The sequence below is a fragment of the Cynocephalus volans genome, chromosome 9, assembly GCF_027409185.1.
Source record: "Cynocephalus volans isolate mCynVol1 chromosome 9, mCynVol1.pri, whole genome shotgun sequence".
In the NCBI taxonomy this organism is placed as follows: domain Eukaryota; kingdom Metazoa; phylum Chordata; class Mammalia; order Dermoptera; family Cynocephalidae; genus Cynocephalus; species Cynocephalus volans.
The window spans coordinates 13630613-13774791 of record NC_084468.1 but is presented as its reverse complement, the minus strand read 5'-3'; the positions used below and the strand labels follow the sequence as shown (position 1 = coordinate 13774791).

Below are 144179 nucleotides of genomic sequence, written 5' to 3'. Positions count from 1 at the left end.
CCCTCTGATGGGAGGTGCTGGGCACTCCTGTGCGCCTAGACACAGCCTCAGAAGCCACTTCAGCCCAGGCCTCCAGAGTGCCAGGTGCAGTCTACCAGGACTGGCATAAGGACAGAGGCTCTTTACCATTTCTACTGTAGATGGTGGAGGAGCTTTTGAACACTTGTAAACAGAAAAGTGAGTGGAATCACACCTTACAGCATCCACAAGCTCTGAGCAAGAAATGGAACCTGCCTCAGGAGTGGGACTTACATGGAACGTTTTCCTTTCCTTCTCATTTTGTTCAAGTGTAATAACCCTGGAGAAAAAGGACAGCAGGCACCATCGATAGGCCCAGGGCTCTGTGTCTTCGTTTGGTCTGAGAAGGGATTTGTCGCTGGCCAACCAAGCCCACAGGGGAGCTGGAAATAGAAGTGACGGTGCAGAGACAGAGCTGGGCAGCAGGAGCGGAGGGAGCCTGACATCTCAGCACTGCTCTTTCTGGGGGGATTTGAAGCTGAGAAATAGTCACCTAACAAAATTCATCTTATCCTTCCAGCAAACTGGTGAGACAGTTATCCCCACTTCACAGTTGAGGAAACTGAGATTTAAGATATCAAGCAATTTTCCCCCAAAATATCCAGATGATGATGATGATGATGATGATGATGATGATACTGATTATAACTATCAGGTACATAGTGCTTCTACATTCCAAGCCCCCTGTAAAAACTTGGCTCATTTCAATTTTACAACATCCTGATTATGATCTTATTTCTACCAATATAGAAATAAAGGCACAGAGAGGATAAGAAACTTGCTAGGCAAGCTACTGAAACTTGGAAGTCATTCCTCATCTGTAAAAGGGGGAGAATTGTATCTACCCCACAGGGTCATTTCATCTGTACAAAAAGTGCTTAGCAGGTGCCTGACACACAGTTAGGGGAGAATTAAATGAATTCCACATCTATTATACTCTCTCTATCTTCCCACCTCACTCTTTAAATGTATTTAAAAAATAAATAAAAGCAATTTTAGAATAGTTTTATATTTGCAGAAAAATTGCAAAGATAGTTTTCTGCCCCACGTCTCACCCAGGGTCTCCTATGTTAACCTCTTACATCACGATGGTGCATTTGTAACAACTAAAGAACCAATGTTGACACTATTATTAAAGTCTATACTTTATTCAGATTGTATTAGTTTATACCTAGTGTTATTTTTATATTATTTATAGACTCGAACTTTTAGAGCAGTTTTAGACTCACAGCAAAATTAAGCAGAAGGTAAAGAGACTTTCCGTACACCGCACCCTCCACCACACACCACTGTCAACACCCCCACCAGAGTGATACATTTCTTAAAACCAATGAATCTACATTGACACATCATTATCACCTAAAATCCTAGTCTGTAGGTTTTGAGAAATGTATAATGACATAGATCCAACATTATAGTATCATACAGCGTAGTTTTACTGCCCTAGAAATCCTATGTGCTCTGCCTAATCATTCCTGTTTTCCCCCAACCCCTGGAAAAGACTGATCTTTTTACTGTCTCCATAGTATTTCCTTTTCCAGAATTTCATATAGTTGGAATCATACAGTATGCATCCTTTTCAGATTGGCTTTTTTCACTTAGAAATATGCATTTAATGTCCCTTCTTGTCTTTTCATGGCTTCATAACTCATGCTCTTAAATCACTGAGGAATATTCCATTGTATGGATGTACCATAGTTTGTTTACTAATTTACCTGTTGAAAGACATCTTGGTTACTTCCAAGTTTTTGCAATTATGAATAAAATTGCTATAAAAATTCACATACAAATTTTTGTGTGGACGTAAGTTTTCAGCTTATTTAGATAAATGCCATGGAACATGACTGCTGGGTCATGTGGGAAGAGTATCCTTAGTTTGTAAGAAGCTGCCCAATGGTCCTGCAGAGTGGCTATACATTTTGCATTCCCACCAGCAATGAGTGAGAGTTCCTGCTATACCACATCTTTACCAGCATTTGGTGTTGCAAGTGTTTTAGGTTTTAGCCATTCTAATAGGTGTGTGATGTATCTCTTTGTTGTTTTAATTTACAGTTCCGTAATGGCATATAATGTTGAGCACCTTTTCATATGCTTATTTGTCAGCTATATATGTATATCTTCTTTGGTGAGATGCTGATCAGATATCTTGTTAATTTTTTTAATCAAGTTGTTTGTTTTCTTATTGTTGAGTTTTAAGAGTTCTTTGCATATTTTCATTATCAGCCCTTTATTAGTTATATGTTTTGCAAAGATTTCTACCCAGTCTGTGACTTTTCTTTTCTTTATCTTAGTGTCTTTCACAGGATAGAAGTTTTTAATTTTATCGAACTCCAACTCACCAACTTTTTCTTTTATGGATTGTGCTGTTGGTGTTTTATCTAAAAAGTCATCTCCAAATCCAAGGTCACTTTGATTTCCTCCTATGTTATTGTCTAGGAGTTTTATAGTTTTTCATTTTACTTTTGGGTCTGTTATCTATTTTGAGTATGATTCCATTTTAGCTCTCCTCTCAGTGGTTGCCCTGAGTTAAGTGACATACATTCACAATTAGTCATGACACTACACCACTTCACAGGTAGTGCAGGAACCTTAGAACAGAGCAAGATTAATTCCTCCCTCCTGTCCCTTGTGACATTGCTGCATTCATTTTACTTATCCATATATGCTATCATAATCCATCATATATTGTTACTGTTATCACTTCAAACTGATAGTTTTCTTTTAGATTGATTAAGAACAGAAAAAATAAAAGATTTTATTTTTCCTTCATCTTTTCCCTCTCTCTTACTCTTCCTTTCTTTATGAAGATCCAAGATTCTGACCTATATCATGTTCCATCTCCCTACAGAACACCTTTTAACATTTCTTGCAAGGCAGGTCTGCTTATGAAAAAGTTCTCAGTTTTTGTTTGTCTGAGAAAGTCTTCAGTCCTCCTCTATTTTTGAAGGATAATTTTACTGGCTATAGAATTCCAGATTGGTGAATTTCTCTTTCAAGACTTCAAATATTTCACTCTATTCTTTTCTTTCTTTCATGGTTCCTGATGAGAAGTCTGATGTAATTCTTACCCTTACTTCTCCTGTAGGTAAGGTACTTTTTTCCTCTGGCTTGAATATGATATGCCTAAGTGTAGACTTTTTGGTATTTATCCTACTCAGTATTCTCTGAGCTTTCTGGATCTGTAGTTTGATGTCTGTCATTAATTTTAGAAAGTTCTTGGCCATTATTACTCTAAGTATTTCTTCTGTTCCATTCTCTTTCCCTTCTTGTATTTGCATTACACAGAAGTCACACCTTTTGTCATTGTCCCACAGTTTGTCACAGCTGTATGTGCCAAAGCTTCAAATTCCTGTAGTGCCATTTTTTGTCTTCCCCCTTGACTTTGGCTTTTCCTATGTGCTCTTTCTCAGAGAGAGTGATTCTTACAGTTCTTTGAGATGAAAGGCACTGTTATGCTGCAGCCCTGTTGGTATGGGGATAAGGGAGAAAGAGCATTCTATCATTTTGATTAAAACTTAGCCTTTTAGTCTGCCCAGATCTCAGGACTCTGACCTTCATAGGTATTTCTTTAGTGTTATAAATTCCCCCCCCATCCTTTATTACCTTCCCCAGCTACAGCATTTCCAGTATATTTCTTTGAAGCTCGATCCACTGCTTACCATGAATTTTTCTCCCCTTAGATGGAACAGAATGGCTGGAAGTGTCTGGAGTGGGGAGGAATTCCCTCCTTCCAGCTGAAATAAGGCTCCAGCAAAGTCCCTTCCAAGGAGAGTTGGCTTTTGTCTTGAAGAAGGCTCTGGGCTTATTTCACAATGCTTACTCTCCCTTCCCCTGACAGAGTCTTGAGGGGATTTTTCTAGGGTCCCTACAATAAGAACCTGATGGGGTTCCTGGAAGGAAAACCTGTGAAAGTCTTGGGACCCTCTAAGACTATGGTCCACAACAGTTTCTCACTCTCACGTTAGTCCACATTAGTTTGTTAAAATTGCCATTTAAGTGTTCCCATCAATTTATGGCTCCAGTACCTTCTCTCCAGGTAAACAAATATCTGGGATGCACCTGCCTCTTTACAGTTTGAGATGACAGCTTACCCTGCATTCTCTGCTGATTCAAAAAAAAAAAAAAAGTCATTGGTTTTCAGTTTGTCCAGCTTTTTCTTTTAAAGATGGGAGTGATGGTACTTTATGTATTTGAGCTGAAACTCAAAGTTCTTACTTAATCTTTTTTTATTTTCAAAATGTGCTGCTTTATTTAAATTGACTCTATTGGACATGGCTTATGGTCCACAGAAATCTTCTTGGATCTCATCCTGTTACATTTTGCTATAGTTGCTACTGTGAGAGTTCCAAGCAGCCAACTTGGACTAGTTCTGCAAAGGAATAATCACAGGGCACCTGGTCTCCAGCTGCTCCCCATACCTCTTGTTGCCTAGCCTGGAACTCTGCTGACACAGCCTTCAACTCCCTGTTGGAACCCACAAAACACTTACATGCAACATGCATCCTGGAAATAAAGGAGACCGTCTATGACTAATGGAGGAAAGAAGCCAATGGATAAATGTTGGTCTTTCCTTTTCATCTCCCAGGGACACAGAATTTCAAAAGGCCCTCAGAAGATCCTGGTGAGACAAAACACCCACTCCCTGCAGCAATGGCCAATTCGAAAATTCATTCTTGTATTTGCTTCCCTATCTACTTTGCATTTTCTGCTCCCTGGAATCCCTTTCCAGATGAATACCCGACATGTGAGCCTCTGTCTCAGGCCCACCTTCGGGGAACCCAGGCTAAGACATAAGCTTATTTAAAGAGAAATTTTATAACACATCCATAAATGGAGAAAAACAGCCATTTGCCATGACACAGATGAAAACTGCCCTTCTGTGACTTTCCATGACTTCTGCACCTGTCAAACACCTACTCCTCTTAGGCTCTTCTTATCCTTTTGCATTTTGATAGCATGTTGTCAGCTGCATAAAATTTTCTGCTCTCACCCACTTCCCTTTACATTTTGAGAAATTAAGAAGAAAAGAGAGGAGAGAGAAAAAAGAAAACAATGCCAGTAAATGCCACTGCTTACACACTTGTGGTTAAAAAAAGAAATTAGCAAGAGTTAGAAAAACACTGCTCTAAGTGTGTTTGTGGACTGGCTGTTGGTCTGCAAAGTGCTTTTTCAGCCTACAAACAGTACATAAGCTTGCTCCAGAATGTAAAGTAACGACATGACTATACAAAATATTTTGTTCAATTGACTTTTTTAATTAAGGAAAAATTACAACTGACTTTCTTTTTAAAAAAATTACAATTGACTTTTCAATGAAGAAAACAGTGCATTGATTTATATTCTTGTTTTAGCCCATCTCATGGGAGACTGGCTTTCTGAGAAGCACTGAATTAGAGCATGAACAAAAAAGCACTCACAGTGAACATTTCTTAGTATGTAATATGTTCTAAGCACTCTTCTATAAGCTTTACTCATATTACCTCATTTAATTCTCAAAAATCTTGTATATGAGGTAGATAATACCATTAGTTTAATTTTACAGGTAAGGAGACTGCAGCACAGTGAAGTTTAATAATTTTCCCAAGATTACACAGTTAGTAAGTGGTAGTGGTAGCCTCCAAGGTGGTCTCCAGTGATCTTTGCTTCTTGGTATTCACACACTTTTGTAGTCAGCTTCAGTATTGTATGTGTGGCCAAAGAATACAGCACAAGTGATAGCATGTGACTTTCAAGAGTAGATATAAAAGATACTGTTATTTCTTCCTTACTTTTGTAGATCACTTGCTTTGGGGAAGCCAACTTCCACGTCATGAGGACATTCACATAGTGCTATGGAGAGGCCAGGAACCAAGGTCTCTGCCAATGGCCGGCACCAACTTGCCAGCCATATGAGTGTACCGTGTTGGAAGAGGAGCCTCCTGCCCAGTCAAGCCTTCAGAGGACTGCATCTTTGGCTGACGTCTTGACCGTGACCTCATGAGAGACTCTGAGTCAGAATCACCAAGCTTAGACACTCCCAAATTCCTGACCCACATGATCTGTGGAAGAAAAAATTTTATTGGTGTTTTAAGTCTGAGTCTGGGGCTAATTTGTCATGCAACAATAGATAACTAATGCAGTAGGAATGATGGATCTTGGACGTGACCAGCACCATTGTGCACACAATAAGCACAAAATAGTCACCAGCCTTGTCTTCCACTCCCGCACCAAACCCCTCCCCCCTTCCCTTTACAAGAAGCCTCCTGACTTCTGCAAAACAGAAACCCTTTTGCTTCTGCAAGGGCACAGTTCTCCACCCTGGTCGCATGGCTTCTACATTAGCATAATGCCCCTCCTTGATTGTATCAGCCAGCCTTTAGCGCCATATATAAGCTCTCTTACCCCCTACATCTGGTGCTATCTTCAATTGTGAGAGCAGCCCCAGGCTGCCCTCCATTTTGAGCACAGCCCGGCAGACTCTTTTCCCTTAATAAAGCTTGATCGGTACCCGGCATCTCGGCTCACTTTCTCTCAAGGAGAAAGTCTGGCCCCAGAGCCTGTTTTCTTGATTGCTATGTGTATAATCTCTCAACTGAGAGATTCTCTTTGGTATAACAAGAATGCTGAAAAGAAAAACTTCAGACAAATTAAATTTAACAGAGTTTAATTGAGCTAAGAACAATTCACAAGCTGCCCGAACCATAACAGGTACAGAGCAACTCAGGGGCTGCCACATGGTTGGCTAAGATTTACAGACAGAGAAAGGAAGTGACGTAAAGAAAACAGAAGAGAGGTACAGAAACAGCTGGATTGGTTACAGCTGGGCATTTGCCTTATTTGAATGCACTTTGAACAGTTGGCTGCCTATAATTGGCTGTGATACTTGGCTACAAGAGTAAGTTATAATCTATTTTTGCACATCCTTAGGTTACAAGAGTTAAGTTACTGTCTGTTTACACATCAAGTTAGGTTACAGTTCACTATGTTTGAAGAAACCTTTAGGCCAAACTTAATTTAACCAGAGGGATTGAAAAAGCATTGAAGATGGAGAAGGAAATGATTTCCTCCTTATGTGAGGTAATTTAATGGCAAGATTGGGTGCCAGCTACCATCGTCTCAGCTAACAACAGTATACATTCCAACTCTAAGAACACAGCAGTGGACACAAACATATGGGAATTGAAGCAAGATATATCTGGATTCAGACCCTGGCTCAGTCACTTTTTGGTCATGTCTAAAAAAGGGGCCATCATAACTGGGGAGACAAGTAACTTTAAAGACCCTGTCTCCCTAAGCAAAGCTGAGAGCTGACTATATAAATTTATTTGAGATGCACGAAGTTCAGGGATTGATGGAATTTTTCCGAAGTGAGGGTGATTACAAATTGCAAGATATTTGGCTGTGGATGACTGCATGACACTCCTGCTGCTTGGGTGAGTTTCTGCAGTGTGGGTGCTGATGTTAAGTGGTTATTTGATCAATTAGGGTAGGTTTAAAACCAGGTCTGGCAGTTACTTGTTGCTGTGGCCAAAGAACAATGAGCCCTTTCCTAGGTAGACAGGAACTTTCTATTCTTCCTTAAGAACATTTCATTTCAATGTTCTTATCTGCAAAATGGGGAGAATACAGATATTGCAACAATGGCTACTATTTATTAAGTGCTTACTATGGGCTAGTTACCATACACTCTGTGTCCCTACTAATCAACTCAACCTTTGCAGGGCAACGGCTACCATAAGCAAGTAAACAAATGAATGTGGCTGTACTCCAAAAAAACTTTATTTACAAAAATGGGCAGTGGGCTGGATTTGGCGTGTGGGCTATTGTTCGCCAGCCCTGCTCTAGATTATCTTTAGTGCCCGCTGTGGTCTGCTCTTTTCCTCTCCTAGCTTCTAGATGTGCTTTTCCTTCTATACACATCACACTTTCCCTTCTCCTAAAATTCTTTCTTCCTTCTCATCCACTAGCTCTCAGCTGAAACATTCTTCATTGGGGAAGGTGCTGTCCACATCTTTAGACTGTTACAGGTGCCCTGCCATATGCTCAAATGTGTTTCCTCTGTCATCAGCCTCGTCTCCCTCTATTGTAATTATGTGTTTCCGTGTCTTTCTTCCCTGCTAAATGTGAGCTCTTTGAAGGAAGGGAGTGCTTGTCTCCTGTGCCATTTGATAATAGGACTTAGCACAGTTCCTGACACATAGTAGGTGTTTCATAATTATGAGGGGGAATGAATGAGCACAGTTTTATGGAGAACATGTAAGACAAACTTGGGCCACTTCACACTTGTGCCTACCTATTTTACAATTTTTCCTAAAGCTACCTTTTCTCAAGAAATAGATTCTTCACTTGTGTGTATTTTTAAGCTCATAGGCAATTTTGCCTTTAATAGTGTAAGACTTGCAAAATGAGAAAACATCTGTGAAATCCATGTTTGAGGCACTTTCATTCTCTTACCACTATTTCCCTGCAATGGTGACCTTTAAATTTAGCCTGAGTATAAGTGGGGTTGTCAGAACATCAGGTTACATTGTGCAGTTCAGCTATTTGTGCCTTTTAAAGACGATGTACATTCCTACATGGCTTGCACAGTAGGAAAGTACCTAATGATATTCTGGAAACTGCCTCTGCCAGGATCAGACCCAGAAGTGGGTCAGTAGTCAGGAAGGCACATGCTTCTTGGAAATCAGTTTCACTGAAAACAGGCCCTCATTAATCTTTCCAGAAAATAAGCAACCCACGGCTTGTACCTGGTCCCACTTCTTCGGGCAGCCTGGCGAGAGGCTTGTGTTTGAGAGAGAAGCATGGAATTGTGCCTGCAGGACCTATTTTTCTCTTTCAGAGGTGGTGCATGGAGCAGTGTACTGGGGTCTGCAGTGAATTGTGGACTCATTGATCGTCCCACCTAATCTGATATTCAGAAGGCTCCTAGGCTGGTGCTGCTACTCGGTGACCCCTCCTAGTCATGAGCTGTCCCCCACCTTTTGCAGATGTTTGATAAACTGTCCCCACCTCCATGTTGATAAACAGCTCAAAGGTTGAGCTATGCAGCTCCCAGAGACACTACCAGCTCGGGTCATGCTGTTGATTTTTTAGGGTAGTTTCAGAGTCAGAGCTGCCAGGGCAAGAAGCATGGGGTGGAGGGAGGAGGGAAAAGGGGTCCAGCCCCAAGTGACAGGCAGGTTGGCATAAAACAAAGATCTCTTTCTGTGCTCCTTGTTCCAACGAATACACTGTAAACTGAGGTCTGAGAAGAAAGATCAGAAGGAAATGGAACAGATGCGTGGAAATCGCAAATGGAAAAAGAACTAACACATGCCTAGCTTGATCCTTAGGAAACTGCAATCTGGCTAGCCAAAGACACCTTCCTGGGCTCTTAACCCCAACCCAGTCCAGTCTAAATGACAATGGATCCACACACTTTTACAATTTTTAAAGCCCATTTGCCTATAGACAGGCAGGGTCATCTAGTAACAATGAGAAACATTGTTGGGCACTGATAAGTTTCAGGCACTGTTCTGAGTGCTGTAGATATATTAAGTAGAGTCATATGCAAATGCCATTTTTCTGGGCCAAAAATGGCTAAATACCAGCAATTTCACGTTTCCATCTAATATTAACTCTTTTGATTTTTACAACAATCCTCTGAACACTGTTGTTTTCTGGTATTATGAATTCTATATAGGTTCTAAACTCAGCTTTGGTCAAATGTACCTTAGTTTCCTTTTCTGTAAAATGGGTCTAATAATACTACTTGCTTCATAGGGTTATCAGGAGGACTAAATGAGTTAATAAATTTAACAGTGCCTGACACAACACAAGTACTAAATAGGTCGTTATCATTTAGCACTGCATAAAGTGATATTTAAGGTCTCTTTCACTGTAGAAATACCTAGTACGGTGGCATTTGATATTTTTCCCTGCCAGGCACTAATTTTCTCTTCTTCTGAAATAGCACCCCAATTTCCCTTTCGGATAACTCATCCTCCCCTGGCTGGGACTATCATCCAGGAGCTTTTCTTTCCCTAGCTATGGCATATACATGCACCCCAAGTTGAATCAAACATTCTGCTGCATGCTGTATCTTCCAAAGCCACCCTCTTCTGCTTTTCCTCTGATTCTGCAGCTGTTATGTGTCCTTCCAATAAATTTCATTTTATAGACAATGGGCAGGTGGGGCGAATATAAGAGGTAAATTTAGCAGATTGTGAGCAAGTGAAGTTAGCAAGATAAGTGGTTTCTATTGTTGCAACCAAAGATCCTTATCATCTATTTCACTGGAAATAGGAATTGTAACCTACGTTTTATAAATAATGAAACTAGATAAAATTTACTGACTGTCTAGACTTTTACTATGTGGTTATGTTTAACACACCTTTGCAACAGTAGGTGTCATTAACCCCATTTTGCAGATAAGGAAACAGAAGACCTAAATTCTTGCTGTAGCTTGCTCGGTCAGTGCCTGTGTGTCCTTGACCAAGTCTCCGAACCTCTCTGAGTCTCAGAGTCCTGATGCATGAAGAGTGTTTGGTTACATTGCCCACCCACAGGGTAATTGTGAGAATCAAACAAGATGATGGAAGTATAGAAGAACTTTGTGAACTGGTTAAGTGCCATATAAATGTACAATTGCATTATGATTTCCTTTGACCCAAGGATATATTTTAACTCCTCTTCTTGGTGCCTAATTTAAGTCATTTGTTGTTTTGTCCGCATAATAACAATAAACAAATAATGCATGTTTCCGGGAAGCCCCCGACTAATACACATCTCAGGATAATGAGATTCTTCTCCTTGGAAACAGCATTACACCTGTGTGGATTCCTTGGTTGCTTTATTCCCTTGCCAGGACTATCATAGCTGAAACATGTATTCTTTGCTTTTCTGCTGAAACTTAGAGCCCTTTTTCTCTCCATTCTGTTTATTTCTTTCCTGTCTTTTCCAAACTCAAAGCTCCCCAAGGACCAATAAATGCCAGCAGTGACTACACACAGCCTTATAAGAGTTTTTAGTAAATTTGCACTATGATCCAACTTCATGTATTAAAACTGAGATTTAAATGAAGGTTTTCCAAAGTGTACTGAGGATTATATAAAGAGTAAGCAGAAATCATAAAATTAGGAATATTATTTCCAAATGCCAGCATTTTTAATACATGAGTAATGCATGGGATCAAGCTGCAGCATATTAGCAAAGGATAAAGAAAAACGAGAGGAGGGTAAACATATTTCACTCATAAAGACCAGATGAATATTCTTATTGGCCCACAGTGCCATCTTGTGGGCCACTTTTAAATAGGGCTTAGTTTTCAATTCTGATTGCATTAGCTTGACTAGTTTTAATCATGTAAAGCATCCATTAGAGCCTGCAAATGATTTCCTGATAACCCAAGAGGCACAGATGAACACACCTGATAGAACTCATGTTTGTTGATCTCATGTCTTCGCTAGGCGTGGTTGACCAGTCCTCCCATGCATTAAATAACTTTTCCTTCTTTGCCTTCTGTAACAGCAGATGTTCATGGTTCTTCTCTTTGACCATTTCTTTCTAGCCTCCTTCACAAAATCCACTTCACCTTTCCAGGTTTTGTAACCCATAGGGAATGGGTGGTGAACTGAGGGTTATGGACCTTCTCCCTAGAAAATGACACTCATATGATCACCCTCTCACACACAGACAGCACACACCCTCTCTTATACACTCAACACACACATACATGCTCATACATTTTGACCAACAATTTCAGGGGGTTTACAAAGCTCCTGGCTCCATGTTTAGAACCTTCGCTTTACAGTATTTCCTTCAGTAACCCTAGACTTGCAACTATCACATCTATGAAGATGCATCTCAGATTCTATCGCCTTTTCTGTTGTAGGGAATGAGAAAATAAATGGTAGGGGTCCCTTGGGGGTTTGGAATTTGATATAAACATGCATGTGTGCTCACGTGTTCTTTGGTACTTGTGTAATGTAATTGCGCATAGGCACCCAGGTGTTCTTTGGTTGTCTGACTCACACCCAGGTGTCCTGGGTTATCAGACTTAAGTATAAAGAACGAGTGGCTCTAATCCACAGGTCCCTCCCCCGATGCTCCTAGGATTGCCCTCCTCAGCATCCCCCCACCCCCCGGGCGGACATGGGGAGGCTGCTACTGCTGCTGGAGGCTGTTGCTGCCAGGACCCCCCAAGGCCATCTGATAGGCCACCACTGCTGCGGGAGACTATTGCTGTAAGCTGCTGCTGCTGAGGAAAGTGAGGACTGAGCTCGTGTCTTCTGCCAGTCGTTCCTGGGGTCTTTCCCAACTACCTAACGTGTGGACCTGTTTGTGAGGGGTCTGGTGACCCAGCCTGGCATGTAAGGGGTTTGTGAACCAGTCTGTACAACAGGTTTGAAGGGTCTGTGGGCCCTAGCCCCTTGTACTATAAATTTCCCTGACTATCCTTTTGAGATATTTATTGTATCTATTTAAAATTCATTTTTTAGTCACTCCACTTTTTCATCTTCATATGGGATAAGTTATTTCTATTTGTTTCTGTTGTTGCTTGTTTAATATTGATTGAACTGTCAGATGTCTCATTTTTCTCCCTGTGAGCTCATATTCCACTGGGAATATGAATTGCTTTCCCAGATAACCAGATAAAATTCTGGTCCCTGGTTGCCCTCCTTAAGTTGAAGGAGAAAAGACCACACCTTGGGACAGGGAGCCTCTGGTATTATACATTTTTTTCAGTCTCTCCCATTTGCTACTCCTACCAGGCAACATTGGCCTTTGCTAGGACTGCCTTAACAAGGTACCACAAACTGAGAGGCTTAAACAATCTATCCTTCTGCAGTTCTGGAGGTTAGGAGTCCTAGGTCAAGGTGTCAGCAGAGCTGATTCCTTCTGAGGGCTGAGAGGAAGCACCTGCTCATGCCTCTCCCCTAGCTGCTGCTGGTTTGCTGGCAATCTTTGGCATTCCTAGGCTTATCGAAGTATCACCCCGATCTCTGCCTTCCTCTTCACATGGCCTGCTCCCTCTGTGTGTCTGTGTCCAAATTTCCCCTTTTTATAAGGACAACCATCATATTGGAATAGGGGCCCATCTTGCTCCAATATCACCTCATCTTAACTAATTTCATCTGCAATGACTCTATTTCCTGCGTACTGCAATCTTATAACCTAACCATCTAATCCTTGCTCTGCAGAGGAAAGAAAAGAGATTTATCCTCCCCTGTTATTTGCCTCCCACCCCAGCTGCATGTGATTGTCATTTCTCTGTGGTCTACAGCCACGGCTGAGCTTATGCTACTGTTTTTCTTATTTATGTTGGCAGAAAACATGGGAGAGAAACAAACACAACAAAAGAGCTTCCTCCACCTGCAGTTCCTGCCTTCTTTCATCCTGAGCTCCCATTTTTCCTCTGCTTTGTGACCCAATCACTGTGTTCTCTCTGGGAGTTTATTATAGTTTTTATTCACATTCTCAGATGTCTCGTCCCCTTCTCTCCTGTTTCAGTGGCATTTCAAAGCATGCTTTCATGGGCAGGAGACATAGTCCATGTTAGTTTGATATCTGGTTGGAATCATCCCTTGCCTGAAGTTGTTTCCTAGACACCTCAGTGTGCAAACCAACTCTTAGTTCATCAGCTATTTCTGAGTTAGGGAAGAAAACAAAAAGGAATGCTTTCACAATTCCCACACTGGAGGCAAATGGGTAGGTAATTAAAACTAAAAGCAATGTTTAAAAATCATATTTAAAAGATTTTTGCTTAAGAAAAACTAAGCAGCCACAGAAAAGTTACGACATTGATAAATAATGGTTTTCCAGACATGAATTGTTGAAATCCATAGATCAAGGGCAATAGATACATTTTCTTTTTAGCATTGTTAAAGGGCTATAGATACATTTTTTTCTTTCCAGCATTGTTCGGTTAATACCTTGTTATGGCTTCTCCTCCTATTCTAATGGACTTTGAACAGCTGCGTGCAATGGCAGGAGCCCTGGGGTAGGCCTCAAGATGCTCAGGGGTCACCTTGCCTTTGTCCTTGACTGACCACTGAGCAGATCACTGGGCTTAAGTTTTCCTCTCAGTCAAACAAGGGGTTGGGCCCCACATCCTATCCAGGTTATCACCAAACTTAACATCCTATGAAATAGTGTTTGCTTGTCATGAAGTGAAGATAAATACGCATTGTATTTTAAATAATTTCTTTGAGAATCTAAAAGAGCTAAATCTCCAAGAAATTTTGTCCTTATTTTCTTTCATATTTATTTAGCTCACAGGTAGATGAGACAACCTACTTGAAACGATTCTGAAGTTGATTTTATAAGTCTGATGGTAAGCGAAATTTGACCATAATGTGTAAATTTCTAATTGGTTAGAGAATTAATACATTCTAAAGATATCCAAGAAAAAATAAGTAAAATATGCAAGAACAAACAAGTGCTCTTTTGATTTAAGGAATTTCCTTCAAAAAATTAAGGGGTTATAGAAAGCCCTCAAGTTTCTATGTAGGGTCTGAGAACTCTGTCACCATTTTCTCTTATGAGAAAAAGATAAAACAGCCCATGCCTCAAAATAGGGACACCAAGAACTCTGGCTCCTTCTGAGAAATAAAACCATACACCTACGTGCAGAAAGAAAGCATAATGCCCCCATTAAATGTCTCCTCCAACTATAAATCATGCTTACTTGCTTTTTTTCTTAATACATTTTACTTTTCAGAGCAATTTTAGATTCACAGAAAAAGTGAGCAGAAAGTAGAGAATTCCCATATAATCCCCTGTCCCCACACACGAACAGCCTCCCCCACCATCAGCATCTCACTTTTGGGTTTACTCCTGGTGTTATACATTCTATGGGTTTGAATGAATGTATAATGCCATGTACCCACCACTGTAGTATCATACAGAATAGTGTCACTGACCTAAAAATCCTCTGTGCTCTGCCCATGTATTCCTCCCTCCCCTCCAACACTTGCTTAAAAAAAAGAAAAGAAAAAACTTAATTAACCACTTTATTTAGCAACAATTTTTGATTTTCAGAAGTTGCAAAGGTAATGAACAGTTACTATATACCCCTCACCTAGTTTCCTCCACTGTTAACATTGTGCATTTCCTTGGTACTGTGGGAAACCAGAATGTGCCTCCCCAGAATATGAAGGGTTGTTGGGCTAAAAGTAATTAAGAAGCAACAGATATGGGAACACTCTCTGCTCTCCTGCTATTTGTCTAAAAGCAGGACATATATTTACAAAGACAAGAGATATCCTAGCCCCCCTTTTCTACCAGGGCAAACAAAGGTTAACAACTGAAGACAACTTCAAGCCTTTACTGTCTAGAGATGATACCAGAGAAATCTACATTAACAAGCTTTACTCACTAATCCTTACCTGCCAATTATTTGAGTTCCCTCCAAATTGCCACCTATAGAGATTCATTTTCCTTTGTCTTGCCACTTCTCTGAAAATGTACTGTGCTTTGTTGAAGATGCTCTATAAGCTAGAATTCAAAGCCTTTTCTTTGAGAATTACTCATTCCATGGATGTCTGTCATGTATATATAAAATAGGCATTTTAATAGACTTCTATTTGTTTTTCTCTTGTTAATCTGTCTTATGTTACAGGGGTTCATTCCAACTAAGAACCTGTGGGGGCAATTATTTTTCTCCTGCAGTCTATTTATTGAAACCAAGAAACTGACATTGGTACATACTATTAACTAAACTCCAGACTTTGTTTTTATTTTATCTGATTTTCCATCAGTGTCCTTTATCTGTTCCAGGATCCAATCCAGGGTACCATACTGCATTTACTTGTCATGTCTCCCCTGTCTCCTCTGGTCCGTGACAGTTTCTCAGTCTGTCCTTGGTGGCTATGACTTTGAGAGTCTTGAGATATACTGGCCAGATATCCTTTGGAATGTTTTGTAATCTGGGTGTGCCTGATGTTTTTCTCATAATTATCCTGGGGCGATGGATTTTTTTAAAAGAATGCTACCACGATGATCAATTTTAGGTGCTGCTTGACTGGATTAAGGAATAGCTAGAGAACTGGTTAAGCATTACTTCTGGGTATGTCTGTGAAGATGTTTTCAGAGGTGATTGGCATGTGAGTTGGCAGACTGATTGGGGAAGATCTGCCCTTCTTGTGGGCAGGTACCTCTCAAATGGCTGGGGGCCCAGACAGAACAACAAAAAAAGGATTTCCTCTCTCCTGGGACACTCTCCTCCTCCTGCCTTTAGACATCAGAACTCCAGGCTATCTGGCCTTGGGGCTCCAGGACTTACACCAGAGGCCCAGCGGGTTCTTCATTCAGACTAAGAATTATACCATCAACTTCCCTGGTTCTTAGACTTTTGGACTTAGACTGAGCCGTGCTACCAGCTTACCAGGGTTACCAGCTCCCAGATGGCCTGTCATGAGACTTCTCGACCTCCATAATCACATGAACCAATTACCCTAATAAATCTCCTCTCCTAAATCCATATGTATATTTATATCTATATCCTATTGGTTCTGTCTCTCTGGAGAATGCTAATACAACTACACATGTGAATTACCCTTTTTATCACATCAAATTAGGGGATGCATGATATTTGTGTGACATCACCTGTGTGAACTTTCATCAATTGGCTAAAGAAGTGTTTGCCAGGTTTCTCCACTGTAAAGGTACTATTTTTTCCTTTTTCCATGCTATTCTTTTGAAGGAGTCACTAAATGTGGTCTGCTCTCAGTAATGGGGGGAGAGGCAATTAAGCTCCAACTTTTGAAGTGGGGACCATCTGCATATATTGTTGGAATTTTCCTGTATTGCTTGCTCTATTGTTATATATATTCTGTTTTTGTTTAGCTACATGATAGTGGTGTGGCATATGGCTAAACATAGCTCATACCACATTGTTAAATTTTCAGAAATTGTTAAATTTCTATTGCTACATTTTCAGAAATTTTGCGAACTGGTTGACATCATGTTGGTAGACTCAAATCAACCATGGTGGGAGTATTTACACCACAGATATTGGCAGACACTACAAATCAGTGCTCCCTCCCCCTAAGAGCTGGCTGTAAAGCAGTTACCAGTACAACCCTCTGTCATATATATGCCAAATAAATATAAAATACCAAGAAAAGCAAAGGAAGGCAGTGGTTAGATATTATTATGGGCTCTATTTTTTTTTTCTTGATTGAAACAGAAAAAGAAGTCAGAATACCTCCCTGCTCTGAAACCTCACTTCTACATCAGACACTACACCATTGTGAATGAAGAGGCTCCAGCTGTAAGTCTAGACAACACCCCTGAAGTTTGCTCCCATCAATGAGTAAAATATACCATCTCTGGAGTCCTAACACTCTTCAGACTCCTAGCTAAGTTTTTAATATCTATATTTATTTAGATTATCCTGAATGCAAACACGAGATTTCTAGATTAAGGTGACAATTATTACTTACTTGTAGCAATAGCCACATCCACTCTGCATGCCCCAATTCTTCCCTCTTCTGGGGTGGTACAATGAGAGCCACACCTGCACATAAAGGGAGTTTTTTCTACCACTGGAGAGGAACAAAAAAAAAATTTGAAGCCCGGCGTTTATATACACATTGCCCCCTCCATTTCAGAAGGGGAGAAATCTAATTTCCCTATGTATATGTATTCCCTTTGTGAAGAAAAAGGAAGATTCTTGGGTTCTTACCCTTTGGAATGTAAATGTCTCCAGAGGTTACGTAAGACAAGCTGAAGGTTATAACCAAAAGGGTATGTTTTCCCCTTTGAAACATAAACACATAGAGAGGTAAATCTCTAAATCCCTGCTGAGGTCTCTTGCCTTTGAATCACCCTTTAACTTCCAGGCTTGTCCTTTAGCCTGCTCCCACATTTCTTTGCTCAGAAAACCCTAACCATGCAGAAACATAAACATTTTTTCTACTCTTCCCCACCATCTACTAGTAGAAGGCAGGAACTGTGCAGATTAACAACCTGAAATTTTATTTAACAAGAACTAAATAAAGAAGAAAACTCCTTGCAGGCCTCAAGTCTCTGAGGTCTTTTGTTATAATCCAAAACACCAATATTGGGGTTTTATCAAAAGAGAAGAGGTAGGGCCCTAAAATGGAGCACAAACATTTTTGAGGACAGGGGTTGGTCTCATGAAGAGAACAAGTATGAATGCTGCCTCTCCAAAAGAATAGTAAACACTCCTCTGCAAGCTCATCAGGCAGAGCTGGTGTCTCTGCTGTGTCATGACTCCAGCATGGAGCTAGAAGCCCTCTTAAAACAGTGGTTCTCAGACACAGTGTATAGCTGGATCCCTGTCACCAAGACCCATGCAGACCTCCTGACTTGGCATCTCCAAGATTCTGGTGCCCAGGAATCCATGTATTTACAGTTTATACAGATAATCCAAAGGGCAGCCAGATTTGGCATCAGCGGCTCCAAGCTTCCTCCCAACTGAGAACGATAGGGTTCTAGAAAAAGTTACATCTCCACCTGCAGGTGATACTTGATTTTGCAGCAAATCAGTTTACATGGGTTTCCAGGAATATGGTTTCAGTGGATGTACTCGTGAAAACCTGAAACATTTACTTTTTTACAATCATTGCCTTAAGTTAGAATATCCTTTGAAATCTTTGAGTGATATCTTGGGCATATTCCTTATCTTTCCAGACATATTTAGTTATTAAAAGTCCAGACCGGTTTAAAACTTCAGACTTAAACACTACTTAAATCTCATCTCCTCTCTATGTCTTCTTCACCACCGTCCAACTCACGCTGTATTGCCGGCATAAGGGATTAGGACAGAAGTTGGGGGCATGATCTACTCTTTCCTCCTCAACCTCAGACCCCTTAAAGGGGAAGGACGGATGTGGTCAGCCTTGCAATGCAAACCTCCTTCCCATTCCTCTTTTTGGTCTAGCTCTCCTGGGGCTGGGAGAAAATGGGGGAGGAGAGATACTTGCTGGAGGGAGTGGTGTACAGGAGATGCTCTTGGGTGTGACTGTTTACATACGTGGCATGTTTGTGGTGGAGAGATGCCCCTGCTTGGATCAGACTTGGACTGAGTTTCTAAGGGGAGGCATTTGGCTTCATTCTAACACCTATCAGTGAGGACATCCTCAAGAGATGCCCATCTTTCCTTCGGGCTCTGGATCCCCTCCCAGCTCCCCTTCTGAGTGTGATATCTTCTTACTTCACCAGAGACCTCCTGGGGAGCCCCTCTGCTCCTGACTCATCCTCTAACTTCCATTTCCCTTACATGAAACCTAAAGGGCTCTGGATCCGTGCTCCGCATCCTCTGGGTCACCCCTGAGGAAGCTGGGCTAGGTAGTCCTCTCACTCTTTTCTTCCCAGGTGCAGAACACTGCAGACCTTACTTGTCCTGCTGGCACAGAGGGCTCTAGCAAGACTCCCGCCTTCAGGAAGACAGAGGCAAAAAGAAGTTAATGGAATCTTTGATCATGTATGTCTCCAGGGGACGTCATGCTCTTTTCTTGCCACTGTCCACTCCACTCTGGTGGCACCACCAGGTGAGCCTGCAGATTCTGCTATTCCTCAGCCAGCTACCACAAAGGAGCAAAATGGCAGTCTGTCCTTCATGAAGACACCTCTAATCCCTACACATATTCTCATCTCCTGTCTCCTTTGCCACCTCCTGTTGCAGTTGTAGGAAAGCTGAGTACTCACTTTGCTAACCTCCTTTGTAGCATGATGTAGCCATGTGACATGTTCTGGCATGTAAACAGAAGTTTCCTAGAGTTGGAGGTGGCCTCTGGGGAATGTCTTACTTTCCCAATTGAAAAAATGTCAAATGAATCTAGTGCCACCCCTTCTTCCTCCTGCCTTGAATGCAGACACATGACATCTCGCAACCATGAGGCAGAGGCCAAAAGAATTGCATAGCTGTCAACCCTGATGTTGTTGAGCTCCTTAGTCAATACCAAACTTACTATGCCAGAGAAATAAGACCCTATTAGTTTTATCCCAGTAGTCAGATTTTTCTAATTTTTTTTATAGTTAAAAGTATTTATAAGTGAAATAATCAATTCCAGATCTGTAAAGTTAGGTTACATAATTCATAGGGATATTGAGAGAATGAAATGAGGTCCTGCATGTAAATCACTTTGAAACTAATAGATGTTTCATAAGTGTTAGACCCCGAAGACACATTTTTTGCCTTTCTTCTCATTTCTGCTCCTATGGATTTAGTAGCTTGATCTCAGCCAATAATCACATCAGCTGCCATCCTCTCCACTCTTGCTGTTTCCAATTAGCAGTTCCACCATCAAGAAGTGATATAGTAGAGTGGATAAGTGCATAGACCTTGAGTTGGTGATTTGGGTTCAGATCTCAGGTCTGCCACTAATTAGCTATGACCTTGATCAAGTTGGTTAACCATTTCTGAGCCTCGGTTTTCTCATCTGTCACATAATATCAACAGCAGAGTGTTATGGGACTCATTATAAAAAGTGATCTGCTCAGCACAGTGCCTGGCACACAGTAAGCAGTCAGTGTCATTGATGGCTGTTGCTGTTCTCACTAATGTGCAAGTGCCAGGAGGACTGGGATGGAGTCTGACTTGCTCCCCGTTGATGCCCAGAGCCAGGCACAGAGTACACACCTGATAGGAATTGTCCGAATGAATGGGGCAAAATGCTGTGCGAACGTAAGTTCCATTCATCTTGCTTGCTATTGTAGCCGCACATCTGAGACAGTTCTCAGCAAATTGTGGGAAATAAGTAAATATTTGTAGAGAGAATCTTTGGCCTTTTAATCAAAATGAGCCTCCACATTATCTTAAGTGAAATAAGCCAGACACAAGAAGAAAAATGCCGCATGATCTCATTCATATGTAGAATCTAGAAGTTGATCTCGTAGAAGCAGACAATAGAATATTGACCAGAGACTGGGGAGGGGAACGGAGAGAGATTGGTCAGTGAGTACGAAGTTACAATTAGATAGGAGAAATACGTTCTGGTGTTCTGTTACACCGCAGCGTGACTATAGTTAACAATAATACAGTGTATGTTTCAAAATAGCTAGAGGAGAGGATTTTTGAATGTTATCACTATAAAGAAATGATAAATGTTTCAGGTGATGGTTTGTTAATTACCCTGATTTGATTATTAAACAATGCATACATATATAAAAATTTCACACTGTACCCCACAAATCTGTACAGTTTTTGTGTCAATTCAAGTTAAAAATACATTTAAAAAAACAAGTCTCCAATTATATAAAGGAAAAGACAACCTATTTCATGAATCTGGAGCTAACCAATCTTGATGTGCCCTCCTTTGGAAATTATATATAAATAAAATTCTAGTACACCATTTCCTTCTTATAATGAAGACAGCCAATGGTCAAAGTCATCTTGATAAGTCACATTACATTTTCTCTTCATTTTTGGCTTAAACAAATGCCTCTGTGATACAGCCTAAATTTTTGAACCTAAATTTAAAAACTTGCTCTTTTATCCATTTAATTGCATTATTCTCTGTATTTTGTGAAGTTCACAATCTTACATAAAAGATTTTTAGATTCACTAATTTTTTCTATCTTTTCATTTTTTAATAATATATGCATGATCCTCTTTAGACCCTTCTAGTATATTTTCATATTTGAAACTTTAGCAGGGCATCCTATGAAAGGTGAAGTGACCAGTGACCTTTCACCCATATCACTGTTCTCTATTTATTTGAATTGAGTTATTGCCAGTGGCTTTTAAACTATACCAATTCTTTTATGTTTAATTTTTCTACTATTATGTCTCTCATTCTAACAAGGTTTACTTTTTCTTTAATTTTTCAGAATCCAGCCTAGAATTTTTCATTGTCTTTTTATTTTTCTGAACTAAAAATAATATTACACATAAGTGATTCTCCTTAATGTTTTATGAAAATAAAAGGGAATAATTTATTTTTAGGCTTCAGTGTTGACATTTTGCCTGAAGTGACTATTTTTTAAGAAAAACTGTTGCCATCATTTTCTCTGAGTAATACTTTAAGATGCCTATTAATAATAGACATAAAATTTAAACCTGGAACTAGCTGCTTATTCCAAGAACTTTCCAATATTCAATATCATTATAATTATAAATCACATTTGTATATCCTGTTTGAATTTACAAAAGCATTTTCACATTTGTTATCAAATTTAGTCAACATTACAACTCTGTGAGATGGGAATTGTTTTAATGATTGGAGATGAGGGAACTGAGGTTCAGAGTGGTTATCCAGATACAAGTAGAAAAGAGCCAAGCCAGTTCTTCTGACACCAATTCTGCAACTCAGTCCTCTATGTTGCTATAGCTGCCTCATGGAAACTAAAGAATGAAAGGAATTTAGAGACAAGTTAGTGGAGGAAAACACAGCCACTAAAGCAAGTAGACCTGGTGTTGAAGTTCACGTATCCATTCCACAAGAGTTGCTTGGATACCTCTTGACATTGTGCTCAGTGTTGGGATACAGTGGTGAACAAGACAGATGTGGCCTCTGTCCCCAACAAACTCACTCTCTAGTGAAGAAGAGAAGTAAATAAACAGGTATTCCCAGTAGAATTCAAGGTGCTGTGAGGAGATAAGCACATGGTGATGTGGGAAATCCCTGGAAGAAGGAGGTGATGCCCGAGTGGAATTATTTCTGGAACGGCAGAGTTAAGGATGGCTTGAGCACCACAGTCAAGGAAGTGTGACAATAGATGAGTTTTGTGAGGTACGGAGGGAACAGATCATGAAGGACTGTGCTTGTCCAGCTGAGGAGTCAGGGCTTTATGCTGAGGGTAATGAGGGGCCAGGGAAGGACCTTTAGAAGGGCAGTGATACATGAGGATCTGTGGTAAAAGCTCTGGCACTTACTGTGTGCTTTCAGCCTGATAGCTCCAATTGAAATAATCGAGGCTGACAGAAGACAGATGCTTAATAAATATTAGTTTTGCTTACCACCTTCTGCTGCAAAGTCCAGCTTCTCTTTTCATCCTTCTCTTCATTTATAACATCGAAAGTAAAGGACATGATTCTTAGAGCATAAAACTGTCCTCACAAGTGTATTAGTCAGGATTCTCCTGAGAAACAAAATCAATAGGATGTATGTATTCAGAGAAAGAGTTTTATAATAAAGAATTAGCACACATTATTATGGAGGCTGAGAAGTCCCAAGGTCTGCAGTCAGTAAGCTGGAGACCCAGGAGAGCCTATGGTGTGGTTCCAGTCCAAAAGCCAACAGGCTTGAGATCCAGGATGTTTCAGTTCAAGTCCAGCTCAAGGATTCAGCAGGAGGAGTCTCCTCTTACTCAAGAGACAGTCAAACTTTCATTCTATTCAGGCCCTTAACTTATTGGATGAGCACAGCCCACATTATGGAGGGCAATCTGCTTTATTCAATCTACTGATTCAAATGTTAATCTCACCCTCACAGACATACCCAAAATAATATCTGACCAAATGCCTGAGCACCCAGCACATGGCCAAGTCAAGTTGACATAAAATTAATCATCACAACAAGGAAGAAAAAGCTGTCAACTTTATTTTGAAAGAGAGAGAGACAGAAATAGAGAATCTGTCACACATACACATACATACCTACATTTTGTTGCCCTTAGTTTTCTTATTTTTTCTACAGTCAATGACAACCTCTTTGTGGCCTGGCTTTGATGCACAGTCCAGCACAGCAGACACTGGTGATGTTGCCACACATCTCTTCTGCTCGTTTCTGTATCCACCTGCAGCTGAGGTGGACAATTCTTGGCCCTCTAAGTACAGGGAAGCTTAGAAGAGTCAGACACTTATCCTCAGAGCAACCCTCAAACATAAAGGTATGGAAGTTGGTCTATAAATGACCTAGCTTACCTGTCCTTTAGCGGGACAGTTCTGAGGAATTTTTCGCAGTTCCTCAGAGTCCCCAGCAGAGCTGAGCCTCAGCTGCCCATGGTAGCAACCTACTGATCAGCTCACCCTTTGTGGTTTTCTCCTTTCCCAGGCTCATTTTCCTCAGTCCCTCCCTTTTTCTCTCTGGAATTACCTTCCAAATAAGCTAAAGGCCAGTTTGGGGGAGATCCCAAACTAAATTCTTTCGTACCTTTACATTTTCTCTCTCTGGTTGATAATTCTATCCACAGTTATGTCTGCTCTCTTTTCTCCAATCTAACAACAAAACCTTTTTGTGTGACACCAAGTCCCCTTCCAGTCAGCATTCTTTCTCCTCTAGTTCTGAAACCTCTTGAATAAGATGTTTACTTTTGTTTTCTCCATCATTTTTACATTCCACATAACCTCCAGTTCATAGTAATGTCACAGATTCCCCAACAATCCACTGAAATGGCTCTTGCCCAGATTACCAGTGATCTACAGGTCCCTGAATCTGAGACTCTTTTAATTCCTGATTTTATTTGTTCTTGGGGCAGCATTAGACACTGCTGAAGACTGCCTTCGTGAAACTTCCTTCAGCTCCTCTAACACCACACTCTTCTGGTTTGATCCTTTCTCTCTCTCTCTCTCTCCCTTAGCCACTTCCTCTTAGTTACTTCTGCCCTTTATGTTTAGAGTTCTCATCTCTAGGATAAGAATTCTCATCTCACTCACTCTAGGCTGATGGTATCATCCCATTCCGTGGAGTTAGTTACCATCTACATTTCTAGCCCACACTACTCTCCTGAAACTCATACATACAACTATGCAGTGGACAGCATTACCCAAGCAAGTCTTCAACCTCAAAGCATCACCTTTTCTCCCAAACCTACTCCTTCTTCCCATCTCAGTTAATAACCCAAATCTATTCAGTTACCCAGACCAGAAACATGAGAGTCATCTTTGCTTCCTCATCTTTCTCCCTGTATCATCATCAGTCAAGCTGATTATGCCTCCTCACTTCCCTCCATCCCCACTACATTCCCCTGGTCCACACCACCATCTCTCACCTGCACCACGGCTACAGTCTCCTACCTAGTTTTCCTGACTTTGGTCATACGTCCTGCATTAGTTTCCTAGGGCTAGTCTAATATGAGGTGTTGGTAGGCCCATGCTCCTTCTGAAGCATCTAGGGGAGGATCTTTCCTTGCCTCTTTCAACTTCTGGTAGCCCCGGGTATTCTTTGGCTTGTGGCAGCTTAACTCCAGTCTCTGCCTCCTTTACACAAGGATATCTTCTCTTTGTTTCTATGAGTTTCTATGTTTTCATATACAATTCTCTTCCATGTGTCTCTGTTTTCTCTTTTTATGACTGATGCATTTATTGATGTCCTTATATTGGATTTGGGCCCACCCTAATTGAGTATAACCTCACCTTAACTTGATTACATCTGCAAAGACTTTATTTCCAAATAAGGTCACATTCACAGGTACTGGGAGTTAGGAATTCAATATATCTTTTGGGGAACACAATTCAACCCACAGCATTTCCCTTCAAGTTATCTTTCATATTGCTACCAAAGTCATCTTAACAGAAAGGAAGATGTGCTTCCATAATTTAGCTGTTGCCTTTCAGTTCTCTTGCTGAAAATGATAGACAAGGGAAATGAAGTCTGGATAAGGTCAAGTATTTATGCTTATCACAGGCTTCCACTGGACTTCCCGTTTTCAGCTAAAAAAGAGTGAATCACAGAGCAGTATACCTGCAATCTGCAGATGATGGAACCATTCATTATTTGCCCACGTTTGGTGACACGCCAGTTGCTGGGGAGCTCTGAAGGAGTGACAGTCTTTGACTTGGAGTCAAAGTAGTGTCAACAGCTACATAACATAATACTCCAGGACCATTCAATGCATTATTATTTAGTTATATTCTTACGCTTTTAGACCGCACTCAGAGTTTGGCCTTTTTCACTGACTTTCATTTAAAAATTGCTTTTCATTTTGGAGCCCATGTATTCAGAATTAGATTAATCTTAACCTTCTGCTCAGGAGACGCCAGCATTGTTGGTCCATGTGTGACTTTTACTTATTATTTATTTACTCATTCATTCATTTGTTCAATCAAGTTATTAACATCTGTAAGCCGAAGAACCAAACTGTTACCCATTCATTCAAATCTACCCAGTCAGATGGTAGTAGAAAGAACTCCAAGTTGGAGTCAGAAGATATTTTTAGTGCCATTTCTGCCTTTTATTAACTGCATTCTAGAGAGAGTCTAACTTTCCACCTGCCTAAGATCCATTCTCTGCTTCTTGTAAATCACCCCAGGTAAATGTTCCCCCAGGTAGTCTCTGTGATGTGATGGTTGCTTCACTTAGGAGGAATTTAGCTGAATACCCAAACTGAGGACTCACACTCAAACTGTTTTAAATAAAAAGGAAATATACAAGGAAGTCCATGGCAGGCAAAGTTCTATGCAATCGTGCATTAGACGCAGTCTAATCGTGGGACCCAGTGGTGGAGGTAAGGACCAGGGATCCTGCCACCTCTCCACTCTGCAGGTTTCAGCAAAGTCTTTTTCCTAATGCTAATTTATTTTTTGCTGGTATGATGCTACCAATTCATCTTGTAGAAATTACCTCTCCTGACCAAAGCACTTTATCCAGAAGTGCTTTGTAAATTATAAAGCACCATACCAGTTATAAGGAGTTATATTGTCATTTTTATATTATTATTTTGTGAGCTCCCTAAAAAACAAGTTTAAAAAATGACATTGGAGATAAGGAATAAATGCAATGCCTTGATTCTTTTTTTTTTTTTTCAACTTTGTCAGTCTCTTTCTTTCTTTCTTTCTTTCTTTTTATTTTATTTTGTCAATATACATTGTGGCTGATTATTGCTCCCCATCACCAAAACCTCTCTCCCTTCTCCCTCCCCTCCTCCCCCCCAACAATGGCAATGCCTTGATTCTTGAGAAATCAATTAAGAAAATACTTTTGAGCGTGTAGTTTAAGTCAAATACTATGCTAGTTGCTGAGATACAAGAAGATTAAGAAAAGACAAGGAGATCCTATAATGATTCATTAATAAGGCCACATTCTGTGACTTTTAAGGAGTTCTCTAGTTCAAAAGTTACTCTAAAAATGTTTACACCAATGGTTAAAATTTGGAAACCCAAAGGTTAAATTTAACCACTATGACCATTTCAGTTGCCCAAACAGTGTTTTAAATAATCGGAGAATTTTGCATAATAGTCCAGATCTGTGCCTTCTGGATTTGAGCGTGGTTCTGTCCTCAGATGTGATTTCACCTTAGTATGGAGCATGAGCTCTTCAGCTTCCAAGTAGAAAAGACTGACTGCTTCACTCATTGACATCCTTTGCCTGGCCCTGAAGGGAGACCACAGGCCCTGGTGTACATGAATCAAAGTGAACTAGATGACCTCATAGTTGCTCAGTGAGTTTGTGACTGTACATTAGTGGCTTTTACCCTTTTGGAGGTTAGATGTCCACTTTATAATCTGATCACATCTCTGAAAATGTGCATAAAAACAAAAATTTACATACAATTTTAGGGGGTTCTATGAACCCCCAATAGAGGCTCTTTGATGTGATAGCTGTATCACTTAGGAGGGTTCGGCTGCAAGTAACTGTAAACCCCAACTCAAACTGGTTTTAACAAGAAGGAAATATACCTGAAAGTCCGTTAGGCTTTTTGTTAAGGACTGAATTGTGTCTCCCCTGACCCCAATTTATATGTTGAAGCTCTAACCCCCCAATGTGACTATATTTGAAGATAGGGCCTATAGGAGGTAATTAAGGTTAAATGGGGCCTTAATCCAATAGAGCTGGTGTTCTTATAAGAAGAGTAAGAGACACCGGAGATGTTTCCCTCTCTGTGCACACACACAGGAAAGGCCATATACGGCCTACGTGTGAAGACAGCGGGCCAGGAACAAGTCCTCCAGAGAAATCAACACTGATAGCACCTTGATCTTGGACTTCAGCCTCCAGAACTGTGAAAAAATAAATTTCTGCTACTTAAGTCACCCAGTCTGTGGTATCCTGTTATGGAAGGCTGAGCTGATATACACCATTTCAAAATTGGCAAGTATCTAAAGGCTTCCTGTGGCCAAAGGTGGGTAAACCAAGGATGGCATGGGGTGGCTCTGATTTGGACAAGACTGCAAAATCCCCAGAGGTCCACTAATAATAATATGAAAGATAGCAGCTGATGCAAATTAAGAACTTACTATGGCCCAGGTGCCACACAGTGTGACTACATATATTGTCTCGTTTAATTGCTATGATAGAAATTATTGTCCCTATCTGACAAAAAAGGAAACTGAAGCTACTTGACTCTGAAAGCTGTTCTCCCTCCATTATGCATCCCTAGTTACTCCAGGAGTATATAGTATGGCCCTAAAGTGTCACCCAGAGGGTGGGCCCCAAGTTTAGACATCCCCAATCCCACATTAAAATACCCCGTCCTTCATCAGAGGCCCAAGATGAACCCTTAGAGGTGTGCAGTGGGGGATGTAAATTTATTCACTGGGCTCAGATGTGCAGGAAAACTAACATTATTCTGCAAAAGTACACCCAGTGAGTAGTAGGAAAAATCTAAACTTGCTAAGTCTTTCCCAGTTTAAAGCAATGGCGTATCAGGTAGATCCCCAGTCAGCTCAAATTCCATATGCACAAATACTTGTAATCCACTCTTCCCATCATTAAAACTTAGCCATGGAGATAAATTAAGAAAAAAGAGAAAGTGACTTAGGGAAGTCAGAGGTCCGGTGCCTGCCTCCTCTAGATTGGACATGCCAAAGGGAGTCCTGGGAGAGAGGAAAGGACAGCAAGAAACCTGCCCCTCATTCTGTTCCCAGGGGAATATTGGGAGAAGTGAGGGTAAACCAGCAGCCAGAGAGAAAGATGTGTCCTTATTTCCCCTCTCTGGGTTCTCACAGAGAGGGGAGTGTGCACCCAGGAAATTAGGGGACGCCAAGGAAAAAGAGCACTTGCTCTCTTGCATTTGGAGCTCTGATAGGTGATCGTCTCCCAGGATGCTCCACCACGACCATTGAGGAAATCACTCCTGAGTGCCTCCAACATGTCAGGCACTGATCCAATACATCAGAGAACAAGACTACCGTATTTTAATTGTGTGCATGTGTGTGTACATGGATGTGGGTTATTTTGTTGAATTAGCCTTTATAAAAGTAATTTTAGGGACTAAATAATATTTTAATTGTACCAGAGGCACTTGGAATTTAAAGGCATCTTTAAAAAGAATCCTTTTATAAAGTGAAGACTAAGTCCCCAGCTTTTGGGGGTGTTTTGTTTTTGATGAAAACTCAGATTTTCTTATACTACATTGTGTTTACTTAAAGTAGATCACACACACAGATTCGCCCCCTCCCCCGACGCACACACAACTTTGTATCAATTGACGTGATGGTCTATGACATTCATTTTCAGACTTCATTTATCAGATTGGAGGAGGGAGAAATATGGAAGCGAGGAGGAGAACAAGGTAGGTTATTTTTGCTGTTGAATTTTTAAATAAAATTTCCCTAGACCAATCACATTTGCAGTTTAGATTGTTTTTCTGTTGCATGATTGGTTTAAACACTAAAAAATCAGAGAAAAGATGGAACGAACTGAAACATTGGTTTAGAATCTAAAATGACCACACGTTTAGCAGGAGTACATTACTACACTTCCTTAATTCTGCCATCTGGCAAGGTTTTCCATGTGATTAATGAGCGACCACTATACAGCATTACCAGAAAACAAACAATTCCAATTACCAATAGAGCTAAACCATAATTACCATGCAAATGATTTCAATAATGTTATAGAATGGAATATCTGCTCATTACAGGGCAGACACTTCACGATGTTAATTGGGGTTAGTCTGTTTTCAGAGAGTAAATAATATTAACAGTAAAATAAATTCAAAGTAATATTAGGTTTGACTTTGCTCTTAAGGGAAATGGTCTACTTCTGATATTATGTTTCCATCACAACAACAAACCACACTTGCTTTAGTCTCTATCATAAGTGAAACGATTTGGATTGAAAATACTTGGGAACAAAATGATACTGAGATGAGATTTAGGGCTAGAGTGGAGAGGTCAGCAGCTGAAGGTCTTTAGACCAGAAGATAGACATGGAAATAAAACAATCTTTAATTCCCAGAGTTGTCCAGATATACTTGAGGCAGGAGGTGATAGTTGAAAACCTGAAGAATAGGAGAGAGCAAAGAGAAAGAAAACTGCTGATAAGTCACCCACTTAAATCCTCCGTTTCCTCCCCATGCCCTCTTGGATTACCCAAGTTTAAACCTTACCATATCACCTACTTGGTCTACTACAATAGTTTTCAAGTCAGTTTCCTTCCCACTCCCTCCTCTTTCCCAGCCATACTTATCTCTTCCCCATTTTGTGTTATATCAGTAGCAAAATATCAGGTTCTTCCCCCCGTTACTAAAGTCCCACTACCTCATACCTCCGGGTGGGAGTATCCCGAGGTTCCTTCCACCAGAACCTTCCTCTCACTGTTCTGTACAGCCACCAAAAGGCATATGACCTCAACTTGGCCATTCAGATTCATTCTCCCAAGACTCTCAAGAATCATACAAAATGGAGTTTTTACTCCAGCAACAGTGCCCTGAATTAAGAGGAGTTTCCATAGCAGAAGTGATTTCTGGTTGTGGCTCCTTGCATTCTATTTTTAAGCCAGGTCCTCCAGTTTCCATCCTACTCCCTGATCCATATGACATCCCTCTAAGAAATTCCAAAGAGAAACCCTCACTAATACACATCTCCTAAGAAATTATTTAAGCCAGATCTATATGACATCGGGGCAGGGGTAGGGGGAGGGATGGCAGGATCATGATTATCTGGTAAATTATGGCTGTCCCTAAAGATTGCTTGTGGTCATTTTAAATTTGAAAATACCCTGTGAGTAGATGACATGGTCAGCCCCAGTGCAGGTAGTGGTTCAGAACATAGTTCTGGAACCAGACCATGTGGGTTTGAACCTAACTTTCTCCACGGAATAGCTGTATGACCTTGGGCAAGTTGCTTAAAAGTAAAATGGAGAAAGCAACAATACATTCCTCCTGAGATTGCTATGAGCATGAATGAGTTGTACATGTGGAATTCATAGAGCAGAGCCTGACAGCAGCAAGCATTTGTAAACACATAAAAGGTGATTATTAAGACTTGTGAAAAATAGCCTTGGTGGGTAAGCAAACAAGATTTTTTAAAATAATGATTCAATAGACTTACTTGACGTGCGTACAATAGTTGTGTACCACTCAAAGTAGTCCCCCTGGGACGACAAATATCCCCATGATGTTGCCATTATTCAATTTTTTTTCAGAATTTCTTCTTTAGTATTTTATTTAGAGCCTGCCATACATAGGTTTGATTGCCCTTATTTCAGCTAGAAAGGGATTTAGTTACTAAATGCCAAAAGAAAACAATTATTAACATATGTAGACTATGTGTGGCCATTCCTCCTTCTGGTCACCCAAGCCTTGCCAGAAAATTGGTGCTGCGGCTAACTGCAGAGGTGAAGAACTGGGAATCTTTGCTCCCATGGACTCCACTGGTTCAGGGAAACCGAGTTCTGTGGAACAACTCCAGGTGCATGCCTGGCAGGACAGTCTTGAGCCCAGCACCCTAAGTCTCCTTGCTGGCCCTAACAGGGCCACAGACGGCTTCCAAGGAAGCGTCAGTCCAAGAGAATTTCCTGCCCTCTCCCTCTCATCTCACTTCTGGAAGATCTTGATCAGTACCTGCTTCTGCTGCTGCTGTGGCCGCCTCTTTCTCCTTTCCCAAGGCTGGGGTAGGATCTCTCCCCAGCCCTGTGCGTGGCACTTCATTAGGCTCCTGCATTTGGGCAGGTACTGTAGCCAAAATATGCTGTGCTTTGCATTGAGAACTCCCTAGTGCCTACAGATGTCTTGATTGAGGTATGGTGGCGGCAGATATCATCAGGGCACAGGTGTATTTCGATACATGTGTGAATCAGAGGAGCCACGGTGGTTGAACAAAAACTTGCCCTGCCGAGTCCTGTTATAATCCCGGTTCAAGTCACCAAGTCTTAAAGTGGACACAAGTGGTGATACCATTGTCTGGTAGTAGCTAGGGGTGCTACTGTCTCCCCAGGGATGCAGTTCCTGGGAAGGCTCTGAGCTCTACTGGTTAGGCTCTTAGATGAACATTCATCTGGCTCCTTCAGCCCCAGAGACAGGTTGTCTCTGAACTCAGTGGGTGCCATGGGCACCAAGTACAGCTCACTGAGTGGGAACAGACTAGTGGTTAAACCCCTGAAGAAGAGCCAGGGGTGCTCAGAAACAGGGTTGTAGTCAGGGCTCTCCCGTGGAAGGCATAGGCTTCAGGGAGATAAATCGCTGCTTGTACAGAGGAAGCAGTCCCTGAAATTGAGACAGAGAATGGAGGACACCTGTTCACAAGGGGCTTCTGGATTAGTGTCCCCCAGCATGAGGCTGCACAGAGACATCTGCAGCACTTACGAGGCACAGCCCAGGGGTTTCAGTGGCAACAGGTTGGTGTGGGTCCCACACCACAATTTTGGCACTGAGCACTTAACACCATCTTAGCAAACGTGCTAAAGAGTCAACACTGAGTTCCAAACACTGCCAGATGTTGAGATCAATTTCCTGTCTCCATAAAGTGCTTACTGAGCGGGGTCATTTCAACAGAATAAGCACCACCAGCACCTCCACCCATCAACTAATATAAACATATGATGGGGACAGGGAAGAGGTAATTGAGGCTTGGAGTAGGAAAAAGTATATGTTTTGAGGTGCCAACTCATTCTCTTTTCCTCTGAAGACAGGAACAATGTCTCTTATTTGCCATTTTCGCCCCAGCACCTAAGGTGTAACCTGTTATTCGATGGGAGCTAGAAAAGTATTTGCTTAGGAACAGTTCCAAAGAATGTTTAAGTCTTCAGTGAAAAATATAGGAGGTAGGAAGACATTTTCCTTCAGTCCTATTAGTCTGTCTACTTCTAAGCTGGAACAAAATGACAGTCATAATCCCTTTTGTCCTAAATTTTTAAAATCTATTCAAAGTGATAAACTGTATAGTAAAAAAAATAACAACACAAAAAAGAAGGTGATTAAATGTTTAGTGAGCTCTGTGGAAAATAAACCTATGTTCAGAAGCAAACAAAAATAGGGAGGCCATCACGATCTTTCATCCATTTCCATTGTGTTCAGCCTAAAAAGGCCCATCTCAAACACAACCAGTTCCAAGAAGTTTTTTCCTACACCTCCTCATTTCTGAAATAAAATCTCCTTATCTGAACCACCAAATCCTCATGGGACAATTGGGTTTGTTTCTTTTTTTTTTTTTTCTTTCTGATTTTTGGGTTTTACTTTTAAAAATAGTACAAAAAAATAAAAGCAATACCAAAACATATGAAGTAAAAAAAAAGTTCTCCCAGTCCACAAGTACTGTTTGTATTTCTCTTATTTATTAATTGATTTATTTGTTTTTCATTTTTAATGTACTATTTTAAAATTTTGACTTGTCTCCCACTGTTCTCCAACTACTTAGATGTGTGTGGTAGGGAAATAATGTGTCTCTTACTTAGTTGTGATCTGCTTCTGCTTCAGTACTGGTAGAATTTGAGATTTGAATTGAATCTTAAAAATTGGGCAGGTTTTGGTGGGGGCGGGGGAGGACTGGGGAAGATATTTGAGGCTAACACAGTCCTGGCACATGGGGGGAAACTTATAAATACTGAATGAATGAATGAGAGCGATCTTCTGTGATAGTAAAGTGAAGGACTAAGATAAATTCAGGATTTAAGAAATTTATGAATAAAAAATTTCCTAAAAGAAGCAAGAGGAGAAGAAAAGAAAAAAAAAAAATCAGTCTCTGTGACCATGCCTTCACAATGTCGCTGAATTTACGCTAGTACAAATTAGTAGTTTTTATTTTCCAACTTCTTTTACTTTCTTCTTCCTTAACTACCAAATCTTGTTCACATATGTAAGTTGCTGATTAGATGTATTATTGCTTTATTTTGAATTTTTGAAATAGATATTCTTAAGGAAGATTGGTCTATATTTTCATATCTCATATTGTCCTTATTTTGTTTTCAAGGGAAGATCAGCCTCATAAAATGGATTTAAGAGCTTTCTTCTCTTTCTCCGGTCACTGGATAGTTTGCATGAGCTAGTGAATAGTCTGCTTTCACGATTTGATAGACTTAGTCTTGAAAATGGTCTAATCCAGGTGAGTAAGTAAGCATGTGTGTGTGTATACGCGTGTGGGCATTTTTGACAAAAGTTCCATTTCATTAATGTTAATTGGACCTTTCAGATTTTCGATATCCTCTTAAGTCATTATTGGTACTCTACTTTTTTCTACAAGCTTAGTGAACTATTTCCAAATTTTTTGACATAAAGTTGTTCATGATATTCTTTTGTATCTGTGGTTGAGACTCCTTTTTCATCCTTAGTAGTAATTTAATTATCATTTACCATTGATAAATAATTAATATTGGGACTGCCCGTGGCCCACTTGGGAGCGTGTGGTGCTGATAACACCAAGGCCACGGGAGGCAGCGTGGTCATGGCTGGGCTGAATGCAGATGTCAGGGGGACATGGCTGAAGTCCTCAGCCCCACCACCACCCCAATTCAGGAGCCCAGGGTGCTTCCAGTGGTGGCCTGGTGGTCATCACTGGGCTGGATATAGATGTTGGGGAGACGTGGCTAAGGCACTCGGCCCTACCACCCCGGCTTGGGAGACCAGGGCACTTGCAGCAGTGGCTCAGTGGTCATCACTGGGCTGGATGTGGGTGTTAGAGAAGTATGGCTGAGGCCCTTGCCCCCCCCAAGTTTGTATGCCTAGGGGACTTCTAGCAGGGACTTGGTCATCACTGGGCTGGATGTGGACAAAAGAGTTGTGTGGCTGAGGCCTTTGGCACTTTCACCACCCCATCTTAGGAGCCCAGGGGACTTCCAGTCGTAGGTTTTTAAGATGTTCTTTGGTGGTGGTAGACCTTTAGTAGATAATATTAAAATTTTGTCTCTGATCTGTCAGTATTTTGTCTTTTCTTTTGGTCTGTGTTGGATTATTAGCTACCCTCACCACTTAAACTCTGCACTAGAACTAATTTGTTGTCCTCTGCTTACTTCTAAAATGTGGAACTCCTTGTGAGAACCAGCACTTCAGCCCTGTGGTTGAGCTAAATTGCTGCTTTGCTGCTGATTCCCTGGGGAAGGCTTTTTGTGCAGCTCAGGTTTTAGTTGTTGACTTTGTATGTACTTCCGGGTCTTGTGAGGTCCGGTACACCTGGGGTGTGTGGCAACTCTGGTCTGAGCCTGAGTCTTTTCAGCAAACTGCACCCCCTGCAGTTTTGTATTCCTGACCAGTCTGCACTGAGTTGTCCTGTGCTGATTGGAGTGCAGATCAGCTGTCCATGTTGTGCCCCAGTGTTTCCCCAGTGGGCCCATTTCCCCCACTGCCCACACTCTAAACACTTCCCATAGGATGAGCCATGTGCTGGTCCCTTGCAATTATCCACTGGCCTGTGAGTGGCTCCTTTTTTCAGTTGTCTGTGGCCTCTCCCTTCTATGTGGGTCCATGGGAACACTCTCAGTGGTCTTGCTGGCCTGGGGACCACCAAGTCCCTCTTCTCCCCTGCAGCCTCTAAGCAAGTTCACACAAAGGGCACAGCTGTGGCTTTTGCCAGCTCTTGTTCCATGTGCTCACCAGGGCCAGCCTTGAAGTGGCTGGGGCTTGAAATGGTTGGAATAGTCCCTTCTTTCTCTCATTATGGTTTCTCCTGCCTTCATGCACCCTATCGGTCTCTCCTCCTCTTCCCCTGGGCTCTTGCAGCCCCAGCGTGGCAGTTGTTGCTTTTTAGTAGTTGTAAATTGGTTGATTTGTGGGAGAGAGTAATGCTGGGGACCATCTATTCCACCATCTTGACTGGAAGTCTCCTTAGGCTTTTCAAAGAACTGCTTTTAATGTTTATTGATTATCTGTTATTTTTGTTCCCTACTTAATTTCTGCTCTTATCTTTGTTACTGCCGCCTTCTTTTGCTTTGAGTTTACTTGGCCATTCTTTTTCTAACATCTTCCACTAAGTAGTTTTCTATTTTTATTTTTTTTTATAACTTTGCATTTTCTTTTGACTAATAAATATATTAAGGTCATAAATTTAAAGGATTGCAAAAACTAAATTCCATTATCTGAAAAAGTGTGTGATCCCCCAAACAGGAGCAGCAGGGAACCAAGAGGAACTTCTACCTGCAGGGAAAAGGTAAGTGAGAGTTTCACTGGGGATGCCGGCAATCCAAGCTACAAGGGAGCTGCACAGCCTTTAAGAACATGAGCCCAGTGTGGGAAGCTGCTGGAAGCCCACACAACTGCATTAATTCAGGAAGGGAGTTCATGCTGAGTCCCCCACACCCCAGGTCCTGGGCTGCCACAGTACATTGCCATTTTGGGATTGGAGCCAACACCTGAGTGCGTTTTGCCCTGGACTCAATAGCCCCAGCATCTCTACAGCCCTAAGGCCCCCTCGTCACATCAGGACTCCAGCCTTTGAGCCCACATGGTGCCCTGCTCCCTGGGAAGAGAAGGTCTAGCACAGTGCAGAGGCCACCCTTAGGACAGAGGTACCCAGTGCTCATGCTTTCCAGAGCCAGAGATCCACCTGATCAGGGCCTTCTGCCACTGCCAGCAGCACTGCTGTCTTCAGTGGAGTATTTGTGCACCTCTCCTAGGGGCAAAGAGTCCCATCATGGCTTCAGCAAACCCACCCAGAATCATGCACTCCAGCTGGGAAACTGGAGTGCACACATGCCACTCTCAGTGGCAGAGAGTCACATCTACAGCTCCAGTCAGCCCACCCAGGACCACCTGTCCCAGCTGGGGAGTTGCAGAGTGACCCAGCATCTTTCTTGGAAGCACAGGAGCCCACCCATGACTGCAGCAGCCTTGCCCAGAGTGCCCTACTTCAGCTGAGCAGCTGAAGAGTGTCCCAGCATCTCTTTTGGGGACACAAAATCCTGCCACAATCCCAGTAACCTCACCCAGCGTGGCCCATTCCAGCTGAGCAGCTGCAGAGTGCCCCAGCATTTCTCTTAGGGGTGCAGGGTCCCACCCATGACCTCAGTGACCTTATCCAGAATGGCCCTCTTCAGCTGAAGTGCTGCAAAGTGACCCAGCATTCCTCCTGGGGCCTCCGGGTCCCACCCACAACAGCAACTACCTCACTGAGAGTGGCTCACTTCAACTGTGGTGCTGCAGAGAAACCCAGTGTCTCTCATGGTTTGCAGGGCCCTACCCATGACCTAGGTGACCTCACCCATAGTGGTTTACTTCACAGGCAAAGTTTCAGAGTGCCCCAGCGTCTGTCTTGGGGGTGCAAGGTCCCACTCAGGACCCAGGCAACCTCACTCAGAGTGGCCCACTTTAGCTAAGCAGCTGCAGAGTATCCCAGTATTTCTCTGGGAGTACAGCATCCTGCCCATGGCCCCAGTGACAGTGCCCAGTGTCACCTACTTCAGCTGAAGAGCTTCAGAGTGCTCAGATCTTCCTTGGGGGCTTCAGAGCCCAGCTTGAAGCCCCAGTGACCCCATTCAGAGTCACCCACTTTAGCTGAGGAGCTGCTAAGCACCTCATTGTCTCCCTCATTGTCTCAGGTCATGGTCCTGACCATAACCCCAGCAGTCTTGCCCAGGGTTATGCATTTAAGCTGAGGAGCTGCAGGGGACACTTCAGTGGCACAGGATCAGGGCACAGGATCCTGGCTGGGGCACCAGCAAGCCTGCCCAGCCCCACCCAATATTGCTGAGGAGTCACAGAGCACTACAGTGCTTCTCCCAAAAGCTCAAGACCTCGTCCATGACCCCTGCAACCCAGCCCAGTGCCACCCACTCCAGTAAGGAGCTACTGAGCACCCTATGGCCTAGGCCATGGAGGCACTTACAGACAACTCCAATGTTGAATACAGTAGAAGAAATCACACAGAGACTACACTACTGTGCTCACCTGGAACCAAACCTAAAACACCCTACCTGACTGATACTATACAACAGCTACAGGAAAACGTCTCTTCCTTCAAAAGATATTCCAGAATATTAGAAGTGGCTGTTCCACCAGATGCCAGACATCAATGTACAGATACAAGAAACATTAAAAAAAAAAAAAAGGAAACATGACATCCCCAAAGCAGTATAATAATTCTCCAGTAACAGACCCTCATAAAATGGAAAGCCATGAGATTCCTGAAAAGGAATTCTAAATAATAATCTTAAGGAAACTCAATGAGATGCAAAAAATATATAGACAGACAACACAAGAAAATGAGAAAACAATTGGTGATCTGAAGGAGAAATTCAACAAACAGATAGCTATCATAAAAAAAAAGAACAAAGCAGAAATCTTGGATCTGAAGAATTCATTACATGAAATAAAAAACAGAACTGAGAGCTTAAGCAACAGGCTAGATCAAGCAGAAGAAAGAATTTCTGAACTTGCAGACAGGTTTTTTTTGAAACAACCCAGTAAGACCCCCCCAAAACTTTTTTTTTTTTTTTAAGAAAGGCTAAGAGATCTATGGTGCAATTTAAAATGTACAACATGGGCCGAGCCCGTGGCGCACTAGGTAGAGTGCTGCGCTGGGAGCGCGGCGACGCTCCCGCCGCGGGTTCGGATCCTATATAGGGATGACCCGTGCACTCACTGGCTGAGTGCCGGTCACGAAAAAACGACAAAATAAATAAATAAATAAATAAAATAAAAATAAAATAAAATAAAATGTACAACATTTGTATTATGAGTGTTCCATAAGGGGGAAAAAAGAGGGAAAAAAAGGTTGAAAACCTATTTAACAAAATAATAGTTGAAGACTTCCAAAGTATTGGGAGAAATATTGACTTCCAGATCCAAGAAGCTCAAGGATCCTCAAACAGGTTTAATCTGAAAAGGTCCTTTTAAAGAAGTCAGGGAGGATGGCTTGTGCTGCCAGCCCATGAGCTCAGAGTCCCTCTGTCTAGGCCAGCCCCATCAGGGAGGAAGGGCAGGAACATGCCCTATCATTTCAGTCTTGTCTCTCCTTGCCCTGCATGCCCTGGGCAGGGACAGGGATAGTCCCCACAAGGCTGGATAGGTAAGACTTTGCTGGTGAACACTTCCTTATTGGTTGCAGACATTCCAGATGCTCCAGAGCTGAGGTCCCTGTTCTGATAAAGGTCATCCTGCTCTTCCTACTATATTGCAGCATCTCTCTATCCCAGCTCAGCCTCATCATGCTCTCTTACCCAGGACAAGGAGCAGATACTAGTGTCTGGGACACTTGATGACACTTCAGCCTAATTTCAGCTCTGCTATGAAGTTCAGAGACCAGGGAAGACCACTTGGCCTGTCTGGGTGTATGTTTCCTTATGAAGTGAGGGAGGAACATTTTTTAAAACGTCCGTAGTCATTTCCAACTGAGGGAAATGCTATTAACCTATGAATCTAATTGCATTAGGTGGTCCTGCTTTTCATGTACTGGGAATTTCCAAGTCTTAAGTGCTTTTCCAATAAATAAAACAAATCCCCAGAATTAGGCACAAGAAAGCCTGATGATGAATAACAGTGGAAAGAGCCATGGATAATATAGAAAATACTTATTGGAGTGGAGCTTGGTGGAGGAGGAGCAACTTTATTTAAACAAATACTCAAACTAATGATGACTTCTTTTTTTCCAGAAATCCACCCCCGCTTTTGTTCTCAACTTCCACATCTCTGAAAAAGGAAGCATGACAATTTTCAAAACAAAGTAAGCCATACGTAAAGACGAAACATTTTAAAAATGTAACATGCCTTTGGATTTTATCTTAGTTCTTCAAAAATATAACAAAGTAACTTTTTATCTATTAAAAAATATACTTAAAACATACATATTATGTAGACCTCCTACTTTTCTAGGACATCTTGCATGTATCAGTGTTTTCATCCTAAAGTGTTGCATAGTTTGGGAGAATGGTAATACTTACCAAAATTTAGATACAAAAAGCACAAATGTGAAATCACTGACACAGCTCTCCTGCTTTCTCATAGTCAAGCCTATGAATTTCACTAGGTGGCAGCACGTAATAACAAATAATGATGTTTAACAAATCATGATTACAAGGTAATAAATAAAACTATGAAAAGCTACTTTGATAGCAAATGTCAGCCTCACAAATATTCTAAAACAATAGAAAGAGCATTAGTCCTTTTTTGGCTTGTCTTTGGAGGGTGGTGGGTCTATTAGAGGTGTTTTTTTCCCACACATTCACATATTCTAAGTAAAATTTCTTGAGACTAAACTATAATGGGCTAGGAGGGTTGGATTCTCTGAGACATCTTTTCTTCATTAATATTTAAATAAAGGAAATGAAAACTCACTTCTGAGCAAAGAGAGGTTTTAATAGATACAAACGACCAGTTATAATTAATCTTTTCTCAAGGTCGGGTCTTATTTGGCAACATCAGGATTTTATTTGGCAATTAATGATCTAGGAAAGAAAACCAAGTTTTTAGCTCTATGGGAAACATATCTAGGGGAAGTGTAACTAATGCTACTGAGAAATGTAAGGCCACAGGTAGCAAACTGGCATTCCACAAATTCGGGGCATAAACATGCTTTGCTTGGCCTGTACTCTCTGTGTGTGCGTGTGTGTGCATGTGTGATGTGTTAAGAATTGCCCATATTCAAATTCAAACTGTTTCATACAAAAATAAGAGAAATTAAAGAACAGCTAAATTGATAGTCACATTCATAGGTTGGAAGACTCAACATTATTAAGATGTCAATTCCACCCAGTCAAAATTCTAGCAGGCATATTTGTAAAGATTGACAAGCTGATTCTACAATTTATTTGTAAATCCAAATGACATAGAATTGCCAAAACTATTTCAAAAAGAGAATAAATAACAAAGTTGGAAAACTCAAATTACCTAATTTTGAAACTAACATTAAACCTGCAGTAACCAAGACAGTGTAATATTAGTACAAAGTTAGATATATACATCAATGGGATAAAATAAAGAGTTTAGAAATATATGTAAATGTATATGATTCATTGATTTTTGCTGAAAATGACTAGATAAATCAATGGGAATAGACTTTTTAGTAAATGGTGCTGGACAACTGACTAACCATATGCAAAAAAAAAAAAAAAAGTAACCTCAATTCCTTAACTCACACAACACATTAAAATTAGCTCAAAATGGATGAGACCTAAACATATAAGCTCTATCTATAAAACTTCTATAAGGTGGAAGACAGTTTCTATAAGAAAGCATGAAAGAAAATCCTTACAACTTTGGGGGGATAAACAAATATTTCTTAGGTAGAACACAAAAAGATATATCATAAAAGAAAAATTGATGTTTGACTTTACAATAATTAAAAACTAGTCATTTTTAAAAGATAATTTTAAGAAAATGCAAGAACAAGCCACAGATTGGAAGAAAATATTCTAAATATATATACTGTATTGACAAAGTACTTGTATTCAGAATGCATAAAAGAATTCTTACAACTAATAACAAAAATATACATACAAACCCAATTTAAAAATGGGCAAAATATTTGAACACTTCACAAAAGATATATGAATAGCCAATAAATTCATGAAAAAATAAGCAACATCATTAGTCATTAAGGTAATATAAGTTAAAACCAGAGTGAAACACAACTACACACCTATTAGAATGGATAAAATTTAAAAGACTGGCAATACCAAGTGTTGAAGATGCTCGTGTGAAGCAATATTGCTGGTGGAAAACAGTTTGGCAATTTCTTATACACTTACCATCTCACTCCTTGGTGTGTACCCAAAAGAAATAAAAACCTAGGTCAATGCACATGAATGTTCATAGCAGCCTTATTCACAAGAGTCAGCCATTGGAAACAACCCAAATGTGTGGTTTGATTGCATAAACAAATTGTGGTATATTCATACAATGGAGTACTCAGGAATAAAAAGGAACAAATTACTGATACATGCAACAATATGAATAAATCTCAAAAAGATTATGCTGGGGAAAAAAATCCAGACACAAGAGTATATACCCTATATGGTACCATTCATATTAACAGTCAAAACCTATGTGGATTCCATACTGGAACAGGAAAACTAGTCTATACTAAGAGAAACCAGGTCCATGGTTTCCTGAGACTGGGGGTAGGAGGCATTGAATGCAAGGGGATGTAAGAATACTTTTTAGGGTGATGGAACTTTTGATTGTGCTGGTGATTACATAAGTGAGTATACATTTCTGAAACTCATTGAACTATGCATTTAAACAGGGGAGAGAGAATTATTTTGTGTAAATTAATACCACATATAGATAACCAGGTTAGTGGTCCCGGCAGTGGGGGGAGGAGAAGAATATAAGGGAGGGGGCCTAGTAATTGCACCAATGTAGCTGCTCTCTGCAGCTTGCCTTTGATGCATGGCTCGTATGTGGTTCTGGTTGCCATGCCACATGCTTTCTGCACCAGAATGTACTAAGGATCGAATACAAATAGCAAAGAATTCTCAGTCCCTCCACTTACAAATACTTCACACTTTATTCTGCATTTTTGTACATGTGATTTTCTTTGTCATTCTGACTGCTGCACTAGTCCAAACATACCAATGTAGTATGTGTGTATGTCTGTATGTATCCACACAGACACCCATATATATATATAATGTAAACACACACACACACACACACATACAGGTATATATATTGTATCTGGCTTACATAAAAATCCCATCAGCCATAAGCCTAGCATAGCAGACACTAGAACTAATTGCCCTAAAATATTATGTGCAGAGACCTTCACATAGTTATTCCCAAGGAGTTGTATTTTCACCAAATGAACAAGGTTCTGGAGAAGGTGGAGAGGAAAGAACCAAGAACAAAAAGCAGGGAGACTGACTTTGGGAGAAATTTGGGAACCATATTCATTGAGATAGGTAGGAAGAAGGGCTGAAAATAGAGGTGTTTGAGGGGAAGGCTACAGCATTGGCAGCCCGTTGTCTCTCTGTATAGCAGGAGGAAAAGTGGACAGGGAGGGGTTGGGGCTTGAGGGAAATGAGAAAAGTTTGCAATGGCCACTGTGGGGAATGGAAACAAGCTCACTACAGAAGAGCAGGGCTGAGTCTGCTCAGTGCTAGCGGTGGCCAGAGTCACGCACTTCCAACGGTGCCAATCATCCTTCAGTCAAAATCTTCTCCCTGAGAGTCCTGGTTCTGCTCTTCCCTTTCACATGTAGGCATTTGAGCATTTTGAAATGCAGAAAATCATGTAAATATGTATATATATGTGTGTGTGTGTATATATCACATCATATGTCTCTGGGTGGTGAGAGTGTGGAGGTGTTACTATCTTTGTGTTACTGTATGTCTCTAAGTCTTCTTTTTTCCAGTTTAACATCTCAACCTACACCTATTCCACAAAACACAGTCATTTTGCCATCTTGGCAGCTTTCTCTTGGAAATAGATAAATAACAAAAAAATGAATAACTCTTCACATTTCTTTACGTGATGGTTAATGTTATATGTAAACTTGGTCTGGCCACACTGCGCAGCTATTTCATCAAACATTATTCTGAATGTTTCTGTGAAGGTGTTTTTTGAATGAGTTTAACACTTAAATTGGCAGACTTCAGGCAAGGTAGATTGCGCTCCACAATATGGGTGAGTCTCATCCAATCAGTTGAAGGCTTTAATAGAAGAAAAACTGAACTTCCCCAAACAAAAAGAAATTCTACCAACAGACAGCCTTTGCACTCAAACTGCCACTTCTCTGTGGATATCCAGCCTGCCAGCCAACCATGAAGATTTTGGACTCACCAAGTCACCAAAACTCATGTGTGCCAATTCCTTGAATCCAGATAAATAGATACAGAAATAGCAACAAAATAGTTATAAACATAGACATAGGCACAGACACAGCTATAATACACAATCCTGTTGATTCCTTTTCTCTGGAGATCCCTGACTAGTACTCCTTACAAAAAGTGATTCCACTTAAGCTATCTGATAGGTGGATCGTGGAAGACTTTGATGCAAATCAGCTTATACAGGCTTTTCAAATTTCTTTCACTTGGAAAGAGACATATACATATACAATCCCACCTCCATTTCTCCTCATTAACAGTAACTTCCAAATTCCAAACCCCACAGAGGCCACTAATTTTTTGCGATATCTAGTATATCAATAGAGATCTAAAAAGAGTTAAACAAAGGTATGTTAACCCACAGCCCATTAGTAGCATTTTTAAAAAATAGTGTCCAGAAGCTTGTTTACTTTCCAACTTTGCCACTGATCTTTAAATAAGTTACCTTTGTTCAAACAATGCAGGGTTTCTAACATACCAATTGTAAAGATTATTACTAGAGTGTATTTGAAATTCAGCATCGTATCTATTGAGAACAGTGAGGATTCTGCTAGAAAAGAGATGACTAATGTATTGTTAAGAACAGCAATAGCTAGGCTGATGTAATTGGCAACTCACCCACATATTTGCAAAGACAGCCCACCTTTTATATATCCATGATATAATACTAGTGCTCAGCAGCTGGGTCTTATCACTGACCCAGTTCATTCACAGATTATTATATTCAAGTAAACAAACCCTGGTTCTTGTGTTTAGTATGAGGAGTTGGGAAACAGTATACACAGAATATGTTCTTCTTTCAACTCTTGTACATAGGATTTCATATAGGAGGCAGGGTACAGGCAACCCAGATATGAAAGTAGTGAAATTGTTCTATACTTGTTGGAAAATGGCTGCTAAACTTTGCAAACCCCACCACCCCATATTGCCTCTTCCTCTTCTCTGGTCATTCTTTGGGACCCCCTCCAAGACCTTCCCACAATTTCTAACTAAAAGGATAATGTGCAGCAGAGTTGGGGTCCTCAGAAATCTGCTCTGAGCTACTGCCAGAATCCATTCCAGTCAGTCAGCACCCATGGCCTATTGATTGCTAAATATTCTAAATGTCACACTTGGTTGGAGGGAAAAGTTTGGAGCATCTTGTTCTTGTTTTTAATCATACAGAGGCTTTTAATTAGTCTATTTTTGCTGAAAAATAAATAATAAGCAAAATCATGTTTATTGTAATCTACATTTTGTAGCTTCTCCAATACATTCATACAGGTTGAACAACCTATTCAACAACTATTTATGGAGCCCTACCATGTTCCAAGGACTGCGATAAATATTCACACACACATACACAAGTATGCACATACATCATTTAATCATGACAATCCTGTGACTTAGGTGGTACTATAATAATCTTTACAAAAAAACCATTTTAATACTAGCTATCATTCTGTATGCTAGAAGACAGGCACTGTACTAAGCACTTTACATGGGTTAGCTAATTTCATCAAAAACAGTGTTATGAGATATATTATTCTTTCATCTCCAACAGATGAGTCAACAGACTGGAAGAGGGTAAGTCACATCCTTCAGGCTAAAGAGCTGGTAGGAACAGAGCAAGTATTCTCATCCGAGTTTTTCAGTTCTGACTTTTCCACTGCTTTCTCCATTGTTCCATGTTCCCTTGCATTAGAAATTAATCTTGGCTGAAGTACTGAATAATATGACTACTGTAATTTCTAAATGTAAATAAGTATCTTGAGCTCTGACTTTCAGTTTTAATGTTGGCATCATCTATTTTTCACATTAGAAAAGTGGCAAATTCATACCAAAAAAACAATTGATTTCTAGATGAAACTCTGCTCCAATTTCTTTTTGCTAATTCAATCTTTAAAGGATGGGCATTTTGCTAGCCTTTAGAAACTCTTTGTGTTTTTCTTATAGATCATATATAAGAATTAAAAACTGAGATATCTTCCTAGGGATATGATAGAGCAGAGGGGAAGACTTGCCCTGATTCCTGCTCCTTTCCCTGCTTTTCCCTACTCTTCTCCAGTGAGGAATGCTAGACCATAAGCTTTGAGGACAGGGACTATGTCTGTCTCATAATATCTCCAGCCAGCAACCTCGTGCCTAGAACATAAGAAAATAATACATATTATTTGAACACAGGAATAAGTATGGGTGAGATGTGGTGTTGTTAAAATGTGTGCAGATGATACAATTGTCCTGATTATGATAACTGTGTTTTAGCTCCCACAACATACTTCCCACTCCCATCAGGTTAAACATTCACCATACCTAGTGTATGGCATCTGGAGCTTGGTCCTCTCTTCATCCTTTTATACAAGAAATACTGAAATATTTATCCATCTATTTAACAAATATTTGCAAGGCATACATTAAGAACCAAGCAATAAGCTAGATTCTGGAAATATAGTAATGGACAAGAAGATAAGCAAGTTCACCTCCTCAGGGAGCTTAGATTCTGGTTGGTAAAAGGGGATAGGGATGAATACATCCAACAGAAAAGTCAAAAATAATAAACAAAATAATTAATTGTATGAGGGGCTTTGATGAAAATCAATGTGGAAAAGAGTAACTGAGTAGTGATGAGAAGGTGACCCTTGAGTTGAGACCTAAAGTAAGGGGGTGACCCAGCCACACAAAGTGATGGGAAACGAACACTCTAAGCAGACAGAAGAGCAAGTACCAATGTTGGGGCTCCTGAGGACCAGAAAGTCCAGTGAATGACACGGAAAAGCAGGAGGAGAGGAGAAGCCAGGGCTTGCAGGTCTCCGTGGTACAGTTTAAATTTTATTCTCAGAGAAATGTAAGGCCATTGAAAAGAATAAAAGGAATTTGTCTCTACAGCAGAGAGTGGATAGAAGAGGGATGAATAAAAGTAGTGGGTGGCGGTGGCTTGGACTAAGAAGGCGGCTGTGGAAATGGAGGGAAGTCGATGGATTCAAGTTCTACAGGAACTAGGTGTGTTGGATAATGGGGGATGAAGTCGAGGATTGGCTTAAGCAACCAAGATAGGGAAGAGTGAGGTAGGAGCAGGTTGCAGTCAAGAACTTCCGTTCTGTGTGTACTTGTTTTCCATTGCTTATCAATTACCCAAATGGGAATACCAAGTAAGCAGTTGGATCTATGAGGATTCTTTGAAAAGTTCTTGGAAAAATAGAATTAAAAGATAATACAAATCTTTCCATGAACTTTTTGAAGTACCTTTGTACATGTCTTGAGTTCAGGAGAGAAAGACTTCAGAGCTAAAAGGAGTAAACTTGGGTATCAACAACAAACAGATGGTATCAAAACCAAGCTAATATGTACAAGGATCTGCTTGTTTAAACACCAGTTATGAACCTCGCTAATTCCATGATCTTGAGCAAATAATAAGCTCTTCATGCCTCCATTTTCTGATCCGTAAAATGCGACTGAAAGTACCACTTCTTAAGGTTGTTGTGAGGATTAATAAAATATTCCATGTACACTAACACCTGGATAAACACTCCACGAATGTCAGTGGAACGGATTTATATTTTTTCCCCACAAATTCCTTCACGCTCACTCTGGGTGTTACTATTTAAAGACAACTAAAGCCTGAACGCCTTCCCTGGGGTCCATTCAGACCTGCTTGCTCCATCAAGCTCTGGAAGTCATAGCTGGTTCCTCCACTGCCCCGTGTCCTTGCCAGCCATCTCCGGCAGCTTCAGCCAGCCTCTCATTCTTGGAATGCTCCAGTCTCAGGAGTGGTATGTCAATAGCCCCTCTAGGCAGACATCCCCCCTTCGTGGGATTGCTTTGAGGGCTACTCTAACTTGGCATTAAAGAAACCCTCTTTTTCTCCCCCAGAGCGAGGAGCCAGGAAATGCCACAATACTCCTAAACCTGCAATTCCCCTTTTAAGCACCTTCCCAGGCCTTCTCTTATATAATTGAAGGTGGTTGATTGAATTGACAATCAAAGGTTCTGTTCGGCCATCTCTCACAGTCCTGAAGAAATGTGTCTAGTATCACTGTTTATAACATGCGAAGAATTTGTTGTACATTGTAGATCAGCTTTAGACTTCAGCCACAATTCCAAGAAACAGGAAATGTCTCATTTCCCATCATATGTATTTCATTTAAAAAAAAAAATTCTATTATCAAATTTATCAGCCCATTATCACCCCTGTGCAAATAAATACCGGCCCATGAATCTAAAGTCTAAAGAGCTTTAGAATGAATAACAGTATGTATATAATTTTGCTTCTTCCTATATGTTTATGATATTGGGTTACAAATATGAATAAGACATTATAAAACTCTATAATATAGAGAAACGTGTAAAAAGGGTCATCTGGGTGATGTGTGAGTTTTAGGGAAGGTGACAGTTAACTGCTCCTTTTCTTCAGAGTTCAAAACTAATTAAGAAATAGAGTCACATGCCTGGAGGCCAAAAAAGCTTTATAACTTAGAAAGGCTACATTGCAGAGTGTAGCTTTTCCTGTAGTGAACTCAAGCTTCCCGCCACTTTTCTCCACCACCAACTCAGAGAGGCAGGCCACCATGTCCAGCAAGATTAAAACCTGTCCTTGTAACCCGACCACATGGAGGTGGGAGCCATGAATGTGTGCTTACTGTTGGCAGGCGGATCCCAGAGACGAAACACACAGCCTGCTTTGAAGGGAGGGACAAACAATCAGAGAAACTTGGAAACATTCATTGTCTTCTAAATCAGAATGGTGGAAGAAGAGACAGATGCTAAAAGTGTTTCTTGCATCTTTTTCCTTCTTTCCTCTTCTGAGAGGAAGGTGGATGGGGGATAAGTGTACACCCTCAACAGGAAGAAAAAAATGCTATAAAATGAAGAGGAGAGAAAGATCACCTAGAAGTGGAAAAACCCATGAAAGGCAGCATTATGGCCGCTCATTTGCTCTGAGTCTGCAGGATGTGATTTTTATTTTTTTTTGAGGAGAAGGTACGAAGGAGGCATTCCATCAGAGGGACACCATGACTGAAAGACAGGAGGGAAAGGGCAGTTGTGCTCAGGTAAAGGTGAGTGGGCTAAATTGACCTGAAAATCCAAGGTTTTAATGAGGGAAGAGCAGGAGACAGTGAACAGGCAGTCCACGGCTAGGTTGGGGAGGGTCTTGGTCATAAGCCAAAAAGTTTGATTATTATTTGGTCAGGAATTGGAAGGCAGTCAAAGTGTTTGAATAGGAGAGGAACATAATTACAGCAGTGCTTTAAGAAGATTAAGTGGGCAGCAGGGTGCAGAATATATTATCTAGGGAAAGTTTGGAGGCAGGAATATCAGTTAGAGGCTCCGGTATGAGTTGAAAGTGGAAGTAACATTAATTAGTGTCATCAAAGTGGGACTGGAAGGCAAATGACATTTGTGCAGTGCTTTAGAGTTCACAAAGTTCTTGTCGCATTAATTACTTCATTTGACACAGCACTTGTGGGAAATAAGCAGCTTGGTGATAAACACACTGTGAAATAGTTTGCGGTCAATAAATGTTAACTGAATAAACACAAGGAAGATTCTAAAGGACTTGGTGGCTATACATAAGAAGGAATGCAAGTGGGGAGTCAAAGATGACTCATAGCCCTCAATAGCTAGAATAATTAATTAACATCAAATATTTATTGAGCTTTTACAATATGCCACAAACTGTTTAGAGTTGCAGCAAAAAACACGATAGACCTTATCCTCAAAGAGCTTATACACTAATGAGAAGGAAGAATCTATAGACAGACAGTAGTCCGCCCATCCACAGTTTCACTTTCTGCAGTTTCAGTTACCTGTAGTCAATCACAGTCCCAAAATATTAAATGAAAAATTCCAGAAATAAGCAATTCATAAGTTCTAAATTATGCACCATTCTTAGTAGTGTGATGAAATCTCAGGCCATCACACTCTTTCCCACTCAGGATGTAAATTATCCCTTTGTCCAGCATATCCATGCTGTATCTGCTCCAATGAGTAAATCACTTAGTAGCCATTGTGGTTATCAGGTCGGCTGTCAGGGTATTGCAGTGCTTGTGTTCAAGTAACCCTTATTTTATTTAGCAATGGCCCCAAAGTGCAAGAGTAGTCATGCTGGCATATTGTTGTAATTGTTCTATTTTATTATTGGTTATTTTCCCATGCCTAATTTATAAATTAAACTTTATCATAAGTACATATGCATAGGAAAAAACAGCATATAGGACTCAGTATGTGATTTCAGGTATTCGCTGGGGGTCTTGGAACATATGCCTCACAGATAAGGGAGAAATGAAGAACTATATCAGGTGGCAAAGAAAAGACAAATCGGGATAAGAGGATAGAGGGTCATGGAGATGCTTTTTTAGATAGTGTGATCAGAGAAGCCCTCTTTTCAGAAGTGACTACTAAGCAGAGACTGGAAAGAAGTGAGGCAGTGAACCACACGAAGTTCTGGAAGAACCTGGGGCAGAGAGAACAGCAAGAGAAATGTATCTGGTGTGTTCAGGAAGCAGCAAGGAGGCCTGTGTAAGCAGAACAGAGTCAACAGGGAGGAGGTGGTAGAAAATGAGTCCGGAAAGATAGCCAAAGGCCAAATCCTGAGGGGTCTTATAAGCTGGGTTAAGGACCTCTGGACTTTGTGTGGAAGGATCATTTGTAGAGGGGCAAGAGTAGACAAAGAAAGACCAGTGAAAAGGCACCACTGGAGTCCAGGCAAGAGATGATGGTGGCTTGGACTGATGTGGTATTTTCAGAGAAGATGAGAAATGGCCAGATTCCAGATATACGGTAAGGCAAAGCTTAGAGGATTTTTTCATAGGATTTGATGTGGAGTAGAAGTAAAAGGGAAATTAAGGATGCTTCCAAGTTTTGTGCTCTGAGCAGCTCGGTAAATGGTGGTGCCCTTACTAGATGAAAAATAGTGGGCAAAGGAATTGAGAGATTTTGGGGTGGGCCCCGTGGCTCACTCGGGAGAGTGCAGCACTGGGAGTGCCGAGGCCACGGGTTCGGATCCTATATAGGGATGGCCAGTGCGCTCACTGGCTGAGCGTGGTGCAGACCACACCATGCTGAGAGTTGCAACCCCCTTACCGGTCAAAAAAAAAAAAAAAAAAAGGAATTGAGAGATTTGCTCAGATCCTGTTTATAGTTGTAAATCTGCTGAATGTTCAAGAAGAGACGTTGCAAAAGAAGGATGTGATTTTGAAGGTGGGGGAGGCATCAGGGTTAGAAATGTAAATTTGAGCTGGCTTCCCCATCATCAAAAATAATGAAGCCAGGAGAGAGAAGCTGGTTTTTATACTTACTCAGTACTTATTAAGTACTACTATGCATTAAGCACTTTGCTAGTCCCTGGGGGTGCAGAGATAAAAAATGTAGTCCTTCCTTCAAAGAGCTCACAGTTCAGTTGGTAACACAAGCAGTTGAGAACCAGCTACTCTACAGTGTGATTAAGTTCTATAGCAAAAGTTTCCAGGAGGTGTTATAGGAGACAGCAGAGTGACATCAGATCCAGGAGTTCAAAGAAACCTTCCAAAGGAAGGTGATACCCAAGAAAGGTTCTGAGGGTTGGAGAAGGGTTTTCTGTGAAAAGAAAAAATCCAGACCCAGGGAGAAGGGTGTTTCAGGTTGAGACAACATAGTTTTCAATAGCAGTGAGACATGTGACAGCATGACATGTTCATGAAACTGCAGTTATTTAGACATGGCTGGAGAAGAGGGTACTTGTGGGAGAGTGGCAACAGACAAAACTGGACAGGTTGAAAATGGATAGATCAGGAAGTTCTCTTTAGCTCATACTAAGGAGTTTAATGGGGAACAAGAAAAGTTCAGCTTTGGAAATGCTGAGTTTGAAATGTAAATGGTACATGTCTGGAAGACAACAGAAAATGGAAGATTGGAACTCCATGGAAGGTCAGGTCCAGATTTTTTTATATTTTTATTTATGTCTGTATATATCAATAATATTTCAGAGTCTCATAGAAATAATTTTTGAAGCCCTAGAAGTGAATTAAATATCCAAGTGTCTTAGTCCGTTTTCTGCTGCTATAACTGAATACCTGAGACTGGGTAATTTTAAAGAAAAGAAATCTATTTCTTACATTCCAGAGGCTGGGAAGCCCAAGGTCAAGGGGCCACATCTAAGGGCCTTCTTACTGGTGGGCACTCTTCAGAGCCCCAATGTGATATAGGGCATCACATGATACGAGGGCTCACCAGAGATGGCCAAACTAGCTTTTATAACAGACCTACTCTCATAACTAATCCATTCCCTCGATAACCCATGAATCTATTAACCCATGAATGGATTAATCCATTTATGAGGGCAGAGCCCTCATTACCCAATGACCTCCTAAAGGTCTCACTTTCTCAACGCTGCTGCATTGTAGACCAAGTTTCCAACACATGAACTTTTGGGGGACAGATTCAAACTATAACACTAAGAAATAGAAAAATGCAGAGAAAAGAGGAATAGGAAAAGAACAGAGTTGTAGGCAAGCCCACAATTAGAAGACTAGAAGAGGAGGAAGAGTCAGTATAGAACTCAGGGAAGGAATGGCCAAGGACATTTAGGAACTAGAGGAGCACTTTGTCATCATAGCCAAGGGAAGAGAAAGACTCAGGAAGGAGATTGTGGTTGGCAATATCAAACGCTCAGAGAGATTAAAGATGGTAAAAATGGAGAGAAGGTCATCAAATGTTGACCAAATGGTCCCTTGGAGACCTTTGAGAGAATAACTTAGGAGAGGGCAGGGAGTAAAAGTCAGCAGTGAGGGGTTAGTGATGTGTAAGACTGAGAAAGTGAAAGCAGGGATGGTGGGTGTCCAGGTCTTAATCCCAAGCCATTTTTCCTGCCTGGCATCTGCTTTTGTATTCCACCTTCACTTGACCTTTTTCTCCTGGCATTTTTTTCTGTCTCTCTTATTCTCACTGTCTCCTGTCTCAGTGTGATGGCATCTCTTGCCAGCAGCAATTCCTGCTTTCAGCCAACTAGCAAGCCATGAACTGGATCATCAAGTAGACTTTATCAGATAAGGAAATAAGTCAAGGGTTATCTTGATGAAGCATGTGCTGTCATAGATTCTGTATAGTGGACGGAATCTCTTTAAGGACACTTTCAACTGGAAGAGTCCTTGACTATCTTGGTTTCCTCCCAGGGTCTTTGCCAGTAGGAAGTTGTGGCAGGGGATGTTTGTAATTGTTAGTATATACACCACTTTATTGTTTTGGCTTATTGTTGTCACTTTACAACAACAACAAAAAAATCTTGGTTTTCTAATTTTAAATATTTTGGTTAAAAAAACAAAAGACATGTGCCCTGTTCTTCTAATCTGCAGGGGTATCATCTGGCTAAGGCATCTGTATTTTGTCCTCTTTTCTTAATGTTCTTCTCCCATAGTTCTTTGGCAACCAGAATTAACTCAATGTAAATGTTGGCAAATTCTCGAGTGAGACATTTGTTCTCTTTAATGTCATGGCCACATCTAGATAATTGTTCTTCTACATCAGTTGGTATCTAGCTTTTAATGTAATTGGATCTTTGCATATCCAAAAGCCACTTATGCAAATTAAAACAATGACTCCACTCAACAAACTGGGAATCATAACCATAGTCATTATGAAAGGAAGTGAACTAATGAAAGCCCCATCTTCACAATTTTCTTTTTAGAGACCAACAGCTGAAACAAGTGGAATCAGATTATAATAGTAATAAATAGCACAAACAATAAACAAGTTAATCACTGCTCCCCCTGAGCCAATCAATTACCAGCTTATGATAACTTTACCTCCTACGTCTTGAGTCCTTTTCCTTTACCATGGACTCATTCAGACCCTCTTTTTCTCTCCCATGGATCATGACAACAGCCTCCCAGCCTCTATTCTTGATCCATTTAAATATATTCTCCATACTAGTCATGAAAATGAATTTCTAATACAAAAGCCAAGCCATTGCCTTGCTTAAAACCCTTCAATGGCCCTTAAAGTGTCATAGAATGTCCAAGGCCCTTATTGCAGGATGCAAGATCATTGGTTTCCTGGTTCCCACTCATAAATCTTCTGAATTCAGATGCCTAGTGCACCAGATTGAGCTCTTCCACCTGGAGTTAGGGATGTTGTGTGGAGTTTCAAGTCACTGCCAGACACCACTGTCCCTTGTGGTGAGTTTCCCATTGAAGCCCTTAGTGTCCTCTTTTGTCACTTCACCTTGGTCAAGACAACCACAGTCCATTGTGGCAGGTTTTTCTAATTTTAACATTTGGGAGAAGGGGTTGTTGCCTCCCTTTCTTCCATTTCAGAAAGTTTTTAGGACCCTTATGCAAATACATTCACTTGCTCCCCAAACCTCTGCAAACAGAAGAGAAGTGTTTGCTAAACCACAGGATTTAAAAAAAAAAAAAAAAAAGTTAATTGTACACCATTTTCCAAAGTCAAGACATGACTCAATTGTTTATATAATGGGCTGCTCCAATATGACTTTCTATGTTCACCTCTAAATAAAAAATTCCACCTCACCAGATACCCTGTTACAGACATACGATTGGATTTGTATAAGATTCTAATCACTATAAATACACACATATCTTAAAGTTTTATATCTCTGCTTAGAAATTTCTTATCTGACAATGTCCTTCAATAATTTATTGCATTACCCCTTTCTGCCTTGGCTCTCAGGGAATGCAGAGCTCACTTCAGAGCTCCCTGCAGTAGCTCCGCAACTAAATGACTTGCAGCATCCACTTCCGTTTTGGAATCACCTTGTTTATAAGGGCTAAACTTTATAAAACCAGGGTAGAAATTCCAAATAAATAAATAAAGTAGAAAGTGTAACATATCACCATAGTCAGTTGCTACTAGACCAAGAACATAGTATTGCCATGACCTATTAAGTAGTCTCCAGACTATCAAAAAATCTGCTGCTTCATTTTTGCCAAGTCCTCATGTCTTTTGAAGTTATCATCCCTTAAATACTCTAATAAGAGTGCCTGGGCCCCCAACCATATACCATGGGAAACTCTGTGACCACTTCCACCCAACACAGACACATATACAGTGAACACTTATCCCATTCCCGTGCCAATATTTTCAAAGTACCCCAGTGAGGTTGAGTAGTCAGCTCATGCTCTGAACTGCCCTCTTTCCTCACGTCTTTGCTCCAAGATTGTTGGTATAGTGGATGCTGTTGGTGCTCCCTTCATCAGAGAATGATCTCAACCAAGAGGGAGCTGCCTTATCCAGGAGATTATGTGTCCACCTCCCCTTTGAAGAAGACAGGGGCCAATGATTGACCATATCCATTGCCCTAAGAGGAGACCAACTCTGTGGTGCAGTTTATGCTCCATAGAGCTCTCCATAGGGTCAGGCCCAAGTTAGTCCCCAGCCCAAACCACACCCATGCTTGGCTTTCTTCTCCTACCCTGTTCTCCTCTCACTCCCCTTCTCCCAAGAGCACACCCTCAGTAAATCACTTCCACAACAGTCTCTGTCTCAAGCTCTGCTTCTTGGGGACCCTTCCTAACATAGCTGGATTAGTAGATTTTTTCTGAAGGGGAATAATAACTTAACATAGAACAGCAACAATTTAGATTTGAGTACCAAGGCTCCATTGCTCAAAGAAGGGGCATCATTCGGGAGCGAACAACTTCAGGCTTTAGCCCTTTAGGAAACATCGTATCTATTTTCATGTATCAAAGAGGAAAACATCGTATCTATTTTCATATATCAAAGGCTTTTGTTCTGTCCTCTCTTAACTGCCTTCCAGGGAGGAAAGTAAGCACAAAAAGAAGAGGACTGCAAACCCCTGAGCTTGTCACTCGTATTTAAGTTTCTGAAAGTGGCTGAAAGAGACACAAATTATAGGAAGCAGATAATTCAACTCTTAAAGATATGTCCTTCCCCAAACTCATTCCTCGGACTTTCTTTCTCAAACACTCTTATCCACAAACTAAAGAATGTTTCACTCAATTCCTTTAGGGAGGGATGTGTGGTATCATGGGGGCAGATGTAAGGGGATTTGATCACGAGGATGTCCTGTGGGAGCCAAGATGTGCAGAAAGGACAGAGCTTCCCCGTCCGTGGGGCCTGGGTGATGTAGTGTGCATGCCCTCTCAGGCTGCTACAGAGCAGGGGTGGGAGGGCTAAGTTTGAGGGATATACAAATTGCTATGGGATCACAGAAAAGGAAGCAATCAACATTACTTAGTGATGAGGAAGGGAAGGTCAGCAAAGTTTTCACTGAGCATAGGATGTCTGATCTGTGCCTGGAAAGATGAGAAGTGGATTACCAAAGAAAAGGAGAGGAAGGAAGCCCCAGGCAGAGAGCCCCAACAGCACAGAGATGTGCACGCAGGTGGCAGTGTGAGGACCAGGGAAGCACAGATTACCTGCAGGGGTCTGGTGGAAGATAAGGTTGGGAAGATAGCCTGCAGCCAACTTGAGAAGGTCCAGAGGATCATGGAAACGGTTCCACCAGGAAGTGCTTTGTTCACGTGTATTATAAAGATGACTACCTGTGGGGAATAGAATGAGAAATGAGAAGGCAGCAAAACCAGTTAGAAAGCTTTTGAAATGATACCTGTTTCTTATTGTGTATTTACTACGTGCCAGGCACTGTTCCTAGCATTTTATCCATTTAATTTAACTTAATCCTTACTCTGAATGTGACAAACACTCTTATGCATCTCAAATGACAGGAGGAAACTGAGGCACAAGAGGTTAAGCAAGTTGCTCAGGGAGCCAAAGCTACTGAGTACAGAGCAATGAACTAAAACCAGGGAGTCTGGCTCCAGAATCTGCAGGCTTTTCTGCTCCCCTTTTCTGCCTCCCTATCCAGGAGAAATGTTGAGGCAATACCCTAGGGCAGCAACTGGAATAGAGAAGAGAGCAAACAAATGACATTTTCAGGGTGAATGTAGGTGAGGCAAAGAGACAAGTGAAAATAACTGAGGTTTCCAATTTCAGTGAACCATGATTAGGGGATTAGAAGTAGTAACAGAGGGAGCAGCAGCTTCAGGGGCAAAAGTAATACCTTAGTTTGAGGCATATTAAGTTTGCAGAGACTGGGAGACATCCTGGTAAAATGACTGGAAATGTTTTTCTTACTCCCGGCTGTGCCTTCCCTCCTCACCGAGGGTGAGACATCCTCTCCTCTCTTCCGCAACTCAGTGTCATCATATGTACCCTGTCCTTCACCCGATCAAAGTCTCTTCTCAAGGAAGTCTCTGGTGTAGATGCTGTTTACACATTAATTAATGTCAGTGAGTTTGGGGTTTTTGTTTTGTTTCTTTGTTGCAGCTGGCTGGTACGGGGATCAGAACCCTTGACCTTGGTGTTAAAACACTGCACTCTAACCAGCTGAACTAACTGCCAGCCCAGTGAGTTCTTTCTCACTAGGTGGCTCTGATATTAAATGAGAGGGCTTATCTCTTGTCAAAGGGATCAGTAAAAAGGAAGAGAATATAATAAAGAGAGGCTTCCTATGAAGAACCTACCCTGCCTAAGCATAAGATAGTCGGTCCTACCTCCCAAGACAGAACCAGACATCCAAACAGAGGGTCTCCCATTAATTTAAAATAGCTGTGGAATGGGCTGGGGTAGTTCTCAGAGTCCTCTCACAGGGCACAAAAGCCACAGGGAACAGAGAACATTTTGGAACGTCGGTTAATTCTTCAGAGCTTCCAGGCCTTCTTTCAAAAATGCTCTTGTTCAATGGATTATCTTTTTAAAAATCAAGCATCCTCACCCTCTTGCCCTCTCGCCCTCTCGCTCTCTCACTCTCTCACTCTCTCTCACTCTCTATCTTCTGTCCTCCTGCCCTCACTCCTAGTTGCTTTTATCAAAAGAACATGTTAAAAGAAAAACTGGGGCATGATACAAATCTAAAGCATTTGTGCAAATAAGGATTCATGAATTGGGAAGCACTAAACCAAAAGAGGTTTTGAGCTCTGTCAAAGAAGCACAGGGATAGGCTTGTATAGAGTTTGAGTGCACAAATAAAGAAAATATATTTGATTGGTTACAGTAATACAGTTGCCCTATTTAGTCTATTCCACCATAAAGTCCCTTGTTAAGTTAGGTGGCTGCTGCTGATTGGTTGAACTTAAGTTTTGTTTTTCTCTAATATAAGCATTTACAAGTAATGGTCCAAGTTAAGTTCAGCTTATGTTTGCAATTTAATCAAAGTTGAAGTTATTTTAAAGGCCTAACTGGCTTTGTCTGCTCAGGGATTTTTTTAGGCCTGGTCTCCATTTTAATTTGCTTTAACAATTCCCCCCTCTTGGTTATTCTCTCAGCTAGCTGAGTGATGGAACAGTATAGTGAGTCTCTCAGTTACCACCATTGAGACAGCAGATGTAATCACTGGGACAAAGAGTCACGTAGACATTACCATGATCAATAATTGCACTGGAATGAAGGGTGATATTGTCACTGTTATCAGCAACTACATAGCCATTGCTGGTCAGGTGGTTGAGTTCCTCAAGTTGTCTGATCCTGATGGCAATCATTTGATGTGCGGGTGGCTGCTGGAAAGCATTTGAGACTCACGAGAGGACACCATGCACTAGGGAGACTATAAGAATAGACAAGTGACTATAAGAATAGCCAAGGACTGAAAAATTTCCTGGAGCAGAGATTGCCAGGAGCCAAGATTTAGCAAATTAACAAATCAATGGAAGTAGCATCATCTATTTGATAAAAATCTTAATCTGTTCTTTAAGATCTTTTAAATTGGGAGCAAAAATTTCTGATTTATTAACATAGAAGCAGTATTTTTCACCAACAACAGCACATTCGCTGCAGTGTTGAATGGTTAGAGTATCTAGGTCTTGTGTATTTTGCAAAACTACTGAAGCAAGGCTAGAGACCTCAGTTTGTAAAACTTGAAGAGAAATGGCAGTTTCATAAAAGCTTTTTCTAAAGTCTTGGAGACATTTATAATAGCCTTTTCTAATTCGGAAGCTCCAGTGGAACAAATCAATGTTTGGACAAACCAATGAAACCCAGATCTGTGTGTTGTGAAAGGGTTAGCACTACATGGATTTCTCTTATGAGGAGTTATTTTATGAACAAATGAGCCCAGGTTAAGGTTTTTATTTATAGAGAAGGTTTTTGGTATGTGAACATTATAATCACTAGTCCTAACTATTCCTACTTGGGACCAATTCATGTACAAGGTTGTGTTGCATTGAAAATAAAATCCTCTTCTTTTTAAGAGTAAAGTAAAATTTTTAAGTTCTTGATTTGGGCAATTTGCCGATCTATTACCCTTAATTTCCTTAAAAAGTAGGGAGCAAGTGGTACTCCTAATTATTGAATTTAGGTAAAAAGAAGAGTTTGCTGTAGGATTTGGGATTGGGAAACAGCCACTCAAGAAAATGTATTTGGAATACAGTGTTGATAATGGATATAGGCATAGGAGAATTTTGTATGACTACATTGGGAAAATCTAATCCAAATAGTTTCAGGGGTCCTGCGAATGGAGAAGATCCACCTACCATTCCTGCAGAGAGAGGAAACCTCATGCCAGGAATGGCCAAGTGGCCATGGCCTTCTAGGCAGAGGGTACCACAAGGCAGCCCTGCCTGAGTCCGTGCTCCAAGCAAGGGAACTTGGAGGGAAGCAGAGATGGAAACAGAGAGAGACTCCCTTGTTATGTGCAGAGAGGGACCAGCAGGGACTGTTACAAAGACCAGATGGGCCCCCATTCATTCTTTGGCAGGGGACAAAAATCTAAGAATAGTGAAACACAATGTCAGCAAGAGAAAGAGAGCCCTAGGAAGAAGTGAGTTTCCTTTCTTTTCCTTTTTCCAACAGCCTACTAAAATGTGAGTTCAAAGTTAATGTTAAAGTGGTTTATAGATCATTTTAATGCAGTATTTATTGCACACTTCAAGTTTTAGGAGACATGTATGCCTAGTATCTCTTATTTTTCCTCAAACTAATTAGACACTCTTCCACTCAAGAGGAACAGAGGCTTGGTGGAGGGAAACAAAAACAGGGTGTTTCTGGCTTTCCCTGGGCACTCCCAGACCCTTGCTGTTCCCACTTCCCCTCCCACAGTGTCCTATCCACATGGGGTGCCAGTGCTGGAACCCAGAGACAACAACATGTCACAAGAGACCAGAAAAAGCAAAGCAAGCAAAGACAGAGACTTGGAGAATTTGTCAGGGGAAGATGCAGATTATAACCTCTCAGTCTATGTTTATTTCTTGCATGTGTTCAGAACTAAATTCCACAGAGGTCAAGCAAATACACTTGACTCAAGAACAACAAAATTGTCCTGCACTTTGTCCTGAAGGCCAAAAAACCAAAAAGCCAAAATACCTGTCAGAACAGGAACAGGATAGAAGGGGATGCTAGCTAAAAATATAAAGGGTTTCAAAGAGAATGCCCTTTCTTCAACATCCTGGAGATTCAGTAGCTGATCTTGGCTGCTGCATAAGAAAAGTTTTCCCTAAGGTAAATCACAGTCCTGGAACCTATCCAACTTCATAAAACAAAGTTAACCTTTGGAGCTGTATACATTGGCAGGTGAAACAATTGCATTAGGATAAAAAGGGCACATTTCATACATTCAATTGGCCTCACAAGATTGTTACAGATTCTCCAAAAAAAAAAAATTAGGGCAATCTACCAATCTACATACAGTGCCTGCTTATCTGGACTAGCTGGTTCTTTATCTTGATCGCCTTTCACACAGTATTACAACAAATGATTCATTTGCTGGACCAGGAGCTCCCTGAGGGCTGGGGCTGTGTCTCTTCATGTTTCAACCTCCATTGCTTGCCATGGTGCTGGGTGCTCAAAAGAACTCAACAAACATGAGTGAAGACATGGATGGATGGTTAGGTGAGATCCATGAATGATGTGTTTGTTGGCTACTGTCCCGTTACTTGTGAGGCAACCCAAGTTTTGCTCTAACTTGTGCAGTCTCAGGGCAAGTGGGAGGAGCAGGGAATGGGTAGGGCCAGAGTAATGTCTTGTTGTGTTTTGTTTCATCTGACCTGTGAATGGTGGATCTCAGGAGATGTGGGAAGCCCTAAGCTCACAACTGGAGAGTGAGGATATCTATCTGATGTCGTGGGCAATATGTGGCAGCAGGACTTTCTCAAAAGCAATAATATTCAAGGGTCAGGGCAGGTAATAGTACTGTGGAATTAGGGACAATAAATAAGAGCCCCTTGGCAGAGGACTTCGTTAACTACTAAGCAAGTAGCAGCAGTTCAGGAGATAGCTCTGGGCCCAGTAAGGAATCAGAGGATTAACTGGGAAACCAAAGTAGAAGCCCAATTATATGGGCCAGATCGATGATGATTACATCTTGTTAGGCACTTGGCTGCTGAGGAATCACTAGATACAGAGATTTAGGCAGCAAGACTAATGCCAGATTCCACCCTCTAGAAGGGACTGGGGCCTTAATGTGCTCCTCAGGGATCCCATTCCAACTCTTCTGAAATTCATCATCTCCTCTCCAATCCATCAGCACCTAACCATGCTCAAATCTCTCTCACAGTAAATGAAACAAACCAGTCAACAAATAAGCAAACTCCTCTTCTTACAGAGATGTGGGTATGATTGTCTTCACCTCTTCACTTCCTTCTCACTCCTCTCATGTGCATCCAGCTGGATATCTCTTTCTCCACTCACGAGATGGTTCTCATTGAGAACAGCGATGACTTCATTGATGCTAAATCCAAAAGATGCATTTCAGTATGTATCCTCTTTGAAGCATCCAACATTGTTGTCCACTTCCTCTTTCTTGACTTGACTTCCGTGAGAACACCCTCTTGGGGGTCTCTTCTTACCTTCTGCCTCCTCTTCATGGACTCCTCTTTTGACCATTTGTTACCAGAATGTTGGTTCTGCTCCTCGTTTCCCAGGGTGCTCTTCTCCCATGCTATACACCCTCCTGTGAAATGTCTGTCCATTCCTTTGGCTTCCATATGCAGATTCAAATGGCTCCCAAATCTTTGTTTCCCGACAAATCACCATACCTATGTATGTGCACCTATTTCCTGGACACTTCCCCTTGGCTATCCCACAGGCTGAAGTATGCCATTTTGATTCTGTCATCCTGAGGCAGTTTTGATCTTAAGGACCAAAATGAAACTGTCAAGGACCAAAATGATACATAGTAAAATTTGTTAAAGATGAAAAGCTGGGCCAAACCCGTGGCTCACTCGGGAGTGTGCGGTGCTGGGAGCGCCGAGGCCACAGGTTGAGATCCTATATAGGGAAGGCCAGTGCACTCACTGGCTGAGCGCAGTGCCGGCGACACCAAGCCAAGGGTTACAATCCCCTTACTAGTCACAAAAAAAAAAAAAAAGATGAAAAGCTGACTTGAGAATCGTATCATTGGTAAGTCTAAAAACTGCAAAAATCGTCTCAGGAATATATTATATTTAGCAAAAACTAAAATAAAAAATGTAAAATACAGTGGATAATAGCAAAAACAGCAAATGGTAAAAATTATTATTGCTCATGAATTGATAAAAAATCAAAGATTTGATAAAAGTTTAGATGTGCAAAATTTGACAAAGTAAATTTGACATGGTAGAACAGCGGAGCTAAAAGGAAACTAGAAAAAGCTATATCTGTAAAAGTTTGACAGAGATGAACAAAGGGAAGTTGATAAATCACATCTTCATTTGTAAAATGTACACAAGAAAGATTTTATCCTGATGAAAATAATGTTAGTAAAATAAAAATGCAAGTGGAAACAATTTTTAAAAAGTTTAAATAGGCCATAGAGAAAATGATTAGTCAAGGAATTAAATTGGCTTAATGGAGTTTACCCTGGAATATAACTTCACCACAAAATTCATCAGTGTTGACATCATCCTGACAGAATTGTTTATATTCAAGAACAAAAAAACAGCCGGGTCAAAACATAAGAGCTCAAAATGATGAAGCTAAAATGTCCTGTGCTCCCCATGGCTACCTCAAGCCCCATAGTTTCCAAACTGGACTCACTTTCTATTCCCCACTTACACCCTGAACTTGTCTTTCCTGTCTCAGAGAATAGCACCATCACCCCCAAATTAGAGCTCTATACATTTTCCCTTGAAGTTCTTCTCCCTTCCTTACTGCCTTTTCCTGCACCTCTATGTCTGATCACATCCTCCCTTCTCTGGCTTGTAAATATCTCTCAATGTTTTCTCTCCACCTCATTCCTGCTGTAACTCCTGCTACTGAGGCCATCACCACTTCTGGGCTACAGCCTCTTAACTGTTCATTCTGATTCCCTTGACTCTCTCACACCACTACACACACTGGCAAAGAAAGAGATCTTCCTGAAATGCTAATCACAAGGTCCCTTGTGATATTTCCATCTCCAGCCTAACCCACCATCAGTGCTCCATTACACCTCTCTCTGTATCTTGGACTTGCCATCCTTTCTCTGGCTCAAAAGCATTGCACAGGCTTCTCTTCTTATCCCAAATCCTGCTGTCTTCACCCCTATCCACATCACCCCTGTGCTAGTGAATTCATACTCATCCTTCAACAATTATATGGCAATTGTCTATTTTCTGGTCTGTCTCTCTCACTAAATTATAAAGTTCTTAGAACAAAGTTATGTCTTATTGGCCTTTTTACTCTTCTCACCAAGTGCAGTAGTACTTATAATTACCAATATGTAGTAGGACCTCTCTCTATATTTGTTGAACTGATAAATGGAGTGTATTTAATCTTCACAACAATCCAGAAAAGAAGGTATTACTGTCCTCATTTAAAGAAAAAAAATTTAAGTGACTTGACTCAGGTCCCATAGCAATTAAGTAGTACTTAGGATTTAACCTGCATCAGTTCAACTATAAAGTACATGTTTGTTCTATTCTACTATGTTGTGCCTTTCAACCAGATGCAACCAAAATACAGATATGGGGACAGTTACTACTAATATGGCATGAGTCAACAGGAGAGAGTAATGCATTAAAAAATAATCATAGCACAGTGTGGTCTGCAGTTGTAGATGCATGGGTGTATACGGAAAAGAGAATGGCCATGGGGGGATGGGGGTTAAGGAAGTCGGTGAGGGGGGATACTAGAATTAGGTTTTAAAGGATGAGTAAGAGCTTGATTGACAGAGTTGGGAAGAGAATCCCAGACAGATGTAGAAAATAAGTTTAGTTTTTCTTATATATCAGGTTCTGCACCAGAATAAGCTTAAGAAATGAATATTCTGAGTTTCATATAGATGACATGCTGCTAATGCCAATATTTTGACATTTCAAAACACTAAAATAACTAAATATCTAAGAGTATAAATACCAGCAAGGATTATTTCTCAGAAGCATTGAGCATTATACTGAAAGCATCTTTCTTGGATGCTGCCAGAGTACTCAGGCCATTATGAACGTATTTCTTCATGTCTTGTGCCTCATCAATGTATTCTGCTGTGTTCCAAGTGCTAATTAAAATTGCATGCTGACTGCCAAAGTAAAAACAAAAGCACTTACATTAAAATAATATGTTTAAATTAAATGGCTCAAAACAGAGTCTGATTCCAAGTTGACATAGAGTTCTTATCCTACCCAATAAATTTCAGGGAAGAAGGCCGAGTATCAGACATAAAATCTAATGAACAGTGTATTCTTTCTGATATTTACAATTTTTAAAAATAATCTAGAACTTTAAAGTTTACAAAAAGCAGTTTCCATGCCACCATCCCATTTTGTCCTTTCAATAGACTGAAATGGTTTGACTTGAGACTTTGAGGTTAAATGTGATATCCTATATGTGAAGAATACATTGCCTGTCATTAAATTGTATCTGTGAGTCCCTGTCAAAAAATTTAATCCTTAGTGCATGATTCATTGTCTTACAGCCAAATAAAACAAATCGAATAGAAGTTTGTTCTCCAAATGTGATGCTGAGATAAATTTTCAGAAAAAAAAAAAGCGGTAAATTTTTTTAACTAGATAGGGACTTGGACATTGAGACTAAGACTTAATACATAGTAAATGCTCAATAAACACAGACTAATGTTCTAATGGTTCTACCCAACAATTATGGGTAGAAGTGCAAGCAGATCCCAGTATATATGAGCTAAAAAAAAAACATGAATTATTCTTCAACTTGCGAAGAAGACCCAAAGGTAGTATTGGCAACCTTTTAATCCCCTAATTCCTCATTTCACTTGCAGACCATTCTTGCCCATTCTTCCATCTAGTCAATGCCCTGCCTCACCCACAATTTATTTCCTATGATTTAGCACAGGAAACTGAAACTCAATCATTAAGTTCTACTCAAATACCATGCATCTTCCTACCTCTCTCACTCTGCACATACTCCAACAACTGCCTATAAGTTCCTTCGGTTTCCTTCCTCAGGCACATTTTCATCAGGCAAACACATTTTTCAAGACCCATTCAAATGTCTCTTCCTTCTAAGCCATCCCTCCTCCCTCCAAAGCAGAATCACCCTCTTCTTTGAACTACCATGGCACTTCATCCATCCCTCTACTGTGGTACTTATCACATTGCAATATAACTACTTGTGGACAAGAAAGATATCTCATTTATCTTTGTTACTCTAGGGCTTTGTACAATACCTGGCACATAAAAGACGGTCAGCTAATGTTTGCCGAATCAGAAATATTAAAGTCTGCTGACTGAAGGTAAGCAATTTAAGATAAACATTATGATTCAGTATAGGGTACTTGAGTTCATCTGAAGAAAAATAATATTACCAGTAAATGCCAAGTCAACATTTAACGTCAGCCTAAAATAACCCAAGAAGTACCTAAAAATCACATAATTCCAGAGCTGAAAGGAAAATTTGAGATAATCTAGCCCACCTTTTGCTACATGGATCAGAAAATGAAGGACCAGAGTACATTCCAGGTTTCATGAGCAGTAAGCGCAGGACTCCTAACCCTGGCCTCCTGACTCCAACTTTATAGTTTTCTCCATTTATACTCTGTTACCTCTCTATCAAAAGACCTTTTCTAGCCTACGCCATCATTGGAGATTACATTCCATGGTCTAGTCCCACATATTTCACCCACCTTGTCACAGAAGCAAAAGGACAGATTGTTTTGATAAACCACCCGTAAGTTAAAATCAAATGCTTGCATGAGTGAATCCACCTGTATGTTTAGATATGTCCCTGAAGGATTAACGGATGCTGCTCATCTGGAAATTTAGCTTAAAAAATACATACCCAGAAGGAACCCCCTTGCTGATGTTATTTAAAAAAAGAAAAAATAGTCCTAATACAAATAAAATTATTTGATTTCAAGGGATAAGCAAACTATACTATCCATAAAACCGAACACCGTCCATAAAACACCAGTGAAGAAATCTAATACCAATTAGGCTTTCTCTGTGACACATTATTAAAATGTTACAGGGAAACAAATGGCAGATTTAGAATGGACGTTAAGTCGTCAAAAGTCAATGGAATCAACTTATTTTTGTGCCTTTAATCACTTAATACAACACTGATTTTGTTGGCTATGTTAAGATAAAGCAGAAACTATGTGTTTACCAAGCCTGTAAAAATAAAGTCAAGTTGCATGAAACTTAGTATCGTTCAGGAAAAGGATATCTATGCAACCATGTCAGGTCATAAATACCAGCACTATAATAAATACTAAAGTTGAATATTTAAAAATGATTTCCAGGGCCAGCCCATGGCTCTCTTGGGAGAGTGCAATGCTGATAACACCAAGGCCACGGCTAAAGATCCCTATGTAGGGATGGCCAGTTAGCTCACTTGGGAGAGCGTGGTGCTGACAACACCAAGTCAAGGGTTAAAATCCCCTTACCAGTCATCTTTAAAAAAGAAAAAAAAAAAAAACGATTTCCAGCATTAGAAATAAATTTTTATTTGGACATTTGGTGTTATTACATAGCTAATTATATGAATAAAAGGTCAGAATGAAAGTCGAGATGATAAATAAGGATCAGCACCTGCTTTAGCCTCAGTTTTCTTAGCAAATATTTATGTGTGAATTATACATGCCAAATTTTTAACTCCAGGATATATTTGTCATCAATGGTCATATGCTCAGGAGAATGTGAATTATTGTTAACATAGGCTTAGGGAAAGCACAGTTAGGAGGATAAAACTGTCACAAAAAAAATAATGCTTACTAAACCCACAATACATATTTTCCTCTTATTGCTGTGTTTTGGAAAATTAACCAGAGAACTGTTCTCCCATGAAACTTTATACCTAAGTTATAGTACTTATTAAGCATCCATATAGAAAACAAGCAGGTAAAAGTTGTTCATTATTTGAAATTGAAGCTAAATTGGAAAATGTCAGAAAAAAAACAGAAGGATTTTACATATAAATTTAGAATTGAAATGAAGAGGGGAATATAATAGATTTATTCTATATTTAAATGTGTCCACCAAAGTTCATGTGTTGGAAACTTAATCCCCAAAGCAACAGTGTTGAGGAGAGGTGGGACCTTTAAGAGGTAATTAATTCATGAGAGTTCTGCCTTCATGAATGGATTAATGCCGTTATCGTGGGAGTGAGTTAATTGGAATGCATTAGTTATCATTGGAGTGGGTTCCTCATAAAATAATGAGTTGGGTCCCTATCCCTCCCCCATTCTCTCTCTCTCTCTCTCTCTCTCTGTCTCTCTCTCTCATACTCTTGCCTTCCACCTTCCACCATGGGATGACGCGGCAAGAAGGCCCTCGCCAGATGCCAGCTCCTTGATGTTGGACTTGCCAGCCTCCAGAACTATGTGGAAATAAATTTCTTTTCATTATATCATCTAGTCTCTGGCATTCTGTTATAGCAGCATAAAACAGACTAAAACAATGCATATAAAAGAGCAATTTGAAAATGTAAGACCTTGAAATCAGATAAGCAAATGTCTAAAACCTGGAAAGCAGAAACCCTAAAAAAAGATGACTTAGAATGTGAAAATTTATTATGCATTTGTAATAAATTTTGGTAATCAAGACAAAAGAGAAAAAGATGAATACTTTGTTTTCATAAGAAAAGATAATACTGAAATAATAGATCTTTGTAAGATCCAGAAAGTGTATGCACTTTTTAGTATCTCAGAAATATTAAGGATAAGGAAATGGAAAAAAATATTAGAATGGAAAGTACTGATTAATGAGCAGAATAAAAGCTAATTACGAGAGTAAGATCACAGCCCAAAAGAACTTAAAGGTCATAGATATAAAAAGAAAAATTACTCAGTTATCTTAATCTATGAGAGTTAGAAACACTAGAAAAAAAGTTAAAAAATTATCCTAAATATCACATGAAATCTCCTGATTACCAACTACTATTGATGAGTGGCCAAAAGAAGCAATAAATAACTAACCACTGGGGAATAATGAAAACAAGATAATAGAGAATTCTGAAAGGCAAAATCTAAAATGAATAGCAATATGAAGTAGACAGCAAATAAAATCTTCTCTGCTTCCTGAGTTCTAAAATTAAAGCCTTTGCTAGCTGGAATTATAAAGGAGGATTTTTGACATTTAAATTCACTTGAAGGTCTGAGTTTATTCTGCAAATACATTCTCAAAAAGTGAGTTAATTAACTATTAAAACAATTTAAACATGATATGCCTTTTTTTTATTGCGATAATGAGAAATGAACAATGTTCTTTCTCCTCAAAGAGAGAAACACGTAATGCAACACTTGCTAAGTCATTACCAGCGTCCCTTTCATGAAATACTTTGAAATTTTCCAGAAATTTAAAATCCAACAAGCAATAAACCGTACATCTGCTTATCAATAAAAGGTCCTATTAGCCAATAAAGTATGGATTTATATAAGCTCATACACTTCTATTATATAAACAGACCCTAATTTTAAGTTTTCAGAACAGAATATCTTTTTATAAAATACCCCTTTTAACAAAATATAGCTTTCATTAAATATTATTTACAATGGTTTCAGTCATATATTTTCATGCCAGAAAAATGCTTTTAGAAATAAGATTTTGTTCGTGACTGTTTTAGGTAAGTTGTAACAGGTACATTAGAATCAAAGGCATGTTATCCAATTTGTGTTACATCTTCCAGAAACAAACCTGGCTGATGTCTTTTGGAAATCCATGGAACAAAGCCCAGAAAGGATAAACATAATGAATATTAGTCCAAAAATGATTGCCAAAGATAGAAAATATTATTACTGAAACTCAGAGACTCAATAAACTCATATAAAGTTAGTGCAAAGTTTGCTCTGGGCCCAGCAGTATACTTCATTTCTCTAGAACATCAGTTGCAAAACTGTTGAGATTTTTAGAAAACATCAACTGTTATTTTTCTCTTTGAAAACAAAATTGTGAATGGATTAAATTCAGGACTACAATTTGTGAATTGGATATGTGGCATTTATGGATTAGAAAATATTAGTCAAATACTGCTGAAATAAATTTTCAACTGAGAAATACAGATATAGTTAAAACTATACCCTATTCAGTGTTTGAATCTATACTACCAAAATTAACTGTACAATAATTACTGAGTAATCATCTCAAATTCCATTTCAAGTGGTTGAATATCACTTTAGATCACTGTTCTTAGACTTAGGGGTGCATGGATACAATATGGAAAATTTGTTCAAAATACAGAAACCCTGAGGCTTAGGGTGAGAACTATCCTTAAAGGCTGGAAGATTAGAGAGAACACATCAGTTCTTCCCATGCCAAGGAATGAAGAACTAATGCACAGAACATAAAGACTTGTGTGCCTTTGATGTGTTATCAATAGTTACTGCATTTGAATTCCCCACCTTCAAACTTTAGACCCAATTACAAAGTGACTTTCTAATTAAGAATTTCATACTTTTCTACCAATCTTGATACTGCAGGCCTATGTAGCTATTTTTAACCTATGGGTCCAAGAATCTAAAAAGGGATTTTCATGGATTTTAACACAAAATTTTGGAGTTAGAAGTAGTGATCAGAGTCATTTAATCCAATACTCAGCAAGTGGGAAAATGAAGTGGAGAGAGGTAGACTCTTCAGTTGGAAACTCAGAGAGAATCCAGGCCTTCTCATGACTCAGGGTTCTTTCAAGTTAGCAAAGTACTTGATGTTTTTGCTACTCAGAAAAAGTGTATGGAACTAATTTCAAACATATGAGTATTTTAGGGACAGTATACTATAAGTGCTATCAAGAGATAAGTTGCTTTGTAATTGAAAAGTGAAAATTACATAGCCTTAATAAAAGGAATCATTCAAAGTTACCACTAAGGGAAAAGAAAAGGAAAATTGTATTTTCTTCCAGTTCCCACTATAGAAGTATTGCCTCCATTTACCAATAAAAGACATTGAGAGTCAGAATGATTGTCTTTCCAGGGTCACATAGCTATACACACAGCCAAAACAGAACTGTAATGACTTGATTTGGACATCAAGCAATAAGAGTTTATAGGTTTCATTAAGATCTAGAGCTTTGAATCTATAATTTATACACGATGGGTTGAATGTATTTTGTTGAGTCACAAAATCACAATTGTTAAATCTTTAATTACTAAAATATAAAGTTAAGCAATTTATTTTTGAAAATTGTGTACATACTACTCACCAAATTCCCATTCTTTTTAAAAATGACATTTTGTGCTTTGCAATTTCAAAATACAGTAGGCACATAGAAGGTATGATGACCATGAGACTCTTCTCATTTTCTGAACTTATCCAATACTTATCACTTTCCTCTACTGAAATTATTTTCCACCAAGGAAATATCTTTCTTTCACTAGTAGCTAGTACAATGACATGGTCAAGCACACCATCTTATTGTTTGAAGAATTAATGTTTAAGTTAAATCACTGTAGCTCATTGTCATCCAAATCCTGGGTTTAGCTTATAACAACACAAAATGCTATTTAATGGCTAGGGCTGCTAAAATTTTTAAATACTCTTATTGTTTTCTAAAGGTAATGCTACAAATCTAAGCCTGTTCCTTTCTTTTTACAACCGACAGAAAGAGGCATTATGATATTGTAACTGATATTTACCTTCCTTAGAGAACTGCTGGTTCTTCTAGGCTATGTAAATATTTTTTACCTTAAGGTTATTTGTAATTTAATATTTTGAAGATTCAGAATACATATTTGAAAATACCCTTTCCTGGATTCTGAATAGGTCGCAATAGGTTGAATTTACTCAAAGAGAACAACTATATATAATAAGCTACTTGATTATCTAATTATCAACGTCTATACAAGCAGAGAATAGTATTAATTGAAAAAAACTTATTTACATTAACGTTTGCTTTTAAAATGTTTTTATTATGTTGACTTTAATATGGATTTGTTTGTGAATGCACACTTGCACAACACATCATATGAAATACTGCAGCTCTAGTGAAAAGACCCAATCGACGAGAAGCCTCAGGTCCATCAATTTTCCCACATTTCCAGTTTGCTCCTCTTACTTCCATAACACTTTCAGTACCTAGCTCGGACATGTCTGCTCCCTTCTTCTCTTTGCTGACTATTTAAAAGGATAGGCACAGCCTTTGGAACACAATGTCTTTCCCCAGGCTTGATATAGAAAGTGAGAGAAATCCATTCCTATTACTGACTGCCTTAAGAAACAGAATTTGGGATTCCTTCCCTTCCAGCTCCACTTTGAGTTAAAGGCAGGGACAATAGGCTAATAAATGTTGTAAGACAGTAAACTGAAACTGACATAAACATAGAAATCAAAGCTTACTTCCTTCTTGGCAATCAGTGCATAATTGAGTGGAATGGGGGATTTTACCCCACGAGAATAAAGGATCTGAGAATAAGAAAATCTGAGCTGGAAGGAAACTTCCAGGACACGTTTTCCGTGCCTTTTGATTTTCAAAATAATTCTGAAGATTTGACCAAAGCATTTGCTTTTCATTGGTTCAGTAAGGCTCAGTTTTGACCAAATACAAACAAAACAATTTCGCGCAGGATGGTCACAGGAATAAAGTTTAGAAATGTAATCATGTAGTTATTTCAAAAAGGATAAGGAGGTTCTGCAGTCTGCATTGGTCGCTGCTTTCCATGAGGCCAGGACTAGGGTCAGCTCCTAGCGGCTGGGCTTTTTCAGTCCCACACCCCTGCCTCCTTCAGTAAGACTGCCAGGCGCCTGTGCTGCCCAAAGCAGCCCGCTCTGTTTCAAACTTGCTAAGAGTTTGCAATCAGGCAACCTGCCAGTGACAACAGAACTCTCGGGGTCTCTCTGATGAATCAACACCAACTCGATTTTGCTCTATTCAGGCCAGTTTTTATCTGGGTCCCAAGTCCAGACCTAGAGCAGATGCCAGGCAGTTTAGTGTTCGGCGAGAAATTGGATTTGCTTTTGCTAATCAAGAGTAAGAAAGGTGAGTCCCGAAGCTGGCATACGGGAAACCGAGGTACCACTGTCCCCCTCACTGGAAGACGCAATCACGCGGGAAGCAAGTGGCAAAGGCCCCCACACTTTCTCCCAGTCCGGGGCGTCCTCACTTCCACGACCCCAGCTGAGGGTGGACTCGACACCGCGCTCGGTGCGGGGTCACACGCCAGAGCGGCAAAGGGCATGTCCCGCCCTAAGTAATGAGGTCGCCCAGGTGACGGAGCAAGGACACCGCGGCAGCCAGGGCCGTGTCCTAACCCTAATCCCAAAGGACAGTTTAGAATGTCCGCGGGCGCGTGAAGCGCATAAAGCACTCAGCTCGTCTGGCACAGTCCCCAGGTCGCTCGCTTCCTCTTCGCGCCCCACCTGTTGTTAAGCTCCCCCAAGATCCTTCTTGCCCAAGTGCTTTGGAAACTGTCAACGGACACCCAGAGGTCACGGAATGTGACGAACGACCATAAATATGCAGAAGGGATGGAGCCCAAATAGCGGACACATGGGGCCAGGGCTGGCGGGGGTCGAAGATCTGGAGCTGGGCCCCCGTCGCCGCGGCCGCGCCAGCGGTGCCAAGACCGGGCGGGCGGCGCCGGCGCACTCCGGGCACCGAACCTGCAAAAGGGGACCCGGGCGGGCGGCCGGACACCTCGCAGACGGCGGACAGCGGGCGCTGCAGCCGCCGCCCCGGCCCTCCCCTGCCGCCCCGCCGCCCGTCATCGCCACGCCCGGCCCCAACCCACCGGGCCCCGGCCCCGAGCCCCGGAGGCGCCTGCTCTCCCCGGCCTCGCGGCCCGACTGCATGGAGGCCGGCGCGGCACCCCGACCGGCCGAGCCCGCCGCGGCGCGGGAAGCCGCCGCCCGTCACGGCGAGGGCAGGAAGAAGATGGCGGCGGCCGTGGCGGCGGCAGCCTCACACGGACCGCTGACGCCAATGGCGCGCGCCGCTCGTCTGGCCGCGGAAGGCAGCGGCGGCGGCGGCCCGGGCTCCGGCGAGGGGCGGGGCGAGGCGGGGAGGGGGCCGGCCGGAGGCGGGGGCCGGGCCGGGCTCTGGAGGCAGGCGGCGGGGACGGTTTGTTGTGCTCGGAACATGGCGGGCGTCGGCGACGCGGCTGCCCCGGGAGAAGGCGGCGGTGGCGGCGCGGGCGGCCGGGAGCGGGACGGCCGTGGCGAGACGGAACAGCCGGGCGGCAGCGGCGGCCACGGGCCCCCGCCGGCGCCTCAGCACACGGAGACGCTGGGCTTCTACGAGAGCGACCGGCGGCGGGAGAAGCGCCGTGGCCGCGCAGGTGAGGCGGGCAGGCGGCGGCGCTAGGCCGCGGCCAGGGGCCGACTGGGGGCCGAGGGCGGCGGGGGCGCCGTGGGACTCTGGCCCGCGAGCCCCGGCTCCGCCTGGGCTGTGAGCACGCGGAGCGGCCGCGGCTTCCGTGGCTCCCGAAGCTCCACAGCGCTGACAGCTCCTCACACGGGTCTGCGCGCGGCCCCGCGGCCCCCGAGTCCCCCGGCCGGCCAGGTGCGCCCTAGGAGGGCTGCGGTCGGGGAAGTCCGACCCGGGGCCCTTGACGGCCCTTGCAAGGTCTTCGGTTGGCGGGCTTCTCCCGCGTCCACGGGAGCTCAGCCACGAGAAGCGCACGGCTGATGTCCTAAGGATATTTATGCCAAGGTGACTTCTCTGTTAAGCAAACTTGAGCCACAGAAACCTGTTAACTTGCCCTCCGATAGGTTTTTCGCAGACGCAGCTGGCGGTGTGGTAAGGACCGTGAGGCTCAGTAGTTTTGCCCAGAACAGAAATACTTAGTACTCCTTAAAATGTTACACGTGAACTTTTCCTAAACTGAAACCTGCCCCCTCCCCAAATTTTTGCTACATAAGAAAATACCTACTTACAAATTCTCCTTTCACTGATCGGTTTTAAGCATTTTGTGTGAGCGCTAGGATTTTATTAGCGTTCTTTAAGTTAAAAAGTGCGTTTGTATTCATATCGCAGTTGTAGGTTAGGCTTAAAAGAAGAAGGAAGATTGGGGCATGTATTTTTCATTGAATATAGAGTGATCACAATGTTTTAATTCTTAAGTAATTCTCAGTTTTGAAAAGCAATCGGAACATAAACCCATTAAATTTTTCCCAATTAAAAAATTGCTTCTGGTGCTCAGGAGGGGCCGTATTAGCTGTTATTTCTTGCAGTTCATGCAAATAAATGTTTACATTATAAGACTGACTGCATCATTGATTGTACTTGAGTGTTGAAACTGTAGGAGTACTTAAAGGCCAGAAGTCTGATCAGATGAGATCCTAATTGATTTGCCAATTCCCAGAACTGAACATAAGTTAGATTTTGAAGAGGTCCATATCTTTGAAAAATGAAGTACGGACTGTGCTTTGTTAGGTCTGTTTCAATTAACCACTTACAAATTCTTAGTCATACTTTTTTGGTTTGATTGTCAGATGCTTGCAGGAGTATTTACTTTCTGAATTGGCAGGATCTAAGTAAGACAGAGCATTGAATCTGTCAGCTGTCTGTTTACTTAGGTTGACTTGAATATTAGAAGCACTCTGGTGCAAATTGAAATAGATGTGGCCAGATATCATTATAGATAATTTCTTTAAAATATTTCTGAGTTTGAGGAAAGCCAACATTTGTTGTTGCTTGAATAGAGAGGAAATGAAGTTGTCAAGAGCCTTTGGATGACTACAGATCCTGAGCTCTTGGAGTAACACCTACCATTCCTACTCTAGCTCTTCCTGGGATGAGACTGGATATCTGGACTTCCAAAGATTTCATCATACCACACACCCATTCTTCACCGACATAGTTCACTGTTACTTAACATGTTTAAAGCTGGACTTTTAACCCATAGTTGCAGAAAGTCTTCATCAGGGAGGCACTTCCAGCTTTAGCTGTTGGGGATAGTCCTCATTGTTTCCTCAGTTCCATTGGTTTTGTAGTTAGTCTTGATTTGCCCTGTCACACTAGCCTTGGGGATCAGGACTTAGGTGAGAATCCCAGGAACATTTCAGCTGGTGTCACCAGCCATTGTTCCTGGCCGCCTTCTTTCCCACTGGTGTCTCTGCTGGTGTCCACCCTGCGACTGGGATGCCACATTTGGGGGAGGCTTCCTCACTAGAGATTAGGATTCTTTTCGCCTTTCTTCAACACCCAGAACTGCTCCCTTCCACTAATCTCTAATCTTTCCTTCCCCTCCTTTCCAGAATTTAGAAAACTGTTCACTAGGGACTGGCCTGAGCCAGTGGGACTTTGAGTGGCACCACCTAGGGTCATAAGAAAAGCATTTCTCCCTGAATCAAACTAGTCTTCCAAGGCTAGTTGCTCACTCTTAAGGGGTTACTTGTCCATTTTTTATGCCTGGTGGTGCCTCTGATACTCTAGCACCCCTGCCCATGAGATCTAGACCCCCTACCCAAGTTAGGACAGTCTTTGTTTTTCCTTTTGAAAGTCATAATCTTAGTGTCTTCGTGGCCTAACCATCAGTTAGTTCCAAAGTCTCCTTTATCATTTCTCCCAAGGAACTTAGGGCTCTTATAAATAAGATGTTTATTGGTTGTTTCTAACAGCCTAGGATTCCCTAAATGGTTATACAGATTAGGTGCAATCCACACTTTCTCCACCCGAGTAAAATAAATCAAAATATAGTTTTTGAGTTTTTTTGTTTGTTTGTTTTATACCTATCCTTGTTGATTTATATGTTTAGAAAATGTATATGTTTATTAGTTTGTGTATATACAGCTGTATATACCATATACGTGTGTCTACATCAAGTGTAAGCTTGCTTTTTGTTTCTTTTCAAACTCTTCTATCATTTGGTTCCCTTTTTGACTTATGTACAGCCTGGCAGTAGGATGAAACTTGTCTCAGATGCTAGTACTTACACCTGAACATAGTTGAAAATGGCTATCCCACTCATTCTATTTTCATTCACTCTCTGAGTGACCATTGTCTATTTCACTCTTGCCTGTGTGGTTCCTGGCCTTGGACTCTGGGTATAGTGGTCATCAAGAACTGCAGATTCACCTCCTCTGTCTTTTTTCCCCCTACTCTTAAAAATACTACCAACTTCTATTATCCTTTTTGATGTAAGACCAAATAATAAGTACATATTATGTTTTCATGCTTGACTCTCTGTAAAAGTTCTAGGTGGGAGAGTTTCTGTATAACCATATTCCCATTTAGGAATCTAGGTCCAACAAGTCTACTTTGGGCTAAGAATTAGGCAATCTTTGGCCTTGGCTTGGTTCAGTTGTTGAATTGCTTTGTTGACTCCATGCTTGCTTCATTCAACTGCTTGCTTAATTCATTTGGCTCTGTTTCATAGTGTCACTACCAAATAGTTTAGTATCTGAAGTATCTAAGTCAGTTCTAGTCACCATGGAGATTTAACAGAAGGCTTGGTATTAAATAAGTGTAACACCTTCCAGTGAGGATGAAAGTAACGTATGTAATGCAGGTGTTGGAGATGCATAGGGATAGGTGTTGCTCCTGAAACAAGAGCCTGAAGTAAGGTGTGAATGAACAATATTGATTCGAATGGTTATAGTGCCATGAGGCTTGTTTTTTTGTTGTTGTTTTTTTTTTTTCCCTTTTTTAATGGTGACTCTTCACTCCTAGAGCTTAAACTTGTTGTCCATCTCTTTGCTTCTCTTCTCTGCCTTAACCCATCATTAGACCTCTTGCTTTACCTTCATAAAAGAGATTGAACAAAGGCAGGAAGAAAGATTGAAACCCAGAAAAGCCAACTGATCTCCTTTTTAGCAATTCCCAAAAAAGATTTGAGTAGGGCAAAGGTTTTAACTGTTCATATGTCCTATTATTTGTGTAATGGGAAATTTAAGTTCTTCTTACAGATATGATGTTTATATTAACATATGTTTTCATTTAGCCAGTCTTCCCCCTCCATAGAATATATTACATAGTTATCCCGATGGCCCCAAACATATCCTGATGAGTCATTAAAGGCTGACTGATTCTGAAATTGTGCTCTAGAGTTAATTAATTTCTTATTTACAAAAGAAAATAAAAATAATTATAAAACTAGATAGGAAACTTAGTAACCACAACTCTCATACAGATAGACTAAAATTGGCTGCTTCCGACAAACTATTGCTCTGCTTTTGAAATTCTCACTTGCTATACTTAGTGTATGTAAACTGAATGAACAATCAAAAGTTACTCATTTTGGTCTTTGACCAGTTCAATATCTTGGCTTTTAAAAAGCCAATGTTTAACTTCAACTTAGTTTACTCTCCAAAATTCAGCCCCAGCAGCTCATTTGTGCTCTAGTTTGGGCAATACTTGCACAAAAGAAGTCTCCAGAAGACTGTATAGCATTGACTGGCAGATTAATGGTATTCTCATCCCATTTTTAATCCCTTGCTTTGTAACCCTGTGGTCTTAGAAAAAGTCACTACTCTTTTTGTATCTGTTTTCTATCTATAAATTCATGAATATTCTACCTGTTCTTTACTTCCCTAAATGTCACTAAATGACACTTGAAGCATTTTTCCCTAAATGACACTGTAAACAGTTTTTTGAAGGTTTTAGGAACTTGATATACTGTATAAAATGGTTCCTTTACTCACGTTTGACTTAGGAAGGCAGAACTACTGTTATAATTGATTTCCAGAAAAGCCGATTCCTAATTGGCCTTGTTACAAGGGTGAGTCTATATATTTGTGTAATAAACTTATATTTAGTATTTCAGTGTAACTTTAGTAAAGTTTATTGAAGTTTTATGTTATTTAAGACTATGGGGATTTGCATGTTTCATATTTTCCTAACAGACAGCCGTATTACTTTACAATTTTTTTAATGCTCAACGCTATTTTAAGAAAGATATATTTAGGCATATTACTGAACATATAAAAATATTTACGGTTACTCATCACTTTTAATTCACACTTTATAAATTCTAGGCTCTTATTTCTACAATAAGTTTTCTCAGAAGATAGTTAAACGTAATATTTCTTCTTTTAGGGGTGAGGAAGAAGCAATTTATACTGTATTTTTTCTCAATTAAGATAATGGATCACAGAGCAACTCTGTGGTAGGAAAAGAATATTGATTAAAAATATGCTGGAGAAATTTATTTGGATTTATGATTTGTATTGTTTTTCTTATATTGAATATTCACAATTTTAGTTCTAATATAGAAGCACTTGTTTATGTTATAATTAAGTAGTAAAATACCTCTATTTTTAAAAGACTTTTACTGAATGATATTTCTTGTTAAGATCTGGATAAATGAACTAAAATTGGTTGGCACCTAAAAGTTGTCATTGTTCAGAAAATATGTATTTGGGTAATTTTATTTTGGAAAAGGATTTGCTCTAAAATGTAAAGGCAGATGTTTGGCATAACAAATGAGAATGACACTTTTGCTAAGGAGGAAAAACCAGAGTATGGAAAAGTTAGGTTGTACTTAGTTATCAGAGTTCTTGAAGAGTGGTACACACAGGTAAAGAACAGTAGCCTTCCTAAATAATTAGCCAGGCAGCTGTACTCAAAATCACATAACAGATAAGTTCAAATGGGTCTATAGAATGCTAGAAACAAATGTTCAACAAAACAAAAACAAATAAAAACACTGAAACACAGGTACACTTTGGCACTGAAGATTAAGTAATATCCTGCAAAATATAGCCTTCTCCAGGAAAAGGCTGGGGTGGACCAGCAGACAGAGCAGCGAGGCTAACTTGATAGCTCGGACAGGCACCCCACTCCCCTTCCTCCTTCTGCACAAACTGAAGCCAGGTTAGGGCTAGATCATCTTCTCTCGGTATAAGTGTCAGATGGATGGATGGTAATTGTGACATAGGGGAGAGAGCACGCCGGACTTAAGAGTTCATACAAATATCCAGGTTCTATTCTCAATTTGCCCCTTAACTTTTCAGTGGCTTTGGACAAGTCTCTTAACCTCTCTGAGCCTCAGTTTCTTAACTGCTCTCTTTAGCTCTTATAATTGTTTTGAGTATTACATGAAGTAATGTATGCAAGAACTTGTAAACTGTCTCATGCCGAAAGTGGAAGGATCCTAATCCCTTAAGCAGGGCGACTTCTCCAGGAATGGGTGAGAAGGAAGTATGATAAAGCTTTCCAGATATTTAACCCCATGAAACTTGTTTTTTGTTGTTGTTAGTATTCCTTTTATATATCTTGTAAAACCATTCCCCAGCCTGTTTGCATAGTGTTAGTTGTACACAGAGACTACCCTTACATTCAGAACTCACTGGAGAGTGGACATCGGGAGCGTAAAGGAATGTGGTATTTGCTATCAAAAAGTTCATATTCTTGTAAGACAGCCAACTAGTGAACAATGTAGCTTCATCGAAGTAAGCCCAAGGTGCTATGGGGGCACAGAGAAAGGATGGGGATGGAGGGGCTTTAGTTTTCCAGAGAGTGGCCTGTTTACAAAATCATTTGAGACAATGATAGGCAAAATAATCTAGTGGTAAAAAGCACACACTTTAGCAATAGACATCTTGACTTTGAATTCTGGCTCTGCCACTTGCTTCCTGTGTGACCTTGGAGACCTCCTTAGCCTCTCCGTGCCTTGGTTTTTCATCTGCAAAATGGACTTATCAGTAGAACCTGTTGTGAGAAGTGTGCACTGGAAATATATTATGTTTTTATCATTTATTTTTTTAAAAATTCTCCATTGTAGAATATAAATTAGTGCATGTAACTAAAATTCTTACATTTCTAGAGGTAGAATCTTGACACAACATTATTTTGTATTTATAATATAGTTTAAACACTTTCTGTGTTTATATCATATGATAACCTGTTTACAGGAAATTAATCACTTAGGTTATATAGTTAAATATAATTATTTGTCATTTTACCTTTTAATCCTAGAACCAGGATTGCAGAAAGTGCATCAGTAAACTAGGTGTGCACCAAACCAGAATTGGTTAATACTATAGAACTTGTGAAATTAATAGTAAATAGTTCAAGATGTTGTGTCATGCTTTGCTGTTTTCATAGACTTTCATACAGATACTCTCTTAGTCCCTCAGTGATCCTGTGTGGAAAGCAAGCAGGTAACAAGTGTTATACAACTGCTCTAAGCCTCAGTTTTTTCCTGTGAAATTGAGATCTGCTACTTGGTCAGGGTCACAGGACTAATGTGTGAGAAAGCCGGTGCTAGAACCCCCTTCTTTTGATTGATAATCCCATTATCTTCTTATGGGTCGTAACAAAACTCTTATTATGGTAAAAGCTGCCATCTGCAGTCACCAGGGAAGGCACCATTATGGAGAATAATTTTCTAAACATATAAGGGTGTAGCTATCTACACCTTTTTATTTAATTTGCTTTTTTAAATTAAAATAATTGTGCAGTAACCTGTTTCTATATCTCTTTAACCCAGACATACTCCTGAGCTGCCAGCTTCTGTCCTTGCGCTTACTGTGAACAATGAGAATCTCCCCATCCCTGAACCCAGTGCACTCACCAGCTGTAACATAGCATCCTGTTCTCTCAGGGGGATTGAGGAGCAGGTGCCTGTTGGGTTACCCTTTACAGTCACTTAGACACTCATACAGAGTAGAAGCTCCTATATCTTCAACAGTTCCTATGTTGAGTGAGGCATTAATAGCTTTTTGCTCTTTCTCTGCTAACTCCCCAGTCTTAGAACAAGTCTGGCTCAATCATGGGTTCTCTTCTCTTCTGAAGAACTTGGTGTTCTCTTCTTTTGCCACTTCTGATTTCTGATTCTCGTTGTTATTTTTTTAATTGGTACATTTTATTTTTTAAGTAATTCCACCAATATTGAACATTTTGATTAATTCCACTTTCTATATTCATATAGGTCATCTTTAAATAGAGAAATTTAGTGGTAAAAAAAGATTGAGAAATGCCAGAAATTATAGAACCAGAAGGAACAAATCATCCCCCAAAAGTTAAACCCAATCTGCCGTTTGCATCACTTCCTCAGTTCTCCTAAGTGTCAGTTCTGCTAGGCTGCCTGCCTCCTGAGGGGACTGTAATTTGGCTACTCCATTTTGTGTCTTTATATGTCTTTCTTATCTCATTCATCTGCCTTTCCACTTCATCTTTAGCTTTTCACTTTCTGATTCTGTTTTTGCTCTCTCTCGCCACACTTTCCTCTATGATTTTTCTTCTCTTTCTCCGATCCATGTATTCTTTTAGCAAGCATCTATTGAGCACATATTATATGCTGTGCTCCAAGGATGCGAAAGTGAATGAGAAAACCAGAGCAGAAACTGAATGTAGTGTGCTGCAGGGAAACACAGGCAAGTGCAGGTGCTGTGGGAGCACACAGGGGGAAGGATGGGTTCTGCTGGGAAACGTAGCGCAGTTGACACAGAGAAGGCAACGCCCCAACGTGTTCACTGTGCAAAATTGGAAAGGAATTCTCAGGCCAAGGAGCAGTATGAACCGATTGACATGTTTGGAAGGGAAGAAAAGTAGTGTAACCAGGGAATTGTGACCGAGAGATTCAGGGGAGGCAGGTGTGACTGAAAAGACAGCCCCAGGCCAAGTCATAGGGGATCTGGTCTGCCAGCACTGAGGAGTTAAGACCTCATCCTGGAGGTGACGAAGAGCCACTGCAGGGTTTCAGCAGCATGATATCCGACCTGACCTGTGTGAGCATGCAGACTCTGGCCACCAGATCCTGTTAGGATCGAAGGGAGGAAAGATTGGAAGAAGGGCCCTCATTCAGGAAGCTTTCACAGTAATCTGGAGAGAGATGATGAGAACCAAACTAGAGTGGAGTATAGAAAAAAGAGGGAAAGGTTCATGTTTCAGAGGAAGAATCCATAGGGCTTGGTGAGAGGGGAAAGGAGATTGTCAGGATTGGCCCTGGGTTTCTAGCACAGTCACTGTCTCATTGGTGATGCCATGAACTAAAGTCAGGACTCTAGGAGAGGCACAGATTTTGTAGGGAAGACACGGGGTTCAGTTTTGCAGATGATAAGGTGTCTATGGGATATCTAGGTGGAGTTGACCAGGAGGCACTTGGAAATATGGCTCAGGAGTCAGAACTGAAGATATGATGATTTTAGGATTTAGATGATGGTTTTAAGACCATCCAAGGAGATTAAGTATAGGAAACAAAAGGTGACCAAGGACATGTCAGAGAAAACAGCACTAAAGGGTGGCTGACGCTTGGTAGCTCACATTTTGTTAGGATGTAGTGAATAGAGCGCCAAACCAGCAAACACTTAGGGGTCAGGTAGCAAAGGAAAAGCCATCAAAGAGACTTAGGTCAGAATAGCGAGCCATCCAAGAGAGAATTGTGCCAGTGACAGGAAGGCAGAGTTTGGGGTGACAGGGAGGGACAGTGAAGCAGCAGGTTGGATGCTGTCCAGAGATTATGGTGAGGTGGGCTTTGGGGTTCAAGATTCAGAGTTCACTAAAGCCAGTGAAAGATTGTGTATCTCTTCTGCTTTCTGAATTATAATTGTGTATCTTTCTGCTTTTTACATGAAATAATTGATATTTATAGATGTTAGCCAATCAAAATGTTTTTTTCTTTCTAATTGGAAAACTGAACTGAGTATAATTTTTGATCTTTCCTTAGTTTTGGCCGTTCTTATTTGCAGCTTAAAGTTCTCCTCTTCAAAGAGCAGATCTTTTTCTGGTTCTAGCCAGTCTAGAGCATATTAGAAAGTTCCTAACCAAAAGTTTTACTCTACATGGATTTGGTTATACTAAGGCCTTTAAATCTGAAATCTGTTAATTTATACGATAGAGTTCACATCTTGTGTCCATTTAACCCACATGACTTCAACTGTAAATGTTCTGAAAAGAGAGAATACGGTGCACACAGTGCATTTGATGATTCTGCCTGCCCATGCACTAGGCTGGCACAGGAGGAAGTCTGCTTTTCTCTCAGTCTGTTTCAATCCTAGATATCTCTCTCTGTATCACCAACTCTTCCAAAGAGATTATAAATCTGATCTTTAAAGAAGTGTATGTACGTGTGTGTTATGTGTAGACATATACATTTGGCCCTTCATGTCCATGGGTTTCCCATTCATGGATTCAGCCAACCGTAAATCAAAAATATTTTGGGGAAAAATTCCATAAAATTCTAAAAAGCATAACTTTAATTTGCCACGTGCCAAGTACTGCATTGAATCCTCACAAAGAAGTGATATGTAGGCATTGTATTAGGTATTGTAAGTAATCTAGAGATGATTTAAAGTATATAGGAAGATGTGCATTGGTTATATGCAAATCGTGTACCACTTTATACACGTATAAGGGACTTGAGCATCTGTGCACTTTGATATCCTTAGAGGTCCTGGAACCAATCCCCCATGAATACCAAGGGGTGACTATATAAAATATAAACCCTAAACGTAAGCAAGCAAGTCACTTGACATTATGCTCAGTGAACTAGAGATCTGTTTTAGTACTGGAGGAAGTAAGCCATTTTAGACCCATTGTTTACACTGAAAGTTAAGTCTGCTTCTAAGTCTTCCTTAGGCTTTTCAGGGGTATTTTTTACTATAAACTCTTTCCCCCATACATGCAGACATGTTGGAGGGAACATCTGTACTACCTTTGGTAAAAAGACCCCAAGGCCAGCTCACAGCAGAGGACAGTTTGAAACCTTTTGCTATCCTGAGTTCTGGAGGAGAGTTGGGTCTCCTTCAGAGTAAGAGTGGGGAAGGTGTGTGTGCAGTAAGGGGTGCTGGGAGGTCATTGGGGCAATGGGCTGTTGGGAAGTGTCACACACTGGAAAGATTTGGGATCAAACATCTACTACTGAGGCTTATCCCCACAAGTCTCCAGTTGTAGTGGAAAGTATTTAATCTCCTTCAGCCTCACTTCCTTGTCTGAGCTGAGATGACTGTGGATGAATTTGCCTCAGAGAAACAGGAAATAAGAGCAAATGAAAAAATTCAAGGAAAGCAAGGTTTTTCAGATCTGGTTGAGGTTTACTCTGTGTAACTATTGTGATTATAATTATATTGGTAATCCTTTACATAGGGAAATGGCATTAGACACTTTTGCAGAATCTCTGCGTCTGAACTAAGAAGCAAGCAGTTGCACCAGTATCCATGTAGTTCACCCAGTATAGTTCTTGGACTAAAGCAATGCCTGTTACGTGACTTGGCTCCCTTTTGATTCTGTATACCCATCTAATACATTCTTTTTCCCTCCTTTATCTCTTCATCAGTCCAGGTCCTGCATCACCTGTAAGACCAGGACTGGACTCTCACAAAATGCTCTTCTGACTGATCTGGCTTTTAGTAATCATTCCCTTCCATATTCCTGTGGTGTTGTCAGTTTACACCACAAAGAGCAGCAATTTTCTCAACAATATTTGCTGATCATTAGTTCACTTGTTCAGCTCTATGCACAGAATTACAGATTGCTTTGTTTTATTCTCATTTTGTTTTATATGTGTGTTACCTATGGCCCCATCTAGCATGTACGTTCCTTGATAAATACTGTTCTTTTTGTTTTGTGTCATTTTCTTTTTCTGTAGAGCTTTCATTGTTGAGGTTCCTAAGTGCTGAACTAACAAGAGGGTACTTCCTCGAACATAACGAGGCCAAGTATACAGAAAGAAGAGAAAGAGTATACACTTGTATGCGAATACCGCGAGAATTGGAAAAGGTACCATTTTTTTTCATTACCAGACATCATTTTGAAATGTCAAAGTGTTAATTATGTTACGAAAATTGTTAATAGCTTGAGTTTTTAAAATATTGGAAATAATGTGATAAGTAATTAAATATATTGGGGGAGTAGGAATTCCCTTATAGAAAGAAGCTTTAAAAGTGACATTTTTAGTTAAGAACCAACAATAGTATGTTAATAGAATTTATCATAATCCTAAATATTTTACGTATTAAACTTATATTTCCATGTGCCACATCCAAATAACTTTTTCCAAGGAATTAATCTCCACTTCTGTACTCTTTAATTCTCTTCAGTTTTGTTTTACTAGAAGCAGTTTTTTCCCACTCAGCATGATAAATTATCTAATTTCAGCCTTTTATAAAGTTTCAGCTTCTCAACCCTCATATTTAAAAGCATAAATGACAGTCTCTTCACAGAAAAAGATGATTTGTTTAGCCTTCATCACAGGAAGCAGCATCCCATGCTAGGGTAAGCACAGAAACAGCAGCACTTAATCTTTATCTTATTCCCTTGACTGTGCCTTAGCCTACTATCAAGACCTATCAGATGTGACAGGAAAGCTGCTCTTTTTCTTCTAAGTACTGCTAGAGTTGGTGAGTCTGAGTGTCTCCAAAATTTCTTGTAAATAAAGCTTGTAATAGTCTGATCATTTCCTTAGAATCATACTTTCCATTGGGGGGCTATCAGAAGAGTTTGGTTGGTTTGCCTTACCATTGCATTGTAATGACAAGAGGTGCAGTAGGAAGGACCCAGCTGGTTTGGCTGATGTTCTTTTATTTCTCTGTTTGGTAGAAGGAAGAGAGCCAAATGTAGAGGGACATTTTCAGAAACATTGCTTTACGTAGGTTCTTGGTAGAATGTCACTTGCTGAAGTTGTAGGGAGTTCTGTGTTAGGGTGACATTTAGAGAGCTAGGGAGCAAGCAGCAGTTGTAGAAAAAACAAAATAGGACAGTGGTTTGATTGCCATTGATGAGGATCATTAAACATGCATCATTATGGCTGTATTACTGCTGTTCTAGGGAGGACCAGGGTTCTGTAGAGGAGCCCAAGGGACCGATAGATGAGGACAGAGATGGAGAGGTATGTGGGGCTCTCTCTGCAGTGCTCCTCCCCCAGCGCAGCAGCAGCTCTGTTTATATATTGGGGTTTATATAAGGTTTTGTCTGGGGCATGGCTGAGAGAGAGGCATGTTTCTTCTGCTCAGAAAAAAATAAAAGATTAAATTAATTCTTGTGTCTTAAAACACTGTTAGGTTGCTGTTCAAAGCTCGCTGTTTTCTTCCGGTGAAAAGCCATGAGATGGAGCATGAGTACACAGTGCAGAGGCAGTGGCAGGGACGGTCTACGGGGACCTGTATTTGTACAGGAGAGTGCCAGCCACCCTCAGCTTTTATGCACCTGGCCTTGGCCCTCTACAGGGATTTTTTTGCTCCAACCTGTCTGAGCAGTTCTGGACTCCCATTTTTCTCTGCAGGATTTACCTGCAACCTACAGCCAGACTTTATGAACACAACCAAAGGGCTGCTGCAAAGTGAGGCTGTGTCTGGCTGACCCCTTTTCTTTCCCCTCCTGTGGCAAAACTACTGAGTGCAGCAGCATCCACTCATAATTCTGTCACCTCACCAGATGCAGGTCAGCACACACCTCCTTCTCCATTCTTCAGTAGTAACATTGAAATTACAGGCAACGTTTCTAGGTAGGTTTCTCACTGAATACTGTAATCATTTCTTATTTGTTATTGTGAAAATGTACACAGGTCTTGGTGAGACTCAAGTATAAACCAGTGTTTTTAAACTATGGTCTACTATAAGACCACTGATGGGTCAAGTAATCCATATGGTAAGTTGCCGTTGGGGTTTTTATTTTTATTTTTTGGAGAAAAGAACAGACAAAGTACCAGAGACAATTGCCTGTATTAAGGGGTAAGTATTGTTTCAGGAAACTTTGGTTTCATTTATATGAATGTAAAATATGTGTTAGAAAAGTTGAGTTAATTCTGCTCATACATAATAATTTTCTCATAGTTTTTGTTTCCCATTATAGAAGCTTTAAGCCTATTTAGGAAGATTTAGTCTCTTAGAACAATACTTCAGAAACTTTATAACTTGAATATACACAAGGATGTCATGCTTTTCAGTTTAGAGAAATTTCTTCTTAACTTCTAAGATCAAGAGAAACGTAGAAGAAAGCAGAGTTAGGTTTCAGTTTAATTCCAGGATTGAATATCTCATTATGGCATGAATTTACTCTGATATCTCTAAGGTTTTTATTTTATAAAAGTAGGGTTTCACTTAAAGCTTGTATTGTAAGAGTTGAGAATCTATCTAGACAAATTAATCTAAATTATTTTTTATTGGTTTTCTTTTTGTTTGTCTATTCTAATGTATAATTTCTTGCTCATCTTTTTTCTCGTTTTTTTGGTAAATGCTATCATATTTTCACCTAACCTTTCTGGGAGAGAAACTTGAAAATTAAAGAGCACTTTGCTTCTACAAGGGATGCAAATACTATAAAACATGTAATTAATATTTACACTTTAAGGTCAAAAGAAAGGTCAACTCAATATCTCTTACTGAACATGTTTACTAATGTAAAAAATATCCCAAAATTCTTGTTGCTGAATAAACACCTTATACTTGACATCTAGTATAGGTGAATTGCTTATAGATTTAAAATAGTATTTCCAATTATTAGCACTTTTTTTCCACACTTGAGCTTCTTGCTGTTATGTAAGGCTATGAAATTTTGGAGTGTTTTATTGGCTTTTGGGGGGAGCATTTCTTCTCTTCTACCACAAATCCCTCTTCCCCCTTCCCTCACACACTCCTTGGATTCTTGTCACAGATCTGCTACTGACTACTTATGTGGTCCACTTTGGGAATTTTATTTTTCTCTTCCATACAGCTGAGGAGACTGAACTATGCTTTCTCTGCATTCTAAATTGGGAGGCAGGATAGTGAAGTGTTTAAGGGGATGAACTCTGAAACCAGGCTGCCTGGCTTTGAATCTTGGCTCCACAGTTTATTAGCTGTGAGTGCTTGAGCAATTCACTTAACCTTCCTGTGCCTCAGTTTTCTCATCTGTGTATTAATTATATGGTAAGCCTATAGAAGGGTTTTAAAATCTTTGACAACCCTCACTTCAGCAAATTGGGGGAATACCCTGACTTGGTAGAACAAGAGGAATTTTGGAAGGTTTCTTGTCACCAGGTTGCATTCCAGTGGATGTGTCCTTGCAGTAGAAGTGACTTTCATCTTAGGGCTGTGCTTAGCTGGAGGTGATTGGGAGAGGCCTGGTTTTCATGGTTCTCCCGTGTCCCAGTTTTATCTCACTTTGTACTTTTAATCTTCCTGCTTTGCTTGCCACTAAACTTGGCTCTGCTAACCCTGCAAGGGACGTGCTTCTCTGACTCTCAGCCCTCTTGGATTGCTGACCACAGGTAGAAAGAGCCTCTAGGGAAAGCTGATTTCTTCCCTCTTTCCTGTTAGCTATGCTCTCCTGGAGTAAAGCTAATCTCTTTCGTGAAGGACTGAACAGATGGCTATAAGAGATAACACACCCTACCATTTTCTGCCAAGTCCTCTAGAATCTGGCCTCAGCAGGCTCACGACTAGAGTCTGCGGTTAGGACAGATGATGGGATGATTTAACTAGCTGCTTGGTGAAATCAGAGGCAGAGATCACCTGTTTCCTACAGTGGAAATTCCTGGTGAGTGATTTCTCAGTGCCTATACCCACCATGACTCGGTTACTTACATCCCACCTCTAGCATCCATTTCCCTGTAAATAATAAAACAAATAGCATTTATCAGTAAGGATTAGGTACTAGGCACTGTCCTAAGCACTTTAAATGTATTCGTAGTAAATCTCAATGATGTCATGAGATACACTAGTATAAAATACATATGTACTATTAAAGTTCCGTGTCCTTCACTGCCTGCTGTGGCTGTCCTTTGTTGACTTCCAGACAGATCTCACCTTCATCCCATGCTTTGGTGGAGGCAAGTGCTAGTATACATTCTGCATTTTGACCCCATAGGAAAAATTTACCGTGCATCACCTACAAAATTATCCTTGTCTGAGAAGTTATTTTGTTATCTGTGTGAATCTAAAACTTCAGTAAAGAAATGCTATCATAGTATTTTCTAAAATTTCCTGATATATTTAAATGTTAATTTACAGAGATAAAGATCACTTATTCACTTATTTATTAATTTGTTCTATCTATATTTTGAGTACTTTCTATGTTCCAGGCACTTTTGCAGTGTGGAAGTACAAAGATAAAACAAAGACTTAGAACTTAGCCTGCCAGGAGATATCAAATACATAAGTAATTATAACAGAAGATCCAAAGTGATATGTGCCATTAAATACTAGAAATAAAATGATACTAAGAATTTAGAGAAGTGAAAAGTTTGGTGAGAAGACAGGCCTGAGGAAGAGGACCAGGGGAGAATTTGTGTAGGTAATGGCAAGGCAATGAGAAAAAGAGGTAGATATTGTACAGGCAGCGTAGTGTGTGTGGGTGCATATGTCCAGAGGTGGGCAGTTGTTCAGTATGGACAAGAAACCTCCAGTACACTGTGGAAAGATGGGCTGGTTCCAGGGTATGTTAAATGGTCAGGCTAAAGAGTTTAGAATCTAGGCTCTGGGAGGAGACTATTAAAGCTATATTTCTTAGGAATGCTTTTAGCTGTATGTAACAGAAAACCTAGCAAAGTGGCTTAAACAAATAGGAAGCTGTTTTTTTTTTTTTTAACAAGTCTAAAAGAAGGAAGTCTCAGTTGTTCCTGCAGATTGATAAAGCCATCATGGACCCAAGTCCTTTTTATCTTTCTGTTTTGCCATCCTTGGCAAATTGGTTTTTGGTCCTCTTGATTGTTGCCTTTTAATAGAAAGATGATAGCTGTGACCTTGGGCATTGCATCTGCACTATAATCAGAAAGAAGGGGGGATGGGCAGTGCCACCTTTTTGACTGTACCTTTTATAAAGAATTAAAAACTTTCCCAGAAACGCCCCAGAATACTTCTACTTCTGTCTTGTGGGCCAAAATGAGTTCTGTAGCCATCTGCAGCTGCAAGGAAAACTAGGACAGCGAATATTGTGCTTTTCTAAAAAACAGAGAAAAGAGTAGGGGTTAGCCACCCCTCAGAGCTCTGCTTCTGGAAAATTAGTATAGTGATATTCAGCATGGACTGGAAATGAGGCAAGCAAGAAGAGCTTAGGATCCTTAAAAGTGTTTAGTCTTTCCATAAATTAAAATCTTTGAGTTACTTATTTACCTCTTATGACATTTATTCCTTGTGTTAAATATATGTCAGATATGGGTTGTGATTATTATGAAGGCTTTTATCAAAATTACTTCTCTTCCGTGGTTGCGTATGTTCATATAATCTTGCCTATCATAAAAGGTTGAACTAAAATGAAAATATATTTTTGTCTTTTCTTTACCTTGTAATTCTGTAATTTTTGTCATCCTTTATTTCATTGTTGCCATGCTTTGTACATTGTAATTATTGTTATTATTATTATTATTTTTTTGTCTTTTTCGTGACCGGCACTCAGCCAGTGAGTGCACCGGCCAGTCCTATATAGGATCCGAACCTGCGGTGGGAGCGTCGCTGCGCTTCCAGCGCCGCACTCTCCCGAGTGCGCCATGGGCTCGGCCCCATTGTAATTATTTAATACGTTTTTCTAAATATTGAACTCAACTACTTAGACTTAAGAACTACTTAGAACTACTTAGTTTCCTTAAGAATCTAGTGAACTTTTTAAGCCTTATATTTGTCAGGTTGAAGGTATAAGTATTGATATACAGTATAGGAATAGAATATTGTTATTCCTAGGCATAGACTGTTATTATTATTGGAAGGTGGAAAGTTTACTGTCACACAGGGGAATTATTTGTGATCAAGCATCAACAATCTTAGCTTTTCATCCCAGGTCTGTCACTCACAGCTTAGTGGCCTGATCAAGGCATTGAATCTCCTTTGGGTTTCACTTTCTTCATCTAAGATTAGAAGGTTGGACTAGGTCATCTCAAGAGTTCTAATTAGTCCATGACTCTCTGAATGAGTTTACCTAGAAAGGACAGAGGAAACGGTGGAGAGTGGAGTGGTGGTAAGGGGTGGGAGGGGTACACATGGAAAAATTCACAGTAAGAGAAATTTTGAATGCCTAGTGACACGCTCTTAGAGAAGTAGATCCGAAGCTTTATAAAAAGTGAGCAGGAAAGGAAAATTCTTTTCTAAACTTCTTTACTCCTACTTTGTAATTAACACACCAAACCAGTGATCCTCAACTACCAGGTGGTATTTGGTGGTCATTGTGGAGGAGGTTATTCAGAATTTCCAGAAGATGGCTTGTGTAATTCAAAGAGGTATATTCCAAAATCATTGTGCTGCTTTTATTTTAGCTATAACATTTTTCTTATTTTGAAATTTCAAATGGCATTAAAAGGAGGACAGGAGATTTTTGTCAAAAAGGGAAACAGATGCTTTTAAAAGATTAAGAAACCCTGCTCTGTTCATCACAGAAAGAGGTTGGCAGTTTTGATGGTTTCTTTTGAAGCAGGTATTTTTCAAATAGAGCAGTAGTAGTAGGTTAAAAATAAGAATGGGTTGTAAAAATTTTCACAAGCATGTAATGTGTTGTTGACCTACAGTGTTACAAAATTATTTTCATTTTGCAATTTTCTTAACATTGATGTTCAAATGTTAAAAACTAATGTTACATCTTTTTAAAATATATATTACATATATATATATGTAATGCCCAGTGGTAGGTTTGAGGCTAGATGGATGAATGACAAGAGTCATTAGTAGAAACAGTGCTTCAGTTTTCTGCAGACTGACTGAAGTCTTGACCCTGTCTCTGCTGTTCAAGAACTTGGGCAAGCTTCTTAGTCCACTGCAAAATGGGGTGATGCTTCCCACCTGCAAGACTGGAGGTGAAGGTGGAGGCTTCTGAAGCGCTTCCAGACAAGGTCACCTGGAGGCAGAGGGCAGTGACCATTTCTTTCCTTTGTTTTCACTTACAGCTTTTTTTAATTCTAAAGAGGAATCACAAGAACCACCTCATTAATTAAGCAGAAGATTATTTTGAAATAGTTATACATTTTGATAAATCTCTGCATTTTCAAATTGAATATCTGGGGTAGGCCGGTTAGCTCAGCACAATGTTGATAACACCCAGGTCAAGGGTTCAGATCCTTGTATCCACCAGTCCCCAAAGAAAATGAAACAAAACAAAATAAACTGAATACATGCCGTTTGGAACTTAGGGCTTTCTGTTCATTTTTTGTGCAAAGAACTTCCCAGTGTGTTGCAGCTCACCCTCTGCAAAGCTCCCCGTAGCCAGTTTGAACTGTCTTCACTGCCTTTGGTAGCTGCCCAGAGAGAGAACTAAATTTCAACCTGCCTGCCTATCTGGGGACCTGATTTTCAGACCAAGTTGCCACCCTATAGTGAGTCATGAATTTAGTGAGACTGGCCTTATTTTTTAAAACAAGAGTAGAAAATATCAGCATGTATTTTATAGAGTAAAAGTAAGTCTTATTTTGGTGAAGTTTTTCTTTAGTTTTTTTGTTGTTGAGTGTGTGTTTGAGTCTGTACATAGTGAATTGCAGTGCAAATAAAGTGTATTTCTAACTGTGGGCTGTGGTCAAAGTTTGAATTGTCTTCTTTGAACGGTGAGCTCCTTTGCAAGATTTGACTTTCTTAAATCAATGAATATATATTTTATTCAGCTGTCACAGTCTCTGCCACTTAAAATCTGTACAGTAAATGTTTGATTAAGGGAGGGATGGAGGAACAAATCAAAGAATGAGCTAGCCCTGGAAAGGTTTTCACACAAAAGTTATAGCATTTTGTCTCCCACCTGTGGGAAGATGCATATCTGCCACAGAATGGAAAAGTGAAAAAGCCCAGAACTCTTGTGTGTGCTTTCTTCTTGAACTATTTTCATTATGCGTCGGTTCTTTGCCATATTTTATTTTCTGCTTTTTGTTATATAAGCAATTGCCAGTGTGAGGATATGACATTCATTATAAGATCTTCTCTGTAAAGGTGAGAGACATTTAAAGTAAGGTGAGACATTTCTACGATGTAGATGAGGGGAGGGGAGGCAGGAATGGCTGGAGGTGCGAGGAATGGGAAGTGGGAGGAGAGTGATGGATCTGATGCACAAGGGATGACTGTCAGCGAGCAGGACAGATTGTCACCTGTGATTTAAAGAGGCATATCCCAAAATCATTCTCCTTCTTTCCTTTTAGCCACAATGTTGTATTTATTTTGAAATTTCAAATGACATTTAAAGGAGGGGGCAGAAGATTTTTATGTTTCTCAAAAGGGAAACAGTGGCATATGTCACTGACTTCATTACTTTATCATCACACCTTGTATATTTAAGGGGAAATTTTCATTAACTGTTATGTAAGAATGCTTGAATATTTTATGATGATTTGGTCCAAGCACAAAGAAAATAGCAATTATTTATCAAGATGCCATACAAATTAACTGAAGTTGTGGATGTACCCTTTATTTTCATTAATAATATATACTCCAAGCTGTTAATTCTTAATAACTTATATTCAATGGTAGCAATAAATCTAAATATGTGAATTTTTTATGCCTCTTATAAGTTTGATTCAATTAAATTCCTATTATTTTTGCATTTTTAATGACACTAAACAAATGGCAAGACGGGTTAGCACAAAGAAAACCTCCTTAACCCCTGTGCCTAGTAAAGTTACTGAGTGAGATCTTTTTGCCCTGCTCAGACTGCTTCAAAAAGAAAATGCAGGGCCTTGGGTCAGATAGTGCTGGGCTTGAATGCCAGTTTCTTTACTCTGACCTACGGCCTTGGCCTCGCTCACATTCAACCTTCAAGCTGTGGTTTTCCTTGTGGGTCAAGCAGGGCTGATAAGAGCCGTTTGAAGGGTTAAGTAGTAAGCATGCATGGAATACTGCAAGCACAGGAGACTCTTCAAACTTCTTAGTCACTGTGCAAATTCAGTGAGCTGTGCCATGTGTATATCATTCTCCGCAGAGCCAGGTTCACACTGCACACCAGTTTCCTTATGTCTTTCATTCAAGGGTGATGTTTTCAGGATGATATCTTCATTTACTTTTTTAGAAAATTTTCTCATTTTCATATGTAAAGAATTTAAAAGAATGCTGCTTTATGAGAAGGTGTAACATCAGAACAATAGCTATGTAATTGAGTCACGTTTCCACATTTCCAAACCCTGAAAGCCATTCTGTTGCTTTTCTTTTGTGCTGTGTATTCTCACATACGTGAATGATTTCTTTCCACCCAGCTGGAATTTCTTTACTTGTTGCATCTTACTTTCCATCTCACAGAGATGTCGAGAGCAATCATATTAACAGTTCCAAGTAGTCGAGCTACGCACCTGCACACAGCAAGACAGGATTGTTGCCTGCCCACTGAGTTTATGCCACTGTTGTAAAATGTGAGGGGAAGGCCCATTAGACTTGGGTTACTGTCATTTACCCTAAACAATGCTAATACAGATTTCTCCAAGCCAAAGAAAGGCAAGTACTTTTTCTCTTTATTTTAAAAGGAAGTTTTAGTCTTCCTCGTGATTACTTTCCACCCCGTGTTCTTGCTCGTGCTTCCTCTGCCTGAAACTTCTTTCCTCTTCCTTCACCACCCCTAACCCCATGCCCAGTCCACCCTCTCTATGTGGTAAATAGCCCTCATCTTCTCGGATGTCACTGAAGGATCACCTCTGCTAGGGAGCTTTTTCTGAATATCCACAAGCTGGTTTGGCCATTGGGCCTCCCTTGTTTCCTGCGTATTTAGGTCTGCCATGGCAGTTGTTAACACTGCACTTACCCACATGCTGGTGTTTCTTATGCTAACATATGAATAAGCTTACTGAGAGCAGGAGCCACATCCTGGTGCCCTGTTCATCTTTGTGCCCACTGGGCTGAGCATGTTACTTGGCCCATATTAACAGCTTAATAGATGTTGGTTGAATGGATAGTACAGTAGCCCCCCTTTATCCAGGGGAGATATGTTCCAAGATACTTGGTGGATGCCTGAAACCAAAGATAGAACCAAGTCCTAAATTCTGTGTTGTTTTCCTATCCATACATCTCTGTTAAAGTTTAATTTATAAATTAGACACAGTAAGAGATTAACAACACAATAATAAAATAACACAATTCTAACACTATACCGTAAAAGTTATGTGAATGTGGTCTCTCTCTCAAAATATTTTATTGTATGTTTTCACCCTTCTGATAATGATGGAGGATGATAAAGTGCCTATGTGATGAGGTGAGGTGAATGGCATAGGCATTGTGATATAGTGTTAGGTACTATTGACCTTCTACCGATGTGTAAGAAGGAGGATCACCTGCTTCGAGTGATCCTGGATCATTGAACCATGATGATGTTGATAGTTTGATGTCAGGAGCCAATGATGTCGATGGTCGGGGATCCTCAATAGTTGAAGGGTTTTTGCTAAAAACTTTAGGAAGAACATTGTAATTGGAAGTTGTCTCTTTCTTTTTAACTCATCAAAATGTTGTTACAGAGGTTGTAATCCTTAGATGATAATATGGGTGACTTCAATGCATTCCATCCGAGGATCACGTTCCATAATTTTGTCCTTTAGTGTCTTTGCAATTTAGAAGAAAGACTTCAGCAAATTTTGGTAATGTTCACATTGCTGTTCTGTGTCAGTTTCTTCTTCATCCTTCTCTTCCTCTATAGATGACTCACCTAGTTCTCCCAGTTCCTCATTTGTTAACACTTGTAGATGGCCTTCAATATATTCTCCCACTTCTTCATCAAGCATGTCAGCAAATCCTCTACCAACTTGTCTTACTACATGAATGACTCCCTTAACTTTTCCATCAGTCCCTGGGATGCCTTTAAAATCATTCACAACTTCACTCTATAAGTTCTTTCAGCAGGCATTTATGGTTTCTGGTTCTAATTCATGCAGTGCAGTGTTGATGAATGTTAAAGATTTTCAGCACTGCGTTATGTCCAGATTAGGGTCTACATCAATTGCTGACTGAATGCGATCAAATACCAGGCCTTGACAAACTGAACCATGCCCTGGTCAAGGGGCAGTGAGGTGGTATTTGGAGGTAAAAATGCAACTTTGATATTTGTATTCCATAGCTAACAGATTCAGGATAACCAGGTGCATTTTCTGTTATTAATAGGACTTTAAATTCCAGCCCTTCTCTTCCAAATGTTTTTTCATTTCTGGGATGAAGCATTGGTGAAACCATTCCATAAATAAGATGGCCGTCACCCACACTTTCTGGTTAATGTTGCTAGAACACAGGCAGATGCTTCGGATAGAAGATTCATTCTTACTGTAGATCTTAGCAACTTCAGCATATGATTTTTTTCTTTCAAGAGAACTTTCACCTTTTCAGCTAAAGGAAGAAATTTACAGCTTTTCTTTGGCATATCTGAATTGCTAGCATCACCTCTCGTGTAATTTGGGGCCATTATTAAGTAAAATAGGAGTAACTTGAATACAAACACTATAATACTGAAACAGTTGATCTGATAACTGAGACGACTACTAAGTGACTATTGGGCAGGGTGCAGCTGGAGCACAGATGCACTGGACAAAGGGATGGTTCACATACTGCAGGGTGGCATGAGATTTCATCACGCTACTCAGAAGGGCATGCAATTTTAAACTTAAGAATTGTTGGGCCGGCCCCGTGGCTCACTCGGGAGAGTGCAGCGCTAGTAGCACCAAGGCCACGGGTTCAGATCCTTTATAGGGATGGCCGGTGTGCTCACTGGCTGAGTGTGGTGCAGACAACACCGTGCCGAGGGTTGCGATCCCCTTACTGGTCAGGGGGAAAAAAAAAAACAACTTAAGAATTGTTTATTTCTAGAATACTCTACTTAATATTTGTCTTAGTCCGTTTCTGTTGCTTATAACAAAATACCTGAAACTGGGTACTTTGTAAGAAAATGAAATTTATTGCTTACAGTTTCAGAGGCTGGGAAATCCAAAGTCCAGAGAACACATCTGGTGAGGGTCTTGGTGGTAGTGACGGTGACTCAGGGGTCTCACATGGCAGAAAATGGCAGAGGAGAGAGAGCCTAACTTCTCATGTGCTTTTCTTTTAAAGCCCTCAGAACCATGCCCCTGACCCACCATTATTAACCCATTCCCTATGACATGGTCCTACACTCTAATCACCTCTTCAAGGCCCCACCTTTCGGTTATCATAATAGGATTTCCCACCCTCAACAGTTACAGTGGGGACTAAGTTTTGGGGGGAATATACAACCCAAGGCAATATTTTTAGGCCACAGTTGACTGTGGGTAACTGAAACAGCAAAAAGTAAAACCTCAGATCAGGGGAACTACTGTATGTTGATCCCCAGTATAAACTCATGAGAAAGACAGCCACATACTCTCTCCTTCCCAGCATCCTGTGTCTTCATGCATACACATCAAAGTGCTTTCTGGGTAGGTCAGGGTTCTGGCAGTTTCTGCCTTCAGAGCTCAGCCAACAGTCCCCCAGTAAGCAGGGAAGGTAACAAGAGGGTAATAAATAAGGACCACTAAATTTACGTGGACCTTGCTCAGTGTTCTACAACACTCCTTTGTGTATCAAACAAGAAAACATGCAAAACTGTAACTCTACACTGGCAGCAGAGACAGGATGACTGACTGACTACTGTGTAGAGATTTTAAAAAATATAGTCTGCAGCACATGGCTAAGTAGTTTAGCATTGTACTTTCAGTGTTCTTCATAATGAATCTAAATTGTTAAATTATTTTACTTGTTGAAAACAAAAAGTCATCAGGGTCTATATATTTAGATTAAGAAATCTGGCATATATGCGAGGATACATCAAAAAATTCATGGAAAGATTGGTATTATCTTTTAATTCTATATTTCCATGAACTTTTTGCGGTACCCTCACATGCATAATATATTTTTGAGACATTCTCATCAAAAATTAAAATTTGCTCTTTTATTTAAAGATTTGTTTATTAGTTTCCTAGGGATGCCATAACAAAGTACCACAGACTGGCATTTTAAACAACAGAAATATATTGTCTCATAGTTCTGGCCAGAAGTCTGAGATCAAGGTGTTGGCAGGGGTGTTTTCTTCTGAGACTTTTCTCCTCAACTTGTTGGTGGTTGTCTTCTCCCTGTGTCTTCATATCATCTTTTCTGTGTCCATGTATGTGTCCAAATTTCCTTTCTTATGAGGATACCAGTCATATTGGATTAGGTCCCACTCTAAAGACCTCATTTTAAATTAAATCACCAAAAATAAATAAATAAATAAATAAAAATTAGATCACCTCTTTAAAGACCCTATCTCCATACGTGTTCACATTCTGATCTACATATTATCTGATCAACGTATGAATTTGGTGGGGAGACACAATTCAGCCTATAGCAGTATGAATTTTAAGTAATTTACATATGTAGGACAATTTACTGACTAAAGATACATGGAATATTATGGTGGAGTCATTTATATCATAATACATTTGTGTGTTGGGGTCATGCATAAGTCACTGCTCTAACAATAACAGAGTTTGGTATAGCCTGCGTGTGGCTACTTCTCCAAGCCATCAAAAGACTCCACCCTTCTTCTGTGAAATATAGTCCTGAATTTAATGGGTAAAAATGTGTAATGTTACCCCCCCCAAAAAAAGTGTGGCAAGCACATAAGAAAGGGGAGAGAGAGAAACATTAGCAACTTGTCCTGTAATTAGAAACGAGTACACCAAATTTCAGTGCACATAAAATTGTGTTAAAGCTAGTAATCAGTTCACGTATTTTTAACATAAACAATATTTTAACTCAAAATGTATTCCGATATTTCTCATCAATGAAGCACTCTAATAAGCAGGAAATAACAAAATTATGAGGAGCAAAGCTAAAGGTAAAAAGTTTTATCTAAAAGGTTTGCTATAAAGTCTTTAAAGTTTGAGGGGTACCCAGAAAGCCACATCAGATGAGACATAGCTGTGGCCAAGGGCAACTTTTCCTTTGAAGAGTTTAATTGATTTCTGTAGACCAAAAGGTGGTAGACCAAAGACTCTGGAAGAAGTCCATACTTGCATTTTGAAGAAGAACTTTCACTGAAATACGGCTTGTATACACAGATAGTACTGTTAATTTGTTATTTCCAGGGCTAAATTAGCATAAGTTAATTTCCCATAAAGTTTAGAAATTTCCTGATTGTTTGAAATTTCCATCTACAATTATTTAAAGAATATTTTACTTTTTTTTTTCTTCTCTCCTTTTAAAATCCAGCTCATGTTTTTTGGAATCTTTCTGTGCCTGGATGCATTTTTGTATGTGTTCACCCTGCTTCCTTTAAGAGTTTTCCTGGCATTATTCAGGCTCCTCACTTTGCCTTGCTATGGCTTAAGGTAAGTTTAAGATCATTAACTATTTTAAATGTCTAAATTATTTTATTTTTACCACTTGTAGAATTTACAGAATAAAGATAATTGGTAGTTTTATTCACACTTTGGCCCTTAATACATAAACTAATTTTTAATTTTATCTTTTTAATGGATGTCATGTTGATATAATATTATACTTTTTATCTGTACATTTTTTTCCAGTATGGTTTTAAACCAAAACTTTGCTTTAGCCAGTAAAATAATGTTAGGGCAGAAGGCTGTCTAGCAGAACAGAAAGGGTCCAGGACTGAGAATCAGACCTCCTCACCACTTTCCTAACTCACCTGTACCTTTATTTTCTCAAAGTCCCTGGGCCTCCTATGCATCATCTGTAAAAGAGGACCAGGTTCTAGGCTGGGGAAGTGGGAGACAAGTGGTATCAGAATCTCCTAAGGAGCTTTTACTACAGGGGTTTCTCCACCATTTCATTTGAGATCAGTTTTCATGACCTGTAGAGCCTTAGGTACTTACACAGGTAAGACTCCCTCTGATTTGTGGTAGTGGAAAGACTCCTGAAGACCACTGTCACTATGGGAAGGATCAGACAGCCCCACTCAATATTAATTAGCTGGGGAGCTGTGGGCGGCTGCCTAACTTCTCTAAGCCTTTTCCTCATCAGGCAAATGGGGAGAGCTCAGCATCTTTTACAACAAAGATTGGGAGATGTAAAAAGAATACCCAGCACGGTGCCTGGTTCATAGAAGACCACAACAAATATCAGTTTTCTTCTCTTTCTTCTCTACCAATACTAGGACTCGTAAGGTGAAAATGCTAAGCTTATGTGAAGTTTAATTGGTCTTAAGGTTAGAAGGAAGTTCGGATTTTGCAGTTTTCTTTCTTTGTATAGTTATGTCAACTTGAATTCACTCTGTATAGTTACTCTATATAACATTATTACTTAGTTCTTAGTATAGTTGTCCAAGTTAAATTTCTAATGTGTGTCACTTTTCTAGTTACATTTCATTCTGAAAAAGTTTTAAAATGCTGAAAGGGACAACAATTTGTGAAACTTCATTTAAGTGTAGCAACTATTCCATGGTATATAAAATATGTAATTAATAAAATAATTTAACTATGGAAATTGAGTTAAAAATTATTGGCCATATATAGAATTATATGTTGGTGTTTTTTTTTTTTTAAAGACTAACGTCATAGAAGATTCTCTGTTAAAGTAGTAAATAAGCATGTACTTAATACTTAGTAACATGTATAGTTCCTTTAAAAATGAGCCTTAAGCAGTTTGGATAAGAAATTCTTCCAATAAAAATTGGAATAATTTGATGATCGTGATGATCATATTGTGAAAAAGTTAAAAATTCTTCTTAGCATATTGCATGGAGTATAAAACAAGTATAAGAATTCAGTTCATATCATTGTTACATGTGATACTTTATATACTGTAACCTTAGTTGCCTTCCAAAATAAGAATGAGTTATGTTGCATATTTTATTAATCACAAGTTAATCAAATGGGAAGATCTTTTTAAGAATTACCCAACAGCTTTAAGATATTTCAAGTATATCCTTTATACCTTTAGGAGAATTTTTAAGAAGGCTTTATTCTTATTAGCAAACCATCTTAAAGACATTTGTAGCATGGTGCTTTAACATTAACAAAGCCTAACTTCAGTATACTTTTTTCCTTTATCACTATTGGAAGCTCAATAAAATTATGGTATTTAGTTAACTTTTTGGAAAACCAAAGTGAAATCTGATAAAGCATTACTAAATATGAATCTTCATGTGTGACTACATGAAGATGATGGATTGATGGACACATAGAAATTTAGATAAAAGTCATGTGAGACTTGCCTGACATAAAATAACTAATATCACGTAGGGATTTTCACATCTACATTATGGGCTAGATTACTTTTTAGTTCTTTGATTAACAGTTTGTGGCATGTTCATGCTCTAGCCATCTTTATGTGAATGGCTTTCAAAGACATATATTCTGTATGGCTGTTGGCATGATGAGACAAAACATTAAAATAAAATATAATCTAAAAGAGACTCTCTTCTTCCTTGGATATGGTTAGCATGAAAGTGACATACTCTGAATGAAGTGGTGGTTTGCCAGTATTCCCAAGGGTCTTTTTGGGGGGCCTCTTATTTGAAGACCCATGCTATTGTCGTACAGACATCTAGAACTGTGCTGCATTCAAGTTCATTTCTGTGTGTACCGTCACTAGAGGAAACAGGGCACCAAAGTAACATTAGAAAAGTCTTTGAGTGTTCTGAAGACTAAAAGAGGTATTGCAAGGAAATGGGAAATTCTAAATCCTCTACTTCCATTTGCTTTATCTTGTGTGGTTGATGGCCCCTAGGTCCAACCACTTTTAGATATTTTAAGATATTTTTAGGATATGAGATAAAGATTATTGCTTTTTTACATTAACTTGTACTTTTTAGTCTAAGTTAGGGTAAAATTTGAAAATAAAATGTTTTCTATTTTCAAGGTTTTATAGCTAAAACAACACTAGAGGGCAGCCTGTTACATACTACATTTAAGACACTAAGTTTTCCACTGCAAACAGTTCTTAACTAATTTCTGCAATTTGAATTAACTGAAAAATTACATTTTATGCTATTACTAAGAAATATTTACATGATATGTAAAAGATGAAATGCAGTTTAATTACATAACAATTTCAGCAATTTTAAGTACTCTTTGTGAAGGTAGGCCAGGTTACACAGAATATGAAAATACTGTCTTAATGTCTTAATGCCTTAAGTGTGTTTTATTAAAATTGAATAATTTGTGCTTACAGTAACATGAGTTTCAATTTTTATTTTCTTTGAGCAATTTAGAAAACATTGTCTCTTTTAGCATTATTTTTGAAACACAAAACGCCATATTTGATAATGAAGTTATATTCAACCTATTGTTGAATGTTAAGTCTAAGACCTTTCAAATATTTTTTTTTTATGAAATGATTATTTGGAAATAGTCAAATTCTGCCTTCTTATACCTTTCCTTCCAATGTTCTTTACTTCTCTTAAAGATTATTTGATTTGTCTTGCGTATAGCTATGTCATGTTCCATCTTTCTCAGCAAGCAAAAAGTGCTCTTTCCTTCAGTCTGACTATATTTTTTTCAAAGGGATAAGAAGAAATTAGAGACCAGCAAAAAGTTGATTGTTCTTTTTTTGAATGTTTTCTTTTTCTCTCTTCTGTATTTCATTCTTCTTCTCATAAAAAACTTAGTATCTTTCTAATCTCTTAGTTCTTTGAGATTATTCCCAAAAAGGGAGGAAAAAATATGAGAGTACTTTTAAATATTTGTGGAAAAATAGAATTAAAAGATAATACTAATCTTTTCATTTACTTTTTGAAGATCTTGTATTTGTCAAATTAGTCGAGATTCTGACATGAAAACAGTTAACTAGTTGCAGTTTATTACTGTCTCTGTCAACATCACATCAATAATAGAGTAATGTAATTGCCCTTTCATGTTTGAGATTAGTGTTCTCACAACCTCTGCTTGCGGATCTCTATCTGGCACAGCATTTGTGAGAGCTTTTTTAAAGCAGATAGACCCCTGGATTTTATGCTTGAGAATTTAGTCTTTGAACCTATTTCTAGATATTCTGCAAACTTGCCACAGTTTTTGGCTTTAGTTTTGGTTTTCGGTTTTTGTCAGTATTGACAACTATGTAAATAGTCTCTACCTTTCTCTAAGACTGAGGACCAAGATGATTTTGCATCCCTTTAAGTAAACCCAGCCTTCATCATGATTGCTTGGTGCATTTTGCCAACTTCTGACCCTGTTAAAGTATTGTTCATTGTGGGGTATTGGCAGGGTCCGTAGTTGTGTGCCTTGTCCTGTTATCTTGAGTTCATAATCGTGTGTGTTGTTTACAAAGGATGCATTGTTTTCATTAAAAGTTTACATCTGTCCTCAGTGACCTCAAGAATACTTAGCTGAAACTCTTTCTGATGGATTAAAAATATTGAAAAATCTTTGTCCCCAAATGCTTTGTTGTACACTAAAAAAAGAAATATATCCAGATTTTTTTAAAAGCAGACTTATTTATATATTTCTTCCTTCTTTTTCAGATAGGGTAGTATCATTTTAGGAAAACATTTGAGAAACTTCTTAAATTAGGATAATCTTTTTAATGACTGAGGACATGGAATACAGAATTAAGTTTTGATTCATTATGTGAGGTATCTATGTTTCTTGGAAGAATGATAGGATTTGTTTTCAGAGAAGTAGACTGCTCTGAATTATGCTAAACAGATATCAAGCATCATTTTTCCAAATTTTACTTGTAGAATAAACTAAAAGCCAATTATATAACTATTTTTAATTTATCTGGCATTTTTGTGAATGTTCTTTCCTCCTAAAACTTGTGATCTCATTTGGGTTAAAAGTTGAGGGCGATTATAGAGAAAAATGATAAAATCTGGAGCCAAGAACTGATAATTATTGTTGTTGAAAAAAGCTTTACTAAAATTAGACAGTGATAACTGAATTGAGTAGGTTTAAGTAATAAATGCTAGAGTACTTTGCTTTTACTGTTAGAGCAAACAAGATATGTGCAAGCAAATTTTCTGATCTGTCACCCCAGTTTTAAGCATAACTTTCATTTGAGGTTTCATGGACTCTTTTTTTTTTTCCCCCTTTGTTTTAAGAAGCAAGTGTATCTTTCTTTTGAGAGTTTACTCCATAATAAAGTTCTTATCGCCCAGAATTATGAAATTCAAAAGCTTGATAGTTTTTTAATCTGTTGTGTTTCCTCCACATGCCTTACCTCTTTTGACATAGTTCTACCCCAAATTAACTTCACATATATATTAGAAATAGATTTTTATCTTTTTAGACAAAATTAAGCCTTGATTTTGGCCTAAGTGATTAATGCCACCACTATAGCACATGTAGGGAGAGCTCTTGGTATCTTTCACTGGGGAAACAATTATGCCTGTTATTTCCTCTTACCAGAGCTGATCTTATGTGGCTTATTTGTCAAGAGCAATAAACATATTTGTTATATTAGAAAGTCTTGGTAACCTCAGGTTTTGTTGTCCCCTGTTGCCTCACCATGACGCTCAGAGCGTAGCAACATTACAACTTCTCTCTTTCTTTCTCTCTTATAAATCAGACCGAAGGGAGGAGCACTTTCACTTCCTTTATAGAATGGAATGTGGTGGCACAGGGACTCCTTGTGGTGAGTAAACCCTGATTTTTCCTTCTATACTCTTGGCCAAATTGACATTAGTACAAACGAGTATTAATTACAATGCAGAGGTGAAGAGCACAGGCAGACATAAACGTTTGCGGGTAGAAACATAACTGAAGAAAATGTAGTTCCTTCTTTTAAAAATAGCATCCTTACTTGGTCCCAAAGCCCTGTCCACATTTATCCATGAAGGATTTGACCATGCTTTCACCTAACATGAAAACCACTCAGTAAAGTGATCTTTAATTACGTGTGTTAATCTAGACTTGACAACAGAAACTTCATTCCCAGCTGCTACGGTAGTCAGATGGACTTAGTTCCTTCCATATAAGCAGTTTTTATTTTGCATTACTCTAAATATTGAGCTTTATAAAGCTGGTTATTTTTTTCTAGTATAGTCTAGAATTATTTTAAAATCACTCAGTGTAAGTGTTAAGTTTTTTTGTATCATATGTCAATCAAACTTAAGATTGAAAGTATTCAATTTTCTAATTAGGGAAAACATCTTGCTATCATTGCTTTATTCCAGTTTACTTTAAAATTATAAAGGGACTTCTCTTTCAAAAATGTGAACCACATTAAATATTTTACATTTTTATATTTCAGCAGTAGTTGTATTTCTTCACTCTTTCAATTATTCTACAAATAGCTAAAAATGTTGAGGCAGAGAGAGAAAGAAATATCCAGTTTGTGTATTTTATAATGAAATAACTCATGTTGATAACTCTGGCATGCTTCAGTACCTATTTGAAATTAACTATGCAGGAATTCTTCCATGTCTTTTGCTCATTTTTGCTGCAGCCTCTTCCTTCCTGATCCCCCTATCCTCTCAGTTTGTACTTTAATCATAGTCAGCATATTATCTTCTGCTAAAGCATGGGAGGAATTGATCATCTTTCTCTACTACGTAATTCTGTTCCCATAAATCTATGAGCCCTTTGAAATAACTGGAGATGCTTTAATTGGTAAATTATACAATGGAAAATTATAAATTGTATAATTAGTAAAAATACAATAAAAGTATTTATGTGAATAAAAGGTAAAATTTAGAAATGCAGAGAATTTGATTTCTGTAAGGGAGATTATTTTGAAAAATTTTTAAGTTCTGTTAAATATGTTATTTAATATTACTTGTTTTGCCATGACACACAGCCAAACCCGTAAATTAGATTAGCGGGATTTTCACTTTGCCAAACAGCATGTTTCTCATTTATGGTTTTCATCTGGGACTTCCAGCATTTGCAAAAGAAATTGCAAGTAACTACCATTTAATAGCCATTTATAATGAAGAACGTCACCCTGAAAGTATTCAAGAGCCAATTCAAGATTAATTGGCAGAGCTGAGGATAAGCTTCTTACTGAGTTTGAAATGCTTATCAGATAGTTATCTAAAAATATCCTGGGGGATGGCCTGTGGCTTACTTGGGAGAGTGTGGTGCTGATAACACCAAGGCCATGGGTTCGGATCCCTATATAAGGATGGCCCGTTAGCTCACTTGGGAGAACATGGTGCTGACAACACCAAGTCAAGGGTTTAGATCCCCTTACTGTTTATCTTTTATTAATAAATAAATAAACTAAATATATATATATATATATATATATATATATATATATATATATATATATATATATATATATATATATATATATATAATAAAAATAAAAATATCCTGGCAGAGAAGAAACAAATACTGTGATTGGTTCAACTTGTTTTAACCAGGTAAACTTATTTTTGAGGTTAGGTCTTTTTATAGAAAGTCTATGGTATGCACAGATGTATTTTAAGACACCACCTCAGAAACAATTTTTTATTTTTTCAACTTTCCTTTTTCATTAACAGATACATTTATATGAAAACAAGACCCTCATTTCTCAAGAGTTCTGCTTCTTTTATTCTTTATTTGAATAATATTTCTTAATTTTGAAAATCACAGTCATCTCTGTAGGAACCAATTATGATAGCAATGGAAGATTGTCACCAGAGCAGAGGACATACAGGAAGCAGTGGATCCAAAGGAATATATGTAGTCCTGTTTTTCTGCATGTGTTTTTAGAAATAAAGAATAAAATGATAGATGTATTTGGTTTTTAGCACAACAATTTTCCAAACGAGATCACAGTACAATGACAAATTATAGTGTTAAACTTTTACTAAAAGATAAAAGGTCCTGAGTTGTTGATTCCTATAAGTTTAGAAGTTCTTTTTTAAAAAATCTAGAGTATAGAAAGTAATGAAGAGCATGCCTTCTGGAACCATACTGCCAAGATTCTGATCTCTGCTCCACCACATAGGAACTTATTAACTGTACCATTGCAGGCATGTCTGGACTGCCTCTTGCCTCATCTGTAAAATTGGGATGGTGATGGTACCTTTCTTATAGGATTACTGTGAACACTAAATGAATATACGCAGTGTGCTTAGAACAGTGCCTGCCACATAGTAACTGTAAATTGTAACATAAGGTATTTCTACAACTTTTCTTTGTTTTTACAACCTAGTTTAGTCCTAGGTAAGATAAAACTAAATTAAGTTGTTTACTCTTAATTTTAAAATTTTAACTTACCTTGTTTCAAAGAGTATGGTATTATATTATTTTGGGATATGTATTTACAATGTTTGGTAGATCTAATTTCTAACAATGACTCGTATTAAATATAATATTCCTTCATAGATATGCTAGCACATTGTTTTGTTGTAAATATGTTTATAAAGAAATGCAACTGGATATATACCAAAAAAAGCCCTTTATCTCTTAAATAAAATTGCTTTGACTGAGATCACTTAACTAAGTAGATGCCAATACAGTCCCAAAAGCTGTAAGTATAGTTTTTTACTTTAGTTATCAAAATCATTTTGGAAATTAATGCTACCCTATTTTTAGTTCCTATCATTTTCTTTGACCTATTTTTATAAAACATGACCTATAGTTCCTAAATACAGAGGGCCACAACTATAGGTGGTGTGTGATTTTCAGTGCATGCTGAGCTGTGCCCACACTTGATGGTGGGGTGGGACAGCATCCTCACTGATGCCTCAGAGTTTGTTTCCTGCCATCCCAGCAGAGGAAGTCACACACAGGCCAGGAGCTCAAGAGTGTTCACAGTGTGTCCTCTTCTCAGTGTTTGAATTAGAAGTATGTTTAAATGATCAGATCCAACTCTAGACAGGTGTAATAGCTCTTCCATTTTCAATCTTGTGGGAGTGGGATAGAAAATGACCTTGATAGTCAGATGGCCCTTGGAAGAGATCTGTGCTCTGGGATGTGTTTGGGAGGTGGGAGATGAGGATCACTCTGGGTTCCATAAGGAGAAAAGGGCCAGAGTGTGTCTGGGAGAGAGAAAAACAGAGTTAGAGAAGAGAAAGTCAGGGTCACAGAAAAATAATCATAAAGATTGATCAGAGTGTTTGATGCAATTTTGCCTAAAGCCCTAACTTCAACTACTAAGAATAATTTCGCTTGGTTTTTCCTGCCTGTCTCAGGATAGGTGATCTGACTTAGACAAATTCTGACCTGTTTCCCATTTATGCTTGTTGGTTCAACTCAGTGTCTTCCCATCTACTTCTAGACCTTCCTATACATAGTCTTCAAAGAATTTGCCTCTTTCCCAGACTTTTGTAGTATCCCATATTCTGTCTGTAAGCAAATGAACCAAATTCATACCTAACTGAAAAAGTTGTATAGCATACATGTGGAAAACAGGAGTGAGGTTCTGTAGCAACTGCTCATACAATTGGTATTACGTCATCATCATATCATAAAGCAGTGTAACAGCTGGAAGACACAGATTCCTTGTTGAACTCTGCAAGGATCTTTGGAAGAAAAGAGCCCCTGATCTGAATGTGGACAAGGGTTAGAAAGAGCTCCAGAGCATACATAGCCATGAAATACCAAATGCGTGGATGGCTCAGAAGGCCAGTGGCTGATTAGCAGATGAGCTCCCCCTAATATTGTTGCTCAGAGTATTGTCATGATTGATGAAAATAAACAGATTCTGTAGCACCTAAGGAAAATACTCAAGCCTTTTGATTGAATGCACTATACATAAAAGCTGCCCAAACAGGAGACTGCATTTTCTGTCTTAAGGTGTCAGCCTGCAGTTGACATATGTAGATAGATAAAGCATCCTTCCCATTCTTGTCATAGGAATGTTATATCTAGTGGAAGAAATCTTAAATATTTTCTTTTCTAATGTATTTTTTGCTGTGTCTTAAGGTGTTTCTCCCCCCCCCCACCCACCCAAATTTAGGTTTAGCTCTTCATACTCTAACCTCAGAAGTAAGGAATGATTCTTTGGTCATATTAGGAAAAAAAAATATTTCAACTCAAGTCATAGAGGACTAGCCAGTAGAAAAAAGATATGAAGAGAGAATTCACAGGAAATGTAAATAATCCTTAAATATATAAAAAAGATGTTTAGTCTCCTAATAGAAATTAACATTGAAACTACACTAGATACCATTTTTCCCCAGTGAAATTGGCAAATATTTAAAAGTTAATCAAACACTGTAATGATGCACATGGGTTATAGGCTTTCTCATAACATTGCTAGTGGAGGTACAACCTCTACAGAGGGCAGTTGAGTCATTTCTATCAAAATATCAAGTTAATACAACCTTGAAATTCTAATTTTAGGAATTTATCCTGCAAATATATTTTCATATTTGAGACATGACATATACATTGCATCATGGTTTATATTGCTAAAGATTAGAAATCTGGCAATGGTTTGTTAAATAAATTATGGTACATCCACATAGTGAAATACTGCACTGCCAGAAAAATATGAGTTTCTTATGAACCAATATCACCTCTCCCCCAGGGTGATGGAGATGGAGATGCAAATGATTACTCAAAGCCCATTTTTCCAGAGCAGTGAGAGGCCCAGAAGGAGTTAATTCCAGGAGACGACTTCTTCAAGAGAGAAGCATTCCTCAGAAAATAACCCCGAACTAGGTTTTCTCTCCTTTTTTTTGGTCCAGCCAAGAAAGTTACAGAAAACACAGGTGGTTAATCAGTCATAGTGAAAATATAAACAAACTGGCTACATAACAATTTTCATTAAAGCAGGTGCAACTTAAGAATAGTTTAAGTTAATTTACCATCAAAGGAGTCATAAAACTAAGCTATGTGACATACAGAAGAACCAATGAGATAATCGTTATGGCAACACTTTGTTCCCTAGGAAACTTAAAAAAGCAGTTGAAGGTGAAATGTGGAACCAACCACTAATTGGCAGAGTAGCCTTGAAGCTTTTAGCATATATTCTTTTCCCATCATTAGGTTTAGCTGCACCAAGGGCATCTGCCCTTAGGCCAAGCACTTTTGCTGTGTTACAGTTTTCATATCCATACCAGAGAATTTTTAGTCCTGTGAAAGTTTTCTGTTCTTTCCCAAGCTTAGCATTTCTATGTGCAATACTAAAAAGTTAGGTTATTCCTCAAACTACAAGGCTTTGGCCTTGCTAAAACCGAAGACTGTGGTCCTACTATGCTACAACCTAAACTAAAGAGCTTTGGCCCTTCTAACAGCTAAGGACTGTTGTCCTACTAAGATAAAAATCCTACTAAGCTACAGCCTGATCTAAGGACTTTGGTCCTTCTAATCTAAGGGCTGTGGTCCTGCTAGGCTAAAGGTTAAGGCCCTGTGAAATACATGTGCTCTACTAATGTTAGTACCCTCCACAAACCGGTATGGAAAAATCTGTTATGATGTCAAATAAAAAGTACAAGGTCCAGAACAATGTGCATATAATGCTGACATTGTGTAGAAAGGGCTGACTTAGCAGGCTACAGGGCTTCATGGTTAGGTTAGAGGCTCATGTCAATCATGGAAAGCCGTTGCTTTAAAGCACTCTGTGTGCACATGCCGACCCTCTGTTTGCTTATTAAGATTGCCAACTTCTAATAGTAATTCTGGTTTAACATCTTTATATTCTGTACCTAGGCAGAAAATTTCATACTTAGTGTTACTTTCCTTGTTGGTTTGAAGTTTTTAAAAGATCAACCTAATGCTCGTTACCTTTGTATGCCAATGTATGTCCAGTAAAAATTATTTGTTTTTTTAACATATAATTTGAAACTCATATTTTTATTACTTCTTATATGTTTCAGGGATAGACGTTTGCTTCAGCCTGCCCAGGTGTGTGACATTTTGAAGGGTGTCATTTTGGTAATCTGCTATTTTATGATGCACTATGTTGACTACTCCATGATGTACCACCTGATAAGGGGGCAGTCAGTCATCAAGCTCTATATCATCTACAACATGCTGGAGGTAAGGACGCTCATTGACCCCATGTGGCCAGTGTGGCCCACCACCTGCACAGCCCTGGCCTGTGTGCATGACTTCAAGTCTTCCAATACAGAAGGGGCCTGAGAGTCAAGAATGCTTTTCTGCCAACTCTAGTGCTGTTGCTTCTGGCTTTCAGTGTGCGTATATTCATTTGGGCATCTTGTTAAAACATGGAATTTGATTTAGTAGGTCTGGTGTAGGGCTGGAAAATCTATTTCTAGAGAGGCACAGTGGCTAAGCTGCTGGTCCTGGGACACACTTAAGGTAGCAAGTCCCCAGGGAATGATGGTACACAGGAAGGATACCTTCTGCCTAGACGTGTTTGAGTCAGTTCCCCCCTGAAAATGTAAATTGTCAAGTACTAGGCAAATTTGTTTTGCCCATTCATGGGAAATCCATTTGTACTTTTTGCTAGAACTTTAAAAATTATGAAGAAAATATTATTAGGTATATGTTTGCTGTAATAGATTTACATTTAGCAAGTAAACTTTCCCAATTTCTCTAAGTATTTGATGTTTTTAATATAGTGTATGTCACTTTAAAGCAGTCAGCATGTGAAAATCTGCATTTATACAAAAAATAAATTAAGCAGTTACAGATTCATTTTGCAGAAAAATTCTTTGCTGTATAGGCAGAATCTTAGTAAGTTTTTAAAATAGTAACCTACCCTAGGTTGTATAACAAACTTTGAAATTCAAATTGCATTTTTCTATACTATTTTTTAGGAACACAGGTAAGGTCTACCCATCTTGTAAATTAGCCAGGAAGAGTTTTTTCTTAGTGGATGGACAGATGGGGTAATAGGGAGGCGCTGGCCTTTCTCCCTGAAGCTGCACCACGTGGTAGCCAAGGACTTTCCATCTTCACAGAAGCCATGGGACTCCAGCCATCCTGGTCACTCCTAAGCTCATTGGCCAAGGTGTTTTAAAACCACACTCCAGCTTCCTGATTCTAGGCTCGCTGCCCGTACACTTGCTTGCTCAACCCTGTCCTCAAATAGGATGCTGAGGGGTGGGTGTGGATGAAGTTTGTGAAACAGAGTAGCCCGTCTTGTTCTCCCTCCTGCAGAAAGCAGCCCTTTTACCTTCTTCTGTTTGCGTTGCTCTTCATGCCAGTGCCCTGTGAGTCTCCTCTACTGCATTTTCCTCTTAGGGGGTTGCAGGGAACAAGGGCTTCTCCCTGCTCCCACACTTAGTGTGTGTGTCTCTTGGCTTGCAAAGCCCTCTCCAAGGTAGTTGTAGTGTTGTTGCTAGAAAACAGGCCAAGAAAAAGGATCCATGAATTTCTGATTAAAATGGCTTTCAATACTTACTCACTTTGTAGACGACAGCTGGTGGTTTGGTTTAAGCGTGGTGGACAAGAGTACACAGGCTGTAGCCTAGAGACAAACTACCTCTGATCAAATCCTGGCTCTTCCCCTTATTACCTGCTTATCCTTGACACAGTTGCTGGTTGCTGGTTGCTGAATATCTCTAATCCTCAATTTCCCATCTGTAAAGTGGAGATACTAGGGGGATTATGAGGATAAATGAGACAATACTTAGAAAGGGCTTAGTATGGTGCCAAGCGTGTGGTAAGAGCTCCCTAAATGGTAGTGAATTGAATGTATTCATTTGCTTATATTTAATAGGCACTTACTGCATGCCAACTACCATCTTAGACCCTAAAGATCCAGAGCTGATCAAGCCTGTTCTTGTGGAGCTTATATTCTTCAGGTAGGATAGACAGTAAACAAGGAGATATTAGGAAATGATAAATACTATGACAAAAAGAACAGGGTAATGCAGTAGAGACTGTAGGAAGCACAAGGGTTTGGATAATCCGGGAAAGGCCTCTCAGGATGTGGTGTTCCAGCTGGATCCTGAATAATACAATGCCCTCTTTTTTTTCTTTTTTATGTGCCTCTTTTAATTTGTTATACTATTTTGAAAGAGATTGATACCTGAAAAAAGTATTTAGGAACTAAACTGAATATTATATTCCATATAATGAACCTCAAACAAAAACAGTGAATGTTCTTTACAAGTATTAAGTGTGAATAAAGAATTTTAAGTTTGAGTCCTGAGTCTAAACTTAAAGGGCTGAAACCAGAAGAACATTATTCTGATGTGCTCTCACCCCCTTTTATTTTTGCCACTATGTAAGACTTTCCGTGTTACCAACATAGCTAATTAGACAAAACCTAATTCAAATTCTACAAATATTTGAGCATTCACTATGTGTCAGAAAATAAAGAAATACGACCATGAATAAATAAACAAAGATCCCTGCCCTTCTCGAGATGACCTTCTGCTAGGTTCTAAATTAGTGGATCTCCAGTATTTGAGTTGCATTTGAATTTTAGTAACATACTTAAATGGAATATAAACACTTTTCCAATAATTTTCCTTTTTAGGTTGCTGATCGTCTGTTTTCATCTTTTGGACAAGATATATTAGATGCTCTCTATTGGACAGCAACAGAACCTAAAGAAAGAAAAAGAGCCCATATTGGGGTGATTCCTCACTTTTTCATGGCCGTTCTCTATGTCTGTATCCTTTTAGACTTATTGGAAATTTTAACAGTCGGTGGATATTCTACCTTATTTTATTTGATAAGCCATTTCACAGATTAAAAGATTTATATGTATGTGTGTATTCTGAAGATTGATGTGAAATGTGTGCTTTCTTTTGAGGAATTGGTTATAATAGTAATTATAAATTAAAGAGCTTCATTTATGCACAACCCTTTGAACTACTAGAAAACAGTTCTATTCTCAGTGTAACTGATTATAAGGAAAGATTTTATAAGGAAGTTAGTGTCTTTATATAGATGTATGAGTATGTAACTTTTTCAAATTTATATTATAATTTTTCTTGAAGTTATCTTTAAATTTATGAAATCTTTGTTATAACCTTGGGTTGGAAAGTAAAACGTGAAATTAGTTGGGAGGAATTTTGGCGGTGGTGGGGGGAGCGGGTATGTGCGTGCATGGCTACATGCACGAACATGCATGTGTCCCTGGCTTAAAGCTTTTCGTCTGGAGAGTAAATGCTTTACTATATAAACTGGGCATGTGTGTATGTACCCATTCATATACATTTCACACATATACACACCTATCCTTATGTTCTGTATGGAGTCAGGACTCATTCACAGTTATGTGACACACTTTTTTCTTACTCTCTCTGAAAGAGTGACACTTGAAAGAAATTGGGTTAACACTTGAGAAATTAGAGACTAAGTGGAAAGATACCTGTAAGGGTAAAATCTTGTTGCAGTTCTAAAAGAGAAAAACAGTTTCCATTCTAAGATATTAATTAACTGTTCCACATGTGATGTGAATATAGTTCTGCAGCTTATGGATACTTCAAAATGACATACAAGGAAGAATCTTAATTATTAGACATTTCTTACTGTCTTACATTCCATGTCCCCTGAAGAACCAGAGAAGAAAATCACTTCCAGACTTACATCTATTTTGTGTTCTTTAGAATACAAATTTTCTTAGTTCAGAATATATAGTTTTAAGTTTCAGTATTTACCATAATTTATTTCTTTTATTTAACAAACTTCTTTGAGGGGCTGTTTCCCAAGTACTGTGCCAAGTCCCAGAGATACAGAAAGAACAAAATAACTCTGTTGCAAAGGACTCACAGTCTTAATAAATGGATGCATGGAGGTTTGTTTCTACTTTTGTTTTATTTGGATTGCATACATATTATCCTGTCAAATGTATATCAACTATAGCTGATGGGGAAATTAGGACGATAATAAATGTAAGACTTAATTTAAAAAGCATAGTCATCTTTTTCCCCATTATTCAGTTTCAGAATTTTATAGTATTATCTGTTAATACAATATGAAAACACACTGGTTTTTCCTTGACAGACTGTTAGTTTTGCATGCAATTCTTATAATGGTTCAAGCAACAACTCTCAATGTAGCTTTTAACTCACACAACAAGTCACTGCTTACTATCATGATGTCTAATAATGTAAGTATAAGATTTTCTTTTACATTTTTGAGGTTATACAGGTGCTTTAGCAGCAATATTCAGGATGAGATAAAATTCTTTGTTCTTTATGTTATTTATTCTCCAGGAAATTTTGTATGTAGCATGTCCATTTTTAAAGCTGTTTTAATGATAAAAGTGGTATCTCTGCTTACTATTTCAGTTTGTTGAAATTAAAGGAAGTGTTTTCAAGAAGTTTGAAAAGAACAATCTCTTTCAAATGTCAAATAGTGGTATGTACAATTATATTCTACTTGCAGCTTTATGCAGTATTATATTGCAATTCATTCTCAAGCCCTGATGTCACATTACCTGTGGGCCACTGTTTCTTTGACTTAAGCTGCATTTTCTCTTACGCTATCATCATCTTTACTGAGTTTTCTTCTTATCTTTAGTTTAGGTAATCTCAGGACATTTAAGATAATGAAAATATAAAAACATTTGTATAGCACCATACCATACTTTCAGAAGCTTCTCATTAGTGCAGAAATTTCTCTGCAGAAGGTGATATTATTCTGTTTTATAGATGTGGAAACTGAAATACAGAGAAAGTGATTTGACTTCCCCACAGTCACTCACATAGCTACTAAGAAGAAAAATATTACTATAAATCTCAGATTGTCTCTAAGTTCTTTAGATTTTTCATTTATACCTTACTCCCTCCTTTTTGGTCCTAAGAAATATGAAGACACAAAATGTATCCCTGGAGGCATAGGCTTTTCATAGTCATGAAAATCGGAGCAGCATAGTGTAGTAGATCTCAAAGTGTGGTCCATGCAGTCCTCAAGAGGGGTTCCTGAGACCTTTCCAAGGAAATAAGGATGTGAAGACCTTATTTATCTTTCTCACCATGTTGACATTGCACTGGTGGTGAAAAGGCTGCAGTGCCTTAGCTAAAATAAAGACAGGTGTAGGACAGAGGGAGGACATCTGAAGGAACCTTACTTGGTAATGTCCTTGAGTTAGTGAGGGCGTATCAAGGGGAGGTGGTGGGGGTTGTTCTCAGAGCAGCACTTCTCAAATTTTTGAGTCTTGGGACCCTCTTACAAATTAGGAGGATCCCAAAGGGCTTTTGTTTATATGGGTTATGTCTGTCACTATTTATCATATTAGAAATTAAAACTGGGAAGTTTCTTAAAAATATTACATGTTTACATAAATAACATTTATTTAAAATAATTACATTTTCTAACTAATTTTTATTGAGAACAGTTTTTTCAACAAGTAGTGCTGAAATATCTGGATAAAAGTTAGAAACAAAAATACCTTTGACCACCCAAAAAATTAATTCAAAGTGATTCATAGCCTTAAAATTAGATGCTAAAATAAAAAAGCTCCTAGAACAAAATATAGAATATATTCACAACCTTAGTGTAGGCAAACATTTTTAGAGACTATACAAAAAGCACTAAGTATAAAAATAAATAAGTTGGACTTCTCAAAATTAAAAACTTATGCTTATTAAGAAAATTCAAATGAAAAGGCAAGCTACGCTGTTAAAAGATTTAAGATGCATATATGTGACAAAGGATTTTTTGTTTCCAGAATATATAACAAACTCTACCAATCAGTAATGAAAGGACAATCCAATTTAAAAATGGGAAATAGGCTTGAACGGACATTTTGCAAAAGAAGATCTGTAAGTGGCCAGTAAGCCCATGAAAATGTACTCAGTATTACTAGGGAGAATGTAACTAGCGAAATACATAGTAAAGCCATAATTACATGTCATTACTCACCCACCAGAATGGCTGCTGTTGTAGCCAGACAGTGCCAAAAGTTAATGAGGATATGACAGTCTCCTATACTGATGGTGTGATTATAAAATATTACAACTGCTCTGCAGAATTTTTTGGCAGTTCCTTATACAATTAACTGTTCACCTACTTTATAATTTAGCAGTGAAAACACTTTTACAGTAGGACCTGTGAAAGAATTATTATGGCAGCCTTATTCATAGTGGCCCAAAAGTGGAAACCATCTAAATGTCTATCAGCAGGAAAATAGATAAACAAATTATGGTGTATCCAGACCATGAAATACTCATCAGCAATTAAAGGGAAAAAAATGAACTTCTGATATATTCAGTTGTATAGGTCTCAGCATTATGTTGAACAAAACAAAAGCCAGTCACAAAAAAGTACGTGCTGTTTGATTTTATTTATATGAGGTTTATGAGCAGACAAAATTAATTTATGATTGTAGAAATAAGGGCAGTTGCTTATTGGGGATGGGGATTAACTGGGAGAGGGTGCAAGGGAGCTTTAGGGTAATGGAACTCTTCTATATTTTAATTAGAGGATGGGTGGCACAGGATGTGCATTTATCAAAACTGATCAAATTGTGTATTTAGGATCTGTGCATTTCACTGTATGTAAATTTGACCTCTATATTCGACAATGAAAATAATGGCATATAAATATATTAAAGCAAATGAATGTTTAGAATTATGGGAGATTTGAAAACTGTGTTAGAAACAAAAAGGACAAATGAAAGATTTTAACACGAAAGTCTAGACAGTTCTGTGGGGCTATGATGGACCTTAGTTCTCAAAGCTCTGAGAAGCAGTTTGTGTTATGTCTTTCTGTGTATTAATATTCCTCTCCTTTCAAATGCATGCTGCCAAGCACTGTGAATTTGAAATGAAAGAGGAGAGGGAGGAAAAGAGGGAGGGGGCTAAGTTACAGAATTTTTTGTTAGCTTCGATAGTTAAGCACAAAATATATTGATTCAACTATAAGCATTTCATATGTTGCAAAAATCATATTTTTATTAATTTGTATTAATAACTTGCTTTCAGTAGGTTCTCTTTATAGAGCTTTGAACTAAACATGCAGATCTTATGTTTTAAGGATTTTCAGTCTTGAAATTGTAAGAGGAGATTGTGAGTGGTTTTTAACCTTATCACCAGCATGTTGATGCAATTAATATCCAAACAGTTCCCCCAAATTACATTCTTTTAGCTTACTAAGATTAGGGATACAATATTTGAGTTTTAAGAAAACTCTTTAAACAATGGCATATTGATTAGGTGTACATATCAGTTCACAAGAAATTCAGGAGTTTATTTAGGCTTAAAATAATAACTAATCAGCACCAAAACAGTTTTACTTATTGATGTAAGTAAAGAAGTTCATCTTACAGTGCAAGGTGGTCTGCATTGTACCCTTTAGAATAAATAAAGAATAAATAGAATAAAGAAATTAACTTTATACTAAGTTAACTTTTGAAACTCACTCCCAAGTAAGAAATATTGCATATGATACTCAGATATTAAATGGAAAGATAAGAAATCACCGAGAGCAGCTTTTCACTTTTTTTTTTTTAACTTTATTTTATTTTGTCAATATACAATGTGGTTGATTACTGTGGCCAATTACCGAAACCTCCCTCCCTCTTCCCTATCCCACCTCCCTCCCAACAACCTCATATCTGTTCACTTGTCGTATCAACTTCAAGGAATTGTAATTGTTGTGTCTTCTTCTCTCCCCTCCCCAGGTTGGTTGTGTATTTATTTATTTATTTTTAGCTCCCACAAATAAGTGAGAATGTGATATTTCTCTTTCTGTGCCAGACTAGTTTCACTTAATATAATTCTCTCTAGGTCCATCATTCTTTTTTATAGCAGAGTAGTATCTACACAGTGGAATACTACTCAGCTTTTCTCTCTTAATGTGACTACATTGCCTCCTTTACTCTCTTCAGCAGCTACATAGTGAGAGCCAGTCAGCCAGGGTGCTTATGCAGCAGCTATTTCTTTTCTTATGGCAATTTTCCTATGGATTTTTTCTCCCTTAGAGTTTGAGCTGCCAAATACGTAGTGTAAGATTTAATACCTAATGCTGGTTTAATGTGGAAGACTCTGTTTGGAAATTTTAGAGTAACTTGTCCCTCCCAGTATTAGCTGACTGTACATTTTATTTAGAGGAATTGCCTGAGGACATGTGAAATGGAGTTTGGTTAATAAAACCAGACTTTTAACAATTTATCATTTTTTCCACTTCATTTTAATGTAGGCTCCAGCCGAATGTGGAACCCAGGGCTTTCTGATTTGCATGCTTGAGATGAAAAATTTTGCATAGTATTTTTACCCACTGATAATGTGAACTGTGCATCCAGAAAGATCCATCACAAGTGAGGTTGATTTGAAGTAAGGTTCTAGCTCAAGATGACTTCATTTTTAAACTCTTAACATAAGCCTGTGTACCTACAATAAATTTGAATGACTGCTGAAAATATTCCAACACATTGAAATGTGACTAAATGTGTTAAAAAATATATATATCCCTATTAGTAGTAACATAGCAGGGAAAAAGGAGCTTAATAATCTGGATAGCAAAATATTTAAAAACCATTAATCACTGGGTTTTTAAACTCCTTCATAAAGGTTAAGAGAAAACATGAATCATTTTGGTAAGAGTTTTAATTTTTAATCAATGTAAGAGTTCAGTTTTAATCAAAACCCTAACTTTTTTGAAGATATGATGTAAAAATATTGTTGATTGAAGTATTTCTCTTAACATATATATGTTAGGTTATCAGTGTTAGAATCTATTCTTCTTATAAAAATCTTATTTATTTATGTAAGACATTTTATTATGAAAAACCTTTTTTAAAACTTGAGTATACTTTAGTAAAGCTCACGTTTTTTAAAAGTCAAATCTTGGCTTCAAAATATTTATGTAAAACATTCAAATGTAAAAAAAATCCCTGAAAGTACAAAAATTAAAGAGTGTTTTCTTTAATATTCACGACTGCCTGATTTTCATAGATTGATGAGTTCTTGAAATAAAGATATAAAAGAAAGATATAAAAAAAAAAGATAAAAAAAGATATACTTATTTTTTATGGTGTTACTTTTTAATCTTTAAAGTTACCATCCTTCACATACTTCAAATAATAAAATTGCACTTATCTACCAGAATTTATCAATTTTTATTCATCTCTACCATGTTTTGAAATAGTCTGCTTTTCTAAAGCCTATTTTGCCTTAAATAACCTTCTAATCAGTTTTTTCTTCTTTTATCTGTATCCTTAAAATTGAAATGATTGCAGGCTAGCAACTGCCATGGTTAGAGAACCAAATATGATTGATTTACATACTGCAATTGTTTTTGCTTTATTATATTAGAGTTCATAGAAGTTGTCTTGTTTCAAATAGTGTTTTAAATTTTTCAAGGTAATTTCTTTCCAGATAATTCTGTAATGAACCAAGTTCATAGTATATACCCATATTTAGTGGAGGGGTAAAAAATAAGTATATTTCTTTGTTAAATTTGTTTACAAATAATTAATTGTATAGAATTCCAATTAAAGGTACATTGAAAAATTTAATTAATCCCATGAATTAAGATCCACATTTTAACTGTAGGTAAGTAACAGAGAATACATTTTGTGTCACACTTTGATGAGAATTATTCCAGGGCAGACTTTTCTTAGTTTCCTTTACCCTATATCCTTTTTTAAAAATTGCAGAATAAATTACACGTGATCTAGAACTAGTCATAATATGTGCACTTGAAAACTCCACATATTTTATAAATTCATACACACACACACACACACACACACACACACACACACACACACAAAAAAACCGGGGGTGGGGGGGAAGAAGATATAACAACCACAATTACTTGAAGTTGATAGACAAGCAAACAGAGGGGACATCGGTGGGGAGGGGGGAGGGAGGAGGGAGGGAGGTTTCGGTGAGGGGCAACAATAATCAGCCACAATGTATAGCGACGAAATAAAATTTTAAAAAAATAAATTAATTAATTTTTTTAAAAAAAGATGTAGCTCAATGTAAAAAATAAATAAATAAATAAATAAAAAAATAAACAGCTAGTGAGAAGAGAAGAGAAAAAAAAAAAAAAGAAAAGAAAACTCCACATATTCTTCCACATACACTTTCTTCCAATTGTGTTATACCCTTCAAGGGGGTGTATCTATGCTCTTCACCTTGAGTGAGAGTCACTGTGTTATGAGCTCACACCCCAAAACATGGTTTCATGAGGAATAACTCTATAGTTTCATAAATAGAACAGTAATGTGTACCCACTGGGCTTAGTGGGAATAAAGGCATAGCTCAGACCTATCACAGATAAGAATATGAGCTACCCTGGAAAAGAAGGTATCAGCAACTGACTGGAAGAGTTTAAGGATTTCAGGAAGACACAGGTGACAAGTGTCAGCTCACTTATAGAAACCAAGGTTTTGCTGTGAAAAAAAAATAATTTTGCTATAGAATAATAGGAAAAGGTGAAAATAAGTAAAGAGGAGCAAAAACAGTTCTGTGAAGGACTTGAAGGTGAAATTGGGATGCAGAGCAATTATAGGAGGAGCCGCAGTTGAATGATGTGGGTGAGACCCGCCTGGAACGACTGAGACAGTGGCATAATAGGGAAGTGGCATCAGAGGGTATAAAAGTTTTTGAGATGGATTGTTATATGAGAGAATGTTTCGAGCCACAGCCTCCACCATTAAATAGACACACACACGTGGGTGTGCCTCACAGCAGACATGGATTTATTCCATTTCATTTCTTTATCACTTAGTATCTTAGACTCTATGAGAAAATAACAGCTTAAAAAGTGAGATGTGCACCACAGGAAGCTCCCTGGATTCCCGAGCTGGGGCAGTGGGGGGCTAAGGGCCTCGGCCCCACTCCCTTAACATCTGCAAGCTCAGCGACGACCAACGAGCTGCCACCAGAAACACCCTGGGCTCCTGAGCGAGGGCGTTGAGGGGCAAAGGGCTTTAGCCACACACCCCTGACATCTGCATCCAGCCCAGCAATGACTGAGCCACCCCTGGAAGCCCCCTGGTGTCCTCTGCAGGAATGAGGGGGGTGTCACAGGTCTCAATCACAGCCCCCTCCTTCTTTCTCCCACCCTATTTCCTTTCCCCTTCCCCTCTCCCCATCTCCCTCAACTGCTCCGCAACAGCATCTTAGAATGTAAAAAAATAATAATAAATAAACTTAAAAGTGAAATACGTAAACTGGTTTTTAGCAGGAATTATTTGTTGTTACTAAATTTATTCTGACTAATCTCAGAGTATGTAGTTATTCACTTAATGTTAAATATCATTATGAAACCTAATTTGGGGTTTCTTTTTTCCTCAAGTTTTATATATACCCGAAAAAATTCTAGTGTAATTCCAGTATTCTCTTAGCTAAAGGACTCCTCAGGTTTGTACTTGTATACTTACTGTTTACTAGATAGAAATAGTCTGGGATACAGGAGTTTTATGTTACCCAAAGTCTTGCATTTTACTCTGCTTCTATTTTTCCTTCTTCTGTAAAGTGAAAACAATTATCGTATGTCCCCAAAGACCATTGGAGGAATCTGATGATCCAGTCTGAGCAGTTTGATGGTTTAATATTTTTTGAAGTTTGTAGAAAACTGGAATTTTTATACTAGAATTATGTTGGCAAAAGAAATAAATGGCTCACCAGTGTAGCACCAACTATATAGAAATAGTATATTTATTTTGCAGTCATTTATACATAATATAATAATTATGTTCTGACTAAAAGTTGTTCTATATATGTAATATACAAGGATAATTCAAAAAGTTCACGGAAAAATTCGTATTATCTTTCAATTCCATTTTTCCACAAACTTTTTGAAATACCCTTATATTATTACCATATTATTTATACGCACTGTAGTACTTATATGTTGGATTTTTTTTTCAGATATTAAGGAACGGTTCACAAATTATGTGCTTTTGCTAATAGTGTGTCTAAGAAACATGGAACAGTTTTCTTGGAATCCAGGTAACTATTAACAAATACGGTGTTTTAAACCAAACTTATTCTTTCACATGGAATAAAATGAATTTTGCAAATAACTTCAAAAGACTTGGCTGTTCCCCTGTTTGGGTATTGCCAGTACCTGTTTAGGTAGACTGGATCAAGTATGTTCTCTGTGTGTGGTATGAGCCACCATTTCCCATAAGCTTCACCATGCTGCAGTAGGTGAGTGTGCCCTGATAAGCACTGCAGCTCTAGGCCCCTCTGTTTTTAGCTGTCATGTGCTGTGGTTACCTAACTACAGTCAGATTGTTGTCATTTTAGGGGCTGTGCAGAAGAACCTTTACTCTTCCCTAACGATTGTCATTTACCCATTTACTGCCTGTTAATTAGTATTTTGAATAGGAATAAATAAGTAAATAAAATGTAAAGCTGTAAATGTTACATATATGCATCTCTGAATCAAGGCTGAGAGGAAGTTGTCAAGATCCCATGAATTTTCACATCCATTCCATTAGCAGACATTCACTGAGCAGGCACAAGGCTAGGTGCTGTGACCAATATAAAAGTACTAAGACATTTGTAGGACTCAACAGGCAAATAGGGGAGACAGGTAATTATGATGCAGAAGTGCAGAAGTTAGCTAGATGGGCAAAGGAACACTTGCTCAGGTATCTCAAGTAATTTAGAGGCTTTTTTTATGTCTAACATTTCTGTACAACCTTTTTCTTAAGGGATGAGAACATGTTTTGCATTTCTGTTACCCCCGGTATTATGAATGTTATAGGCATCTAATAACTTTTTGTTAATTTATTTTAATTCATTGCTAGTTTTCACATACCTATAAAAAATCAGAAACAGATAGAAAATGAGATATATGATTTTAGAAATGTATTTCCAGAAGTTATTTTCTTATAGAAACCACAAGATCAAATGATATATCTTACTGTGGCTCGATTCTAATCTGATCAGATCCCAAGGCTGCCAGATGTGTGGCGGGAAAGCCTCTCCCTCCACACTCATACCTAGATTCTTTGTGTGCCTGAATTCTTTTGATGAATGGTGGTGTATCTTTATAACCAAGTTAGCTAACAGGTGTCCACGAAAGGCAGAGTGGGCTGTGTGGCTCGTCCCTGTGGAGTCCACTTGGGATCAGCAATCCCAAAGCAGGGTTGTTACACCAAAGGACAAATAATCCCTAAGCCTCCTGACAACTAGATGTTTGTAGTCACTCTCATTTGTACTGTGACTTCCAACCAGTTATCTTAAGTCTCCTTTATCACTGCTGTGGCAGATAGTATGATAAAAGGAGAACTTTCTTTATTGATTAATTCATCATTCTTTCACTTTTTTTTAGTTTTTTAAAAATTTTCTTCTTTATTTTTTTTTAAAAGACCAAAATGCCATTTTATGGAAGCTTGCCCTAAGCTCCCAGGATCTTATTAGCCATTTTGTATGCCAGGCACATTGCTGTGTACCATTATCTTATTTAATTCACATAATAATGACATGTAGACACTTTTGTTATCCTTATTTTATAGATGAGGAAACTAGAATTTAGATTATTAAGGAACTTGCCCAAGGTCATATAGGAGTTAGTGGCAGAGTTTATCATTTGAAGAGGTCCCCTGATTTCCAGATCCTCAACATGACGCCAGACTCACAAAAGCCGCCTTGTGTTGCCAGCATGCATGGCCTGGCTGTCTTGTCTCCACCCCTCCTCTGGCTGCCCAGGTCCTTGTCAGCATTCCTAGCCATCTTTTTCTTGTTCTGTCCTACTCTTTCATCCTTCTTCAAGGATGGAGGTTGTCTGTGGGTGGTTTTCTATCAGTTACTTAATTCCGAATTGACATTTTAATAAATATCATAAAGTTGCAAAAATTTAACAAGTTACATCTGTATGACAGTGAAAGTAAGGATGGATCAACATCTTTAAATCATAGTGATAAAAGAGAGTAAAAAAGTACTCAGTTGACATCGGCATGCTATTGCTAGCTATTTACTGTCACCTTGAGGCAGCCCTAGAAGTAAAGGGTTTCCTAAGGAGCCTGCTTAACCTCATCATCCCACCAGATTGTAGGCTCCATGGAGGGAGGGGCTCTGCTCACCACTGTGGCCTGCACATAAAGTAGCATGTGGCACATAGAAAGTACTGAATATTTGTTGAATGAGTTACCATTTAACTTGATTAAGTATGGCTCTTTTGATAAAGGTTTTAATTGGTTGAATTAGTTCTATATCATTGTTTATTGAAAATATTATAGTTTTGCCCTGTGTAGATTTCAGATTTCTGTGCTAGCCCGTGATATGGACTCTGTTCATATTAAGAGATTTAATTGTCTCACTCTTCCCATGCTTTCCAGATCATCTCTGGGTATTGTTTCCAGATGTCTGTATGGTGATTGCATCAGAAATTGCTGTGGATATTGTAAAACATGCCTTTATCACCAAGTTCAATGACATTACAGCCGATGTATGTATTTTAATAAGCAATTTAATGTTTAAAGTTTACTTCTGCTTCTTAGAGTTATAAAGTTGTAGAATAGTAAGTTTAGGTTTGCTGCATTTATGAAGATAATAGGAGATTATTACTACTTTAAAGTTAGAATTATAATTTTAAGTTTCTAAAAATTATTACACCACTGAAAGTATTTTAGTGTATTAAACAGTCCTAGTTTCAAATTTTGGGGTTAAAATGTAAGTGGCTAGTAGTTGAGGTCGGTGTCACTAACTCAAAATTGTTATAAGCTATTAATACTATCATTAGCTGTTTAAAGTTTTTAAAATCATATTGTTTCTCTTTTAAAAATTAGACCATCAAAACTTTTCTCTCTGACTAGGTTTTTAAAATATTTTATATTTAGGGCTGGCCTGTGGCTCACTGTGGAGTGCGTGGTGCTGATAACACCAAGGCCATGGGTTCGGATCCCTATGTAGGGATTGCCGGTTCGCTCACTGGCTGAGCATGGTGCTGACAACACTAAACCAAGGGTTAAGATCCCCTTACCGGTCATCTTTAAAAAGTAATAAATAAATAAATAAAATATTTTATATTTAAAAGTTGATTATTTTGTGTGTGCAATTTTGAACAGGTTCCTGACAAGTTCTAAAAGAGCCTTACATTTTTCTGGTTTAAGCATGTGCTGAAACTTTTAGATTTGTTTTATATTGTAACCAGATATTCTGTAGAATTTTCAGAAGTAGATTTTTGGCTTTAGGCTCATAAGATAGTTTCCTAGTGCATTTCTCATTCTTTACTCAGTCCCAAAATGAACATTAGTTTAACAGTTTTCTATATTGTATTGGATTATACTTCCAGTAAACAGTTTTACTGTGATATTTATTGTTTTATTTCAAAAGACAAAAATTTAAAACCAAATGCAGTTGCAACTGCTGCGTTTTATGATTTGATTATGGGCTTCTCAATTATTTAATATATGTGAAGAAAATGCGATTTTGCACCTTTTTATAAAGCATTGATAAAATAATTTCACCATTTTCTCTCTCAACTTTCTTAGTATAAGTATAGAATGATTCCCTTTTCACAGAATCATTTTCTCAGCATCTGAAATCAAAATTAATAGGCTTATTTCAAGTATTTAGTGCAGTTTTTAGTGGAAATGACAATTTACAAGTGCCTTCATAACTGTGTTCCTTAACTCAGTTTTATATCTTGCACATTAGCATCCATTTTTCTAAGAAGTCATTATTATGGTTAGATATATAGTAATCATAATTTTTTAAACTGTCCATAAAATTTAAAATTTCATAATAATTTATATGTATATATTGCATTACTTACAAAAATTCTAAACTCTCACTCCTCAAATTCTAAACTCTCAAGATCATAATCACTGAATATTTATTTCTCTTTTAAGGGACACGTTTAAAAGGCCGGTAAATGTAATAGTTCTGGAGGATTGAAGCTATGTTTTACCCTGAGTTGTGGGAAAACAAATAGAGAAGCCATACTCAGATGTCCCCTTGGTCATTAGCACTAGTTCCTGGTTGATTATTAACCATTTTTATCTCAAAGTCTAAATCTTGTCACATTATATATTTGCACTGTATTACTTAATATCTCATTGTTATTTGTCTTTAGGTCTACAGTGAATACAGAGCCAGCCTTGCTTTTGACCTTGTTAGCAGCCGACAGAAAAATGTGAGCACTATATCAAAGGCATAGTCTGAAATTAACTGAACAATGGTTTAATTTAGCATGGAATATTATTTAGGGGAAAACTACATAGACGTAAACTTCCTACTTATCTTTATTGTTGACACTAAACATTTACAAACTGATAATAATAATAATAATAATAATAATACTTAACATTAAATAGTGTTTGATTTTCGTAGCATTTTAACAGTTATACAACTTTGTATTTAAACTTCTTATGAACAGAATTTCCATGTCATTTTACTAAATTACATAATAGTAGTCAGGTTCTCTTCCTGCTCATAGCCTCACCTGTTTAGAACATTTGCTGGTGATGAGTGAATAGTACTTGTCAAATGCTGTTTAAATCCCATAAGTCTGAATCCTTTTCTTCTTTCTCTGTCTAGGCTTATACTGATTACAGTGATTCGGTAGCACGGAGAATGGGCTTTATTCCTCTCCCATTAGCTGTTTTAGTAAGTCCATATGTTCTCTGTTTTTTGATAATGAGAAAGCAGTTATTATAAAATACTAATAAGTGGATTATCAATAAGTTTGTCTCAAAAGGACTTGATGTAAAAACTAAAGATAAATAACTTGGAAGAAAGTTTTGTTTTAAATGATAGCATTATCCTTTTGGATTTTGAGCCATCTAATACATAAGTGATTTTAAGGAACTATTTCATGTAAATGGCTTTCCTAACAATGAGAATGCTCTTTTGTGCTAACACATTTGGCAGAGGTTTTTTTCTTTTTTAATGGAAATAACTGGTGGCAGGAATTGATGTGGCCACTGTAATGCATATTGGTGGCAGTGTAAATTTATCCAATGGTTCTAGAGGGCAGTTTGACAGTGTCATGCTTTGATGCAGTAATTTCAGTTACTTAGGAATTTGTTATCCTGAGGAAATAGTTATAAAAGGCACACAATGATTTATGGGCAATGCTATGCATTGCAGTGGCATTTATACTAGTAAACATTTGGAAACAAATGGAACAATTTAAATAAATTATGATATGCCCAAATGAAGATATATTCTGTATCCATTGTAATTACTACTTTTTAAAATTTTTCCAATGTTTTTACAATGGAAATTTCTTTTATACTCATGAAATATCATGTGTTTAAAAAAAATAGCACTGAAATTTACTGAATCAACCCCCACAAAGTTATCAACTTTGAATTTTAATGAATTTCTCAGAATGGCCTTGCCAATCATTACTGGCCAAATCAAGCTGCAATAATATTATTTAAGAGGATTTGCTGGCTGCACCTGTACTTGATTATGTTCCTTTTTGAATACCTATTCCCACATCAAAACAAATGCAATCATCTTTTTGCCAAAGGGCATCATCTCTTATAGATGATGCAGTCTTGTGCAAATCAGCTAAGAACTGTATTAAGAAGTTCTAAGTCATGCCAACTGTAGTTTAGACCAGTTTGCCAGACGTTTTTTTAGATGATGGATAATTAGTAAGTTTAATGTTATTTCAATTTCATTGTGACTTTACAGATAACCACATCCTAAATATTTTTAAATATATTAATAACTTGTTTGGGAAAAGTAACTCCTAGAATTTGGGGAAAATGGAGGATTTTAAATAGTAAAATTATTTGGTAAAAGTTGAAGGGATTGATAAAATATTAAATTCTTCTACATTTATTTCCTACAACCAGAAACATGATACGTGTAGTGTGAGGGTAAACCTTGATTGCCTGATTTTTTTTTTAAAAAAAGGATTGAATAAATGGTTGGATTTAAAATGGCCCTGTTTTGCCAAATAATAATTGACTTATTTGTCTAGTAATTTACTTGCCAGAAAACTCTATTCATAATTGTATAAATTTTTTAATCTAGTATTTTAAATCTATTTTCAGTCTTTGTTTTATTCCTTGAATGAATTTTTATGGTTGTTTTACAAAAAGATTCATCCTTAACTGATAATTGATTAACAAAACACTTCTGGAAGACCTCCTGTCTTCTCGAGGGCGATTATGTAGTTACACAACAATCCTGGTGCATCTCCTGTGCCACACTCTTCTCACAGAGCTTCAAAGTGGTGCCTAGCTTCACCAGACATCTGGGAGCCTCAAGGAATGTACCGAGTCCTCAGGAATCAAGTTAATTCTTTAATTAAGGCATAGGATGACAGTGCTTGCTTCTAAGTGTTACCTTAGGTCCTAAAATTAATTCATATTTTAAAAAAAGGCAAAGAAATCATGTGTTATGTTCTCACAGACATTAGACTTTGGGCATGTGTATTGTAAAAGTTACCTAATACTGTACTAGATAAAAATGAAGTCATTTAAGCCTTAAATGTGATCGTTGGTTTGCCTTTCATATCAATGAATAAAATCCTAGAGCCACATAAACTTCTATCACAAATGCCTTGTACAACAGTTCTTTCCCTGTTAGAGACTGTGACAGTTGAGGGCTTCCCTGTCACTCTTGTCTTAGTGAAACTTTATCAAACATACGAAAATTCATTCCCCATACCTCCTCCCAGTTGCTTGTTTATTAAAAGCATTTTTAAAATATCTTTTCCAATGTATGTTATGGTATTTATTTAAGATACCCTAATAGACTTCCATGTGATAACTTGACAGTACTAGACAAGGTCAGTTCTCCTCCCTGATTCTCCATTTCCGTGTAGCCGTCCCCGTAGACCTTAATATATGGGCACAGCTGCGTCTGTAATGTGTAATCATTTTCCCTCAACTGGTCCCACCAGGTTTATTCAGCAGACTTCCAAGGATAATGCTGTTACTCCTGCATTTCTGTGAGATAAGAAAATAGGTGTTTAACTATAAGTATCCAAAAGAGACAGAAGTTTTCAACTGTTAAGTAATTAATTTTTTTAAGTGTTTAGTTTTTTGAAGCAGTATAAACCTCCTAAGGTTATGTTTTCTCTGTGCTCCCAGTGAGTTAATAGGGGTTTTTAAAAGAGTCAAAGAACAAAGGACAAGAAAAAAAAAATCAGGAATAACGGAGATGCTCACCAAGTAGTCCTTGCTTTGGTAGAGATGCATGTAGCAAGACAAATTCATTTGTACTTTCCACGATAATTTTTTTGTTGTAAAAACCAGCTGATCTGCATCTCTGTCCAGTACAAGTAAACATGTTGTTTGTGAGCTAGGTTTATTGTCTGACTTCAGAGAGTTCACAATAGTTGAACTGTGACACTGGCCACAGGCATCCTGGATTTGCTTGAACAAATCTAAATCTACCACAGAAAATTTTACGTGCAGGCAGATTTTGATAGGAATCAACAAATCTAGAACTGCCTTCTTGAATTTAGACAAAAGCCACAGGTGTGTACCTGAAGTATTAAAATCAGCATGGAAAAATCTTATTTAAATATTAACTAATATCTCTGTGGTTGTGTGTTCTGTTTGTGTGTTTTTGTTGTTTTGGTTTGTTTCTGGCTAGCTCATCAGAGTTGTAACAAGTTCAATTAAAGTGCAAGGAATCCTGTCTTATGCCTGTGTCATACTCTTCTATTTTGGGTAAGATTAACTATTCTTGAATATGTTTCTAGTTTTACAGTAAAGTATAAATGCAAGATGTAATGGAAGTTAATAACACCCCAGTCATACTACCCCCCCTCTACGGCTGTACCTACAAGTGTATTTGTGACTCAGTTAAATTAAAATACTGCTTTTTGGTGGTAGTATTAATAGTACTTTAGATTTTATTTTAATCTTTAATGAAATCTTTTACTCAAAGCCCTTTTTGCTTATGATTTAGGTTTTACCTGTATTTTTGTTTATGAGAAAAAGTCTGTCATTGCAATGAGATATTTTTCAATGTTTAAAAACATCTTTGATCTTCTAGTATGTTTGCCACATGTAATTATTTAGCACACTCTAGGCCTGTGTCGTGTAAACCCAAAGGTGGTACAGAATGTAGTTTCTTTGCCTATGGCTGGCTGGACCTGATCTGCAAGTTTGTTGGTCTCGTACAGCTTACAATCTGGTTGGGGGAGACAAACAGTAAACGAAAAACTAAAACAATATAAGATAGTAATAAATGATCTGAAGAAAACAACAATATAAAATTATGGTCTTGCCATTGTTAGTTTTCTCAAGAAGTGAGTTGATGATAAAATAGCTTTAGATTAACTCACTCCAAAAGAAAACCGGAAACCTGTCCAGGCTTGCTTATGTAGGATGTGTCAGGAGTTATGCTCGGGAAGTATTCATGTATAAGAGACATCAGATCTGACTATCTCAAGAGGAAAAACGTGAGAGGATATGCCAGGAGTAAGCAGTAGATTCACACAGAATCTTCCCCTAGGAGGAGGTTTGGTGTCCAGAGATGCCTGTGGTGTTGCAGTTTCGTGTTTTGAGTGTGTATTCTACATTATTTTCTGCCTGGTGCCCAGCACACTGCCTGGCACATGCCAAGTGCTCAGGAAGCTTCTTTTGAAGCAACACAATAGCAGTCACTATGCTTTCCGATTGTCCTTTGAGCATGCTAAGTAGTGAACATTACTCCCAGCACCCACCCTGCCCGTCTCGGGCCTCACCCTTTGGAATGGTGTTGAAGTGCTGCAGCTGATATCAGTGACAAACGAGGGAAGATGTGGTTCTGATCAGATTGCACACCATTCCTATTTTCCATTTGAATGAGCATGTGAACACTTTACTGTATGTAGGAAACTCTTTTCAGCTTTTTGACATTAAAAAACGTGAGCCTCTCCTTTAGTGGTACAAATTTTCACACCACTCAAAGTTCGTAGCACTGTGCCATGTTTATGAAGTGATACTGATGTAATTGCTCCCTTCTTTGTTTAACAAGCTAATCATTCTAGTATTTTTCTTTTGATATAAGCAAATCAGGAAGTAAAGCACGTATATGCTACATCTGAAAACCTTTGTTTAGTAACAGTTGCCTGTGCATAATTTACCAGGGATGTGCTTTAATCTGAATTACTTTAAATTCAGGACATCCATATCCCCTCCCGTGTCACCTGCCTCCCAGCATCTCATCCCTTCTCCACCTGCATAGTCCAGCCAGACAGATCTGCTCACTGGCCTTTCCAATCTGCTCATCTATTCTGATTATCCTTGTCTCAGGGTAATACCCAAATTCTTCTCTCCTCCTTCAGAAACATTCTCAAAACCATGTCATCCATGAAACCTTTGTTCATTAATTCCACCAAACCCAGTAATCTCCCTTCAGCAAAAGCAAATCAGAATTCAGCTGGGCCCCTGACATAAAATGCTCTGCTTCTTCCCCCGTCACACCCAGTCTGAGTCTCTTTCCCTGCAGACCGTTGCTGCAGTGGAGGAAGGCTCCCTGGCCTCCCCTCCCTGATCCATTCTGCACTCCTCGGGGGCGCTGCTAGGTGTTGGGTGCTGGGCCCGGGCTGGTCCAGGGATCAGCCAAAAAGAAGACAAGGACCCTGCCTTGGTGTCGCTGAAATTCTGCTGGACAAATAGACCTAACACCAGACAATCAAGTAGCTCTAAGGTGACGGTTGGTAGTAAGTGGTATGAAGAAAGACATAATCATGTGAGGAGATGGGGAACGACAGAGACGCCTGCCTGAGGAAGAGCCAGCAGTGGAAACCTTTCTGGTGAGCTGGTTTTTCAGCTGTGCAGATGCCTGGGAAGAGAGCAGGCTCTGCAGAGGAGACACAGGACACGGCTGACAGGAGGAACAGCAGGAGCCAGAGCAGCTGCAGCACCACAGCCCACGCACAGCACTTGGGAGAGGATGGCCATGCAGACATGCCATGGGAAGGCCCCGGGGGAGGGAGACCACTGGAGGTTCAGAGCAGAAGACGGCCAGACCCACAGGCTTCTTGCAGCAGCTGCTGTGTGGAGAATGGACTGGAGCATGGCAGGAGGAGAAACAGTAGTCAGGCCCAGACCCAATGTTGTTATTGTTCCAGGGAAAGGTGAACAAGGCTGGTATGGAAGTGGTAGCAGTAAAGTGGTACGGATTTGTCCACTGGGTGTACATTTTGCTGGTGGAGCTGGACAGGACTTGCTAATGAACTGATTGGACAGGAAGCGTGATGGAAGAAGAGTCAAATACGATTACAAAGTTTGGGGCCCAAGCAGTTAGGGTAGTGGAATTGCCATTTACTGTGATGGGGAAGCCTGTGAGAGAAGTATACATTTGAGGGTTTGCAGGTTTTGTGGAGGAGGGAAGGATTTGAATCAAGAATTGTGGTTTGTATTTAGTAGGTTTGAAGTGCCTATCAGACATCCCTAGGCTGTGTCAAGGAAGCAGTGAAAGGGGTGAGTGAAGAGTTTAGGGGAAAAGTTGGAGTAGGGGTAAATTTGGAAGTGTCATGTGCACAACAGGTAGCAGGTACTTGCGGCCATGGATCTATGTGGTCTTTGATGTTTGCATTCTTAGCTCCTGGAGGAGGGGGGCTGGGGACCGGAAAGGAAACATTGCAGGCTTCCTGATTTGGCCCACATCCAGGCCCTCCTCAGACTTGTCCTCACTGACTTGTAATTTCATGTTAGTGCCAGCTTTTCATCTCAGGCACAAAAAACAGCAATCTGCTTTTTGACTCGTTCTAAACCTGGCATCTAGGTCCTGGATTCTGTGTCACTTAAGGCCCACTATATGTGAGAAGATACCAACATGAGGTTTTTTTTTCTGGAAGTGTTTGCCTGATTCATATCAAATGCCTTAAAATATTATATACCATTTGACCCAAAAATTACACTTCTGTAATTATATATCTAGAAATTTATCTTAAAGAAATACAGATTTAGTGTAAGTTTTCTTAATCAGAAACTTTTTTAATAGAGGCAAAATATTGGAAATAATCTAAATGTCCAGAAATAGCAGCTTTTGGGGGGCTTTGTTATATGGTAACCCATACAGTAAAATATTATAAGGCCACTTAAAATAATGTCACTGAGGAACATTAACTGATATGGAAAAATAGTCATGGTATATGTATTGTTATATAAATAACAACGATAATAATAAAATAACAAAATTGCTTGACATTTCTTGCTGAGCACTGCTCTAAGCACCTTGCCTGGATTGTCTCCACTCTGTAGCTTGCCCACATCCATACAGGCTCTAAGCAGTGGAGTCAGGACTCCACTCGGACACTTCAACCAGGGCCAATGCTTTGGCTCCTAACTTCACCCCTTTACTGCCTTGCAAAATAGACTCTGTTTCTGTACAGCGAGAAAGCACAAATAGAGGTGTACTCAGGACAGATGACGACTGAAAGATAATATACCAGATGTTACAGTGATTATCACTGGGATGTGAAATTTTAAGTTATTTTATTGTTTTCTTTTTTGCCCCTTTGCATGTACTAATTGTATTTGTTTTGTAATAAGAGAATAAATGTTAAATTTTTAGTACCAGGAAAAACTTCTAACTGGTTTAATTCCTATAATGAGAACTAAGGAATTTATCAGAAGTTTTCCCTCATCGTAAAGTAGCTTCAGGAAAGTCAGGCTTCACATAGAGAACATATACCCCAGACTCAGGTCCTCTGCCTGAAAGGGCCTGTCCCCTTTCACCATGCCCACCGCCTTCTCATTAGCAATGGTAGTGGATGGAATTCGTGGTAATTTCAACAGCAGTAGTCTGTCTTGTTTCTGGTTTAGGTTGATATCCCTGAAAGTACTTAATAGCATCGTGCTGTTGGGGAAATCATGCCAATATGTGAAGGAAGCCAAAATGGAAGAAAAGTTGTTTAATCCTCCCCCAACCAGCATGCCAGGCAAACCATCCAGTAAATCACAAAGCAAATGTAAATCCTCTCAAGGTATGTTTGGGTCTTTTCATTACTTCCTTGAATCGTTTCAAAGAGTTAATTGTCTGAACTCTACCTAGTAAAAATCATTCTTCAGTCATCATTTAGCAATGTTTTAAAGATTTGGTTTCACTTTAGGTGTTTGGGTTTTTTTAATGGTTATATTTTAGATCTCATCACATATCTGTATGACTCAGTGCTCTGAGTTTTTACATGTATTCATTCATTGTTTATTAGATGATTATCGAGTACCTATTGCATTCCAGGTCCAGGGGATACAGCGGTGGTGAGAAAAGTCCATGTCTCTGCTCTGGCGGAGTTTATTCTAGTTTGTCAGGAGGAGAGGAAAAGAAATAAATATGTGCTGTGTCAGGTCATAGTGACTGCTGAAGAGAAAACTAAAGCAGGATCCTAAACTGAGTCTACTTAGCCCACTCCGTGATGTCCGGGGGATAAGAGCAGATCGATCTTAATTTTTCTGGTCTGGCAGCAGTCATATTAGGACTTGGTTATATAGGAGAGAGTTGTAATATAGGAGTTCTGATTTTTCCAAAACTGGGCGGTGGTATTATTTGTATGATGTGATCAACATAATATGCCCTGCTATAAAATTTTGGATGAACAAACAGAAATGGTGTAGCTTCTAAGTTTCATTTTAAATTATGGCTGCTTATACAACATGCTATTTGGTTATCATTTGGTTTATCTAAAAGCATGGATAATGGACACTTTTTTAGTACCAATATATTGGTAAACCTGTATTTATTGTAAATTGAGGGGAAATCTTTTTCTAATTCAGTGGATGTATTTTTCCATAGGCCTGTCCACGGAAGAAAACCTGTCTGCTTCAGTCACCAGCCAGCCTGTTCATCAAAAGGAAAATGTTATACCGTTACTTGTGACAAGCAGTTCTGATCAGTTTCTGACAACTCCAGATGGTGATGAGAAGGACATAACGCAGGAAAATTCTGAATTAAAACACAGGTCCTCAAAGAAAGATTTGTTAGAGATAGACAGGTTCACAATTTGCGGAAACCGAATTGACTGAATTGTGTGGCTCCATGTGGTCGTGGGGCAGCAAGTGCTATGCTGCCAGGGTGGACAGATACTAAAAATGCACTTAAATATTTATTTAAAAACTTAAATTATTAATGGCAAGCAACTCTAGTATCTTTCTTCCAATAATGTGGTCTGGCTGAAGGTCAGATCATGGAACAGCAGCAGCCTCCAGCCTTGACTCTCTGGGAAACTTGATGGATTATGAAACTTTCTACTGCTTGGCCAAGCAGCAGCGTCACTTCCGGGACCTGAGTGAAGCAAGATGAAAATCTCTTTTGCTTTGTCAGTTTGAGCTTCCAGAATGTTGAATTTTGCCTCAAGGCCTTGTCAGTGTAAGGATATACCTGGAAAACTGTGGAGCTTTTACCATGATATTACCTTTCCAGTCTCATACTATTTTCACAGCTTTCAAACTTTACTTCATCTGTCAAAGCATTAAAAAAATTACTAAATATATGTCAAGATAAATGTTCTTACCACCAGAATAATCCTTGAAGTTGTACCAGAATTAATCAGAATAAAAGGCTACCTTAAATAAGATATGATGAATAGTAGCATTTATAGAAAACAAACAAAAAAAACCCTAAGCCAGTTCATTTATTTTAAAAAGTTCATTAATGAAGGTTATGCATCACTGAGAAAATGTTTCATAATTTTTCAGTTTATTCTTTAAAGCGAAATGTGAGCTGTGTGTCATTTAATTGCAGTGGGTGAAATAAAAATTTCATTACAAAAAGGTACTTTTTATATTGAAAAAAGCAGAGCAGTGTTAACTTTAAGGTATACTTAACTGGTTTTGCTTTAAAACTAATTGCTTCATAAATTATTACAGCTAAAAGGATTTGGTATTTAATAGGCTGAAAATTGTCAATGTACAAAATTCAAAACTGTCCACTTTAGCTGAATTTGTTTAAGTATCAGTTTTAAAGTAAATATTCCAAGTGGATTGGGCAGCATCATCTTGCTTGGGCTTATAAAATGTGTTGGTCCTGTTTGGATATCCTGTGCTGGGGTGTGACAGGCCCGTGACATTGGTAGAGGACCTTGTGTGAAGTCAATAGGGGTATTTGAGACGTGGGGGTGGCTATTTGTGTGTGGATGTTGGGAACAGCAACCAAAAAGTGCTTTTTGGTTTTGTTTGAGATCAAGATTCCATTTCTGCTTAATTATTGGTCTGTGGCCTGCATCATAGGACAAGTTATTCACCCCATTTTATCTTGGGAATCCGTTCTGCGTCTCTATAAAAATTTTACAACTTCATGTATAAACACTTCTCATTTCAAAATTGTCTAGAAGATGGTAATATTAACTGTTATTTCCTTTGATGTTTTGATTTTGAAGTTCAGCTCTTGTGCCGATATTTCAGGCATGTATGTGCAGAAGGCAAATTTTATGTGATTTGTTTATTTCCTGGGTGAAATATAATGCGAGCTTTAATGCTTTGGCATGTTCACTTGAAATCCAAAAGTGAATTTTAATGTTTTGCATTAACTGAAGAAATCTGAAAATTGATGTTGAGGAAACTGTACAGACATGCCTTATGAAACCAGGAAATATTTTAAGTTAAAAATGCAATTTTTAATTGCTTCGTGTATGTTTCAGTGGAGCCGAATTTAGAATTATTTTTTCCATCTCCTTTTCAACAGTGAAAGGAATAGTGTCCGTGGTCAATGGAAATATGACTAGTTTGTGGACAGCTTTGCCAAACATAGCCCTGATCAGAGCAAGAACATGGTTTGGACATATCTTTCAATCCTGCTTGACTTACTCTGTTATTGTGCTGTCATTTGCGGAAGATTTTCATTTCCTTTGCAGATGCTGTTGGGAATTCAGGATGATGTTCATTTCTTCTGTTATAATGGCATTCAGTACTAATTTTATAAGTGCATCTTGTGTGAACCTCAATAAATTCAATTTTGTAATCTTTTTTAAAAAGGTCACTGAATTTATTTTAAGAATGTTTACTGCTGCATTTGGTGGAGTGGATTTCCCTCTCTGTAATAAGAATTTATTTTTAATTTACAAGTAATCTTAATTTGAATTATTCTTTTGTTTTTAATGGTGACAAAATGTTTAATTCTGTCTTTGAAAAAATAGACAGGCCTTGATCACAGACCATTTAATATCTCTCAACAAATGAAGGTATTTGCATTTTACAGGTGTTTTGAATATTACACAGTGTGTTTTTTTTTCACACCTGGGAGTCAAATTCAAGACAGTGCTTTGTTTAAAAAAAAAACCTAATTAAGGCAAAAAATAGGTCAGACCCCTAATAGCTTTTTCTCTGGGAGAGAAGTGTAAATACCAAGTGACACTTATGAGCTTGTACAGACTTCCTTGTGGACTTTGGCCAGTGTTTAGATTTTATATTCATTATACATAAACATGAAAGAAATTTGCTATACTTAGATCCTCTAAATATATCCTGCCACTCCTGATAACATGGCAGAGGAAGAGATAAATTCACAAAATAATTTAAAATCACTACATTTTGATAACAAAGATTTGATACCTCCTGTGTGTCAAGAACTGTTCTACAGGGTGAGATCAGCAATAAACAAGGTAAAGTCCCTGCTCTTCTGGGGAAGACCAAGAGTAACAAGTCAATGAAATAATGTCTACTGGTCACACATTGTCCCATGACCAAATGATCTCTCAGGCTTATTTCAGTTCTAAAATAAATATAGTTCTTTAACATTTTTATGTGAATTTGATTTTTTTTCTTGTTGGGTTTGCTTGAAAGAAGATAATTGTTTTACAGTTCTTCTAGAAAATAGAAAAAAACAAGAAAATTCTTTTTCACTACAGATTGCTAGCTGTTCACCAGAATCTGCTGTCCTGTTCATAAGCACAGAGTTATAGCTGAGCATGTAGCTCCCTAGTTGGTGACTACATTCCCCAGCCCCTCTTGCCAAGTTAGTGACTACATTCCCCAGCCCCACATGTGGTCAAGTGCCTGACTCTCACCTAGGGATGTAGGTTGAAGGGAAGTATGCCATTATCAAGTCAGGACCCTTAAGACAATGGGTGGGTCTCCTTCACCTTCTCTATCTCCTTCCCACCAGCTGGAGCCCAGAGAAGGTGGTGACCTTGCCCCAATCATACAGATAAATGCACAGCACCTAAGGGTGGCAGAGCCACACAAGTGAAGGAACCTGGGTCCTTGAATGCCTCTGTGGAGCAGAGCTGCAATCAACTTGGAAAACTCAGCTTAAAATCAGTAAATGTGATACACCACATCAACAAAATCAAGGACAAAAACCATATGATTATAGATGCAGAAAAAGCATTTGACAAAATTCAACGTCCCTTCATGATAAAGACTCTCAGCAAGTTAGGTATAGAAGGAAAGTATCTCAACATAATAAAAGCCATATATGCCAAACCATTTGCCAATATCATTCTGAATGAGGAAAAGCTGAAAGCTTTTCCCTTGAGGAAGGGAAAGAGACAAGGATGCCCACTCTCACCACTCCTATTCAACATAGTACTGGAAGTACTAGCCAGAGCAATCAGGCAAGACAAGAAATAAAGGGCATCCAGATTGGAAAAGATGAAGTCAAATTGTCCCTCTTTGCAGATGACATGATCCTGAATATAGAGCAGCCCAAACTCTACAAAAAAGCTCTTAGAGATGATAAATAACTTTAGTAAAGTTGCAGGATACAAAATCAACACACAAAAACTGGTAGTGTTTTTATACTCCAACAACAAATTAGCAGAAAAAGAAATCAAGGAAGCAAACCCATCCATCTACAACAGTCACAAAAAAAACCCCAAAACCTAGGAATCAATTAAAGAGGTGAAAGATCTCTACAATGAAAATGGCAAATCACTGTTGAAAGAAATTAAAGAGGACACAAAAAGATGGAAAGACATTCCTTGCTCATGGATTGGAAGAAGCAACATGAAAATGTCCATACTTCCCAAAGCAACCTACAGATTCAATGCAATCCCCATCAAAATACCAATGACATTTTTCACAGAAATAGAAAAAATCCTAATGTTTATATGGAACAATGGAAGACCCCAAATAGCCAAGGCAATCTTGAGCAAAAAACATAAAGCTGGAGGCTTAATACTACTTGACTTAAAACTATGCTACAAAGCAATAATTACCAAAACAGTATGGTACTGGCATAAAAACAGACACTCAGACAAATGGAACAGAGAACCTAGAAATCAACCCACAAACCTACAGCCAACTGATCTTTGACAAAGGCAACAAGAACATACATTGGAGGAAAGACTGGCTCTTCAATAAATGGTGCTGGGAAAACTGGATATCCATATGTAGAAAAATGAAATTTGATCTGTACCCCTCACCATACACAAAATTCAACTCAAAATGGACTAAAAACTTAAATGTAAGACCAGATACTATAAAGCTCCTAAAAGAAAATGCACGGGAAATACTTCAGGAAGTAGGACTGGGCAAAGATTTTACAAATATGACCCCCAAAGCACAAGCAACAAAAGAAAAAATAAACAAATGGGATAATATCGAACTACAAAGCTTCTGCACAGCAAAAGAAACAAGTAACAGGAAAAAACCCACAGTGTGGGAGAAATATTTGCAAACTATGCATCTGACAAAGGATTAATATCCAAAATACATGAGAAACTCAACAGTAAAAAAACAACCCGATTAAAAAATGGACAAAGGAACTGAATAGGCATTTCTCAAAGAAAGATTTGCAAATGGCCAACAGACACATAAAAAAATGCTCAACATCACTCAACATCAGGGAAATGCAAATCAAAACCACATTATGATACCACTCACCCAAGTTAAACTGGCTAACAACAAAAAGATGGAGAACAACAAATGGTGGTGACAATGTGGAGAAAGAGGAACCCTCCTGCACTGTTGGTGGGACTGCAAGTTGGTGCAGCCATTATTGAAAATGGTATGGAGATTCCCTAAGCAACTTCAGATACAACTGCCATATGATCCAGCAATCCCATTGCTGGTTATATACCCAGAGGAATGGAAATCATCATTTTGAAGGGATACCTGCATTCCCACGTTTATCTCAGCTCTATTTACAACAGCCAGGAGTTGGAGCCAACATAAATGTCCATCATCAGACAACTGGATAAGGAAAATGTGGTATATGTACACAATGGAATATTACTCAGCTGTAAAAAAAGAATGAAATATTGCCATTCGCAGCAACATGGATGAACTTACAGAAAATTATATTACATGAAATAAGCCAGGCACAGAAAGAGAAATACCATATGTTCTCACTCATAAGTGGGAGCTAAAATTATAAACATAAATAGAAAGAAAGATAAAACATTCCCAATAATACACTGAACATTCAAAAGGACAACTGGGGTTACTAGGAGGGGAGAGGGAAGGGAGGAATGGGTAAACGGCCACCAATAGCAATGATAGTGTAGATTATTGAATAAAATAATTATTCAGATGTGAGCATCACATATTGCACGTGGATATTGATGTTCAACTCTGTACCCCACAGATATGTACAATCAATTTTGTTACAATAAAAAGAAAGAAAGAAAACTCAGCTTGGACTATACTTGAGAGGGAAATTAAACTCATGAAATGTCTTTCTGAATGCCACTGAATCTGGAGGGTCTGTGTTGGTGGAGTTAAATTCACTTTAATACACTAGGAAATCTGAAAGGGACTGTTAAGGATCTTTACATCAAAGGAGCAAGGTGTTAAACCTAACTCTCTAAAACACATGCTTCTGAAAATACTAGTTTTGGATACTCATATTGAGTTTAATATGATTAAGGAGGAAAGAGTACAATCGAGAGAAAAAGTTGTTAAGATTGGCATTCTAAGGGTATTTTAGTGATCTAAAAAGTTTGCTTATAGGGAGCAGTTAATGCTCAGCAATGCTGAGCCACCAAGGCATTGTTCTAAATTTCAGGAAGAAAACATAGTAAATATGTTTGTGAGTTAGCAAAAGGCACATTTTTACAGTGTAGTAAAGTTGTATTTGAGAAGGAAAAAGAAGGGTAGATATTAGTACAATGTATTTTGCTTTTAACGTATGACTTTTTTTGGCAGGTAAGGAAACCGAGGGAGATCTTGAGAGTCCACTGGCATCTTTTTAAAGGAATTTGATGAGGAACTACAGGAACTGCATATAAGCTCTTGCAGGGTGAATAACCTGCAAATGGGGTAGTTAATTTTGATACTGCAGCTATTTTCAATAAGCACATTCTCATTTTATTTTAGATCTGTCTACATAAGAATGTAAATACTGGGAATGTCAGAAGTAGCTAATGTCAGGGTTAACCAGATAAATGAAATACATGACAGGGAAAATGCAAAGTATCTTCTTGGGCATAATTTAACCAATATTAATTGCACAATCACTGTGCAAAGTACAGAAATGAAAAGGCTGTGCTGTCTGCTCCCAGAGCTTATCTATAGTGGGGGGGATGATGGTTAAACTGACCCTGCAATTACAGCCCTACGTGGTAAGTGCTACCATAAACAAAGGCACTGATTGTAGCAGAGCAGCTGGTTCAGACAGGTTCTGCCACGTTTACTTCTGTAGCCATAGCACCTTGTATAGTTTCTGGCACATAAAACACAGGAGCTATTGTAGAGGATGGTGGATAAGAGGAAGGAAGGGCAAGGCAGGTATGAACGAAGGAGGAAAGAGCCCAGCAGGCATGCAGCACAGGGTTTCACCCACTAGCTGGGTAGATCTCAGTGCCTGCTGAGTGCCAGCATCATGCTGAGCATACAAGGAGGGACACTGCAGTCAGGGGAAATTGGGGATGGAGGCAGGGGCAAGATCTTGGCGAGCTTTTAAATGCCTCACTAAGAATCTTGGACTTGATCTTAAAGACAAAGGAGGGGAGCATAAATGGAATTTAAAGTTGGATTGTTGCAACTATCAAATGGGAAGATGAATGAAAAAACTACTACTTTGTAAACCAGAAAGTGCTATGATCAGACCAATGTTTTAGAACAATCAGGCTGGTGACCTCTTAAAGGATTGTTATCTAACCCCTGTCATTGTTCTAGTGTGAAAGCCCTGTGCTAAGCTCATTTTCTACAAACTCTCATTTAATCTTTGTATCTCTGTGAAGTAGACACTGTTATCCCACTTTATAAGTAGAAAAACTGGCTTAAAAAAGCTAAGTAACTTGTCCAGGATCACACAGGTAGCAAGCAGCACAGCAGAAAGTTGAACCACTTTCCTGAACTGGAAAACCTGTGTTGTGCCATCTGCTATTTGTGGGAAGAGGAAGAAGGCAAGGAGGTCCTGGAAGGAGATGACTCCGGCCATTCACGCCAGAATAACAAAGACCTCAGGGATGCGGGGCGTGCGGACTTGGATATTGGGTGTCTGGAGTGTTTAGCCCTCTAGGAAGTTCAGGGAGGGCCAGCTGGCTGTGAGATGTTGCAGTCAGAGACCTGTGTGACACTGCAGACCTCAGTCTCCTCATCTGCAAATCAGGGTCGACAATACCCACTTCTCCAGGTTGTGCAGAGCAACTGACACGAGGTATCTGAAAGTCAGTCCGTGAGTGAGACAGCACTGTGTAGGTCTAAGTGGAGCTGACGTCGTCACCTGATGCCTCAGAGCCCAGATCAGTGGTCCTCACAGTGTGGTCCCTGGACCAGTGGCATCACATCACCTGGCAACAGGTGAGGAAGCTGATTCTTGGGCCCCGTCGAGACCTGCTGAATCAGAAACTTGGGGAGTGGAGCCCTAAAATCTGTTTAAACAGGATTCCAGGTGCTTCTGAGGCTGCTGAAGTGTGAAAGTCATTGCTCTCTAGAATCTGGATCTCAGAATTATGGACCTGAAAACTCAACTCTGACAACTTTTCCCAAGGTAGAGACCAAAGAGACTAAAACAGGATTTGGGGGCTGGAAGTTCTCTAGCACATGCCTACATCTAGCTTAAAACCTACATTCATTGCTGTCACTTGCTTGAGGCTGGGCAGCTGGATAGAGCCAGAGCAGGGGCTTCCAGATCTTCGAATCTCCAAGCTCCTCCTGCTGTGCCCTCTGGACTCTGTCCCCCTCCCCTGGCAATAGCGCCTGTCAGATGAATCAGGTAGAAGTCATGGGGCACTGGGTCAAGATACCACATGACACTCCAAAACTTTAATCACCAAAGAGTTGAAGGGAGAAAGGACATACCACCCAATAATCCCCCGAAATGCTTTGTGGGAGATTCTTCACCCTTTACCGAGGACTCCACTGTTCCAGGAGCTGGCAAGACAGCCAGCAAGGCAGGCAAGGTCCCTCCCCTTGGAAGCTTATATTCTAGTGGACAAAACACACGATAAACACGTAAACAGCTGAGTATCTGGGAGGGCAATGTGTGCTATAGAGGTAACAAGGTGTGCGACGGGGACATAATACTTTCTTGAAACTGGACAGTCAGGGAAGCCCTTTAAAAGCTGACATGTGTGCTGAAACCTCAACTAGAAGGAAACATTTGGTCAGAGACCTGCAAGTTCAAGGCTGCTGAGGTGAGAATGAGCAGGGTGTGTTCTACCAGCAGAAAGAAGTTCCATGGGGGATGTGGGGGTGGGGATGGGTTGCAGCTTGAAATGAAGCCAGGGGTGGAGACAGAAGTCCAGGTCATCCAGGCCCTGGGACTGGGAGGAGTTAGGATATTTCTGTCTTCTGCTGTGTGAAGAATGGGTTGCAGGGTAGCTAGCATGGAATCAGGGAGGCCAGTGAGGGGCTGTTCTCATGGAATATGTGGGGCTCGGGCATGTCTGGAGTCAGGCCAGGGCAGTGCCAGGAGCCCCCACCCTGACCTGGCTGTGTCTCCACCTCAGAGGGCAAAGCAGCAGCAGCCTCTGCAGGAACCTGTAGTCCTTCTTTGGCAACATGGGCAGAGGATTCTCCATCATGCCCA

General features: G+C 39.1%; 1 protein-coding gene across 2 annotated transcripts; it reads left to right on the top strand.

The window, feature by feature from the left end:
- Positions 1-72466: 72466 nt before the first annotated feature.
- TAPT1 (transmembrane anterior posterior transformation 1) lies at positions 72467-137955 on the top strand. 2 transcript variants are annotated; one of them, XM_063108283.1, is made up of 14 exons: positions 72475-73299; positions 84493-84623; positions 98948-99066; positions 110400-110562; positions 112976-113111; positions 114459-114556; positions 114738-114807; positions 122277-122357; positions 124697-124806; positions 126436-126495; positions 126900-126968; positions 129924-130000; positions 134093-134253; positions 135060-137955. In XM_063108283.1, exons 1-14 carry the CDS (start codon positions 72480-72482, stop codon positions 135287-135289), a joined length of 2325 nt encoding a protein of 774 aa, XP_062964353.1. In that variant the 5' UTR covers positions 72475-72479; the 3' UTR covers positions 135290-137955. The 2 variants fall into 2 exon arrangements, with proteins under 2 accessions (XP_062964355.1, XP_062964353.1); XM_063108285.1 differs by lacking the exons at positions 129924-130000; positions 135060-137955 and having other exon boundaries at positions 72467-73299; positions 134093-134203.
- Positions 137956-144179: the final 6224 nt, after the last annotated feature.

What these genes read in the sequence shown, in the direction of transcription:
- TAPT1 (XM_063108283.1), top strand. Translation starts at nt 72,480, where the DNA reads ATGCAGAAGGGATGGAGCCCAAATAGCGGACACATGGGGCCAGGGCTG. An exon ending in TACCGCGAGAATTGGAAAAG is followed by an intron (nt 84,624 to 98,947) that starts GTACCATTTTTT and finishes TTTAAAATCCAG; the next exon opens with CTCATGTTTTTTGGAATCTT. An exon ending in GTCATACTCTTCTATTTTGG is followed by an intron (nt 130,001 to 134,092) that starts GTAAGATTAACT and finishes TTTCTGGTTTAG; the next exon opens with GTTGATATCCCTGAAAGTAC.